Below are 144,179 nucleotides of genomic sequence, written 5' to 3'. Positions count from 1 at the left end.
TCACATCTCTAGATCCTTAACTGAATTATATCTGCAAAGACACTTTTTCCAAATAGTGTCACATTCACAAACTCTGGGCTATGGATACATTGCAGGTAGAGAGAGTACCATTCAACCTACTACATCTTCTATCCTAGTTTGTTAACTAATTTTAATATGAAAGAGTGTTGGATTTTGTCAAGTGATTTGTCTGTGGCTATTGAGAAAATCATATGGTTTGGGTCTTTTATTCTATTGATATGATATGTTACATTGATTGATTTTCAGATGTTAAACCAATCTTGCATTCCTGGGATAAATTCCAGTTGTTCATGGTATATAATCCTTTTTATATGTTACTGGATTAGATTTACTAATACCATTGTTGAAGGTGTTTACATATATATTCATAAAGATACTGATCTGTAGTTTTATTTTCTTGTGCTGTCTTTGTCTGATTTTGGTATCTGGGTAATATGGCATCTGGCTGGCTTCATAAAATGTGTTGGGAAGTGTACCCTCCCTTCAACTATTTGGAAGAATCTGTGATTGGTATTAACTTTTCTTTAAATTTGGTAGAATTCACCAGTGATGCCTTCTGGTTCTGGTATTTTTCTCTGTGGGGAATTTAATTACCAATTCAACCGCTTCTTGTTTTAGTCTATCCAGATTTTCTTTTTCTTTTTAATCAGCTCTGGTAGCTTGTGTCTTTCTAGGAAGTTTCCATTTCATCTAGTTATCTGATATGTTGGCATAGAGTTGTTCATAGCATTCCCGTATATCCAATTTAATTCTGTTCCTTTTTTCCTTCCTGACTTTAGTCACTTGACCTTTCATTCTTGGTAAGTCTAGTTAAAAGTTTGCCAAAAGTTTGTTGATCTTTTCAAAGAACCAACTTTAGTTTCACTGTCTTTATTGTTTTTCCATTCTCTATGTTAAGTTTACTAAGACTTCTTTATGGTCTAGTATATAATCTGAACTGTAGAATGTTCCATGTGTGCTTGAGAGGAACATGCATTTGCTTTTGTTGGATGAAGTGTTCTATAGATATCTGTTAGATCTAACTGGTTTAGAGAGTTGTTCAAGCCTTATATTTCCTTGTTGGTCTTCTGCCTCAGTCTATCCATTACTAGAAGTACTGTAGGATACTGAAGTAACCAAATATTATTCTTGAATTGTCTTTTTCTCCCTCCAATTCTGTAAGTTTTTTTGCTTCATGTATTTGAGGTTCTGTTGTTAGGTGTACATATTTTTATAATTATGTCTTCCTGATAGATTGACCCTTTTATCATTTTAAAATGTTCTTTCTGTTTCTAATAACAAGTTCTGTCTTAAAATCTATTTTGTCTGATAATAGTACAGCCACTCTAGCTCTTTTATGGTTACTGTTTGCATGGTATTTTTCCGTGCTTTACTTTCAACCTATTTGTATCTTTGAATTTAATTGTGTCTTTTAGACAGCCTGCCAGTTTATTTTAAAACAAATACCAGCCCTGGATAGTGTGGCTCAGTGGATTGAGGGCAAGCCTGTGAACCAAAGGGTCGCCAGTTGGATTCCCAGTCAGGGCACATGCCTGAGTTGCAGGCCAGGTCCCCATTTGGGGGCACACAAGAGCCAACTGTACATTGATGTTTCTCTCCCTCTCTTTCTCCCTCCCTTCGCCACTGTCTAAAAATAAATAAATAAAATCTTTTTAAAAAAGAAATACTAAATATCATTTCATCTATTAATTCTTTAATATATATCTCTAAAATGTTAGGACTTTTAAAACAGCATAAACATAAACACAATACCATTATCACAACTGAAAACATTCATATAACTTTCTTAATATCATAAAATACCCAATCAGAAATCAGCATTCATCTTGAAATTCTCATCTCTTAGGCTCCTAGACACAGTCCTCTCCTGGCCTCCTGCTACATCTTGGAGCAGTCTCCTCCTTTCGTGGGCTACAATTCTAACCTAAAACTTTAAAAGACATGTCACTCTTCCCAAAAATTCTGTCCTCAGCTCTCTAAGTTGTCTTCACATTCTCTGGGGCATCTTCTCCTAGGGTACCAACAATAGCTCAATAATGGAGACATTCAAGATTTGCTTTCCTGCAGGCATTCCATACTTTCAACTGTCTGGTGGAGCATCCTCAGGGGATCCCCACTTCAAACTTCACATTTTCCAAACTTAACACTTCCTCTGGCCCCCAAACTTACTTTCCTCACAACTTCTCCATCTTGGTAATCTACCATCATCCTTCCCGTCAACTATGCTCAAAATACCTATCATCCCAGTCACCTGCCTAGCACCTCCCATGTGTTCCTACAGGCACACAATCCGGCCAATTCCCCTGGACACCACGACCTGCCTCTGCCAAGTTCCCTGTAATAAATCCTTAGGGTTTCAACTCTCATAACCCATCCTTCCTGCTGGGAATCTTTGTCATCACACTGCTGCTCAGCTCATCTCATTATCAGAATATCCTCAATGAAATCATCCTCTCACAGTCCCTTAGTTTTGTACAGGGTTTTGCATCTTATTTAAGTCTCAAAATGCACATAAGGGAGTGGTGGCCCAGAGAAGTTAAGCTAGTTACCCAGAACATACAGTTGTTAACTGGTACATTTGAGACCTCAACCAGATCTACAAATCTCCAGGTTGTTCCATCCTGCTCAGTAACCGTGAAGTACTATACCAGCCTTCCAGAGGATTGTGACTAAGTCACAATTCTTGACATTGACAATTTTGATGGGAGAAAAAAACACAAATAGGAGAATAGTCTATTTTGTTGAACAGAGTCAAAGCTTAGCAAAAGCAGCAGCAAAAGAGATGAGAGGAATGCTGCAGGTGTTTGAGGGTACCATTTGCTACAACACAGTTGTCAATGGGACTTTGTCCAGGAGCTATTCTAATCAGCCATGAGAAAACAGGACCAGGGGACAAGCTTAGAATGGCACAGCTGAGATAGGGCAAGAGGGGGAAGAGTCTGAGGCAATAGGAGAAAAGGATAGGTGAGGAGGGTGGGGATTCACACTGGGGAGGGTTTAAGCTAGCAGGATGAAGACTTTGTACTTAATTGAGCAACAGTTGTGTTTCCATTTGTTTAGAAATTTCACCTGGAAGGAGTTCATAAGAAAGATTGGAAAGGACTTCCGGTCAAAAAGGAGGTGTAGGGAAACACAGCTCATCTGCTCACACAACCACTCAAAATTACAATTAAACTACAGACCAAAAATCACTGACAACCATCAGATTTCCATGTTTAAGTGGAAATCTGACAACAATGGAACTAAAGAAACCACATCAATCCAGAAAAGTAGGACACACAGAGAAGCAGAGACATGAAGACATGGAATATGTGGGTCCCACATCCATGTGTGGTGGATAAAAATTCAGGAGGGATATCTCAGGAGTGAGGGGTCCAAGCCCCACACCAGGCCCCTTAACCTAGGGTACCAGTGCCAGGAAGAGAAGCCCCCATAACTTCTGGCTGTAAAAAGCAGCAGGATTGGAGTCGGTAAAAAGAACTACTGGACTCCCTGGCAGTTCCTCTTAAAGGGCCCATGCCAAACTTCTCAGATACACACCCTCTGAGCTCCAGCACCACAGGGGTAGCAGCTTGAAAGGCACCAGGGGCATATAGGGAGGCACTGAAGTATCTGGCATCAAGGCAACAGCTGGGGATAGCTCTCTCCCAGACAGAAGATAGGCAGAGGCCATTGAGTCTTTTCTGAGTCCTCCCCTGACAGAGCCACAGATATAGCAGGTGAGAGCAATATCTAAGACTCCATCAAACTGGCTTACTCAGTTTTCCCCACCCTGGCATTTACCTGAGGCTTTGCCCCCCGCAACTTTCAGGCCTCCCCAAACTCCATACCTCTAGCTAAGTGGTTTTGGGCCTGACAATAGCAGCAGCCACATGCAGATTGCTTTAGAGCTCACACTGAGTGGCCCTGGGCACAACACAGGTGGGGGCTGACCCTGACCTGCACCACCCAGGAAACCCCACAGACAGCACCCCCAATAGACAGCTACCAACCAAGTCAGAGCACCGCCACCCTTCCCTTGCACAGCTGATCCTCCACAGAGGGTGGAGGTTGGTTGTCAGTTGTCACAGCCAGTCTTTGCAGCCGACTGGCCTGGGTAAATCCCTCCCATAGACCAGCAAACAGCAAAAAAGGCTGAACTACAGGAGGAAAGTATACTCAACCCACACAGAGGTGCACCTGGAGTACCCAGTTTGGGTGATAGAGTAGGCTGTGCCACTGGACCATACAGACCATGCTACCAAGACAGGGAGTCACAGCAGTTCTACCTAATACACAGACACAAACACAGGGAGCCTGCCAAAATGAAAAGACAAAGAAACAAGGCCCAAACGAAAGAACAGATCAAAACTCCAGAAAAAGAACTAAACAAAATGGAGATGAGCAACCTCTCACATGCAGAATTCCAAACACTGGTTATAAGGATGGTCAAGGAACTCAGTGAGTACTTCAACAGCATAAAAAGGAGCCAGGCAGAAATGAAGGATATACTAATGTAAATGAACAATTTACAGGGAATTGATGTACAGTGGATAAAGCCAAGAATCAAATCAATGATATGGAACATAAGAAAACAAAAACAGGAGAGGGAAGATGGCAGTGAGATAGGTGGGAGCAGAGTCCACTCCCCCCTGCGCGCGAGTGAAACACCTAGCTGATCTTCTGAGGAACAGAGTGAACAGCCAATGATATCCCTGCATATGTGAAGATTTGATACCAAAAATTGTAGAGGGCATTGAAATATCAGACAGTGAAACAAAAAAACCAAGAGCTGTGAAAAGACCAGAGTTAGACCCAAAGAGGGGCCATTCCAACAACTGAGACAGTAAGATAAATTTCACTTTGCTACTCCAGAGAACTTGCAAGGTGGGAGCTGTGAACACCAGTACACCTACTGGAAGAGGAAACCCACCAACAAAGGAACCACCAACAGACGACAACGGAAGAAGGTGAAGGAGGGAGTGGAAGCCACACTAACCTCAATCCAGGACCTATCTGGAAACACAACTAAATGGTGGAGAAATTACACAGAACAAACAACTGAACAAGAGTAAGAGAGAAGCCTCAAAACCTTGTACACACACAAAAGAATCAGCTTCAACACAACCTGCCCATACCTGCACAACAGAATACAAGAGGTGGTGGATGGAGTGACCCTCAGCTGGAGGGAAGGACCCACCAAAGAAAGACCAAACAACAATTAAAACCAAAGGCATACAGAGAGCCAACATAAATCACAGCCCAAGACCAGCAAGCTCAGGAGATTAAGGAGACTGCATCACTGAATCTCACAGATCTTCTACCATAGAAGTTCACACCACAAACCCAGGGAGTCAGAACACATCAATTTAAGAAGCAGAGCCTAACAAGAAAGTCTCACAAACAATGGGAAGACAAAGAAACAATCCCCAAATGAAAGGAAAGGAGGAAGCCTCAGAAAGAATGCTAAAGGAAATAGACACAAGTCAACTATCAGATACTGAGTTCAAAGCAAAGATTATCAGGAAGCTCAATGAGCTCACAGAGAGTTACCAGAAACTACAGGGAAACTACAATGAACTCACTGAAAATATATCAACATGAAAAAGGAAATAGAAACTATCAACAAGGGCCAAGAGGAAATGAAGAATACAGTTTCTGAATTGAAGAACACAGTAGAAGGAATCAAAATCAGGCTAGATGAAGCAGAGGATCGGATCAGTGAGCTGGAGGACAAAGTAGAAAAAAAACACCCAGAAAGAGCAAGAAAAGGAAGAGAGGCTCAGAAAGAATGAAGAGGGATAAAGGGAAATGCAGGACAACATGAAACATAATAATATCCATATAATAGGAATACCAGAAGGAGAAGAGGGAGAACAAGGGATAGAAAAGCTGTTTGAAAAAGTAATGATGGAAAATTTCCCTAATCTGAGGAGAGAAAAAGTCACACAAATACAGGAAGGACAGAGAGTCCCAAGCAAGAGGAACCCAAAGAGGCCCACTGCAACACATATCATAATTAAAATGGCAAAATTCCAAGACAAAGAGAGGATCTTCAAGGCAGCAAGGGAAAAACAGGAAGTAACATACAAGGGATCCCCGATAAGACTAGCAGCTGACTTCTCAATGGAAACGCTCCAAGCCAGAAGAGAATGGCAAGAAATATTCCAAGTAATGAGAACCAGAGGCCTGCAACCAAGGCTACTTTACCCAGCAAGGCTTTCAATCAAGATGGAAGGCTAAATAAGGAGCTTCCCAGAGAAAAGAAGCCTCAAAGAATATATCTCCACTAAACCAGCTCCACAAGAGATGCTAGAGAAAACAAAAACAACCATGCAGAATAACAAGAAGAAAAAAGAATCCAAAAAAATGAGGATAGTGTAAGAAGCCGCTGGGACAACTTCAAGCGATCCAACATTTACATCGTAAGTGTACCAGAAGGAGAAGAGAAAGAGCAAGAAATTGGAAATCTATTTGGAAAAATAATGAAGGAAAACTTCTCTGATTTGATTAAGGAAACAGATATGCAAGTCCAGGAAGCACAGAGAGTGCCAAACAAGATGAACAGAAACAGGTCCACACCAAGACACATCACAATTAAAATGCAAAAGGTTAAATGTAAGAGAAAATCTTAAAAGCAGCAACAGAAAAGCAGTTAGTTACTTACAGGGGAGTTCCCATAAGACTGTCACCTGATTTCTCAAAAGAAACTTTGCAAGCTAGAAGGGATCAGCAGGAAATATTCAAAGTCCTGGAAAGCAGGGAACTACAGCCAAGTTGCTCTACTCACCAGAGATATCATTTACTATTGGAGGGCAGATAAAGAGCTTCACAGACAAGAAAAAACTAAAGGAGTTCATGACCAAACCATTGTTCTATTAAATGTTAAAGTGCTTATTAAAGAAAAAGAAGATCAAAACTATGAATAATAAAATAGCAATAAACACATACATATCAACAATTGAATCTAAAAAACAAATTATGCAAAGAAGAACAACAGAGAGAGAATCATGGATACAGAGAGCATTTTGATGGTTGCCTGATGGGAGGGGATTTTGGGGGAATGGGTGAAGAGGTGAGGGCATTAAGAAGTATAAATTAGTAGTCACAGAATAGCCACATGTATGTAAAGTACAACATAGGAAATGGAGTAGCCAAAGAATTTATATGCATGAACCATTAACATGAACAAAGGTGGGGGACTGCCTGAGGGGAGTATGGGGTGCTTGGGGGGGGCGGGTGACAACGGGGGGGAAATTGGGACAACTTAAACAGCACAATCAATAAAATATTTTAGAAAAAAGAAGGTCCTACCTTTTGTGACAGCATGGATAGACCTGGACAATATTACGCTAAGTGAAATAAGCCAATGAAAGACAAATATCATATGATCTCACCTATAAGAAGACTCTAATGAACAAAATAAATCAATGAACAAAATAGAACCAAAGGCATGGAAACATGGAACAGACTGACAGAGACTAGAGGGGGTGGGGGAGGAGATAATGGTGGAAAGAAGGGTAAGGGACTAGTCAAATAACATGTATGAATGATCCATGGACAACAGTGTGGGGATGGACTGTGGGAGCAGGAGCTGGGCTGGGTGTAGGGAGGGAAAGGGGGAAAAATTGGGACAGCTGTAATAGAAGAATAACAATGAATTTTTTAATAAAAAATAAAAATAAATTAATAAAATCTACTTTTTTAAAAAAGAAAGATTGATGAAGAAGAACTTGAGGTTGGCTGAGATCTGAGTTCCTGTCTAAGTTTCTCCACCAAGAGACAACTCTTTGTCATGGGTCCTATTCTAAGGACTTCACATATACTAACTCACTTAGTTCTCATAACCCTATAAAATTATTATTTTAATATCCATTTTACAGATGAGAAAGCAGAGACACAGTGAAGTTAAATATCTTTCTTAAGGTCCCATGGGTAGTAAGTTATGCAACCAGGGTTTAAGCCCAGACAATCTGGTCTTAGAGTCTATGCTCTAAACTAAGACACTCTACCACTTCCCTGATGGGCCCTCCATCCTTGGCCAATCACTGCACTCATTCTAAATTTGCTTTCCCCATTTCAGATTGACTCCATGATCTCTAAAGTCCCTTCCAGGTCAGGAAGGCATAGTTTGAACTTGCAGTTCTTGATGTGGACCAGGTATCTCTCTCCTCCGCATGATGAGAGCACTGTAAAATGATGTTGAGAAAATTTAAAAGTCATAAACCCAATACAACAAAGATAACAGGGATGGGGTATCATGAAAAGCAATTTCATGTATTTCTAGAATACAGAAATTGGCTGAAAATTGATGATGGAAGATGGAAGAAGAGGCAGTCTGGAACACATGAAAATGAGATTACAGCCAATGATGAAGCTATCCTGCCATGTCCACCCAGAGAGGTTTGAGATGTAAAGTTACTAAGGAGGAAGGAGAGTAAGAAGGCAAGTTAGGGAATGAATAGAGGGTTTTAAAATAAAATCCTTATAATGCTCCTTAGCCCTCCCACCCCACCTCATGAGCAGTGGGCCCCACATCAAAACATGCATCACCCGATGAAGAAGAGTTACACTCTCAGGAGTTGATATGAACCATCTGGGAAGATCAAAGACAGCTCATAAGGGTATTGCAGGCATTGCCTTATGGTATTCAGGCTCTCCCAGGTAATAGCAGCTTCCTGTTCACTTGCCAAACCCTATATCCTCAGAGCTCTCGAGCCACTCTTTCTTAAACATGAATGGACAACTCAGAATCACCAGACACTTGAGGCAAGCTGCCAACATGAAAGCAAAAAGCCAAGAAATATACCAAAACAGAGCCACAAGGAAGCTATGATAATTCAGCCCGCAGAAGAGCAGAGAAATTCAATAATCTACTTATTCATGAAATAAGAAATATAAGACACAAAACAAGTACGAGATAAAGTAAAAGACAGAACAAGAAAGAGTTGCTGGAAATTTAAAATGAAACTATGATAATAAAATTTTCCACAAGAAGGACTGGAAAATAGAGTGAAAGAAATTCTCCATATAGTAAAACAAAGAATATGTACAAAAATTGTAGGAGTGAATACAGTGATTATTCTAAGCTATTCAACATTTGACTAATAGGAGTTCAAGAAAGAAACAAGAGAGGAGAGGGACTTCTCCCTGGGGAGGGAGAGGACAGGTATTCCAGGATTAGGGAAGAGCACGTGCAAGACACAGAGGCCTGAGAAAACACGAGCTGTCTAGGGAATTGGAAGCACTTCTGTGAGTCAGAAGGACAGGATTCCTGAGACTAAGAGCAGGGAGATGAGATCTCAGAGGTAGAACCAGAAAGGCCTTAAATATCACACAAAGATGTTGGGTCTTTAACCTACAGGCTTTTGAGCATGTTTTAAGCAGAGGAACAAGATGATCAGCTTTGCAATTAGCAAAGATTAGTCTGGAGTCCAAAATATCGGAGATGAACTGTTCTAGTTATCAACTGCTGTGTAGCAAATAGCCCCAAAGTTAGTGGCTTAAAGAAACAGTCTTATTTGCTGGTAAATCTGTAGTTTGGACAGGTTTCAGTGGGGACAGTGGTCTCTCTGCTCCATGTGACACCAGCTGGGGAGGCTCAAATGCTGGGAGTGACTCAATGGTTTGAATCACCAAAAGGCTGATACAGCTCCTACCTCACATCTCTTTGGGAAAAGGGAAAGAATGGCTTTCCCTAGATTCTCAGCAAATGTCTCACCAAGTCCCATGGAATCTGACTGGGCCATACAGGTACATCCCAGAACAAATCCCTATGGTCCAGATAACTCAGTACACTGATTGACCCAGTTTGATTGCATGCTCTCCCTCCCTTGAGCTGGAGAGGAGCCCCACCCTAGCACAGATTGAGAGTGGCAAAGGGGAGCACCTCCAAATGGTAAGCAGAGGAGGAAGGGAGATGGATGCTGGGAAGGCAGATCTCAGGTGGATGCTTCTCTGTCTCATTGTTCCTCCCATCCCCCTTGGCCTGCTCTTCCGTGGAAGGATGCTAGCTCCCTGTCCTCATGTCTTGCTGGGTGGAAGGAATGCTAATTCCCCTAACTGAAGAGCTCTATACTCAGAAGGGCCATTTACACACTGCTCAATACGACTGATGAAGCATAAACTAATTAATTCCTAAAGTGAGAGCATTCCTATCAGGTTTTCCCAAATAGTAATGAATCATTATCAGCAAAAACCTTAACATCTGCTTACTCAATCAATCCACCGCTAGTCACATACTATTAATGTCATCTATACTGTTGCCCCAGTACCAGGCAGCCTGCATCCCCAGCCCTCAGAGCCTCATTAGCCTGTGTGCCCAGAGGACCTCAAGCCTGTGAGATGAGGATTTTATTATGGGCACCGAGGTGCAGCTTGTTGGAGGGATGGTTGTGGGCACAGTGAAAGAATGACCTATTTCCAACTCTTACAATCAAAACAAATTTCAGAACTGGAGGGGTCTTTGAGACAAATGGTTCTCCAGCCTCTTTACACACCTCTGGTGACAGTGAGCTCATGACCTGACAAGACATACAATACATCATTTTGCATATCTGGTTATTAGAGTTTCTTAGTCTGTGCCCAATTAATTAGTTAATTATATCCAAATTTGAAGCAGCCTGAATGAATATGTCCAATGCACAGTGACAAAGGAGCAGGAAAAAATAATAATAAAGCAAGGGTAAGATTAGCATGCAGAAAGGCAGATCATCCATTCTACAGAGCCACAAAATTGACATTAAGCTTCCTTGTGGCCAAAAGAGTGAGCCATGATCAGTTACAAAGTCATAACATCAGTAAGAGATAAACAGATAGATGACAGATAACATGCAAATAGATATCTTAAAAAGTGCTTGTTAAAACAACTTGCTATGGAAGCCTGTTTTTCCTGAAAGTGTTTGCTCATATCGAACCAAAATCTAATTTCCCTCTAATTTCTACACCTTAGTTCAACTCAACAGACACTTAAGAAAGCCACCATGACTTCTTCATTCTACAAACTTCCAATGTGTTCTTATGACAGGCAAGACATTAGACTGTGTTCTGGGGAATCATGTTCCCCAACTTCTACTATTTTTTATTACCTGTGTGATCTTCAGCAAATCATTTAACTCATGAGCCTGTTTCCTCATCATAACAAAACATCTAACCTTGGAGCACCTACTTTACAGGACAGGGAGATGCAAATGATATGTGAGCCCTGCTCTGGTCCAAAAAGATCAGTCCCACTCTATCCTTCCAATCTTATTGTAACCACCTCTCCCCCTTTTCACAGACTTTCTGCTCAAGGTGAATCTAACTTCCTGGTGTATACCTAGATTTCAGCTTTCCAGTCTCTTTACTCGACCTGTGCCTTCAACCTAGAAAGCCTTCCTCCATATCCTTCCCCCAACTCCGATCTCTAAATCCTGGGCACCCTTCATAGCCCCGTTCAAATGGCAGCTTCTGTAGGAAGTCTACTGTGAGTTCTGCAGATATGCATTACATTTACCTTCCCCAAATCCTCTAGCTTATTTCCCTACCTCCATCAAGGCCAGTGTATTCATTCAGAAATCCCTTCCTGTTCCTGTTATTTCTCAGGGAATTTAAATATTTTCCAAAAGCTCAACTCTCAAGAAAAAAATCATCAAGAAAACAAGAAAAAGCATCATAATTCTCCTGAGAATTAAAGCTTTTCAATATAGAGACATTACTGGTTCAAAGGCCTCCACTGATGCCAAGTCAAAACCAAGGGCAGGTAATGCCAACATGCAGAGCTAAAGGTGAAGGTTGACATGAGTCAGTCTTACTCGTAGCTGTTGTTGTGCTACCAATGTGTATTTGATGCCCCTTTTGCTACTAACAGAGTTACTCTTGCAAATGAAATAAATATTAACAGGTTTATATGCATAGTATTCTTTACATAAATCCTATGAGTGGTGTTCCAAGAAATAAGTTTTGGAAGACTAGTGATTCCTTAGTGCTGTTAACCTTGCTAGGGGATCTGCATGTTACATTATTCAAACACTACCCAATTATGTTCTCCGGCATTTTCTGGTGTTTCAAAGCCACTATAGGCTATATTTCTACTCCACTAACTTATTATTTCTTATTTCTTAAACAAAAAAGTTAGCTATACATAATAATGAGTACAGAATGAAGAACACTGGAAGTCTTGAGAATAACTTATGATTTAGAGTATTCCCTAGAATTCTCTTTTTTTTTCTGTATTCTGAATATTAGCATCACTACATTAAGATACTGCTGCTTTCTACTTTGTATTACAGTTATTCACTCATTGTCTCAGCTCCTCTAATGACTGTTGGGTTGGATAAAAATATTCACACTCAGTCACTGATAATCCTCCCACCTTCCCCCTACACTGTTCAGCATGGACATCACACACAGAAAACCAAGACAGCTCCTCAAAATAAAAAGAGTCTGGGCATTGGGGGTTTGAATGTTAGCTCTGTCACTTTCTCATTGTCTGGACTTACACATGGCTTAAACGCCCTAAGCTTCAGCTTCCTCATCTGAAAATCAGGGATGATGATAATGTCCATTTTAAAGGCTTGTCATGGGAATCATGTGAAGTAATGTATATAAAATGCACCCAATACATGGTTAACCTTTCTTTCCAATAACAATTCAGTACTAAGAGGATGAATGGTCATATGAATGAATGGCTAAACTACTGGATAAAACAGCCAGTGTTTCCCATACACATATTCCCCACTCCTACCCCCAAGTCCTTCCTGCAGAAGCAGTGACATTACTGAGTTGCCAAGAAAGCAGCCATCAAAACCTAGTATGATTTTCGTGATGCCACAGGCCCCAAGAGATGAAAATATGTAAATCCTATGTTCTTCAGTAAAACTGAAATCTGTTGTATCTCAAATGGCAGGACCACAGTCCAGCTAACAGAGAAAATGTTGGGTTTTTTAATTCTTCCTTATAAGTTTAGACTGTTTTAGAAGGAAGGGAGGGAGGAAGGAAGGGAGGGAGGGAGGGAGAGAGAGGAAAAGAGGAAGGGAGGAGAAAAGAATAGAATTAAGCAATGACTACATAATAGGTCACCTAGTGTGGAAACCAGTAGGCCCACAGCTCTTGCTCATGGGAAGACGGAATAGAAATTGGATTCTCATGTTTTTTTCTTTCCTTTATTGGCATGGAACTCACACCTGCACATACACACTAGTCTACAAGGCTGAGCCAAGTCAGAAATTGAATTAGTAAGGACTCTTTCAGCTGCAAGTGACAGGAATCCAGCTCAAAATGCCTTTAGCAAAAATAAATAAATGTATTGTGTCCAGTGAAGTCCAGGGTAGACCTGGCTTCAGGCAAAATTGAATATAGGAGGTCAAATCCTTTCTTCATAGCACTTTCTCTCTCTCTCTCTCTCTCTCTCTTTTTCTCTCTCTCTCTTCCCACCACTTCCATCTTTCAGTTATGCTCCCCTCTGTTTTGAATTCACTCTCAGGGAGATCATCTCCCTATGGTGGGCCTTGCATAGCTTACCTCCCAAACACTAAAAAGAGAACTTTACACCAGCAACAAACAATTGAAAATGAATTTTTTTACTTTTTACAATACCACCACAAAATATAAAGGGCTTGGAAATGAACATAATGAAAGACCTCTGTGCTGAGAAAAACAAAACATTGCTGTGAAAAATTTTTTAAAAATTTTTTTAAATGGAGAGATATACCATATGCATGGATTGGAAAATTCAATATGAATAAGATGTCGACTTTCTCTGAATTGATATGTAGATTCAATGAGGTCCCAAACAAAATCAAAGCATATTTTTTGATAAATTACAATAGTGATTCTAAAATTTATATGAAAAATTAAAGAATGTAAATAGCTAAAACAATTTTGTAAAGGAAAAAAAACTAGAAAATTTATACTGCCTAACTTCAAGGCAGTGTGATATTAGATTAAGAATAGATAAGTAGGAACCAAGATGGCGGCGTAGGTAGACACACTGCGCCTCCTCGCACAACCAGAACTGACAGAGAATCGAACAGCAAGGGGGACTGACACCAAGGAAACAGAAAATAATCATTCATCCAGACTGGTAGGAGGGGCGGAGACAGGCACCGGGGTGGAGAGGACTCCCGTGGCTGTGGCGGGACTGAGACTGGTGGAGTGTGGGACAAATGGCGCAGGCAGTCTGAGCACTAGCAGACCCTGCGGCCCCACATTTGCACAGATAAACCCAGAGGGCCGGACTCAGAGTGGCAGAGAGTGGGGCAGGCAGAGTGGCGGGTAGCACCTTGCGGCACCACATTCGCCCACAGATAAATCGGAAGAACGGCGGGCAGCGAAGCAGACCGCTGCGCAACCCAGGGCTCCAGCTCGGGGAAATAAAGCCTCAAACCTCTGAATGAAAGCGCCCCTGGGGGTTGGGGCGGCAGCAGGAGAGACTCCCAGCCTCACAGGAGAGGTTGTTGGAGAGACCCACAGGGGCCTAGAGTGTGCACAGGCCCACTTACTCGGGAACCAGCACCAGAGTGGCCCAGTTTGATTGTGGGTATCGGAGTGGAAGATTGAAATCCGGAGGAGAGTGAGGCGGGCACCATTGCTCCCACTCGGCCCCTCCCCCACGTACAGCGTCACAGTGCAGCGACCAGCATTACCCCGCCCGGGTGAACACCTAAGGCTCCGCCCCTTAAAGTAACAGATGCGCCAAGACAAACAAAAAAAAATGGCCCAAATGACAGAACACTTCAAAGCTCCTGAAAAAATACAACTAAGTGACGAAGAGATAGCCAACCTATCGGATGCACAGTTCAAAGCACTGGTTATCAATATGCTCACAGACTTGGTTGAATCTGTTCGAAAAACAGATGAAAAAATGAAGCCTATGTTAAGAGAAACAAAGGAAAATGTACAGGGAACCAATAGTGATGAGAAGGAAACTGGGACTCAAATCAATGGTGTGGACCAGAAGGAAGAAACAAACATCCAACCAGAAAAGAATGAGGAAACAAGAACTTGGAAAAATGAGGAGAGGCTTAGGAACCTCCAGGACACCTTGAAACGTTCCAACATCCGAATTATAGGGGTGCCAGAAGGAGAAGAGGAAGAACAAAAAATTGAAAACTTATTTGAACAAATAATGGAGAACTTCCCCGATCTGGCAAAGGAAATAGACTTCCAGGAAGTCCAGGAAGCTCAGAGAGTCCCAAAGAAGCTGGACCCAAGGAGGAACACACCAAGGCACATCATAATTACATTCCCCAAGATTAAACGCAAGGACCTACATGCAAGATTACTGTATCCAGCAAAGCTATCATTTAGAATGGAAGGGAAGATAAAGTGCTTCTCAGATAAGGTCAAGTTAAAGAAGCTCATCATCACCAAGCCCTTATTATATGAAATGTTAAAGGGAGTTACCTAAGAAAAAGATGATCAAAAATAGGAACAGTAAAAATGACAGCAAACTCACAGTTATTAACGACCACACATAAAACAAAAACGAGAGCAAACTAGGCAAACAACTAGAACATGAGGGTTGTCAATAAGGGAGTGGGAGGGGGAGAGGGGGGTAAAGGTACAGAGAATAAGTAGCATAGATGATAGGTGGAAAATAGACAGGGGGAGGGTAAGCATAGTGTAGGAAATGTAGAAGCCAAAGAACTTATAAGTATGACCCATGGACATGAACTATGGGGGGGGGAAATGTGGGAGGGAGGGGGGTAGGCAGGATGGAGTGGAGTGGGGGGGGAATGGGACAACTGTAATAGCATAATCAATAAATATATTTTTTAAAAAAAGAATAGATAAGTAGATAAATGGAACAGAATAAAAAGTCCAAAATGAAAAAGTTCTAGAACTAGAACTAGAAGGAAAAGTAATCTATGGTGATAAAAGTCAGAATAGTGATTGCCTCTGATGTGTATCTTGGGGAAAGATGGAATTGACTGGAGAGGGACAGAGAAACTTTCTGGGATTGACAGGAAAAGAGGCTGAGAGAACATCTTAGGGTGATGGAAATGATCAATACCTTTGTTCAGGTGTTCATTACACAAATGTGGTAAACATTTGTCAAAACTCTTCAAGCCAAACACTAAAGATATGTGCATTTCACTCTATGTAAATTCATCCAATGTTAAAAAATTAAAAAGAGATCTTCTGTTATAAGTTCTAAAAAGTCCTTATGTCTCTCATTGTACAAGTATGGTCACATGTTGGTCTCTGAACCAATCACTGGCCAGGGAAGGGAATAATCTGATTATCCAGGCCTGAGTTATCTGTCTATCCCTGGAGTTTAGCACTCTGAACCATATAGCCTGGTACTTCCCCCAAGTAAAAATCAAGTGTTTATCCCTTCATATTCAAGAAGTTGTGAGAAAAAAAAAGAAGATATGAGAAAGAAAAGATGAGTGGAGGGAGGGAGGGAAGGAGGGAGGAGAAGCTGAGGTTCAGGCCATTAGATTCTAACTTTTCCTGTCTAACTGTAATATCACCCTGAAGAAATAAATTAGATAGGTTGAGGGGAAAGCCAAGGCCGTACAAGGAACTAAGGACCATTTCCCATGTCTGCTAGCAGGAGTCTGTGGTCTTCTAGGAAACACCACTTTCCAACATGGCAGAGAAGGATGGCACAACAGCAACTACAGGAAATGACCAGTGGAATGAAACTGAGGGAACACCCCTGACTCTCTGTCAAGGAGGGATCCAAAGAGGGCACACAAACATACTGAAGGGTAGAGGCCTGGGATCCAAAGGAAAAAGCCACCATGGACAGGTATTTTGTGACCTGAGGACCAGTGGCCAAAACCAGACTCCACCTGCATATCACTGGGAAGACTAGAAGAGACCAGTCATACTTCAGTGGCCACTGGTCCAGGAGCAGACCAAACTAGCTCTTGGGTATGAAGAACACCATACAGATCAAAGACTCTTCTCCCTACTGCCTTGAGAATGCAATGAACCCCTCAAATATTCAGGTGCCCTCTTGGAAAGAAGGGGAAGGAATGGATTCTGAAAGACTGAACATTTACTTAAAGAGTTATTTAGACCTGACAGGTATGGCTCAGTGGGTGGGGCATCGTCCCACAAACTGAAAAGTTGCTGGTTCAGTTCCCAGTCAGGGCACATGCCTGGATTTCAGGTTTGGTCCCAGGTCAGGGTTTGTACAAGAGGCAATCAGTCAATGTTTCTCTCTCACATCGATGTTTCTCTCCCTTTCTCCCTCCCTTCCCCACTCTCCAAAAATAAATAAATGAAAATCTTTAATAAAATAAATAAATAATAAAAGAGTTGCTCAGTAATCCCAAAGGGACTACATAAACCAGCTTAAATAGAAAGATAAAAATGAAGAGTGGAAACATTTTCACTGAAAGGGAACTGAATAGACTGGTAGAGACTGTCAATTGGCATGTTATGTTTCCCTATTCCCCTGCAGGGAAGGGGCTCATCAAGAAGGTCAGGTAAACCAAGGGGGATACATTTTGGAGCATGTTCATTAAAGTGAGGAAATTTGCAAGTTCTCATTTAATTGCAGGTCTCATTTAATTTCAGCATCATAACAGCAAAATTATGTGCCTAGGGTCACATAGATAGTAAATGACAAGGCTAGACCTGAAAGAGGTCTGTTGTACGCCAAAGACACACTCTTTCTGCTATCTTATGCACACTCCCTGCCTCAGTGTGGTCAGTTGTCTGTCCTGCTGTATCTGAAACCTTCCCCCATTGACTCCCCAACCATGCTTTTGTCCTGAGGAACATTTCTGCCTAAACTAGCCCCTTCCTGTTTTCTATCTGCTCAGGAAATAATGACTCTAAAGTAAGAAAGCCCCAGCACTAAGGCTCCCCTGAGTGGGAAACCCAGCTCTGGAAACCCCAGACTCTGGGGTTCTGAGTTCCTTATTCCACCTCCAGCAACACAGAAGACTTCACTCCAAATGGTCTCTTATGGCAGGAGGGAACCAAAACCAGACTCTCAGCCTGCCATTCCAAACAACTTTCCATCTGGCTCCAACCTGCCTCTCTTCTTGCCCCCACTGTCTCAGTGCCAATCATACCTACCTATGCTTGGTCCCCAAACTCTCATCTCTGCACCTTCACTTGCCACCCTCCTTGCTTCCATCACATCCTCTCATCTGGAGACTCTCCAGAAGACTATTCCGACCAATAGTGGCTTTCCCCTCCTCTAACTCCTCCAAAATTCATTTATTGGAAAATTGTTGCTCAATGGAGAGAGTTTTGAAAAACAGACAAAACTGGATTCAAATCTTGCCTCTTAGTTGCTTGACATTGGGCAAGTCACATGATCTCTTCCTGCCTCAGTTTAGCTCGCCTGCAAAATTGCAATAGAAATGCTTAACATACAGAGTTGCCCTGGGAATTAAATAATGCATGCCAAGTATGTGGAAGGAACTGGCACATGGTAGGTGTCCCATAAATGTCAGTTCCCTTTTACTACATCCTGGGGATATTTCTATCTCGACCCTTTTACCCACAAAGGGATAGCTCACTATATAAGTGTCTCTCCTTATCTACTCCAGGAAGGTCACTTAGAATAATGTGGCACAGTAAAGCAAGAATGGCTTTTAAAAGTATATTAGGAGACTTCTGGTCAAGATGGTGGCATAGGTAAACACAGTTCACCTCCTCACACAACCACATCAAAATTACAGCTAAAATAGGGAACAACTATCATTCAGAACCATCTGAAACTGAGTTGAATGGAAGTCTGACAACTATGGAATTAAAGAAACCACATCTATCCAGAATGGTAGGAGGCACAGAGATGCAGAACAGACTGGTCCTATATCTATATGTCCATACAAAATTTGGGAGGGATATCTTGGGAACAAGGAGTCCCAGCCCCACACCATGCCACCCAGCTCAGGGTTCCAATGCCAGGAAGATAATCCTCCACAACTTCTGGCTGCAAAGATCAGCAGGGATTGAGTCAGTGGAAGAACTTCTGGAGTCCCAAGCAGTTCTTTTTAAACAACCCACACATAGACTTAATCAGACTCACTCATTTGGAGCTCCAGCACTGGGGCAGCAGCTTGAAAGACACCAGTGGCATACAGAGATAAACTGAGGTGTCTGGCATCAAGGCAAGAGCTGGGGGACAACTCTCTTCCAGACAGGAAGGCGGGCAGAGGCCACTGTCCCATTTCTGAACCCTCCCCTCACATAGCCACAGAGGTGGAAGGATGGTGCCATATCTGAGATAACATCAACCTAGATAACACTTTTTGCCCCACCCTGGAGATCCCCAGAGACTCTGTCCCACCCAACTTATGGGCCCTCCCAAGCTGCTTTTCCATATGAATGGCTGGTCTTGGCTCATGCTTCACAACTTCCTAAATCCTCTCAAATAAGCAACAGCCAGTCTCAGTGAGCCACCATCCCCAGCCCCCATGCCTCTTGCTAAGGGGCCCCAGGCCCAGCATTAGCAGCAACCAGCCTAGATTTAAACCTTGGCTTCACCTGGGAATCCCCAAGCCCAGTGCAAGTAGCAGCCATCCCGCATTGCTTTATAGCTCAGGCAGGGTGGCCCCAGGGAAAACACAGGCAGGGGCTGCCCTTGGCTTAAACCACCCGGGAAACCCCAGAGCCTGTGAACCCAGTGTACAGCTACAGACCATGCCAAAGAACCACTACCCTGCCCCTGCACAGCTGATCCTCCACAGAGGACAGATATTGGTGGACAGAGGTCAAAGCCAGTCCTTGCTGCTGACTAGGCTGGGTAAATCCCTCCCATTGGCCTACCAACAGTAATCAAGGCTCAACCCCAAGAGGAGGGTGTACTCAGCCCACACAAAGGGTGCACCTCAAGTACCCATGTTGGGTGATAGGGGAGGCTGTGCCACTGGACCCTATAGGACACCTACTACATTAGGCCATGCTACCAAGACAGGAAGTCATAGCACCTCTATGAAATACATAGAAACAAACACAGGGAGGTTGCCAAAATGAAGAGAAAAAGAAACATTGCCCACGTGAAAGAACAGATCAAAACTCCAGAAAAAGAACTAAATAAAAGGGAGATAAGCAATCTATCAGATGCAGAGCTCCAAACACTGGTTGTAAGGATGCTCAAACACCTTAGGGAGGACCTCAACTGCATAAAAAAATCCAGTCAGAAATGAAGGATAATTACAATAAATAACAACTTACAGGAAACAGCAGTAGAGTAGATGAAGCCAAGAATCAAATCAATGGTTTGGAACATAAGGAAGCAAAAAAAAAACAATCAGAAAACAAGAAGAAAAAAGGACCCCCCAAAAACAACAATAGTGTAAGAAGCATCTGGGACAACTTCAAACAGTCCAACATCTGCATCATAGGAGTACCAGAAGAAGAGAAAGAACAAGAAATTGGAAATCTATTTGAAAAAATAATGCATGAAAAACTCCCTAAAATGATGAAGAAAACAAACATGCAAGTCCAGGAAGCACAGAGAGTCCCATACAAGATGGATTCAAAGAGGTCCACTCCAAGACACATCATAATTAAAATGCCAAAGGTTAGATGTAAAGAGAAAATCTTAAAAGCAGCAACAGAAAAGCAGTTAGTTACTTACAGGGGAGTTCCCATAAGACTGTCAGCTGATTTCTCAAAAGAAACTTTGCAGGCTAGAAGGGATCAGCAAGAAATATTCAAAGTCCTAGAAAGCAGGGACCTACAGCTAAGTTGCTCTACTCACCAGAGATATCATTTAGAATCAGAGGGCAGATAAAGAGCTTCACAGACAAGAAAAAAACTAAAGGAGTTCATCATCACCAAACCATTGTTATATGAAATGTTAAAGGGAATTATTTAAAAAGAAGAAGATCAAAACTATGGGCCTTAAACAGGTGAAGTGCTGCTGAACTCAGTCCTTAGTACATAGTCTGTATTCATAGATGTTACTATTATCCTACATAGTGCCACGTTTAGGGACAGACACACAGTAGGTGCCCCAAAGAAGTTAAGTGAATTGGCTTCAACTTAGTCCGAAATTTGAACTTCCTGAATTCCATCAAGTATGTCAATATCAGGGCCAGGGCCAGGCACAAAGTAGGACTCAATAAGCATATTCTCCATAACACAAGGCCTGGCCCTGGGCATTGACCACAGTAAGTACTCAATAAGAATGTACTTTCCCTCCAAACATAAGTTAGAAGGGAGGTTACAGCCTGGAAATGGATGCTAGACCCTTTCTTAAAGCATGAAGCCAGAGACAATTGAGGAACTTAGAATGTAGGTGACAACAGGAAATGTCAAAGCTAAAATAAGAGCTCACCTACTATGTAAACTCACCTCCTCCAACCCTTTGTTGTACAGATGGGGAAGCTGAGGCCTGGAAATGGAAAATGACTTGCACACCCAGGAAGGCAGGCCAAGTTCCTTGACACAGAACCTAGGGCTCAGATCTGAAATAAAGATTCAGAATGTACTCCATGGCTTTCAGTGCAGATGAAAAGCAATATTCTGACTTGGGGGTTCAGTGGGTACATGAGAGTGAAAATTCTCTTGACTCTGCCTCCAACTTGCTATGTGGGTTTTTTTAATTGATTTGAGAGAGAAAGAATGAGAGAGAGAGAGAGAGAGAGAGACTGATTTGTAGTTCCACTTATTTAAGCATTCTTTTGTTGATTCTTCTATGTCCTCTTACCAGGGATTGAACCTGCAACCTTTGCATATCAGGATAATGCTCTAACCAGCTGAGCTACCCATCCAGGGCCCCACGTGGTCTTGAGAAAAGCCCCTTCCCCTGGTGTCCCCATAAGGTTCTGAAGGACAAGGAACAGAAGCCAAGTAAATGAGGTGCTCCCGAGCATCTAGCAAGATTTCATAAAATCATACAGACACCCCAGACCAAGACTCATTTTTCAGGTGGAAAACTAAGGCCCAGACATGGGAAAGGACCTAGGTAAGATCACCCAGCAAATTATTGGCTGGTCTTCACTTAGGGTTCTTTCTTCTAGGACAGGAAGCATCTCCCCAGATAATAGCAATCACCTCTTTTCCATCCAACCTCTTTGCTTCTGAGCTGAACAGCAACCACCACTTATTTGGAAGGTGGAGGGGAGAAAAAGGCATATGGAGTACAGGGGGACAGTCAGCTGACTTTTCTAAGCAGGGCTCTGACACTGGTGGATAAAAGAGTGTTCAAGGGACAGGCTGAGGTAAGAGCTGGCAGCCAAAAATCGGCCTAGAGAAAAATGCAAATGAAATGCAGCCAAGGAGGAGAAATGCTGAGACCTGAGGCTGGTTCCACCACACACACACACACACACACTCAGTCCCAGCCTGGCATCCCGTGTCATTCAATTCCCCTGCGTGTTCTAAACCTAGATGATCAGATAATAAGAGGTTGAGTGGTATGCATAACATCAAGTTGATTAAATTTGTTTACTGATAATTCTTTCAGGTTCCCATGAATATCATGTAATTTCCTTCTGTATTTCAAACAGATTTGGGCTAATGCATTATTGACAGCACCCTTGCAGACCATCTCGACAATGTCATTCAGGATAATTATTTCACAACAGATTTCCAGAGCCCCTGGTTCCTGTTGGGATTCACTTGGGCATAAATTACAGAGCCGAATATTTAATCAGTGTCCCCATTAGAACCCCGTGGCTTATTTTTAGGAATTGAAGAGGGAGAGCGGGTGGGGGACAGGGTATTTGTATTATTACAGCATGAATACATTTCTTCTGTTCTGGGTGGCTTTCCGCCCCCCCCCAAAGCTCAACCAAGCTGAAAAGCAGCCTGAAGCATCCTTGCCTTTTTTAGAAATAAACACAAACATTAATCTTTTGACTGTATTAAATTAAATATTAATGTTAACGGATCACATCATGTGAAGTTAAAAAAACGATTAACATTTACACCACATTCTCTCTCTCCCTGACTTTTCTATTACACAAATTAGTCCCTCTCTTGACTAATAATGCCTAAACAATGGTGCCTTGGGAAGGCAGGATCAGGAAGCAGGACTGGGTGATTATTTTTGGCATATCTTAAGGAGAACTGGGGGGAGGTGTCACTGGGCACTGGGGAGCCCTGCCCTGCTCAGGTAGTTCAGCTGGAACTGAAGTGTGATGCAGTTGTTCCTTGAAAGGAGTAACCTCAGTTGGGGCTAATTAGCAATGCCAGAGGTGCTGTGCAGGCTCTGGCAATGTTTACATTTCCAGCTATTTGTGTTGTTCAAGCAGCAGAATCTATCAAGCAGTGAGCCTGTGTGGGCTGGGCACCCACTCCGAGCCCAGCAAAATGTCCCAGCTACCTGTCTCCTAACTGCCTGCTCCAGCTCCCTCTTCCTAGCCCTCCCAGACTGACCTCCTCCAAACCCTGTGAATTTGGCCATCACCCCTCCTTTTTAAAAGGGTGTACCCCTGGGTTTTTGACACTTCCTCTGACCCCTCCTTTCACTTAAAATTCTGCATCCCACTGCCCAGCTGTCCTGCAGACAGTCAAGGCCCGGCAGGTTCACAAGGGATTCAGGCAGACAGAAGAAAATTCGCAGAGCTGTGGGGATGTCTGAAAGGCCTTTATTCTGAGGTGGGGCTATCCACACGCGCCGCAAGCTGCAAGTCGCACCACAGAAACTCCCAACTCCTTTATATACTGAGTGCACACAAAGCCGGCTGGGTGCCAACATAGATTATCACTGGTTATATAACAGACCTCGATTCTGTGCTTGCGGGCCGTTAAGCACAGTTATAGAAACAATGCTAAGTCCCAGTTCCCCAGATATCTGGGCAAGGGAGCCTGACTGACTCCATTTTCCACATACCAGCCCATCAGAGGCCATAAAGCAATGTAAGTCCCCTACAGCCATTTCTTCCTTCCTCATACTCCTCCTGTCCCCAGACTGCTGATTCCAGCTCTGGCTAATGCCCTTCAATGCCTCCCCACCACCTAATTCAGACATACCCAACTCCCTAGGCTTGCTAAGTCCCCTGATCATTCACATCCAGGCCCTGTCTCCCTGTAGCTCCAGGCTTCCCACCTTACCACTGAAAGAGGGACCACACAGGGTAATTCAGTACCTCAGTGGCTCCCAAGGCCTCCAGGATCAAGTCTCCCTGTGGCCTGCAGGACAGAGGGCCTTCACAGCAAGCCCCAGCTCTGAGCACTGTCTAGCCTGGCCACTCCCTGCCATCCAACTTCTGTTCCAGCCACCTTCGCCTAGTCACCATAAAGGATTTCTGTCTGCAGAGAGGAGAGGCCAAATGACCTTTCAGCCTACACAAAACATGACTGAACATCTATAATTGCCATAGGGTAGGTGATCTCCAGAAATCTCTCCGAGGAGGAAATTATCGCACTCTGCCTGCTTTCCAGCTGTTCAAAAGATCTAACACACTGGGGCTGTTCAGAGAATCTTCCATGAGGACAGGCATTGAGCTGGACCTTAAAGGAATAACAAGATTTCAAAAGAGAATGTTCAGTTTACTCATTTATCTGGTCTAACTGGCACTTGACAATGAGAAGAGGGAAATGAGACCAGGATGTTGTAGAGCCTTCCGCAGGGTCTGAGAGGCATCTTCCTCCTCCCTGTGAGGAAGCAGCTGTGGCCCCAATCTAAGGAAGTTCCCGGAGGTCAGCAGCCGCCTATGAATGGCCAGCTCTACCAAATCCACTTCTCAAATCTGGGACCCTGAGCTCCTTCAGTCTGGACTACAAACAGGGCGATGCCCATTCCCTGCTAGATAATTAACAGCTAACGACCTCTTTCCAGCATTCACTGCATGGTATTTGGGGCCAGTAAACTGAGTTCCAATTCCTGCTCAGCCATTTACCAATGATGTGATCTTGGGCAGGTCCTTGAAGAAAGGAGCCTCCATTTCTTCATGTGCAGACAGGGGTTAACAACCACCACCTCTCACAGGTATGTCTGAGATTGAGATCACATAGAGAGAAGGACATTGTGAATGGGAAGCCCTATTCACAATGGAGGAGTCACTGGCTCCGGCATAGACTCACCATCTCCCAGCAGCTCCAGGGTCCTGTATTCTGTCACACAAGTGCCTGGAGGGAGTCTACCATGAGGTCAGTGCCCTGAATGCCTGACAAGCACAACTCTGCTCCCCAGTGCTTCCTTGCTCAGCTCAGTCCATAGCTTACAAGCAGGGGCCCTCTGTACCTCCACATCTCCCTTTCCTTTGCAAGGTGCAGACAGAGGCCCAGAGATCTGGGTCATTTGTAGTGTGTAATGGTGAACTCTACCAACACCTACTGCCACACTTTCCTCTGGTCCTCTCTCTCAGGGAACCACATAAGCCTCATTCAGGGCCAGGCATGACTGTGGTTCTCTGTTGAGGCTGCTTTTTATTGTGTTTTTATTGTGTGAGTAGTATAGGTACATGCTTTTAAAACTCAAACCGAAGGGAATCTAATGACAAGTAAGTCTTGTTCCCATCTACCTCCAACACCAGTTTCTAATGTGTCCTTTCCAAGAGGCATCTACTATAGCCAGAGCTGTCTTATATATATTCAAACATATTTATATCTTTCTCACACAAATTTTAGCACATCATACATAATGTTTTCTACCTTGGTTTTTTTCACTTAATGTGTCTGAAAGATTAGCCTAAATCAGTACATACACATTCTCCTCATTCTTTTTGACTGTGTAAAATATTTTATTGTATGGGTGCCCATAATTTATTTAACCAGTGCCCTACTTGTGGATACATAGCTGTTCCCAGTCTGGTGCTTTGAAAATCAGGGCTTCTGAAAGCCACCTTGCCAATATACCTGGTCCTACACACCACAGTCCTCAGGCAGCCCACAGAAGTCATCTAATCCAGTCCATGCCTCAGGTGTCACCTCCTCCATGAAGGCATCTGAATGCCTTTCCTTTGACAGATAAGGAAACGGTGCCCAGAGAGGTTTTGTGACTTCCCCAGTGACACTCAGGTGATTGATAATGGAGTAGAGTGAGGAGCCCAGGTTTTTCCACTCCATGGAATTATTTGAATTTGTAGTTTAAAAAACATTATTCAGCCATGGCTGGTGTGGCTCAGTGGGTTGAACACTGACCTGTGAACCAAAAGGTCACCAGTTCAATTCCCAGGCAGGGCACATGCCTGAGTTGCAGGCCAGGTCCCCAGTTGGGGGCACACGAGAGGCAACCAATTGATGTATCTGTCACACATCGATGTTTGCCTTCCTCTCTTTCTCTCTCCCTCCCCCTCTCCCTAAAAATAAATAAAATAAAATCATTCAAACAGTCCACTTTAACAGATGTAGGGGAAAGCACATCTCCTCAAAATCCTAAGGTAGTGGGTCTCAGTATCCCTGCAAGAGTTTGCTGAAATGAAGTGCTGGACCCCACCCCCAGAGTTTCAGTGAGTTTCGTGTGGGGTCTGAGAATTTGTATTTTATCATGTTCCCAGGCAATGTTGAAGCTGTTAATATAGAGACTACATTTTGAGGACCACTGTCCTAAGGGTTTATGATATTGTTTCAGGTGATGCAGGGGAGGTTGTGTGGTTTCTGGCCTCCACCCAGCCATCTACCCACCCATGATTCAAACAGAGCAGCACTACTTTCTTCTGTTGGATGAATAAGATTAGCTTTTGTTTGTTATTGGTGTTTGATTGCTTCAGCACTGTTTTTGGAAAACAACTGGAAGATATCATGGAGAGCCCTTATCCTTTGGTGATGAGAAGCTACACTTCATTTCCCTAGAGCATGGTAGGTGGGTGCTGAGGCAGGGTGAAGGTAAAGTCCCTGGGAGATGAGCCATGCTGTCAGAGCAGGAAAAGGCCATTTCCCAGCCTCCTCCCTGCTGGATACCCCACATCACACAGGGGCCTGGCCAGGAGAGAGTGGTGTCACAGTCCAAGCACGTCTCCAGAAAGGCAGCATGGCAGCTCCCCACCATGGCAGCACTGCCGGCTCTCCCAACACCCTGCGACATTGACTCTGACTCACTGGTTCCCTAGACAGCTGGACTCTGCCCTTGGCCTGAACTTGTTGACCAGCTGCCTTAAAGGCAGGGAGAGGTCCAGCCATTACTGATCCCCTCTCCAGAAGCCTGTTATTGCTCATCTCAAGGCCTGGGCCCCAACTTCCAGCAGCCCAGGTACCTTTCTCAACACAACAGGAGGCATAGAAGTACCAGTCAACACAGAAATATACCAAAAATATGCCAGGTAAGGTTTCAACATTATCGTGGTCCACTAGATGGGGATTTTGAAGACCTCTAGCATTTGTCACTGACATACATCATTTTATGGCTGCCCCACATCTGAGTCTTCTTACTATGTAATAGCCTACTGTGTGAGTCTTCAGGAGGCAGAGCCCTCCTCCTAATTCAGAAAACAATACAGTTCTGACAGTTGCTTACTATTTCCCTACTCCTCTTTGCAGCTGAAATCCAGTATGTCACCAAGGAAGAGCAGATTAGATACCCAGGACTTCAAAGTGTCAGGAGGCAGGGTCAGGAGAGACTGCATCCTAGAGGGAGAGGCAGCTCCTGTGTCCCCAAGGGCCTCACAGTGAGGACAGAGATAGCACCAGCTCCATGCCAAGCCTTCCCTACAGAACCGTGGTCCTGGTGCCCCGCCAGCCTTATCCTGATTCCCCAGCTTTCCCACTGATGCTCTGATATCTTCTTTCAACAAATTCCTTTCCTACTTAAACCAGCCAGAGTCCATTTCTGTAGCTGGAAACAGCGAACTTGAACTAACATTCATTCCACCACAATCCTCTGAAGCAAAAAGGAACTTTTGTTGAGAACTTCCTCCCTTATGTCATCAGAGCAAACCAGCCACCCCTGGAGAAATGTTCTGCATATGGTCCAGATGAAAAGTACAGTAGCCTTGTGAGTTAAGTACTGCTTTCATTGATTGTTTAGGCTGGATTTTTTTCTCCCTACAGAATATAAGAAAAACTTAATATTTGCCACCAATAAATAGTAATACTAAAATATTTTTAAATTTAAAATTTCTAGATGATTCTGCAGTCTTCAAATTAGCTTATTAGTAATAATAATGACTATGCTTAAGCGCCAATGACATCCTTTTCAAAGATGTCCCCTCCACTCTCCTGCCTCACTATAATGAGGTGCAGTTGAAGTAGACAGGGCAGGTCTTGCTATTACCAGGTGAGGTTGAGAGAGGTCAAGAGAGGACAGGATGCAGGACACCTAAGGGTTTTTCATTTTGTTTTTTATTGCTATTGCTATTATGAATAACAATAATAAAAGTTGCCATTTGTTAACAGTTGGCTATTTGTGCCCTGACCGGTGTGGCTCAGTTGGCTGGGCGTCGTCCCACAAAGCAAAAGGTCGCCAGTTCGATTTGGTCAGGGCACATGCCTGGGTTACAGGTTGGGTCACTGGTTAAGGTGTGTATAGGAGGCAAAAGATCAGTGTTTCTCTCTCACAATGATGTTTCTCTCCTCTCCCTTTCTCCCACCCTTCTCCTCTCTCTAAATATAAACAAATAAATATTTAAAAAGCATTGGCTACTTGCAAACACTGTCTAAACACTTCATCTACATCATGTGACCCTGCAAGTTAGATGGTTTGATACACATTCTAGTAATAAGGAAGAAAGCTCAGAGAAGTTAGGTAATTTGGCTAAGGGCATGCAGCTGCTAAGTATAGAACTTCCAGGCCCTTCTGGCTCCAAACCTAGAACTATTAGCCATTATAATAAATGGATTCCCACTGTTTTGCCACTGCCCAGCTATCTGGGCAAGCCATTTAAGACTTTCTGGACTCCAAGGTCACCAGCTGCAGTAAGTGCTCTGACTTGCAACACTGAAGTTTAGATTCTCCAGAAGGAAACTGAGTACCCTTGAGACGAAGTTCTCCTGAGCCAAGCTCTGATCAGAAAAGGAATTTAATTACAAGTCAGGCATCCCAAACCCCAGCACCAAAGCCTACTGGACAGATTCACATCCAGCCAAACATGAAGCCCTGATTTTGCAGTCTCAACATTAATAAATCCTCTCTCCTCCTCTTTAAACTGTTTGGGAGGTAAGGGGCCTGGCTGGACAAGTGGGCATTGTCATATTATTAACTTGGATTCTGATTCACTTTGCCTCCTAATTGAGAGGAATTCTAATGACAAAGTTCTGAAAGTGGCAAGTCCTGGGGGCTGGTGAGATCAGCCCATTACTGTTCTTTCCCTTGCCTTGCCCCAGGGGCCATGTGGAAGAAGGGCACAGAGCACAGGGAGTGCTGGCAGGAAAGGACATGTCTCTGCCAGTTGAGGGAAGGGGTAGCAGGCACTGCTTGGCAGTAGAGAGGAGGGCTGGGTTCCAGGTAGCAATGCTGGGGGCCCATTCTGCCCTTTCATAGTGCTCAGAGGAGGCAGAGCCACACACTACCTCCAGCCCAGTGGGACCAATTAGAGCATTTACAGTAAAGCATGGGAGGAGAGGTGCCTCCCTGTCTCCATCTCGCCCTGTTTGCTGAAGGAGTGCTATGACACAGATTAAAACTCTCCTGAGCAAATTAATCCTTGGGACTTTACTCACTACCTGTGGTTTATAAATTTTAATTGGCTCTAAATCACCACCTAAACTGATGTGAGAGTGTGGTGATGCAAGGAGAGATATCAGAAACAGCGTCAGCCTCTTGAAGGAGGAAGGAGGAAGGGGTCACTACATTCCAGGTGCCGAGGGGGTGAGGGAAAGAGGGGAACATCTACCAGGATGTCTTTGGCCTTCCCCTTCCCTCTACTTGTCTCAGTCTTATCCATTGGTCAAATGTCCCACTAATTCAACAACCCTGCAAGCTTTGATGGAGTACCTGGTACATGCCATGACCTAGGCTGGGCAGTGGGGAGTCAATGTGTTTATAGAGCCTTGGGTTGTAATAAAGGGAAACCCACTGAAACTCTTTTGGTTACAAGTGGAGGTAGCATTGTTGTGAAGACGCCCAGGTGTCACAGGAAGAGCAGAGGGTCTCGAGGGAACTGGAAGGTTATCAGACCCAGACTTTCTCTGCCTCTGTCACCTTCAGCAGCACGGACCTCTTCCTCTGTCTCCTTAGACAGGCTTCTCATCTTCCTGCACACAGCCTTTGTAGCCTCCCAAACAAGGCAGCCTTAGGCTCTGTCCCCTGTGCTAATGGCCTTCCAACACAGCACTCACAGGTAACGGACTCAGCCACTATGTCCCAGGTCATACTTCCAGGAGAAAGGATACCGCTGGTCCAAGTTGAGCCCCCTGATCACTCCTGCTCATGCTCTTCTCACCAGTGGCTTTCACTTCTTGGCTTCTAGGACTCAGCTTGAGCCATCTTTCCTTTGACTATGGCTTCTCCAGCCACTCCCTTTGTTTCAACAGCCTGTTAGCAACCTGTTTCTAACCTCTGTTAACAGCCTGTGAGCACTGCTTCCACTCCACCCACATACTGTCCCTGAACTTGGGCAAGAATGTCCTGCACTTTTCAAGGGTTCTACTCTGTTCCTCCTCTGCTGCACCCCTCTCTCCATGCAGTCAGGAGTCCATGGATTCAAGAGGCTATGTCCACTCAGGCACCATGGTTCCCTTCTAGACTAGCAGTGTCCAGGAGAGCATTCTGCAATGACGAAGTTCTGCATGCACTGTCCAAGGGCAGCTACTAGCTGTGTGTAGCAAAGGAGCCCTGGAAACATGACTACTACTACTGGGCAACTGAAGCCTTTATTTTATTTTAATTAACTTTATCTCCCACTAGTCTCTCAGCCTGACAGACTTCCTTTCTAATCCCACACCCACCCATCCACAGTCTTCTTTTTCTTTTAATGTCTAAAAATTGGCCCTGGCAGGTGTGGCTCAGTGGATTGAGCACCAGCCTGTGACCCAAAGAGTTGGCAGTTCAATTCCCAGTCAGGGCACATGCCTGGTTTGCAGGCCAGGTCCCCACTGCAGGGCGTGTTAGAGTCAACCACACACTGATATTTCTCTCCCTCACCTTCTCCCTACCTTATCCTCCCTAAAAATAAATAAACAATTATTTTTAAATTTGTTTTAATATGTTTATTGATTTTAGAGAGACAGGAAGGGAGAGAAAGAGATAGAAACATCAATGTGAGGCTCTCCTCTTCCGAGAGTGGCCGAAGCGCTCCGAGGTGCTCTCCCCTTGAGAGACTGGCCATGCCGTCCCTTTTCCTCCACAGGACTCGATAGTCCATGTGAATTTGTCTTGTCTCAGCCATAATGCCACAGACACTGCATCCCAGTGACCGCATCAGCTGGTGCCCAGAACAGGGACCCAGGGCTACGAGCCATCATTGTGGACAACATACCAACTTAGTTGCAGTGTGCACATCAGCCCAGAGTAGGTAGAAGCTGTGAACACCAGGATACCTGCTGGAAGAAGAAACCCACCAACAAAGGAACCACCAATGGATAACAATGGAAGACGGTGAATGAAGGAGTGGAAGCCACACTAACTCAACCCAGGACCTATCTGGAAACACAACAAATGCTGGAAAATTACTCAAAACAAACAACTGAACAAGAGCAAGAGAAAATCCTGAAAACCTGGTACACATGGAAGAACCAGCTCCAACAAAACCTGCCCACACTTGCACAACAGAATACAAGAGGTGGTGGATGGAGTGACCCTCAGTTAACCAGCTAGAGGGAAGGACCCACCAAAGAATGACCCAACAACAATCAAAACCCAAAGACATACACAGAGCCAACATAAACGACAGCCCAAGATCAGCAAGCTAGGGAGATCAAGGAGACTGTACCACTGAATCTCACAGGTATTCTACCATAGAAGTTTACACCATAAACCCAGGGAGTCAGAACAGACCAATTCAAGAAGTAGAGTCTCACAAACAGTGAGTAGACAAAGGAACAATCCTCAAATGAAAGAAAAGGAGGAAGCCTCAGAAAGAATGCTAAATGAAATAGACGCAAGTCTACTATCAGATACTGAGTTCAAAGCAAAGATTATCAGGAAGTTCACTGAGCTCACAAAGAATTGCCAGAAACTACAATGAACTCACTGAAAATACATTAACATGAAAAAGGAAATAGAAACTATCAACAAGGGCCAAGAGGAAATGAAGAATACAATTTCTGAACTGAAGAACACAGTAGAAGGAATCAAAATCAGGCTAGATGAAGCAGAGGATCAGATCAGTGAGCTGGAGGACAAGGTAGAAAAAAACACCCATAAAGAGTAAGAAAAGGAAAAGAGGCTCATAGAGAATGAAGAGGGGATAAGACAAATGCAGGACAACGTGAAACATAGTAATATCCATATGATAGGAATACCAGAAGTAGAAGAAGAAGAACAAGGGATAGAAAACCTGTTTGAAAAAGTAATGATGGAAAACTTCCCTGATTTGATGACAGAAAAAGTCACAGGAATCCAGGAAACACAGAAAGTCCCAATAAGAGGAACCCAAAGAGGCCCACTTCAAGACACAGCATAATTAATATGGCAAAATTCCAAGACAAAGAGAGGATCTTAAAGGCAGCAAGGGAAAAACAGGAAGTAACATACAAGGGAGCCCCGATAAGACTAGCTGCTGACTTCTCAATGGAAATGCTCCAAGCTAGAAGAGGATGACAAGAAATATTCCAAGCAATGAGAAGCAGAGGCCTGCAACCAAAGCTACTTTACCCAGCAAGGCTTTCAATCAAGATGGAAGGCCAAATAAGGAGCTTTCCGGAGAAAAGAAGCCTCAAAGAATATATCTCCTCCAAACCAGCTCTGCAGGAGATGCTAAAGGGTTTGCTTTAAGAACGGGAAAAAAAATGAAAGAGAGAGGAACACAGGTACGAAAAAATGACAATGAATAAATACCTATCAATAATAACCTTAAATGTAAATGGATTAAATGTCCCAATCAAAAGACACAGAATAGCTGAAGGAACAAGAAAATATCAACCACACATATGCTGCCTACAGGAGACTCACCTCAGAACAAAAGATCTACACAGACTGAAAGTGAAGGGCTGGAAACAAATATTACAAGCAAATGGACAGGGGAAAAAAAGCCGAGGTAGTAATACCCATATCAGATAAAATAGACTTCAAAAGAAGAGCCATAAAGAGAGACCCAGAAAGTCACTTCATAATAATCAAAGGAAGAATCCAGCAAGAAGACATAAACATAGTAAATATACATGCACCCAACATAGGTGCACCCAAATACATAAAGAAAATCTTGGAGTGCTTCAAGAAAGATATTGACAGCAACACAATTATAGTAGGGGACCTTAACACCCCACTGTCAAAAATGGACAGATCGTCCTAACAAAATATCAACAAAGATATTGTGGCATTGAACAATACCCTAGATGAAATGGACTTAACTGATATATATAGAGCTTTTCATCCCAAGGAAGCAAAATACACATTCTTTTCAAATGCACATGGGGCATTTTCAAAGAGAGACCACATGATAGGACACAAAACAAGCCTCAACAAATTCCAGAAAATTGAAATCATATCAAGCATTTTCTCTGACCACAAGAGACTGAAACTAGAAACAAACCTCAAGGAAAAAAAGCCCAAAACACTCAAAATCATGGAGATTGAATAGCATGCTATTAAACAATGAATGGGTCAAGATATTAGGGAAGAAATCAAAAACTTTCTGGAAACAAACGAAAATGAACTCACAGCAATCCAAAACTTATGGGACACAGCAAAGGCAGCCCTGAGAGGGAAGTTCATAGCAATACAAGTCTACCTGAAAAAGATAGAAACATTGCAAATAAACAACCTAACCCTACACCTACAAGAACTCGAGGAACAACAACAAAGACAACCCAGAGCAAGCAGAAGGAAGGAAATAACCAAGATCACAGCAGAATTAAATGACATAGAAACTAAAAGCACAATTCTAAGGATTAATGAATCCAGGAGTTGGTTCTTTGAAAAAATAAATAAAATCAACAAGCATTTAAGCAGGCTCATCAAGAAAAAAAGAGACAGGACCCAAATTAACACAATCAGAAATGAAAGAGGAGAGATTCAACTGATACCACTGAAATACAAAGGATTGCAAGAAATAACCACAAAGAACTATATGCCAAGAAATTTGAAAACCTAGGTGAAATGGACACATTTCTAGAAAAATATAATCTTCCAAAACTCAATGAAGAAGAAACAAAAACCTTGAGCAGACCAATAACACCTGTTGAAATTGAAACAGTCATCAAAAAACTCCCAACACACAAAAGCCCTGGACCAGATGGTTTCACAGGAGAATTCTACAGAGCATTTAAGGGAGAGCTAACCCCATCCTCCACAGACTATTTCAAAAAATTCAAGAAGATGGAAGACTCTAAAACTCTTTTTATGAAGCCAACATCATCCTAATCCCAAAACCAGATAAAGCCATAACAAAGGAAGAAAACTTCAGGCCAATATCACTGATCAACATAGATGCTAAAAATCCTCAAAAAAATATTGGCAAACCGCATCCAGCAATACATTAAAAAGATCATACACCATGACCAAGTGGAATTCATCCCAGGGATGCAAGGATGGTACGATATTTGCAAATCAATAAACAAAATACATCACATAAACAAAAGCAAAGACAAAAATCACATGATCATATCAATACATGTGGAAAAAGCATTTGATAAAGTACAGCACCCATTTCTGATAAAAACACTCAGCACAGTGGGAATAGAGGGAGCATACCTCAACATAATAAAGGCCATACATGAGAGACCTACTGCCAACATTATACTCAATGGACAAAAACTTAGAGCTTTCCCACTAAGATCAGGAACAGGACAAGGATGCCCTGTCTCACCACTCCTATTCAACAGAGTAGTGGAAGTCCTAGACACAGCAATCAGACAAGAAAAACAAATAAAAGGCATCCAAATTGAAAAGCAGGAAAAGAAAGTGTCACTGTTTGCAGATGACATGATAGTGTACATAGAAAATCCTATAGACCCCACCAAAAAACTGCTTGACCTATTAAATGAATTTGGCAAAACAGCTGGATACAAAGTCAATACTCAGAAATCAAAGGCATTCCTGTATCCCGACAATGAAACAGCAGAAACAGAAATCAGAAAAAATTCCATTTGATATAGTAACAAGAAAAATAAAGTACCTAGGAATAAACCTAACCAAGGAGGTAAAAGACCTGTACTCAGAAAACTACACAACATTGAAGAAAGAAATTAAGGAAGACACAAACAAATTGAAGCATGTACCATGCTCATGGATTGGAAGAATTAACATCATCAAAATGGCCATACTTGCGGATCTCGTCCCACAAGATCTGCTGTTGAGGTTTCAGTATTCAAACACACATACACACGGACTATAGAAATCCGGTGGGGGAAAAGGGGCTATGTGGCCACTCTCCAAGTTAGAGAGAGACCCCTTCATCCCCGCCTGGACAGGCTTTATTGTTTTTCTAGGCCTCCTACATCAAAGATGGTCCTCATTTATTATTCATAGGTTTGTTTGGGGTGGTTATCTTTGCAGACACAGGAGAGGAAGTCACTGAGTACATCAAAGGGGGGATATTTGCAATGTAAAAGGAGAAATGGTCGAAAAGGCTTTGTCCCATACCTGGGGGGGTCTAGCCCAGATTCTGGGAAGATAAAGATACTCAGTAAACATTTGCTTCCTCAATTCAGGGTGAGGGAGTTTTTTAGCAAGAGCAAGTCTCATAGCAGTCTAAGTACAATGCAGGCCTGATTTCCCACTGGAGAACTTATCCATGGACCTGGCTCCTGCCCGCCTACTTTGCTCCCCACTGGTTTTCCAAGTGGGGGCTGAGCCACATTTCCCACGCTTGGAACGGTTCCCCACAATACTACCCAAAATGATTTATAGATTCAATGCAATTCCTATTAAAGTACCCATGACATATTTCTCAGATATAGAACAAACATTTCAGAAATTCATATGGAACCATAAACAACCCCGAATAGCTGCAGCAATTTTGAGAAAGAAGAACAAAGCAGGAGGGATCACAATACCCGATATCAAACTGTATTACAAGGCCACTCTCATCAAAACAGCCTGGTACTGGCATAAAAAGAGGCACATAGAACAATGGAACAAAACAGAGAGCCCAGAAATAAACCCAAGTCTTTACCATCAATTAATATTTGACAAAGGAGGCAGGAGCATAAAATGGAGCAAAAATAGCCTCTTCAACAGATGGTGTTGGGAGATCTGGACAGCTACGTGCAAAAAATGAAACTCGTTCACCAACTTACGCCATACATGAAAATAAACTCAAGATGGATAAAAGACTTAAATATAAGTTGTAACAGCATAAAAGTCCTAGAGGAAAACATTGGCAGGAAAATCTCAGACATTCCATGCAGCAACATCCTCACAGACATGTCCCCTAAAGCAAGGGACATAAAGGAAAGAATAAACAAATGGGACCTCATCAAAATAAAAAGCTTCTGCATGGCTAAAGAAAACAGCACCAAATTACAAAGAGAACCAACAGTATGGGAAAACATATTTGCCAATGATACCTCAGACAAGGGCCTGATCTCCAAAATATATAAAGAACTCACATGACTCCACTCCAGGAAGACAAACAACCTAATTAAAAAATGGGCAAAGGACTTGAACAGACACTTCTCCAAGGAGGACATACAGAGGGCCCAGAGACATATGAAAAGATGCTCAGCATCACTAGCCATCAGAGAGATGCAAATTAAAACCACAATGAGGTACCATCTCACACCAGTCAGAGTGGCCAACATAAACAAATCCACAAACAAATGTTGGACAGGATGCAGAGAAAAGGGAACCCTAGTGCACTGTTGGTGGGAATGCAGACTGGTGAGGTCACTGTGGAAAACAGTATGGAATTTCCTCAGAAAACTAAAAATGGAACTGCCCTTTGACCCAGCAATTCCACTGCTGGGATTATACCCTAAGAACCCTGAAACACCAATCCAAAAGAACCTGTGCACCCCAATGTTCATAGCAGCACAATTTACAATAGCCAAGTACTGGAAGCAACCTAAGTGCCCATCAGCAAATGAGTGAATCAAAAAACTATAATACATTTACACAATAGAATTCTACACAACAGAGAGAAAGAAGGAGCTTATACCCTTTGCAACAGCATGGATGGAAGTGGAGAGCATTATGTTAAGTGAAATAAGCCAGGTGGTGAGGGACAAATACCATATGATCTCACCTTTAACTGGAACATAATCAACAAAAGAAAAAAGGAAACAAAATATAACCAGAGACATTGAAGTTAAGAACAACCTAACAATAGCCAGATGGGAGGGGGGAGGGGACATTGGGGAGAAGGGTTTTCAGGAACTACTATAAAGGACACATTGACAAAACCAAAGAGGAGAGTGGAAGCAAGGGAGGGAGGTGGTTTTGGATGGGGTGGGGAGGAGAAGGGGGGAGAAAATGCAGACAACTGTAATTGAAAAACAATAAAATAATTTTTAAAAATTTTAAATGGAAGAAAAAAAAAGGAAACATCAATGTGAGAGAGAAAGATCAGTTGGTTGCCTCCCCTACACATCCCACCTGGGAATCAAACCTAAGCATATGTCCTGACCATGGATTGAACCTGCAAATTTTTGGTGCACTCAGGACGACATTCCAACCAACTGACCAACTGCACCACCTGGCCAGGGCTGTGTCAGCCATCTTGAGCCACTCCCCCAAACTGTAAAATACCAAGTGATTCTCTATCACCAGTATTTCAGAATAAAGTCTAGCTTTTCCACCTAGCAGTCAAGGTTTTTGTAATCCTTCTTCATCTCCTAACCTTCTTCCCTCTCTCCCCTTGCACACAGCAATGTCTATGCCCCTTCTCTATGCTCTTTGAACAAGCCTTACCTTTTCTCACCTCTGTACCTTGCAAAGGCTGTTCCCTCTGCCTGAAATGTACTCGACCCCACCTTCACTGCAACAGTAGCAAACTCCTATTCATCCTTCAAACCCGAGGTCAATTGTCACCTCACCACTTCCCCTGTGACCTTCCCTGATCCTCTTCTTTCTTCAAGTTAACCACATCTTCTTCAGCGACCAAGTCTACATAACCTTTGGGTAGACCTGGACATGTGTATATTTAACAGTAAGATGACATTTGCATCACTGCTATTTAAATGTCAATTCCCCCAAGGTCCCATATACATGTGAGTATTCCTGGAGATCTCTGCAAAGGAGTCATTTGTCATCTTTTGCAGGTATAGCTTTGAATCTCACTCTGGAAGACTAGTGTGAGGGGGGAATGGTACAGCTGTCTCATAGCCCAGCTGACCACTCAACATCCACTTCTCAATACATATTGGTTATTCTCTATTCATTATTTATGGGATAAGTGATTTTTAATGGAAAAAAGTTTATTTGTGAAAAAAGTGCCCCTCTCATCTGCTAGCCAAGAAAAGGTCTAATAGTGGTATATATAAATTTAGATACAAATCAAGATGGTCTCAGGATGTAATCTCCCAAAATCCCATGAGTCTCCCACAGTGGTTCCCAGAAGGTGACTGCTAGACAAAAGCTTCAGCATCACCTGGGAACTTGTTAAATATGCAAATTATCATCTTTCCCTAGACCAGCTGAATCAGAAACTCCAGTGGGGCCCAGCACCTTGTGCTTCAACAATCCATCCAGGTGGGTCTGACACCCTGGTATATTTATGTATTATGAGGCGTCTTGAGAGTGGGGGCCCTGCCATCATCAGGTCTCCACGCCCAGCCCCTGGTCCAGTGCCCTTGAGTTATGGGCTGTCCATAGCTCAGTATGTGTGCACCGAATGAGCAAATGAATGGATGCATGAGTGAATGAACAGAAAGCTAAAAACAAATAGAAAAGAAGTTGTACAACAAATGCAAAAGAAACTAGAACTTCCTGTTAGGCATTCATCCAGACCTTCTAATGCAATGAGTGCAGGCGCTGTAGACCTTCCCCCACCCACCCTTCCCTTCAGACCTTATGCTCTCTCATCCTCCCATCCCCTCTCCTGGACTGAGAATTGAGTGCAAATGCTTGTTCCCTCAGCCTTTCTAACCTATGTCCCAGTTGAAAACTCCAGGCTAAACAGCTTCCTCAAAAAATAACCCCAGAAGGAAGGGAGCACTTGGTCTTAAATAGCCTGTGCAGGACCCATAAATTAATTACTTAATATCATTTACAGAAGGCCAGTTGGTCTCAAGATGAATGAAGCTAATGCTGTTCTTGGCACCCAACTTAAAGATTCAAGGCGCCAGAAATACAAAGGAAGGCTTTTTTCAACTTCCAAACTAGGCTGCTGAATAAAGCTGGAAGGATGGGATGGCACAGCGAGGGTGGGGAGAGGTCTTTTTCAAAGTAGAGAAGAAGGAATAAAGGTTTCTTTGGTGAAGAAATATTAATCTCAATATTCACATGGTGTTAAAATATATGTTTGAGATTTCCAGAATGAGATGTTCATAAATAGATAAGATCTAAGTGGATGATTTTTTAGCCTTGATTTTCCTTTACTGAAATATAATTAACACTTCCTGAAACCAGCTAGCTTGGAATAATTTAGTTCAATTGTAAGTATGCAAAACACTTAACAATTAGCTCTATGAAATGAGAACCAGCACTGAGCCGACTTCATTAATGCCCTAAGTGCATATGCCCTATTATGAGAACCCTCAGAAATATTGTATAAATCTGAAATGCCCCACAGACTGGAATGGGAAGGGAGTTTCGATTATTTCCATTCATTTGAAAGCTACATCTCATAAACGCAGCGGTCTGAAAAATGACAGCAATTGGTTTTAATATTTTTAAAGCACTTCCGAGGTAGTAAAAAGAAAATAAAGCAAGGTATTGTAATGGGATCTTTAAAGCCAGCATGATTTAACCTGCTATGTAGAAGGGCAGCTTGAGTGGTGGGAAAAGCTCACGGGTCCTCAGAGCCACAGGCCCTGGGGTTCAGCTGCGTGGTTTGCACATATCCTTCCTATCTGAGTTTTCTCATCTGTAAAATGGGGATAAACACGGGTCCTATTCCAACAAGTGACCCTCAATGCAGCACATGCCCTGAGCAATCAGAATGGACACTGGTGGTAAAGGACAACAGGCGCAGTGGTGTGTCTGCACAGCCTGTTTCTGCACTTCCCTGCCTATTCATCCTGGTTAACTGTCGGGTCAGAATAAGAACACCTCCCTCAGAGAGCTGTGGAGAGCATTACAAGAGATAATGAATGGGATGAGGCTGCTAAGGGGGAGGCCTTTATTCACATATGGGAGAGTGAATATTTTTATATTTTTTACTTCTTTTTCAGACACCGGCTGGAGGCAAACCTTCATGAGGTTAGGATTAACTCAGGCTACTGCCATTTTCTTGAAGCTCTGAGTGGTGAAAAATGAAGAATTGCCAAAGCAAGAATGCAAGAAGGAAAAAGAAGAAAAAAGTGGGAAGTTTTCAACGTGTACCTTTACTATAATGTTATTTTAACCCACTGACCCAAAGTGGACTGCAATGTTTTGTTGAGCTAGTCATGAAATAAAGCCTGTATTCCTGAGGAACAGGGGAGCACCACGGGGAATGAGGCTAGCACTGAGGCACAGGTACAAGACGGCAAGACACACATCCTTATTGCTCAGTCTCACCAGTGGGTTCTGTGACTACATGTGACCTCAAGAGGTGACAGCATCAAAAGTCCATATTTGAAGCCCTTCACAATGTGAGGCTCGAGCCAAATGTCTCTTCCAGGCCCCTGTGGCCCAGGACAGGCCCACGGGAGGGCAGTCACTACACCTGGGTCCACCTACAAACAAGGTAGCAAGGATCTGGTCCCACCTCTGGAAAGCCTGGCTGAAAGTAAATTCTTCCCCACTGCCTGGTTCTAACTCTGTCCTTGGAGCTGCTGGACAGGCTGCCACTTCCCCAGGATAGCCCCATACACAGCAGGCTACATTTGTAAGACAAGAGGTCTCTCTTGGGGAAGAGAGTGGTGGGAGAAATAAGTAGCAGCATTACATTGGGTTAGAATCCACTGAGTTCCAGGCCTGTGTCAAGTGTTTTTCATGTGTTAGACTGTACAGATTTGGAAACTGAGGCTCAAGAGATCAGGTGACTGCCCCAGATCATACCACGAATGAGCAGTAAAACTGGGATTCTTGCTCAAGTTTTCTACATCAAAGGACACACTCTCTGTACCCATTCATCCCATTGTTCACAGAAACACACAGGTGGAAGTACTAGCACAGTGCCTGGCCTGGAGGAGGCGCTTAGAAATGCCTATGGAATTTGTATAGAAAATGTTAAATAAGTATCTTGTATTGGTTTCCTATTGCTGCTGTAACAAATTGTCACAAACTGAGTGGCTCAAAATCACTCAAATTTATTACCCTACAGTTCTACACGTCAGAGGTCCTGAATGGGTTGGCAGGGCTGCATACTTTCTGGAGGCTCTAGAGGATAATTTGTTCCCTGGACTTGGGGACCTTTCTCCATCTTCAGAGCTAGCAGCAAACCATCTTCAAATCTCTTTCTCTTTCTCTGAACTTTGTTTCTGCCATAATATCTGCTTCTCTAATTGTTCCCCTACTTCCCCCTTTTAAGGGCCCTTGTGATGACAGGACCCACACAGATAATCTAGGAAAATCTCCCCATCTCAAGATCCTTAATTTAACCACTTCTGCAAAATCTCTTTTGCCATGTGAGGTAACATAGTCACAGAGTCCAGAATTAGGACATGAACATTTGGGGTCCCATTATTCGGCCTACCACAGACCCTAACAAATGAAATCATAACAGCTGTTCCTTCTTTAGTAATTAGCCAGAAGCTTTAGTATATGGTTACAACAAACTTAAGTCCAGATTTTCAGGACAAGACTCGGTATCAAATACTGGCACTTCTTAAAAATAATAATAATTATTTATTAACTTGATGTCCTAAGTGACTCCCAAGGATTGTCTCATTTTACCCTTAAAAAAATGCCATGTGATTTAGACTTTAATATCCCCAATTTACAAAATAGAAAATGAGGTGTCAACAACTGCACGACTTGCTCAAGGCCACAGTTAGTGAATGGTAGAGCTGGGATTTGAACCTGGATTGTCTGAAGTTGGAATGGCCATCCTAATTGTTGGTTCAGGAATAATGGCCACCAGATAACCTGTGCATCAAAGAAAAAGTGCTCTGGAAGCTATAAAGAGAATTTAATATTAAAAGGAAGCACAAAGAATAATAAGGAAGTATTTGGGGGCCAAACCCCAGTTCTGCCACTTTGGCTTCAATTTCCTCATCTGTAAAGTGGGTTTAATTAGCAGCCATCTCCATTTGTTGTTGTGGAGATTAAATGGAGATAATACATGCAAAGCGCTGTAACAGGCATCCACATATGTTTGCTGGGCAGGAAGAAAGACCAGGAGTGGCCCTAAGAGTCAGTCCTAACACTAAGACTAATACTAGTCAACCTCGAGCCCCTCCATTTTCCTGATGGGCCGAGTCTCCCAAACTCAGTGAAAAGGATGGAATAAGCTGCTGTCTAAAGCACAGGCCCTCTCTCTGATTTCCTGGGAGAAGACCTTACATTTTTTTATTTACAGGCTTCCTCTGACTCCAAAGACCTTCGGATCATGGCTACCCAATGCTGTGAGCATTCTCATTTCTTGGTCTCAGGGCAGCCTCAGAATGGATGGGAATTGTAAAAAGGTCTGACAGGATCTTGCTCACAACCACTTTCCACAGATGCTCTTCAAGCCTCTTTCAGCAGACTCGTTTATCAGGCACATGAAAACATGGCAGCAACTTCAAGGTCTGCAGCCTGGTCCCAAACTGTTTCACATGGGGATTAATGACTAGTGTGGTCAACCAAGAGAGGCTGGCTCTGCAGCTCCATGATGGCATCATCTGGGAAGCTTCCTTGTCCCTGGAAAGAGACACTCCACCCCTTGCCATCGCACACAGGGGGCCAGACTGCAGTGTCAAAACACAGTAGACAACACCAGACCAGCTACTGCATGGAATGAGGCCCAGGGGTCTGGCCCAGGTCATGCAGCAGGCTGACACAGCTCATGACTGTCTGCTTAGCCACTAATAGGCTATGTGACCTTGGGAAAGTCACTAACCTTCTCTGTGCCTCCATTTCATCAACTATAAAATAGAGGCAATGATGTACCTATTTCACAGTGTTGTGAACATTAAATGAATTAAAACTTGTAAGGTGCTTAAAAGAGTATCCAGTCCATAATAAGTACTATGTTATTATTAGCTTGGCTCCAAGCCCCCTGACTCCTGCATTTTTACTCTTTCCATGACATCAAAGCCAGACATCTCCCTGCCAGGTCAGTGCTCTGACATTGCTATGTCTTCTCTCCTCAGCTGAAATGGGAGTCCTGGGCCAAAGTCCTCTTGGATTTTCCCAATTCATCCAAAACAGGACTGTTCCTTCACCAATACTCTCACTGGTGGCTTCTGGGTTCATTATAACATAAGGAGCTAGTCATAACAACCTAGGAGTTAAAAACTCCCAGCCAGAAGCTCCTTCCCTATACAGTGATGAAAGCAAACAGGCAGAGGGAGAAGGCCCTCACTCTTTCCAGAAAGCTGGCCGAGCCAGTTGGTCCCTACTGGGGTTAGTCTCCTGAATTCCCAGAGCCAGAAGGAAGACTGCCCCACATGGTTCTGGCTGAGCTCTGACAGTGTGCTGCCATACGACCCCTAACCTAACATAGCTGATGTTCAAGGAAGCAGGAGAACTGTATGGATGTAGCAGGACCTGGCTGGCTGTCCTGATAGCCAATGAAGAATGGTCACATTGCCACATTGCCCATTAAAAGCCCTCATTCTAAAGTCTCCTTTGATGTCTCTCTTTCTCACACATACACACACACACACACACACACACAACTTATTTTTTTCATAAAGACAGGGGGAGGGTAAGAATAGTGTAGGAAATGTAGAAGCCAAAGAACTTATAAGTATGACCCATGGACATGAACTATAGGGGGGGAATGTGGGAGGGAGGGGGTGGGCAGGATGGAGTGGAGTGAAGGGGCAGAAATGGGACAACTGTAAGAGCATAATCAATAAATATATCCAAAAAAAAAAGACATGACCCCAACATTGGAAAGGTCCACAGCACTTGGGAATTTTTTGGCAGGAGCAGCCACAGACAAACATGGCCCTGCTCAGCCAGCTGGGCCAGCAGAATTCCCAGACACTAGAACAGTGTTCTGGTCCCTTCAAACTACTATAACAAAGACCACAGACTGTGTGGCTTATGAAAAACAGAAATTTCTTTCTCAGAGTTCTGGAGGCTAGAAATCCAAGATCATGGCACCTGCGTGGTCAAGTGAGGGTCCTCTTCCAGGTCACAAATTTTTTGCTGTGTCCTCACATGGAGGAAAGGGTGAGGGCACTCTCTGGGGCCTCTCTTCTAACAGCACAGATCCATTCACAAGGGTTCTACCCTCATGACCTGGTGACCTCCCAAAGGCTCTACCTTCAAATGCCATCACCTTGGGGGTTATGATTTCAACATATGAATTATAATCTGACACAAACATTTGGATCACCATACATGTTATGACAATGTGGCTTATGAAAAAAAACACAGGTTTCTGTGACACTGGAATGGGGAACACCACACAGGGAGGAGCAGGATGGGGCCAGGAAGCAGAAATAAAATCCTGGATGCCTTGCAGCCACCGCCGCTGCCTTGGATCTTCCTGCACCCAGTCACGGCCAACCCCACCTTGTTCTTCGATGTCACTGTCAACAGCAAGCCTTTGGGCCGTGTCTCCTTCAAGCTGTTTGCAGACAAATTTCCAAAGACAGCAGAAAACTTCCATGCTCTGAGCACTGGTAAGAAAAAATTTGGTATAAAGGTTCCTGCTTTCATAGAATTATTCTGGGATTTATGTGCCAGGGTGGTGACTTCACACACCACAATGGCACAAGAGGCAATTCCATCTATGGGGAGAAATTTGATGATGAGAATTTCATCCCGAAGCACACAGGTCCTGGCATCTTGTCTATGGCAAATACTTGACCCAACACAAATTGTTCCCAGCTTTTCCTCTGCACTGCCAAGACCAAGTGGCTGGATGGCAATCATGTGGTCCTCGATCAGGTGAAAGACAGCACATATGTTGTGACAGCCATGGAGCACTATGGGTCCAAGAATGACAAGACCAGCAAGAAGATCACCATTACTGACTGTGGACAACTCTCATAAATTTGACTTGTGTTTTACCTTAGTCACCAGACCACTCCTTCTGTAGCTCAGGAGAGCACCCTTTCACCCCCATCTGCTTGGAATGTTCTATAATCTTCATGCTTTCGCCTTAGTTCATTGGGTTCCATGTTTTCCTTACCCCTTCCAAGTCCAGCTGGATTGCAGAGTTAAGTTTATGATTATGAAATAAAAACATAAACAACAATAAAAAAAAGAAAAAAATCCTAGAAATAAAGCAGGAAGGTGGGAGGAGCACACCAAGGAACCCCACTCCTTCAGAAATCAAAGTAGCCAGCTGAGGCAAAGACCATGAGAACATTATTTCCCAGGTGCCCCTTGGCCAGCAAAATCTATCTTTACCAAGAATTTCTGAATCACATAAGAGGCCCTTAGGTCTGGGTTCAAATTCAGATTGTGTCACTTACTAGCTGTGTGACCTTCTATTAATATAAGGAATTTAACCTCCCTAGACTTCAATTCCCTTACTGCAAAAAGTGTTAAAAACAAATTCTTTTACAGGGTCCTTTTGAGGATTGAAAGGGATAAATACAGGGTCCAACAGAAGTAAGGCCTACTTGAGTACGGTTGGTAGGGTATATGGTTGTGATAATTTATAGTTTTAATTTTAATATTTCACCTAAAATGCCATATGTTGTGCTTGAGTATTATATTGTTATGTTACAGAATTATATGCTATGATTTTTAATAAAAGATTTTGTCATAAAAAAGAGCATTATTTGTGCCGGACCTTGTATATTACCAATTTCTTCACATGGTATCTGGTCTAGTTAGCTTGCAGTACTTGTAGCCATTATAACTCCAGTACCCAGTACAGCCTTGGTACCCAGTAAGCACTCAATAAATAGTTGATGAATGAATGGATATGTCTTCATTTTTGTAATAGTTATAATTGGGCCCATTTTTCCTGGCAGGGTTATGAGAATTAAATGAGATTCCTTGAGTAAAATGTTGAGCACAGTACCTGGCACATGGGAGATGCTCGGGCAATGGTATTCTTAGATTCTTGACTAATGTAGATACATGACTCCCACGGTGCCCTCCCTTCCTCATGAGCTCAAATGAGTTTAAGTCAGAAAGAAACCTAGCAGGGAACTGTAGTCTTGCAGTCCTCCCCAAGGGCATAAGCTCTCTGCTCAGAACCTTCAGAAGGCAGCTGCCTACTCAGAGAAAATAAGACCACAAGAAACTGAGCCAGGTTCTGCCTTCCTGCCCATGGTCTAGTGTGAGACAAATGGCATCAGCTTGCCCTTGGTCTATGAGAGATGTGTTTAGGTGTATTTGTCCTGCCCACAGACCTAGATGAAGGGGCAGCCCTAAGTGGCCATTTTTGTACCACATACTCTCCTCTGGTTGGGCCAGAGATGGATATTTGACCTAAGAACATTAAGTTCATTGGCTAACCAGTGACCAATCAGATATTTTTTCTCTCAAGAATTTAGACAAAGTTAGACAGTAATGGGCATTTGGGGTTGTATAGAGTCATGGTCATGGTTGGCCCTATGGCAAACAAGCTGGAGAAGGGGTTTGCAGAGCAGAGGAGCCATGAATAAGGAGAGGAATCTTGACTGCAGAGAGGAAAATGGAACAGAGTCTGAGAGGCGGAGAGCAAATGCCATACAGCCCAAGAGAAATGGGAGACTGGAGACAAAGACAGAAAGAAGGGCTCTCTCCCTGGTGGTTCCCAGATCTACTTCCCATGAGCTGCCTGGCCTCACTTTCCATCTAAAGAAGCCTGTACTGCTCCAATAACCATGCCATGCACCCCAACCCCAGTTCATGGGCTGGTGCACATGAATTGTATTCCATGCAACCCACTGATGCTCGCCTACAATAATGATGCCAAAGGGCATCCACCAATGAGCAGGGGGTTATCTTTCAGGGGCCTCTTGGCCCTGGTGTAAGAAATCTGACTCCATACCTGTCTGAATAGCCTCCTCTCCATCTCTCCATCTTTTCCAGGAGCTGTAAACCGACACGCCTGCAAGGACTTCCTGGAGTCCCTCGGCAGTATGCAGATTAGCCTGCCACAGAACTACAGGTGTCATGGTTCAGCTATCTTTACAGATAAGAGATCTGTAAAATAGTCCTTGAGTGACTGCCCTCTGCTAAGGAAGCTTCAGTGCAACCATGACATGACAGATTGTTTGTTTTGGTCTCCTGGAACTGAAAGAGTCTCTTCCACCAAATAAAAATATAAACCTTCAAAGCCCTATATCATTAGCCAAACAAGCCATTTGGCATCAAAAAACTTGGGTTCAAATGCAGGCTCTGCTACTTACCAGCTCTGTGACCTGGGGCAAATGACCTCTCTTGCTCAAATCTCTCATCTCTTATAGAGATAGTATCTGACTGGTATGGTTTGGAAATGTTCAGCAAAGTAATGCATCTAATTTAAAATAGTGTAAGAGGTTGTCTGTCCCATTATAAGTCATCTTTCATTATAAGTGACTGGCAATAAGTAGATACAAAATAAATGTATTGTGATGGGTGGGGGAGCTGCTTGGTTGGTTGGTTTTAAAAAACATTAATGACAGGGAAAACCTACTGAAATGGGAAAAAATAAGGTAGAAGTGTGAGTCATGTTTTACACTCTTGTAGAGGTTGATTTTTCTTGACACTTTCACAAATATTGTCTCACATGCTCATCATGACCACTTCAGAATGCAAGGGGAGGCAGAATTACTATCCCCAACTTAAAGATAAAGCATTTGACTCCCCACTGCCTTTCCATCCCCTACCAGGATGACAGAATGATCCAATTCTGCTTTGCAGGAAGCACCAGGAGGGAATCCTGAGTGGGCTCAGTTAGAGCAGTTGCACTGTCTCTTCCATCTTAAGGACTACAGGAGATCCTAAGACTGGAAGATGCTTCCTTTTGCCTCTTAGAACAGGTCCGGGGTTAGGGGGACCTGTCTCTGTGGATCTCAGAAAGAGGGCCAGGAGTGCTGCCCAGTGGAACAGCAGATCACTTCTACCAGCTCCAGAACTACTCCCAAGTGAAGTTCAGGGTTTTCCCATCCAACTCTGTCTGTGTCACACACTAAGGCCCAGAACCATACCTTTAGTCTGATGCACTCTAATAACTCTGTAGGTCACCCTTCCTCCACAAGTAGATTGTAAACTTCCAGGAATTGAGAATGGAATCTCTAGTGCTTGCTTTGGTGGCACATATACTAAAACTGGAACAATACAGAGAAGAATAGCATGGCCCCCATGCAGGATGACATGCAAATTTGTGAAGTGTTCCATATTTACAAAAAAAAAGAAAAAAGAGTGGGATCTCTAGAATCTGGCTGTCCACATTCAAAGCCTATCCTTGTCACTTTATACTCTGTGACCTTGGATGCTTTGCCTACCTTTCCTGAACATGTTTCCACCTCTGGAATAGTAATATTCTTACCATTGCAATTGTGAGGATGAAGTTAAATAATTCAGGAGGAGAGTTCAGCCTCAAGCAAGTACAAGGCAGACACCCAACAGACATTAGCCCTTCTCCTCCTATGGAGGTCACTGGCTATGATGCCCAGTGCCATTGAACATGTGCATCACAGAACCTGCTCCTTGCCTGCACTAGACCATGAACCCCTCAAGAACAGGAACTCTATCTTATTCACCCTGCTATCCCCCAATTTCCAGTGCAAGTTGTGACACAGACCTGAAATGAAGAAAAAAAATGAATGGCTTCCTTACAACACATTCAGCTTTGGAATTGTTTGGCTCTCGTTATCATGAAAATGCATTCTGTGAGTCTACACCTGTTGCCTTAGAAGAGTCAGAAGCCTTGGCATGGATTTGGGACTAGGACTTCTTTCCAGCCAGGATGGAACACTCCCACTGTGGTTAATAGATGATTGGGAGCCAGGGCCAGTGGGCAGGGATATCCAGCCTCCTCTGAGCCTTGGAAACAGATTCTCATCTGGGACAATGGTTTCTTGCCAATCTCCTTCAACACACATACATGCACACACATATACAACCAGGCCAGAGAAGAAAGTCTCCAAGCTGGCCTCACCTAGAAGTTCCCAATCCTCCTGGACAGTTGTATAGAGGCTAGGAGTTGTAGGAACTGGGCCAGGCAGGGGCCAACAGGGACACCTTGGAGTCCATGAGTGGGTTGTTTTCCCTGAGGGTATGTACTGCCATCTGCAAAAGGTCAATGCCAACAGAGATGGATCCTGCTCAAGGAACCAGAGAGAATCTGGGAGCCATATTCTGGAACAAACTCAGGGACCAAGGAGGCAAAGGGAAGTCACACATCAAGGTAATTTGGTATTCAGACCAAGAGCTGAGCCCAGAGAAAGGTCAGGGTCAGGGCCTTGGGTTAGCTGACTTACCTCAAAGATCCTCCCATCCTCAAATGGTTCCTTCAGGCCACTTCCCCCAGGAGAGACATCACCATTCACACCTACTGATGACATGATGTCAAAGTAGGAAGATACCATGTGATCAGCCACCCCACTCTATCATTCACCTTACGATGGGATGGGTGGCAGGGGTGAAGGCTTGCTAAAGAGGATTCAGCCACAACTCTGCACACAAAGGACTGGCGGGAGGTGCCAGAATACAGTCAGAACACTAGCACATCTCTTACCACTTCCTACCCTGCACATTAGACCCCAGAATGCTCCAAGTTCTCAGCATACCCTATGCCACCATGTCTCCATGTCTTTTTTTCTTGCTATTCCCTTTCCTTAAGATGCCCTCCCTAAATTTCTTACCCTGCTAGTTATTACAATCCAAGACTGAGCTCAAAGGTCATCCCCTCCAGAAAGGCTTTCCTGAGTGCTCAAGGGCTCAAAGGTTAGTGAAATAACCTCTAAGAGGACTCTACCCCCATGCCGGCCTCTCCTCTTACTATTTCATGCCAAGAGTCTCTCCTTAGGTCTATGACCCTCACTGAGCCAAGAACTCCCTGAGGGTGGGCACCATTTTTGGTCATTCTTGGATCTCCAGTACCTATCACAGGGCTAGGTTTGTAGTAGCTGCTCAATTAAGTACTTGTTGAATGAATTCTCACTGCAGAGAAAACACTGGTTTGGATTGTGGAGGAGAGAAGGAGTGGATGTGAGAAGTCGGATATGACATAGTGAAATTTGGTGAGATGTAGAAGTGGAAACAGAGCTGCAGGGGGAGCTCAGGGCTAGTGACAGAGGCTAGAGGAGGTCTCCCACATGGAGGTGATAATTAGAAGCATGGGAGCATGGGAGTTCTTTGGGTTGGAAGGTGGTTTGGTGGGTGGGAGAAAGGATGGGAACCATCATGATGCTCCTAAAACCCTCACTATAAATATGTACAACAGGATGTCAGTGGGATTTTTACCATAGTCCCTGGGCTAGACACTGGGGCATATGGCTAAAGGCAATGAAATGCTCATTATCCCATATAAAGAGAGCCACCAGCAGTAGATATCCCCCAAAGGGTTTCATCAAGAAAAAACTAGCCCTGGCTGGTATGGCTCAGTTGGTTGGAGCATCATCTGGCAAACAAAATGGTACAGGTTCAATTCCTGGTCAGGGCACGTGCCTAAATTGCAAGTTTGGTCCCTAGTCCAAGCATGTGTATTCCCCAGTCTGGGCACATAAAGGAGGTAGCCAATTGGTGCTTATCTCTCACATCAATGTTTCTCTCCCTCTCCCTTCCTCTCCCTCTAAATACAATGAAAAAGTGTCCTTGGGTCAGGATCAAGTAAATAAATAATCTCAATTTTAAAAAAAAGAAGAAGAAACTGAACCAGCCCCAGTCCTTGTAACACCAGAGCCCACCATAATCCCCTCCCATACACACACATCCTACCTGTTAAAGACTGGGGAGGGGAGAGACAGAAGAACGCTACTGGGGGGAGCTGGCCCATGCTCTCTTGTACAAAGCATGTTGTTTTGATGCAAGGGGCTCCAGACAATCACTCGTAGAAATGATGGGTGCCCTTGAGATGGGGAAGCTGGCATTTCCCTCCCCAGAATCTGCATCCCCACTCTGATACTGCCATGAGAGGAACAAAACCTAGCAAAGGAGTACATGAGTAAGGCTAACTCAGGTCCCCTGGAGCTAGAGGATATACCTGAACATGGAACGTGATGCCCACTTTCCCTGGAGCTCTCTAAAGGCAGAAGACTTATTAGAGCTCACAGCATCAGGAGGGCCAGAGAATAGAGTGTCAAGGAAGATTGGTAGTGGGGTATCCACAGCCCTGATCCCACAGCCCCCAGAGGGCACAGAAGGATTTCAGCTCCTCCTGTGCTGCCATGTGGAGGTGCAGGGGTGAAGATGGGCTGGAACTCAGGGAGAACCCAAGAAGCAGGCTCCACTAAAAAAGACAGCATATGTGGCACTCATTGGGCTGAAGGGAGAACTGCTGCCCTTCTCTAAGGGCATCCTCAGTGATGCGTGCTGCTGGACTCTGCCCCAAGGACACCAGCTCTGCCATCTACACAGAGACCATCAGGTCAGCCATGGCAGCAAGCGGAAGTAAAGATGCCTCTCAACACCCTGTAAGCAGCCCTGCCTCCACAGCCCACTGTCCCTGCCCCCAAATCTGAAGCAGATTCAAGGCTCTGGAGTAGGAGGAGTGGAGGGCAGACACTACCCCCTCCTCACTTCCATCATCTGAGTACAGATCTGGCTTATAGTAGGCCAAGGTGTGAGCTGGCAATTTTGAACCAGCCTGAACTTTAAACGACCGTAAATCTATGGACTTGCTCTGGTTGGTGTGGCTCAGTTGGTTAAATGTCATCCTGCAAAATGGAAGTTTGCAGGTTTGATTCCCCGTCAGGGTGCGTGAGGGAGGCAAGAGATCAAAGTTTCTCTCACACATCAAAATGTTTCTCTTCCTCTCTTTGTCCCTCCCTTCCCCTCTCTCTAAAACTAAATAAATAAAATCTAAAAAAAAAAAAAAAAACTATGGACTCCAATGGAGCTGATGTTAAAGGTAATTTGACAGAGTTGAGCAGAAAGCAGCAACTGGAGGGAAAATAAAACCATTCTACACCTCTATGCTACCAAGTTGGCACTGATCAATAAACCAGTTACATGAGGCCAAATGTGGAAGTCCCTCTCTGGGCTTATAGGCAAAGGAAAAAGGAAAGAGGTGGAGAGCTCTCAGCCCCCACCTCTGTTTCTCAGTAAGATAGAACTTAAGTCAAAACCTCCTCAGTCTTAATTACCAAACAAAAAAATAACCAGATGAGCCTCTCACTGTATGTCTTTATTTATACTGTCATCTGCTCCAGCATTTTAATATCCAACTTTCCATTGAAAGACAGATGCCTGGATGTTCACACCCTGTTCTAATGGCTTAATACCCTGGGTGCTGGAGCAGGGAGGGGCTGCAAGGAAGGAGGGGGATGAAAGCCGCCACCACATTGAGCACAACTTTGGAGCAAATGGGTTTGAATATTCATTAAACAACATTTAATTTAAACACCCAAACTCTGAAAGCAGCAACATATGGCCTGTTTTATTTTACATAAACTGAATAGGAGGCTGGGCCATTAGTTTCTGTAGACATAATGTTCATTACCAATGAAGAATGCTTTCCTCTGAGGACACCCCTGCACTGTACTGGGCCCACTGCCCACTGCCCCCACCAGCTTAGAGAGCCCAAGCTGAGGGCTCCCTGCTGACCCACTTGTGGTGGCACAGGAACATCAACCAAATCTCCATCACCCATCAGGGAAGATTAGGACTTTATTAAGGAAACAGGGAAGACTTTAGAGGTCCCCTGGCTCCTTGGTTTGTGACCTGGGAAAGTGGATTGGATAGAATCCTCACCCTCATCGACTGGGCCTTCATGATGCTTGGGAGCCTGGGCAGCAATGTCCGAGTGGCATAAGCCACTTCTGCCTCTTCTGCCCATGCACAACTGCTGATGGTCACGCCAGGCCCCAGAACTCTATTCACCTATCCTGGGACTAAGGATTGTGCATGTGTTTGTACAGAAGGCTGTGACTACAGAGCAAAATGTGTGTTCACATGCTTTTGTGTGAGCATGTGTGAGTGTGAAGAGAAGTATACTCAAGGTCACATATGCTGGATATGTGTGTGTATATGCACATATATGCAGTGTCTCTCTGGGTGTGCCTGTAGCTGTATATGAGTGTGCATGCACAGCTTGTTCAGCTGGGGAGGTAGCAGGATCCTGGGAGGAGCTGTGTAGGTGCATACATCCTCATTGTGTGTGTGTGTGTGTGTGAGAGACAGAGAGAGAGAGAGAAAGAGAGAGAGAGTTTTGGGGTGTTGGGTTTTTTTACAACTACCTGTCACTCAGTGTTCATGGATAGAATGCAAGGAGGACATTAACTTGGATGGGGGGGATTACATCTTTATTTCACTAAACTCTAACTTTTTCAATTACGAATGTAGACAACAAACCCCAGCCGTCTGATCAGTTCCAGTGACTTTGTCACCAAGAAAAGTCACATATTTTCATATAACATCACAGGAATTACAGAGAGTATCTCCAAAGGTCTTTTCCACTCTCCATCACCACCTTGAACTGTAGCAGTTATTAGACCTGCCACAAGACACTGTTATTATCACATTAATAAAGAGGCATTTATGGAAAATTTTAAAAAGCATATATGGTACTTGTCAGAAACTTTTAATATTTTGCTAAATGTACCTAAACATAGTTGGTTTTTTTTAATTTCATGGTTTTTATGCATTTTGTAAAATTCTAGGAAGGAGTCAGTTGGTCACCAGCCCACCCAGAGGCAAAGAAAATTAAAGGTCCTGCATGGGGATGGCATGAAGCGGCCTGTGGTCCAGTAAGAGAGCACAGGAGCCCACAGAGATGCATGCAGAGACCACCAGCAGAGATGGGACCAGTGCCTTCCATTCTGATCAATACCCTCCTAAGAGGGCATGTGTCCATAAGGGAGTTGGGTTAAAAACCCAGTAACTCTATAAAAAGAGATTTCTTCCCATGATCCCAGTAGTGCTAGAAACCATGAGGACAGCCCAAGCTGGCCCACTTCAAGAAGAAACAGCTCAGGGCATCTCCTTGGCACTAACCCTCCACCTGGTAGAACAGAAGGCTTCTCAGAGGAGCAGGTACTTGGACAGGGCTGAGGAGAACACTTCCATCAAAAGCCACACCAGGTTCTCACCATCCCCAGTCATGCCCCTGATCACTGCTGATCCACCCAAATATCAGTTAGGCTTTCTTCAGTGACCAGGACAGAAAAGCCAACTCAAACTACCTTGAAGAGTAGACAGCATTTATCAGCCCCCATAACTGGAGTCCAGGACAATGAGGGCTTCAGGTAGGTTTGAGTACAGCTCTGCCCTGCTCCAAATTGAAACTCTGTCCTCAAGCTGGCTTCCCTCATGGTAGCAAAATGCCTGTGGCAGTTCCAAGCCTCATTTCTGTACTTCACATGACCTGGAATAGGAGTGATCTCTTCCCAGCCATCAAAAGGAAGCCTTCCTGCCAACGCTCATTGACCCAACCTCAATCAGTCACTTTAGCCAGGGGCAATTCCTTGCACTGACAGGATTATATCTGGGTCACTTGCCCATCACCAAGCAATGCAGGAATGGGCATCATACTATTATTGGCTTATACCAGTCAAGACCCACCCCCTAAGAAAAACAAGTGGGGAGAGTGGTAGGGGAGACAGAATGGTTGCCTGGTGAGGCAACTGCTCCTCTAAGATCTCTTTCCACAAACTGCTAGGCAGACACCTTAGCTCCCAACCTAACTGCAGTACCTGGGGCAGGAGCCATCTTATAGTCTCTATGCATAAACCCCAAGGTTGGAAACCCCAAGTGAGAAGAGCACTTCATATATATCCTCAGTCATGGCAGGCCCTCAACCTGCCACTGAGTGGACTGGCAGCCACTATCAGTCACTGCCACACAAATCTAAGGTGTCTCCCCTCCTCCATAGACACCAGAGTTCTTTAACAAAGAGACAGAAGAGCCCCAGCTGGTGTAGCTCAGTGGATTAAGCCCCGGCTGGCACATGGAATGGTCACCAGTTTGGTTCCTGGTCAGGGCACACGCCTGGGTTGCAGGCCAGGTCTCCATTTGGGGTGAGGCAACCAACCAATGTAACTCACACACTGATGTTTCTCTCTCTCTGTCTCCCTCCCTTCCCCTCTCTCTAAAAGTAAATAACTTAAATCTTGAAAAAATAAAGAGAGACAGAAGAGCTGGGTTTTGTCCCTGACTTAGTGGGGAAATATTTAGGTGGGCCTCAGTCTCCACACATGGTCAAGAGAGAACTGGATAAACTAAACCCAAAAGTTCTTCTCAATTAACAGTTTGTGCATCACAGCAAGAGAAGAGTCTCTAAACCTTGGCATTTTATAGACCCAAGCACCCCCATCACCTCCCGTCTGATTCTGCCACAGCCTCCCAGCTGGTCCTCCACTCCACTCCAGTCCTGTCCCTAGCCCAGCGTGCTCCCCGCACAGCCACCATTTTGTGGGCCAGTCATTCAGCAATACAGAGTGGGCAAAAGTAGGTTTACAGTTGTTCATGTGGAAAATAATACAATAATTATTAAATAATAATACAAGAATAAACTGTGTGTTTCGCACATTCACAACTGTAAACCTACGTTTGCCCCACTGTGTGTTCATTTACCTGCTGGGAACCAGGCACTGTTCTAGGTGCTCAGGACACAGCAATGAGCAAGTTAGATGCACATACAAAAATAAAAAATTCCTGCCTTCGTGAAGCTTCCTTTCTAGTGGGGAAACAACCAATAAACAAGAAAATATCAAAAGTGAACACTGAGGAGAAAAATATTGAAGCCAGGAAGGGAATTTCAGGGTAGTTACAACCTTTGGTAAGATGGTCAGAGAAGATGTCCCTGAAAAGGTAAAACTTGGGCAAAGACCACAAGGATAGAAGAAAGTGGGCCTGGCAGGCAAAATGACAAATGCAAAGGCCCTGGAGTAGGAACAGGGCTGACAAGCTGGGAGCAGAACCACTGGCTGGAAGGGTGGTGGAAAACCAGGTCTTGGGCTATGTGGATCATGGAGAGACTTTCAGCATCTCACTGAGTGAGATGTGCAGCCCATAAAGGGTTCTGAAGAAACGAATGACCTCATCTGACTCTGTTATTCACAGTGCACTCCAGCTGCTGCATGGAGAATACATTAAAGGGGCAAAGGAGTAATCAGGAGCACAGTGAGAGGACCTTGGCAGTAACAAGGTGAAATGTGGGGACTTGAGCCAGAGAAACCAAGGAGGTGGTAAGAAGTGGTCAGATTCTTGATATACGAGGATATCAAGAGCCAAAAGCTCTGTGGATGGATTAGATGTAGGGGTGAGAGACATTTACAGGGTTTTCACTCCCAGCAAGCAGAGAGAATGAAGTTGCCATCCATGGGTGGGGAAGGCCAGAAGGGAAAAAGGGAAAGCAGAGAAGGAATACTTGGTTGCTGGCCAATGCCCTTTGTAAAAGGTGAATCTGATAGCACCATTCCTCTGCTTAAAATCTTCCAGTGGCTTCCCCACTGCACTCCAAGTCGGACCTGGAAATACCTTCTACAGTCCCTACAAGACCTGGCCCCACCCACCCTTTGAGCCACATTTCCATACACTTCCAGGTCCTGGCTCTTATACCATCCAGGAACCGACTCACTTTCTCTTGCTTCCAGGTCTTGGCACCTGCTGTTCTCGTCCTAGAAAATTTCTCCCTGTGCTTGCTATTCTGAGCCCCTATTCCCTCATCTGCAAAATAATGAAGAGTAAAGTACCAGATGATTTTCAAGAGACCTTCCAGCTACAGCAGTCTGAGGCCCTGGGATTTTGTGCACTGTCCCCTTTCCTGGTGTCAGGGAAGACTAGCAACAGAGTCCAGCCAAGAGTGTCCCCACTATAGGCTAGGGCATTCTCCAAGGGCTGGCCTGAAAAACAAATACCAAGGCTTGACGGTAAAGAGGTTGGGAGGTATAAAGAAGCTAGATGCCCATGAGAGTCTGAGTAGAGGTAGGAATGACAAACAACATGGCTAAAGTAGACAAAATCCCAACAGCCAACCTGCCTTTGCCCAAGCTGAGTCCTCCATCTGGAGTACCTTCCCTTCCATTTGGTTTCATCCATCAGAGATTCCAGCAGCCTCTTCCCTGAGCTAGACCACAGTCCTGCCTCTGCATGCCTTGGCTCTCAGACCTTCCACACAACACCACCCACCTCACAGGCTTAGAATCTTAAAGAGCCCCCTATGAGAGCCCTCTCCTGGGGTAAGTGAGCCAGGGGGAAAAGAACCTTGCCTACATTACATAACTAGGAGGCAGGAAAACCAGATCCAATCTCTGAGCTCCAGACTGCAGAGCCAAGTCCGGTCTCTTCAGGACTCCAAACTCAACTCAAATCTGCTCTCCCTGAGGAAGTCCTCCTGCTGTCTCTGGAGTTTCACATCTGCAAATCCCCCCCTCCGCAAGCCAGTTAGTGTTGGACACATTGGTTCTCCCCTTCACCTTGGAGCTCAGACTTTTTCTCACCTCCATGCCCACCCACTCCCATACCTGACGGAGTCAAACAGGAGCCTTATGCATAGTGGACATGTCTGAAACATTTTATGGAATCAGATCACCAATATACAGTATTGTGCCCAAGACGTGAGCTTCCAGCTGAGAGATACATGCCTTACCAAATGGACAACATGTACTTTGGTGGGAGAAGGAGACAGAGGGGAAGCAGCAAGCCCAATGGGATGTGATTTAGGCCACTCCCCTAGCTTGCTCCTAATGAAGAACCCAGAGAGAGATTCCTTCTCCTCTCTCTCCCTCCATCACCTTCCGCCTAGGGACGTGTTCTGGGAATTAATTAGATAACAGATGAAGTGCCTCCAAAGAAACAGGCTACATAAATCCAAAGTGTTGTTATTAAATTCCAAATTTAGCCCTCAGGATCAGTGAGGCCTGACAGATCTGAGCTAGGAGCAATCCCAGCTGCATGGACAGGATGTCCCTGTAAAACCAGAAGCAAAACATTCAGGCTTTAGGAGTCAAAGGAAACCATAAAAAATGCCCCAGACCTACACTTCACAGAAGGCCCAAGATTTTCTCCAGCAATCCCACAAAGTAAGCAGCAAGACTCTGCTTGTACACCACCAGCAACAGGAGCCTCAATACTCCCCAAAGCAGACCCTGCCTTCTTTCATTAGCTCTGAATTTTTCAAAACTTACTCCTGTCCAACTAAACCATTTTACCAAACTTTCCACACTCTAGGACAAACCTTACCCTTTTCCCACGTAACCCTTAACCAACAACCCCTCTCTATGCTCATTGCCAGCTAAATACATCCAGGCCTTTCAAACAGGCCTCACAAGCCATCACCTGAAGGCAGACCATCATCCCGATGCACTTTTCTGAATGGGCTCCAAAAATAACATAACCTTCAGAAGTGGTTCAACAGGACAGGGCAGAACAAGACCCAGCATTCCTTCATTCCAGGTGCCTACTTCCTATGAAGGCAGCTGGAGGCAACAATTTGTTGTTTTTTTTTTTAACATCCAAATCACACTGTGAAACCATATCATTTACATTTGCATTTCAGACCAGAACCCCTGCCACACATGATTCTGGCTAGTCATGACCCCAAAGAACTCCAGAAAGCATGCCCAAGGTGGTGGAACCCCCTGGGAGCAGAGAACCACAGCAAAGGGACAAGCCCAGACCTTGGAGCCACACTGACTGAAGTTCAAGGCCCAGCTGTGCCTTATGGAATAACCCTCAGCAAATGGCTAAAATCCTGACTTTAAATTTGCATATCTCTCAGCTGAGAACACAAATACTTGTTGCCAGGCCTGACAGGTGTGGCTCAGTTGGTTAGGCATCATTCCACTAAGCAAAAGGACGCCAGTTCAATTCCTAGTCAGGGCACGTGCCTCAGTTGCGGGTTTGGTCCCAGTCAGGATGCAATGAGAGGCAACCCATCAATGTTTCTCTCTCATATGGATGTTTCTTTCCCTCCCTTCCTCCCTCCCTTCCTTTCTCTCTAAAAAAATTAAGTTTAAAAAATATACCTGTTGACAATAAACCTTGCAAAACTTTTGTGAGGACAAAAGAGAATACAAAGTCTGTCCAGAAGTTATCCAGCCACATACTATGAAAAACAGACATATTTACTGAGGAAGATACAAGATAAAAGAAACACTGTACATAGGACAATTATGCCTCAGTCCCCTTCAAAGTAGGCACCTTGGGACCTCACACAATTCTCCCAAGCACCATCAGCTGACTGTCGTATTTTCCTGAATCTCATTGATAATCTAAAATCTCTTCCCTTTCAAAGATGATTTTCGTTTTAGGAAAAGTCAGAAGTCAGCGGGCACCAAACCTGGGCTGTAGTGGGGCTGAATCACCTGGGTGATTTGATGTTTTGCCAAAAAGTTCTGCGAGAAATGTGATGCATGAACAGGCACGTTGTCATGATAAAGCTGTTGATCACCAGTCGCCCATAGCTGTGGCCTTCTGAATCACCCCAATAGTTTCTGCAGAGGAATGTTCAAACTTAACACAAAATGTGATGCAGATTTATTGCTTTACTCATTCGGTCATTTTGAAAGCAATGACCACACAATATATACCCTCACTCAATGGCATCCACCACCCCTACTGACTAGTACAGTGAAGTCGTCATTTTTCACGCATGTACATTCCAGTCCACTCTCCTTGGCTTCTAGATTACATCAATGTCATGCAAACCATTCTTGTTATATTAACAATGGCTGGACTTTTTCCAGACAGATCTCATTATATAATGTGCCTAGCATAAGAATAGTAGGTGCTTAATAAAAGGAAAGTATTATTGTTATAGTCGAAGTCTCATGGGACCCCTGACAGCAATTTCCAAAGACAAAAAACCCTAGAAGTGGCAACATAGTCCACCAGTTTTCCACAAGGGTGCCAATACAATTCAGTGGGGGAGAACAGTCTGTTCAATAGTAGTACTAGGACAAGTGAGTAGTCACATGCGAAAGAATGAAGTCAGATATCTTTCTCACACCGTACATAAATAAACTCAAAATGAATCATAGACTAAAATGTAAGAGCTAAAACTATAAAACTCATAAAATAAAACATAGCTATCTTTGTGACTTTGAGTTAGGCATGGTTTCTTAGATAAAACATCAAAAGCATAAGTAACAAAAGAAAGATAATGTGGAATTTGTCAAAATTTTAAACTTTTGCTTTTTAAAGAACACCAAGAAAAGGAAAAGACAGAATGGGAGAAAACATTTGCAAACCAAATATCTTCCAAGAGACTAATCTCTAAAATACATGAAGAACACTTACAATTCAATAAAAAGACAAATGACCCAATTTTAAAAGAACAAAAGTCTTAAATAGACATTTTTCTAAAGAAGACATAAACGACCAATAAGCATATGAAAAGATGTTCAACACCATTAGTTATTATGATATACAAATCAAAGCCATAATGAGATACCACTTTAAACCCTCTTGGATGGCTAAAATCAAAGTGCAGATAATAACAAGTGTTGACAAGGATGTGGAGAAACTGGAACCCTCATACATTGCCGATGGAAACATAGAATGGTGCCACCTCTGTGGAAAATAGTTTGGCAGTACCTCAAAATGTTAAATATAAGTTATCATTATGACTCAGTAATTCCACTTCTAGGTATATACTCGAGAGAAATGAAAACATGTGTCTACACAAAAACTTGCCCATACATTTTAACAGCAGCAGAATTACTTTGTTGTTGTTGTCTCTAAGGTTTTTGGTTTTTGTTTTTATATTCAATATTATTTTGTATTAGTTTCAGGCATATGGTATAATGGCTACAAAATCATACTTTACAAAGTGTTCCCCCAATATTTCCAGTACCCGCCTGGCACCATGCATAGTTATTACAATATTATTGACTGTATTCCCTGTGCTGTACTTCAATCCCCATGACTATTCTGTAACTACCAATCTGAACTTCTCAATCCCTCCACATTTTTCACCCAGTCCCACAATTCCCCTCCCCTCTGGCAACCATCAGCCTATTCTCTGTCTCTATGAGTCTGTTTCTGTTTTGTTTGTTCATTTATATTGTTCTTTAGATTCCACCTATAAGTGAAATCACATGGTATTTGTCTTTCTCTGACTGGTTTCACTTAGCACAATACCTATCCTCTAGATCCATCCAGGCTGTCACAAATGGTAAGATTTCATTCTTCTTCATGGATAAGTAATAGTCCATTGTGTATATGTACCCCAGCTTTTTTTATCACTCGTCTATTGATGGGCACTTCGGTTGCTTCCATATCTTGACAATTGTAAATAATTCATAGCAGCAGAATTTTTTAAGAAGTTTTATAAGAGTTTATTTGAGCCAAACTGATGACATATGCTTGGGAGCAAGATTTCAAATGCTCCCCAGAATTTTTTTATTAGCCAAAAAGTTTGTCAATTAATGAATAAATAAATATGGTATATCCATATAATGGAATACTATTTGACAATCAAAAAAATGAAGGACTTGAAAGAAGCCAGGCACAAAATCATATACATGGTATTATTCCATTTATATAAAATGTCTGGAAAAAGCTAATCCTTATAGATTTTAAAGCAGATTAATGGTTGTGAAGGGCTGGGAGGAGGGAGAATGAGGAGAAACTGCTAATAGGTAAGAGGTTTCTTTTTTGGAGTGATGAAAATGTTCTTAAATTAGATACTGGTGAGTGTTGCACAATTCTGTGAATATACCAAAAACAATTGAGTTATATATAATAGGGTGAATATTACAGTATGTGAACTATATCTCAATAAAGCTGCATTTTAAAAAGTTATAAAGTACTGATACACTCTACAATATGAATGAAACTTGAAAACTGTGTTAAGTGAAAGAATCCAGTCACAAAAGACTATATATTATGTAATTCCATTTATGCAAAATGGATTTGCCTAGAATAGGCAAATGTATAGGGACAGAAAGTAGATGAGTGGCTGTCCAGTTTAGGGGGTAGAGGTTGGAGGAAATGTGGAGTGACTGCTGAATGGGTTTCTTTTGGCGTGAAAAAATGTTCAGAATTAGGTGGTAGTGATAGTTGCACAACCCTATAAATACACTAAAGCCCACTGCACTGTATACTTTAGAAGGATGAATATTTGAGAATTATATCTTAATAAAGCTATTTTAATAAAGTTTTAAAATGTTTTTAAATATATTTTATTGATTATGCTATTAGAGTTGTCCCATTTTTTTCTCCCCTTTATTCCCCTCTGCTCTGCACCACCCCTCCGACCAGCATTCCCCGACCTTAGTTCATGTCCATGGGTCCTACATATAAGTTCTTTGACTTCTCCATTTCCTATACTATTCTTAGCCTGCCCCTGTCTATTTTGTACTTACTATTTATGTTTCTTATCCCCTGTACCTTTTCCCCCATTCTCTCCCCTCTTTCTCCCTGATAGTATCCCTCCATGTGATCTCCATTTCTGTGATTCTGTACCTGTTCTAGCTATTTGTTTAGTTTGTTTTTGTTTTTGTTTTTAGGTTCAATTGTTGATAGTTGTGAGTTTGTTGTCACTTTACTGTTCATATTTTTGATCTTCTTTTTCTTAGATAAGTCCCTTTAACATTTCCTATAATAAAGGCTTGGTGATGATGAACTCCTTTACCTTATCTGGGAAGCATTTTATCTGCCCTTCCATTCTAAATGACAGCTTTGCTGGATAAAGTAATGTAGGATGTAGGTCCTTGCCTTTCATGATTTGGAATATTTCTTTCCAGCCCCTCCTTGCCTGTAAGGTTTCTTTTGAGAAATCAGCTGACAGTGTTATGGGAACTTGGCTGTGTTGTGGTGCTGTATGTGTGGGAGGGTCCAACAGGGAACAATGCTCTGCTTTCTGCTGGCTTTGAATCACTTCCCCTGCTACCCACAAGCAAATTGGGCCCTTCTGGTGCTGATTCCTGAGTGGGTGGTTTTGTGTACCTTCTAGGACCCTGTAGGTCTCTCCAACAAACTCTCCTGTGAGGCTGGGAGTTTCTCCTGCTGCTGCAACCCCCCACAGATTTTTACAGAGGTTTTGAGGCTTTATTTCCCCACGCTGGAACCCTGGGTTGTGGGGTCTTTATCGGTCCTCAGTTGTTCCTCCTGGTTTATCCACACGCAAATGTGGGACCGCCTGATCCTCCAGCTGCAGCCCCAGCCCATCTGCCAGCCACCACCTCACCTGCCGTGGTCCTCTCCTCCCTGGCACCCCATCTCCACCCCTCCTACTGGTCTGGATGAATGCTGCTTCTTTAACTACTTGGTTGTCAGACTTCCATACAAATCAACTTTCTGGCAGTTCTAGATATTTGTTTTTAAACTTGTCATTATCCTTTTTTTGGTTGTGCAAGGAGGCAAAATGTATCTATCTATGCCTCTATCTTGGCTGCAAGTCTCTAAAGTATGGTGTTTTTTATTTAAGTGGTAACATGGTATAGTCTGGGAGTCACAGGAGAGAAGCAGAAGTCAGCAACATGAGGGATAGCTGCCATGGCCATATAGCAGCCTCCTCTGTCTTCTCAGCAAGTGCTCCCTTTGCCATAGATAAGTGGAAAGTGGTATCCATGAGCTGGCAGGACCAGGAATGGACCCCTCTCCTGGACCAGGCCAGTCAGCATCTCATTCCTGGGAAGTGACAAGGAGGATGCAGGGTCTAATTAATGTTGTTGGGTGCTTGCAATGGGAAATAATGGGAAACCTGGTGTAATGGTCATGGACAGAAGAGCAAAAAGAGCCAGCCTAAAAACGGAATGTGGAGTAGCCTCAAAGAGGGAGAAGGGGGAAGGAGAAAAAGCTGATTTACCCTGGAATACTCTCCAGTCCCAATCTCAGGGAGGCTGCCAGCATTGCCTGTTCATATTTTGGTCATTTGACATCTCCGATAAATTCCCCCTTCTGCTTGAGACTTCTGTTCAAAGGGTCCCTATGAAGTATCCACTTACTTCTTCCTGCCATGGCAAAGACTGGTAGTTGTCCCTCAAAACCATTCTCCTCACCTCTGCCTGGGCTAGAGCTAGCCTATATTTCTCCACCCCTTCCACAACCCCCATGCAGGTAGGTGTGCCAGGAGACTAAGCTGCAGCCAATGCAATAGGAACAGAAGTGACAAGGGTGGACTTCTGGCCAGGCCTTTGTGAAGAATTGGAAGGAAAGCTTCCTGCTGACTATGACTACCCTGCCTTGGACTATTAGAAGAGTTAAAGATAAATTTGTATCGTGTTTATGCCCATCCCATTGTGGAACCTATTTGTCACAGTTTAACCTGCTATAACTAAAACTGGGCAGGAAGGCAGTCTGTCTCACCAACATGATGGAGGGCACAGTTAGCCCCAGGGCCAGGACTGCAGAGGGAGGAAATCTTGAGGTCATGAAAATGCTAACCTTCACTTGTACCACCCTGAGTGAACGCCTCCTTGGATTTCACATCCTAGGCATCGTATTGCCTCATCCCAGCCCTGTTAGCCACCACTGTAGTTGGCAGCCATCTCACAAAATGGAGCCAACACTGTGAGTAGCCCAGCAGAGAGAGAAAATGTCTACAATATTGTGATAACTATGTTTGGGACCAGGTGGGTACTGGAAGTATTGGAGGGATAACTTTGTATACTATATGATTGTCTAACTACTATGCTGCATACCTGAAACTAATGCAAAATAATATTAACCATAGACTGTAAATAAGAATTTAAAAGTTTTTAAAACAGGCAGAGGAACTGAATAAAGTTTTTCAAAGGACATACAGATGGCCAACAGGTATATATATGAAAGGGTGCTCAACATTACTAATCATCACGGAAACTCAAATCAAAACCACAGTGAGCTATCACCTTACACCTGTTAGAATGGCTGTCACCAAAAACACAGGAGATAACAAGCATTGGCCAGGATACGGACAAAGGGGGACACTTGTGCACTGTTGGTAGCAATGTACTGGTGCAACCACTATGGAGTGTAGTATGGAGGTTCTTCCAAAAATGACAAACTACCATGTGAACCAGCAACTCCACTCCTGGGTGCATGTGGAAGGGAAATGAATTCACTAACTCAAAAAGATATCCACACTCCATGTTCACTGCGGCATTATTAACAATAGCCAATCTAAATGCCCACGAAAGGAAACATGTATAAAGAAAATATATTTAAGTACACACACACACACAAATATTATTCAACCATAAGAGGGAAAATCCTGCCACTTATGACATGGATGAACCTTGGAAACAGTATGCTAAGTAAAATAAGTCAGAGAGAAAAACGTAAGAAGTGCATAATCTCACATGTGGAAATCTTAAAAAAAAAAAAAAAAAAACCCTCAGAGAAATAGAGGACAGATTGTGGTTGCCAAAGGCAGTGTTGGGGGGGACAGGAGGGGTGGAAGGTGGGAAAAATGGAAGCAAGGGGTCAAAAGGGACAAACTTACAGTTATAAGGAAGTTCTGGGACTGTAGTGTACAGAATGATAACGATAGTCAGCAATATTGTATTGTACATTTGAAAGTTGTTGAGAGAATAGATCTTAAAAGTTATCACAAGAAAAAAATTTATATCTGTGTGAGGCGACAAATATTAACTAGACTTACAATGGTAATCATTTTACAATATATACAAATATCAAATCACTTATGTACACACCTTACACTAATACTATGTTATATGTCAATTACATCTCAATAAAATCAAAATAAAAACAAAAACACCTAAGGGTAGAACATTTTTTTAAAAAAATTAAATGGCACTGAGTAGCAAATGGTTCACCTGCTGTTTGGAGGGAAGCCAGCTCAAGGTGAAAAGGTTTGAAACCCAGTCCTCTCCCCACCACTGATAAGCTGAGGGACTTGAGGAAAGTCACCTAACCTCTCTGTGCCTCAGTGGTCTCATCCATAAGCAGAAAAAAATGAGTGCTGCCTGCATGCAAAACAGAGGTGCCAGACAAACTGAGAGCTTTCTTTCCTTCTGCGAGGAGGCCTGAAGGAAAGAGGCATCCTGTTTCACATTTCCTCCGCCAAGGAGAGTTGCAACTCAGTGTTTGCCTACAGGTCGGGCAAATTCTCACCAAATTCCCTGAATATCATTGTCAATGGTAGGAGTCAGCAGAGGACTGGACCAGACCCTCTCTTGAATCCCCTCTGGCTCTGTGATGTGCGTATCTACAGCTTTCTGAAAACATAATTCCACAGACTAACTGCCCAGGCAGAGTGGCTCTGCTGGGTGAGCGGTCACTGTGAGGTGCAGGGAGCCTATCCCTGGATTAATGAGGTGAATGCTGAAGCCCCGACACTGTCACAGCCCTTCCCTCTGAAGCAATGTATCTTCGAAAGAAATACACACTGCAGCTGAGAAGAGAACAGGGTGTAAATCTTTCCTTCCTCCAAGCAATGCAGAATAGAAATCTATAGAGGCAAATGCTTGATGTCCAAAGATGTGGACTTTTTTAAGAATCCAATTTGATAGGTTCCACCTTAACGCCTTGCACCAAGTCCCTGCCAAGGCTTACTTAAAGGGATACAGGAGATGGATGTGGCACAGCAGGGCTTACAGCTGCCTTGCAGTCTGAGCTCCTTGAACAGGAGAAGACTGTCTCAACTCACCAGGGCAGGATTTTCTACCTTTCAATTTCTTGCTCTTAGAGTAAGATGGCTGAAAGCCACCTTCATGGCTCCACTCCCTTATCTTAGAGTAGGAAACTGAGGCCCAGAGAAGAAAGGGGACTTGCCTGAGATCATGAAGTATGGTTTGGCAAAGGTAAGGCTTGAAGGCAGGTCTTGTACCCAGCACTCCGGCCCCCTACCCAAACTGTCAAAGAACGTGACAGAGACGCCGCACTGTGGGGAGAACACTGAACCAGAATGGGGCCTCTGGGGTTCTAGCATTCTTCCTCCCAAAGAAAGCGGAGGCCCCTTGGCTGGGGAGCTACAAGAGGAATGCCGTCTGCACAGGATCTGCAGACATTGCAGCAAGGATGGGTAGATATTGCCACGCACACGTGAACAGCAGAAAGCCCTGCAGGTTCAGCTTCCCTACAAGGGCCGAATCCCATGAACAAGATTACCACCCCCATCAGACCTTCTCTGAGAAAAAAAGTGACCTCTCCAGTTGATGTGGCATCAGGCTTTTTTCATGCTTCCACAAGGGTAGCAGCCGTGACAACAAAGCAGGCGGCATCCAAGCCTGTGCCCACAGTGCCCCCTCGTGGGAATCTGCATGGCTCATCAGACCTCTTTACTCCACCAAAGGGAAGGTCAGTGATGGAGCAGTCTTTAGTACTGCCCTTCCTAATCTCCACAGCTGTCCCCTCGGGAAAGTCTTCCCTCTCCATCCCCCTAGTTCAGTGTTGTTCAAACTACAGCCCACATCAGAATCACCTGGTGGACTTAAAACACAGGCTGCTAGGCCCCACCCTGTTTCTGATCAAGTAGTTCTTGGGGTGGTGGGAAGCCTGAGAATTTGCATTTCTATCTAACAAGGTCCCAGTTGCTGATACAGTCTGTTCAGAACCACATTGGGAGAACCACTGCCTTAGCTAATATCTCTGCACCCATCAAGGCTCAATACAAGTTCTAGCTTCTTAGGGAGAAATTCCACGAGTGTCCCCAGACATGTCATAGAATGTCAAAGCTGTGTAATTTTGATCCAGCTTCTTAACCTCTTTGAACATCAATATCTTCATCTATAAAATGGAGATAACAGTACCTCCCTCATAGAGTAGTTATAAAAAGTAAATGAGGTAATTCATCTAACAGGCTTACCATGTACCTGGCAAATAGAAAACTCTTCTGCTGTCATTATTTTATTAGCAGAAGTAATAGTAGTATCACTCTTCGTATGCCAGTTTCTTGAGGACAGAGACCATGTCCTACTCAAAGACACACAATTCTGAGACAGAAAGGACTTCGGAGACTCTTTAGTTCAGTTTCCCTAACGTAGCTACCAGCAGCATCACCTGGAAGTTGTTAAAACTTCAGATGCTTGGGTGCCACTAACTACTAAGTCTGGAAACTGGGACAAGAGGCCTTGGGCATTTGTATTTTGAACACACCCCCACATGCCAGGCTTGGAAACCACTTATCTAGCCCTTATACCTCATCTGGACAGGAAAATGGAGGCCCAGAAAAGGGAAGTCTCTTGCCATTCCATGGCCCAGCTGCTTGGAGGATGGGTGATCAGAAAGGTTTCCAGATTCCAGTCTAGTCCTTTCCTAAACTAAACTGCTTGAATGCCATCTCATCAATCCCTAACACCCTGCACAAATCCTCTCTCCTACATACATGATGAGCAGTCCAACAGCTTAAGTATCTGCCGGGCAGACAAATTCAGCATGTGTCAAGGACACTCAATCCACTGCTGAACATCTAATTTCCTACTGTTTCATTCAACCAAAATATTGCAGAGAAATTCTTAGCCTGGCATACATGGTCCTCCCTGACCTGTTCCCAGAAGTCTCATTTCCCACCAGAACCTCACTCTAACTCCTAACCAGACCAGTCCGTTATTCTGTGGTGGGGGACAGGGGGCAGCTCACTTCCACAAGTCTAACGTACAATAAGTTTGAGTGTGAGAGCGTATGGAAGGACAAATGAAAAGTGTTGAGGTTGGTTCACTCAGACCCCCACTACAGAGCTCTAGAACTCAGGAAGGCCTCCCTGCTTTGTCAGCATAAATGCATCGAGTGTGATACCTCTGTACTCTTCCAACCACCCTGAAGTTTCTTTCTGAAATGGAATTTCTCCTACCAGAAATGCATTGTGCAAAACTGCTGGAAGCCACCAGTCACCGTGGGACCTTCCAGCTCACTGATAACAAAGACAATGCCTGCTTGCCCACTCTGCTTCCACCCTCCCCAATCGGATCCCCTCTTCCCCAACAGAATGACTGGTATCACACCTTACCACAGGTGCCTGCTCTCCCCATATCAAAGAGTGTTCCTCTCACTCTTTCAGGGCCCCAAGTGAGCCCCCTTCCCGTGTCCCCAGACCCAATCATGTATCTTGCCTCAGCTGTTCTCTCAAAAGTCAGCCAATACCCAACCCTCCTCCACTGATCCTCTCGCCTCTGGGTCCCTACAGCGTAATTTAACACAATTACACTTTGTTTCTTCATGGTAAGCAGAAGCCAGGTCATGGGACTCATTAAGTTGCTAAACTCACTCTGAGCTTTAAGGGGAGGGGCTGCTTCTTGATCCAGCTCCCAGAGCAGGAACTAACACACAGCTAAGTAAATGAGGGATTCTTCTGGCCATCTAATAACTTGTTCAATAATTGTCTGTTCCCTGGCAACAGACACCTTGCTGAGAACATAGTACATACACAAATCATGAGTCTTATACATTTTATGTCCTGCAGAAAACAGCTACTCAATATTTGAGTGCATGAATATATGCATAACAAAGACTCAAGCCTTACAAATTGTGTTCCAATGTCAGCCCCATCACTTAGGTTAGTTATTTAACTGTTCTAAGCCCTCTCCAACGTGGGTCCAGTTAAGACCTAACTCTTACGGTTACTGTGCAGAGTAGAGGAGTGTGATGTATTTAAGATGTTGCTTTTAAGGAGAGCCTGAAATAATCAAACTGCCAAGGAAAAGAGCAGAGCATTACTAAAAGTTGCTTCGGCGCGTGAAGCTACAAAACTCAGGAGCATAGTTCTAAGTCAAGCTGTAAAGCACCCCAGTATTTACTGGGCTGTTTAAAGCTGCCCTTTTCAGAACCACCTCTAGCTTCTCTTCTCCCCTCTCCCCAAAGATCCTTGCTACCTCTCAGAGACTCAACCTCCCACTAGTACCAAGTTGTGGTAGTGGATGTGCTCTCCCTGTTAACTGATTAGTAAAGTCAAACTTCCATTTTTATGGAGGCTCTTTCAAAGCCTGTTAACAGAAGCAGTGTGGTATGATTCCTGTCAGGGCCAACAAAGTGTGAATCTCTGAGAACCCAGTTCAATAGCACAACTGTCCACAATTTAGATAACTCCTGCAAGTCCCTGCTCCCTGTCAGTTGCGTAGCACTTCAGTTCCTAAACTGTTCTCAAAGATGCATCATGAACATCAAAATAGCCTTCAGTTGGATCAGCAGAGCAAAATACCCTTGGAAGCCCCAATTTAAAGAGAAGTTAACCTGAGCAGGGGACCAAATGCCTTACCCACACTCAGCTGGAAGGAAAGGAGTACGCAGAAGGGACTGACCACCAAGCAGGTAGATAAGGGTGCAGGCTAGCTGTAAACACCTATCCTGGTGCTCGTGGCCAGACCTCTAAACCTGACTGTCATCATGCAGGAAGGTGGGCCAGCTGTTGCTTCCTCTGGTATTTAAAGAGGCTAAAAATCTAGACCTTCATGTAAAACTTGTTTCAAAATGCTCTGCCTGACCAACAAAGCTTAGAGACGAAGACTGCCAGTTTGTGACTTCCACAACATCCCAGCCCAAGAAGCTCCCCAGAAAAACAGGCCCTGCCAGTTAATCACGATTCCCTTCTCGAGACTAAGGCTACAAACTGCCCTCCCAGAGCACATCTCCTGCGCCTGCCTCTGCGCCTCCCCCACCAGCCCAAAAACACCAACCACACAAACTCTACATCTTGAGACTTTTTCTGTGAAAACTACCCCCCCCCTTCAGTTTTTGTTGTATCACTTCCATTAGGCCTGCTCCTTTGTTACCACCTACTCCGGGGACCACACCCCCCCCTACTTCCAGCTTCACCTCCTGCCCTTTACCCAGCCAGCCCAAATATAACCTCCCAACATGTTCCCAGTCTTGCCCTGCATGCTGCTCACCAGTCCTCAGCTCCCAAACCCTAGCTCAGTCACAGGAAACTCCATCCCTTACTCCAACATTTGCCATTAGGCATGAATGACCCATCCTCCCTGCACTGCTCCTTTAAAAATGCCTCTCCCACCCTGGCTGGTGTAGCTCAGTGGATTGAGTGCAGGCTGCGAACCAAAGGGCTGCCGGTTCGATTCCCAGTTAGGGCACATGCCTGGGTTGCAGGCCAGGTCCTCAGTATGGGGGGCATGAGAGGCAACCACACATTGGTATTTCTCTCCCCCTTTCTCCTTCTCTTCCTCTCTCTCTAAAAATGAATAAATAAAATATTGTTTAAAAAATGCCTCTCCCCTCAAATCCTACTCATCCATTTGGGGAACCCAACAGGCCCCAGGCCCCACAAACCTAGGTATACACTCGCAACACAAGCACAGAGCAACTATACTCCACCCCCCCCCCCCCCGCCCTCCCCCAGGCCCCTCACCTAATTCATACCCTACCCTCCAGTCTAGCTCCATCTCATCAAGGCATCTCCCCATTCCCTCCTGCACACCTGATATGCCTTCTGTCATGATTCCTCCTTTTTTCCTGGGTCCCCTTTGTACCCAACCAAGCAGGTCTTTCAAATCCTGTACTGCTTCCTAAGGTTTTGTCTGGAGCTTTTCGACTGCCATGGTTCCCAATAGCATTTGTAAACTTGACTCCCAAATAGACCCACCAAAAGTACAAACCTATCATACATCAATTTCAGGTAAATAAAATGGCATCCCAAACCAATAAGCCACTGACCCCTTTATCCCCTCACACCTACTTTTTCTATCCTCTCAAAAGGCACCTCAACCCACACAGTAACCCTAAAACAACCCCTCCTCTAATCTCCCAACCCCACACAACTAATGGAAACTCAAAGTTCAGGACCACAACCCTGGTGCCTGAGAATCAGCATCCTGGGGGGAAAAGAAAAGCAGCACTAGGTAACCCCCCACGTTTCATAAAAAGCATACGTGCGTCATCAGATTTAAGAAGCAATTACACACTACACCCAAATTTTCATTACACGAGAGCCTCTTTCAAATCCCAAACATAAACCTACAACACACAAATACCAATTCTGATAGATCCTATGCAGGACAAATGAAAATGTGACCTACTGATTGGGGGGGGGGGGGGGTTTGAGGCCAGTAAATAATGTTTCAGTAACAACATGAGCACTCCAGACTGGCTCTACATGCTCTCATGTTGCCCATACTCTATATCTGACATCTTCGTGTCACAGAATGGAAGGATAAACACCACCCCAACACACCAAGTTCTCAGTGAATGCTAAATGGAACATGTTAACTTGGACAGCAACCTAAGCCTGCTAAAATAGCAGACTAATTACAATCCCAGTACACTTCAAATATATTTCAAAGAACCAGACACATAAAAATTCTTAGTTTATTTATCTTCTCATGAAAAATCTGCATAATCACCACAGATAAAGTCACTGAAGAATCTTTACTCCTTCTGTGAATCAAAGAAAAAAAATTAGTTAGCAACTGAGGAACTGAACTTTAAAAATTAAACTTCAAATTCTTTAACAAACTCCAAAATTAATGACACCCATGCAGAACAAGTATTAGTGACCTAGAATTATGTTAGGTGTGTATCATTGTAACACAATGTAATCATCAACAAATAAAGCATTCAAGTTAGGAATAAAACAAAAAAGTGAGTTAAATATTACTAAATTTTAAAAACAAAACCATGTCACTATTATAGCACTTAATAGGCTACAACTCTTGAGAGCATTTGTAAATCTACTTTCTTAATTAATCTATTTCACATGCTTTACTTTTAAGTTACTGTGTCAGTAAACCAAGTCTAGTGATCTAAATGAAAAGCTTGAATTATACCTGTTGACCAATCTCCAGCTCACTGAATCAGTGGCAGGGAAAGGAAAAGGGAATAAAAACATTCATTAACAGTACTTTTTTAAACTTCAAAGTAACTTGCATTTAAGTGCATGCAATCAGGTACCTTAAAGACAATCATTTTGTTCTTTGCAACTGTATAAAGAACACTCTTTGGACACACTCATTGATTTTATTACTCCCAATCTTGAGAATACCTTGCCTGGTTACTATGGTTCCTACGCAAACAAGGTGGCTGGCATGATGAGTTCCCTATGAAGAGAGGTCAGCATAATGGTAATGGAGACCCAGGGCTGCCCCTGCCCACTTCTGGATGAACTAGGCATACCTAGCCTTGGGCTCCCTGCTCTGCCCAGCAACACTGTGCTGGGCACACTCACACCACTGACAGACTTGGTAATCATCCCAGGCCAAAGTCTAATTTAACCACAATATGAGAGCTCTAAATGATCAATCAAGTCTTTTAAAACTCATCTCAGTTCAATACTTTAAAAGCCACCATTCACAACCAACAAAGGTAGTACAAATTAGTATTAAAAGAGAATTTAGCTAAATTAAAAATTCTTTTAACTGTTCTTCAAACATGAGACTATTTATTACTTAATTTTAAATAACTGTTATTACACCCAAAAGGTAGAAGCAAATTCCAATTCCAACATCTGAACAAAACTGAAATAAAAGGAACACTAATATGCCTGCCTTTGTTTAGCCAAAAGATACATGAGCTCATCTATGCATTCATTTTGCAGTTGGCTTTTCAGAGGAGTGCTAGTGAAATGCACCAGCGCAACTTTAAGTAGGAACAGTGACAGCTCAGGTCTCCTCTCTGTACCCGTCACCACTGAACAGTAACACAAGAGACTCAGGCTGAATGAAGAAAACAATGTGTTAAATATCCTTCAGCTATAGATCAGATGGCATATATTGGCTGAACCTTTTCTGCAAACTCCAGAACTTCTGTAAATAGGTATAAGCCTCACAAACAGGGAGTGGCTCTAAGCAGCAAGCAGTTCCTTGGGCAGTTTGTTACTATTAATTTCATGGCACTGAGAACTCAATGTGATGAGTTCTGGGCAGGCAGAACAGGATTACTGCCCAGCCTGGTAGGGAATCATAAAGCAAGCACACAGGGTCAGTGACCACCAGTTTCAAAACCCTACTATCCCCAACCCAGGCTCAGCCCACATTATATACTTGTGAAAAAGACACATTTATCAACAGGTTTAATGTGAATATATAATCATACTAGAAATTTTTCAATTAAAGACAGACATCAGATGAAAAGCTGGAGATCAGTAAAAACCAATGGAATGGTAGAGGAGAGGGTAAAAAGACAGCTTTGAGTGGATGATCCCAGGACAGTGGCTTTCCCGTATTTCCCAGACCAGTTTATCATCAGAGCTGCCCGAGTGTGGAGAAATCTCCAGCCCAGCCCCCAAGGAAAAGACTGCTCCTAACTGGGTGAGAGGACCCTTCCCAAGCCCTGAGTTAACTAAAGCCATTTCCTGATTAGGTAACCTTCTGGGACACAGCTTCTAAAGCAGAAGTTAAAAGGCCTACTTATCAGGATATCCACCTTCCTCCACTGGGTCACTTTACAATCTAACATGCATTTTTGAGTTTCCAAAATAAGTGTGATTAAAAGTTTTTCTCCTTTGTTCACAATATGCTATTTTAAAACATAGCAGTGGTGTTATAATAAATCATACTATAAAACTGTCGTTCAAAAGCCAACATGCAAAGCATCAAAGCAAACTCAGTGAAGGTGATGCATCCCCACACCGTGCTCAGAATCTCAGTACCTGCCAGACACTTCATTTCTGATGAACAAGAAATCCAAGAAAGTAGAGGGAAAAGGCAAAAAAAAAAAAAAAAATCCACAGAACACTTGATTATTTGTTAATTTAACAACCCAACACTTAATTCAACTGTTTACAATTAGCTAGGCAAAGCTGGTAAAAAGCTGCTTATCATTAAAATCACTTAAGTCTTGGCTAACTGGAGAGGTAAACAATTGAGATTTCAATTGTCTCTCCAGCATGCCAGGAAGACACGGGCCACATTGATTCAACTCTTTCTTAAACAAGTTGCCCATTTTAAAATTAGTTTCAGAAAACTAGATCTGCTCCCACAGCTAAGTCTATGCCAATTCGCAATAAAATGAAAACCCCGATTGGGCTTGCAAGGCACCTACCAAGATGATCAGTGAACCGATGTGGCCCCCATATTGTGCTAATCTGTGAGCTGTAGCAAAGCTACTGTGGAAGAAGCTACTCTACTGAGGTGGTGTTAAGATACTACATTATGTAGCTTCTCAAAATACATTACCTTCTGTGATCCAGAAGAAGTAGAAGGGAAGAAACATTAAGAAAGGTTACTAAAAAAATAAAACCCCTCTTTTCTAGAAAATAAAGACCTGCAATTGACATTTCTGTAATTTTCCTGATGAACCATACCTTTTTGCCTGCACCAACACTGGCCTTTGCAGTCCCCCTGACTTTCTTCATTCTGTTCTTGCGTTCCTTTCTCTGTTTTCTTGAGGTCTTCTTCTTCTCATACAGGCCATGCTGAAGGACAAAGGAAAATATACAGGTGACTTGCAAAACATTACCTACTAATCTGGTAGGGAAACAGACCAGCCTGGAGCTCAATAAATGCAGCTCCCCATATTGAAACTTTTCAAGTACATTTACTACTTGAACAGAAAGGGTCATTAAATTAAGGAACTGTGTATAACAGCACAAGAAACAAATGTTCACTCAACACTCCCTAAATGGTAAGTTCAGGGGACTGAGCTATTATTGGCCATCCTTGAACCTACAGCTCCCAAGGTTACCACATTTTGACTTCTCTCCAATGGTCTCTTCTTAACCAAGGGTCTCACTGCATCTCTAGATTTACTACTCTCAGCTGACACAGGAGCCTTTACCAAGTGCGCTACCCACCCTTCAAAGGCAGATGACTGCTATCATCTACTCATCTTCACTCTGCCCACTTTTGCACTCGCTGTTCCTGCTGCCTATAAGACTGCTTCCTCATCTCTACAAGGATCTCAGCTTCAATGCCACCTCAACGCCTCCCAGACCACCCAATTAAAGATTGCAGTGTCTACCTACCACACCACAGTGATTTCCCTCACAGCTCTCTATAGGAAAATCTAACAGGGAGGAAAAGGGCTAAAGTGACAGATATAAGTAACAATCCATTGGCTAGTTTAGTTTACTGCCTAGAATGTAAGCTCAGAAGCTTGCCCAACCCACTACTGCAGTTTACTGTATTTACTCTAGTGCTTGGCATTCAAGAAATTATCAAAAAATCTTTGTCATTCCTGGCTACCTATGGGAGTTCAGTCCAAAAAACATTTGGTAACAATATCTCACTTTATTTGGTGCCAACCTACCTTTCCAAATTCATCCCTACTTCCAGTTCGTATCTCCTGCAATACTACGTTTTATCTGCCCTTCTAGACCCAGCTCAAAAGCTGCAGACCCCACCTCTTCCATTCCTGTATCAAAGAACCTTTTCTCTTAATCCCTTAAGAGTTCTTTAGGTCCCTCCCCAAGAGGCCATTAAAAAGCCTCTTCAGTAGCTCTTGAACAAAATAAGGATACCTACTCTTGCGAGTCTGTGTTTGGGTTCATTTTTCTTTGCATAATCCAAGGAATCATAAATCATGCCAAAGCCAGTTGTCTTGCCACCACCAAAATGGGTTCTGAATCCAAACACAAAGATGACATCTGGTGTAGTCTTATACATTTTGGCTAGTTTTTCCCGAATTTCTGTCTTGGGTACTGTTGCCTTGCCAGGGTGAAGGACATCAATGACCTAAAAGGAAATATCAAGTTTGGTATTTATTAATATGAACCACATCTTTAAAAGTGAAGAGCAATTGCCTGGGCCAGTGTGCCTCGGTTGGAGCCTTGTCCAGTAGACCCAAAAATCGTGGGTTTGATTCTAGATCAGGGCACATACCCAGGGTGTGCGCTGAACCCCACTGGGGCCTGTGTGAGAAAGCAGCCAATCCCATCAATTTTTCCCTTTCTCCCTCCCTCTAAAAAAAAAAAAAAAAAGGCAATGAAAACACACACACAGAGTGAAGAACAAGTAAGCAAACTTGATGTGCCCCTTCTTTACCATTTGTTTCCGCTGAAGTAGTCTGTTCGTCATGAACTTCCTGGTCCGGATAGTCACTGTGTCGTTCTGAAAACGTAACATACTAGTTAATGAAACTACTCAACCTTTTCTTGGTTTTGCTGTGATTTCCCAAGTCCTAGAACTGCAGTGTCCAAATCACTAGCCACTAACCACATGTGGATAACTAATAAAAATTAAGTAGTATTTAAAATGGAATTCCTCAGGCGCAGGAACCACATTTCAAATGTTGAAGAGCCATATAGACTAGTAGCAGGAAAGCTTCAATACAAAGAAAAAAGGCACGAATTCCCATCTCCTCCTAACTCACTTACAGTGCCTAACTCACAGGGCACACCTCACACACACAAACTAAGTACCAAGAAAATGCAGTCAACAGCTTTGTGTGGATCTATTTACATTGCTTCACTTTGTAATGGGAATCACACTGGAGCATGGTATGGCAACCTCAGCACTATCGGTATTTTGGTCCAGAGACTTGTCGGAAGCCTTTTAAGATGCTTAATTGCAACCTTGGCCTCTAATCACTAGATGCCAGTAGCAACCCCACTTTCCAGTTGCAACCAAGTGTTTCCAGACTTTCATTGTCCCCCTTGGAGCAAAAAATCACCCCCAGTTAAGAACAGCCTCTCTGGAGTAATACAAGCCTGTATAGAGTCACAATACCGTGTTTATAGCATCCTGCACTAATCTGACAGAAACACTGCACTTACCTGCATGTAAACTACCCTTCCTGAATGACCAACTCTACAGCCCATAAAACTAGACTCCCTTCTGAATGGCCCAACGGCTCTTTCCCACAATAACTATCAAGAGACGTCGTTATTTACCAAGTTCACACTAAAAGAAAACTTCGCCAAAAAGATGAAGTCTTCACAAGCCAAGGACTGATTGCTAGATTTCAATTTGTTTGAAAAAGCACACCAAATAGTTTGTCCACTTCAACAGTACGTAATTACAAATGTAAAGAGTCAGAAAAAATGGCCCGCAATTGAAGAGGACTGAAAAACGTGCTGAAACGTTCGAATGACCGGCCTCGGTAGTCACAACTTAAGAATGACCGATTTTTCTTTTCTAGGGCATCAGTTTCTCCAAGGTATAAAAAAAGGATCCAATCAGCTGACAATATTCTGGCTCACACATGGCAACGGCTGCATTGGCCGGAACTCGCCCGGGGTCTGCCGGCACCCTCTTCACTTCCAGGGTTGCCATCATCAGCAAACTGTCTTTCCCAAATTGCCTATCCCACCCCACCCCATCCTCTAAGTTCTACGAAGCCAACAAACTGAGCAGCCGTTTCCTCTCTCCGGGGGCTCTCAATTCTGATGCCCGGCAAGTCGCATCCACAGCGCAGCTTGGAGAGCCCACCCGGGGGCGCCGCGGGCCCTGGGCAACCGGCCTCCGTCAGACGCGACCAGGGAACAGCAACCAGGTTTCAGGCGGCAGCAGAGCAGACGGGGAAAACAGGGGACCAAAGATGGCTCAGATATGCAGCGGATGACTGCACAGGGCAGGGAGACTCACCATGATGGCTGCAGATCTTCAGGCAGCAAAGGAGGAAAAGAGAGTCAGCTACCTCTGGCCAATCATATCAACGCATTCGGAAGGCCCCCAAGTAGTGCCGGCGTGGGGCGTAGCCAGACCGGAGGCAGACCACGCCAATGCCGGATTGAAAATACCTAAAGTCCCGCCTCACCCATTTTTTGGCCACGCCCCAGAATTCTGGACTGGCCAATCCGGAGGCGGAACAGTTAGGCGCTGACTAAGTTACGTAAGCACTTGTTCAATTTTACTTAAATTCAATGCGTTATCTAAGTTGTCCGTACTTAAAGTTTTTGTATCCTGAATTATAACCTAACTCCAGCCATAGACAAACACTGAATGATTTCACTTGTATGTGGAATCTAAAGAACAAAATAAACAAGTAAATCAATTTGAAAGACACTCAGACACAAGGACTGATGGTTGCCAGAAGAGAGGGTGTTGGGATGATGGGTAAAAGGGTGAAGGGATTAAGAAATACAAATTGGTTACAAAATAGTCACAGGAATGTAAAATTCAGCATAGGGAATATAGTTAATAATATTGTAGTAACTATATATGGTGCCAGGTAGGTATTTGAATTATCAGGGGGACCACTGTATAAATTATATAATTGTTAACCACTATGCTGCACACCTGAAACAAATGTAAAACACTGAATGCCAACTGTAATTGGAAAATGAAGTTTAAAAATATTAAATAAAAAGAGAAAAATTACATCCAGCTACTTAGAAATTGGCAAAGATGGAACACATGGTAGGAGTCCCTATTGATAGCCTCATTTGACAACTAAAGAAACTGCAGAAACTCTGACTCAAAACCTTTGCTATTTCAAGTGCACAAAGTGTTTTGATTTGTTGCTAATTAGTATTTTTCTGAGATTCTCTGATGATTTTTCTGACTAAAAGTGAATAATTCTTTATCTTTTTGTGCAAATCTTAGTTCTTACAAAAATTGAGCTTTCAATGAGTACTTGCTTGATCCAGAAATTTAGTTGTTCAAAGTGAAAGAAACGTAACGATAAAGAATAAAAGTATTCATGTTCAAAGAGAATGTTAGGAAAGAACTTCCCAAAGGTTAGTGTGGACCAGGAAACCAAGATGCAAGTTTGAAGGTAGCTTTCCTATATGCTTCAGAATGGTAAGAATAGTTAATATTCATTGAGTGGTTGCTGTGTGCCTGTTACATTCTAATTATTTTTACCCTCATTATGCCATTTAACCTTCCCAACTCTAAGAAATAAGGGTTAGCCTCTTACTTAACCCTTTTATAGATAGGTAAGTAGCTAAGGCACAGTAAGGTTAAATAACTTTACCAAACTCATAGAACTTGGAGTCATGGTAGTTCAAGAACCTTTGCTCTTAACCTCTAGTCATTCATCAAATCTTGTTCTTAGAGAATTGTCAACATTACTCCAAAGATACAAGTGACTAACTGCTGAAATAGGTTAGGAAAATCTGATTTGCTTTGCTTTTTGTGTGTGACATTATTGTTTTTACTAGTGGGAATTCATGAGTCCGAAAATGAGATGGCACCCCTTTATAAAATTCAAAAGTTGTTAATCCACTTTCTAGGGTTCTGTTTGGAGTTCCTCACAAATAGTCAAGAAATCTCAGGTTCTGTAGGGCTGAGTCCTATGGCGGTGTGGTTTCCTTGCTAGTCTCATTAGGGTCATCTTCCACAGGTTGTCACAGAGTGTAAGCAAGCAATTCATTTCAATACAAAAATGACCTTCCCTTCCTGTTCTCCCCTCATCTTGTTTCCCTAGCTCATCATGGTTCACTTCTCACTCTGACTGACATTTTCAGCTTCTGTTTTTGTAATCAAGAATATGGGTTTAATTATTTTCTTTTTAAAAATAACTTTGTGAACTGGAGGAGCATGTATGGCCGTGTTTTCTGCCCTGATTATTTCTTTTGTTGGTCATCCAGATGGTGCCCTCTGTTCCTTGGAAGGATTCATTTTAGCCTCCAACTGTCTTTAAACAATTAGAGGCTTTAATTAAGATAGGATTAATGTTGATAATGACCATTTTTCATTTTAGCAATCTTTGGCTTTCTGATTGTCTAAAAAGTCTTGGAGGCAATGGGTTATAGTTTCTCTGCAGATGTCAGATGACCTGGAGAAATGGGGCTGAAACGGGATTTTGAAAATACAAAATCTGCTGCAGTTTCAAAGAACTGCCGCAAGATGGCAACGTAGATAGAACTAAAAAATCGGCGAGTTCGAAGCCTCTCTTGACTGACGCGCCGGCGTGTAGCGGAAGTGGGAGTGGCCACGTGGGGCGTTTTACGGTGGCCGAGAGGATGCCCTGGTTGTGTCAGTAAGGAGTCAAGAAGCACTCCCCGGTGGGACAGGGATTGTCTTTCTACTAACGCAGCTCCCGGAGTCTCGAGGAGGTACCCCGGCAGTCGTCACCATGGTGAAGGAGCAGTTCCGGGAGACGGATGTGGCCAAGAAAATGTAAGATGGAGCAACACTGGCCAAGGGGCAGAGAAATGAGGGACAGAGAGGTCCGAGGTCAGGGGTCCCAGTGTCTAAGGCTTTGAGGGGAGGGTCAATTGGAAGGGGCGGGCGGGGATCAGAACTACCAAAGTAGTCAAAGAATATTGATCAGGCAGAGAGCATTTCAGCATCTAGGGGACTGCAGGCTGGGGTGGTCACTGGGCTTGGGCAGGATGTGGCGTGAGCCTTGGCGATGGGTACACCTGGGCCGAAGCTCGAGTTCTCCCGAGGTCAGACGATAAGCCCTTTCTTTACAAAAATCTTTCGCCACTGCAGCGTGTGCAGCATTCTAGGGCAGGGACCGTCTAATCCTGGTTTTGCTTAGAGCACATGACTGGGAGGCAGTATTGCTGATCAAAAGGATAGACTTGTCAGGAAGAGGACTGTACCACCGGCAATGGATAGCAGTCTCAGAAGTGAGGCTACCATTGTGGGCCTTCTCCTTCAGAGCTTATTCATTAAGCCACCGTTTTCCTTAGAGCCCTGTAGAAAAATGAAAATCACTAGTTCTGGCAACACATATTTAGTGAGGAACGTTCTGTGTGCTAGGCCTAGTGATAGGCCTTAGACATACGACTCGAATTAGGACCTTACTGCCTAGTCTAGTTGGAGAAGGTAGACAAGTCAACGTTGATTATGACAAGTGCAAGGACAGGGGCAGGTATAGGGGCTTCTGAGAGCACCGAATGGGAAAGAGGTTCAGGCAGAAGAAAACAGACTAAAGAGCCTTCTTCACGAAGCATGCTGAAGGGAGAAAGGGTGGGTGATGAGAAGGAAGCAGGTGGTTTTAAGCTGTGTTCTGGAGTCATCTTGCAAAGCGGTACGGTACCTTTGAAGGGTTTTAATAAAGCAGGGCAGTGGCTTGATAAGAGTTCTTCTAAAAGGTCTCTTGATTCAAGAGAGAGAGAGAATAAGAGGGAGACCTTGGAAGCCACTGTAGGGACCCAGTTGGGGGATGATGATGGTCTGCACCGTAGTAGTAGAGTCATTGGAGAGAAGTGGATTCAAAAAGGGATGTAGGTGTAAAATTGGGAAGGAGAAATGAGATTGATACACAGAATTTCTTGCTTGGGCAGCTGTATGGATGGTTGCCATTAACGAGAATGGGGAATGTGTGCCTTACCAGGCTGTCTCCAAATCTACCCTGGCCTCTCACACCCTCTCCAGCCCCTTCCTGTATTCAGAGGTAATCGGTTCTCACAAAGCAACCCAAGAGACTGTTAAGATGCAAATTACATCCCTGACACTTCAGTTTAAAATCTAGCAGCTTTCCATTGCACTAACATTTAAATTCCCTGCCATACAAAGGACTTGAACAGACACTTCTCCAAGGAAGACATACAGAGGGCCCAGAGACATATGAAAAGATGCTCAGCATCACTAGCCATCAGAGAGATGCAAATTAAAACCACAATGAGGTACCATCTCACACCAGTCAGAGTGGCCAACATAAACAAATCCACAAACAAATGTTGGAGAGGATGCGGAGAAAAGGGAATCCTAGTGCACTGTTGGTGGTAATGCAGACTGGTGAGGCCACTGTGGAAAACAGTACGGAATTTTCTCAGAAAACTAAAAATGGAACTGCCCTTTGACCCAGCAATTCCGCTGCTGGGATTATACCCTAAGAACCCTGAAACACCAATCCAAAAGAACCTATGCACCCCAATGTTCATAGCAGCACAATTTACAATAGCGAAGTACTGGAAGCAACAAAGCGCCCATCAGCAAATGAGTGGATCAAAAAACTGTGGTACATTTACACAATGGAATTCTACACAGCAGAGAGAAAGAAGGAGCTTATACCCTTTGCAACAGCATGGATGGAACTGGAGAGCATTATGCTAAGGGAAATAAGCCAGGCAGGGAGGGACAAATACCATATGATCTCACCTTTAACTGGAACATAAAAAATAGAAGAAAAAAGGAAACAAAATATAACCAGAGACATTGAAATTAAGAACATTGTAACAATAGCCACAGGGGAGTGGGGAGGGGATAGTGGGGAGAGGGGATTACAGGAACTACTATAAAGGACACAAGGACAAAATCAAGGGGGGGGTAGAGGTGGGGAGGGAGGTGGGACTGGCTGGGGTGGGGTGCAGGGCTTGGGAGAAAATGCAGACAATTGTAACTGAATAAAAATCAATTAATTAATTTAAAAAATAAAATAAGTTCCCTGCCATAGTTCCGGAAGCCCTGTGTAACAGGGCCCCAGCACACCTCACTAACTTCATCTTGTACAATGAGCTTTCTGTGCTGTAGTATACTGCTTTCATTTGGTTTCTTGAAAATGCCAAGCTTGTTCCAGTCCTACGACCCTTGCTCTATTTATACTCTATTTCAAATGTTCAACCAGTGGATCATCTTACAGCTGTTCTTTCTTATTCAAAATTCAGTTTAAAAGTCAATTTTACAGAGAGGGCTTCTGACCACATAACATAAGTAGGCTCCTCAGACTCTCTAATCCTTCACATCATTTTAATTATCTGTATTTGTTCACTTTTATGTATCAGTTTATTATCTATCTTGCCCACCCTGAACTGTGAGCTCCATGTTGGCAGGGACCTTGTCTGTCTTATCTAATCTGTATTCTCAACCCCTCTGGATGGTGCCTGGCACACTGTAAATCCCCAGTATGGGGGAAAAATGAATACAGCAACAGATTTGGGAGACAGAGTACTAGGTTCTGTTTTAGATGTGTCAAGTTTGAGGTGCCTGTGGAACATCCAAGTGGAGGTACCCAGAAGAGGTGTCTATATGGTCTCCAGCTGAATAGAAGTAGTAGCTGGTCTACAGATAGAGATAAACTGACATCAGCATGTACTCAAGTGACACCGTTACTCAGGAGAAATGTGCAGAATGAAAAGAGGATGAGGCCTATAATCCTAGGTAGGGAGAGATGCCAATAATTAAGGGATGGCAGTAGAAGAGACGACAAAAGTAACAGCCAGAGAAGGGAAGAAAACTCAAGAGTATATGGTGTCACCAAAGCCGTGAGAACACAGTATTTCAAGATGAGGAGAGAGGGAGGCATTGCCTGCTAATGCTACAGCTAGATAAAATGAAAATGTTCTTATTAGATTTAGCAACAAGCAGATGGACTTGGTGGCCTTGGTGAGCACCATTTCATTCAATAGAGTGGGAACAGTTCTAGCAGGGTGAAGGGGTGCTCCCCAAGGAAGAGTGGGAGAGGTTTGATTATACAACAATGGGGGAGCAGAGCCTGTAAAGAGTTGGAAGGATATGGTTGGTTATGGTGGGTCACATATGTAATGGCCATTTTGGGTAAGTGGTTTTGATGCAATTGTTCCCTTGTTTCCTTTCATTCCAGAAGCCACATCTGTTTTGGAATGAAGTCACCTGAGGAGATGCGCCAGCAGGCACACATCCAGGTTGTGAGTAAGAACCTGTACAGCCAGGACAACAACCATGCCCCCTTGCTGTATGGGGTGCTTGACCACAGGATGGTAAGACCCCTGCCACTTCCCGATTCCATGTGTTGTTTTGACTTGCTGATTAAACTGGTGACCTACCAGATTGGTAGAAGCAAGAACTTCTTTCCATCCACCCTATTCCCCTGCACATCGCAGGGACTCCACCTCCAGCATCGGTCAGTTACATGGGAATATACTTTAGCTTCCCAGGTGATTCTGATTCTGAGTGCCCTGGACACCTGTGCGAACTGGTTCCCACTTTGCTGTCCAGTAGTCTTCGTTGATTTTTGGGTGTGCTTTTATCAAAGGGTACCAGTGAGAAGGACCGTCCGTGTGAAACCTGTGGCAAAAACTTGGCTGACTGTCTGGGCCACTACGGATACATTGACCTGGAACTGCCATGTTTTCACGTGGGGTACTTCAGAGCAGTTATAGGCATCTTACAGGTAAGCGTTTACGTGTTCATATCCCAGGCATGAACTTGGGAGTTACCGATTAGGGACATTGCAGTGAGCGTAGGAATTGTGAGTGGTAGGAGACACACCTAGGGAAAATTTTTATACTAAACACATAATGTGTTATCTTCAGTAAGTTAAATGTCTTAAGGATTCTTTATTCCTTGGATTTCCTTTAGTAGACGGTAGATATGTATTATAAAGTAATAATTCAAGTAATGCAGAATGGCACAGTTAAAAAACAAACAAAAATCCTACCAGCCAGCTACGACTACAGCTGGCATCCTCATGAACGTGGGCTGCCTCTGTACATATCTTCATGTAGGTCCATTCGTGTGGTCAGGTCACTCAGTTCTGTGTCCCGGGCAAGGAATGGGGGTGCCATTTTAAAAAGATAAGACTTCTTATCCTCTTTCCTTTTATCTGTTTTGTTTAATTTTCAAAAGATGATCTGCAAAACCTGCTGCCATATCATGCTGTCCCAGGAGGAGAAGAAGCAGTTTCTAGATTATCTAAAGAGGCCTGGCCTGACTTACCTCCAGAAGCGAGGACTGAAGAAGAAAATCTCTGATAAATGCCGAAAGAAAAACATCTGCCATCACTGTGGCGCTTTTAATGGTGAGCAAAATGCAGGAAAGGCTTAGCAATGACCCTTTCCATGAATTCTTTTTTGTCAGCTTATTCGTTTTATGCGGTTTGTCCGAGTCGACTCTTTTCTTAAAAAGTAAGCTTTAGAGGCTACTGACTGACGCGCTGTTAGGAAATGCATCTCTCATCTTGCATTGCTGTAGCAATTTCAGTAACTTCATTAACCAGGCAGCAACCTCAGGGCAGCCTTATCAAGAACCTAATGTATTGAACCTTGGTAAATAAATTCTTAATAGGTACTGTAAAGAAATGTGGATTACTGAAGATAATTCATGAGAAATACAAGACCAACAAAAAAGTGGTAGATCCTGTCGTATCAAATTTCCTTCAGTCTTTTGAAACCGCCATAGAGCATAACAAAGAAGTGGAGCCCCTGCTGGGGCGGGCACAGGTGAGCCTGATATGCATGCCTACCCTCTTCCTGCCTCCCCTACTCCCCCTAGGTCTTAACACACACATTCTGTCCCTCTACCCTCTGATACATACACCTTATTCCAAAAGAAGAAGTTCAGTTAAGTTAGATCTCCAGGAATAGTTCATGTGGCAGTTGTTTAACACTGAGTTTAATGTGGCCTGGCCTTACAACTAACACATTTTCAATTGTCCAGGTAAGGTGTTACATTTTTATTTTAAAGCTGTAGCTGAATAGAGCATAAACTGAAAGTTACTGTTTCTCACTTGGATAGTAAGACGTAGGTAGTTGTAGGTAATTCTCATTACTTTACTTTAATTGGTACAAACTTAACAAATAGAATTCTATGAAGTGTCATGTTTTTGCGTTGCTCTGAGTTTGATTAGTTCTTAATTCACGTAATACTGTCTAGAATACTATATGAAACTAACAAATTAGTTCGGTGGCTACTGAGTACCAGACTCTCTCAGGCGTGACCGGGATCATCAGGCTCTGGTCTGCTCTCAAAGATCCCACAGGTTAGGTGTGTCTGTAGCCATTAGTCTGTGAAAAGATAACTAATAAGATAGGCCACAGTGCTGACTGTCACAAGAATGACAAGGACAGTAAGTTCAGTGGGAAATCAGGAGGAAAATTTCATTTTGAACTTGGTTAGGGAGGACTGTAAAGAAAGATGTTGTTTGAGCTGCTTCTTAAATGTCAGTAGGGTTTAAAGAGTCTAGGGCAGTGAGCTCAGAATGTCCAGGTGACGGTGTCTAGGCTTATTCAGGAGCTGAGCGATATAAATAAAAGCGCCTGCATTTAGTGACTGCTGCTATCCTCAGGCATTGTTCAGAGTTCTTTAGCTGGGTTACCTCATACAGGGCGGGGCAAAGGAGGTTTGCAGTTGTGGGTGCCCAGAACAAAGTTTACTCCTGTAGTATTATTTGTTAATTGTCATATTATTTTCCATACAAACAACGGTGAACCTCCTTTTGCCCACCCTGTATTTAATCCTCTCAACAACCTTGTAAGACAGCATTGACCCAGATGAGTGAGTGATAGAGCAAGAATTCTTGCCAAGGCAGTTGGCGTGCAGACCCCAACAATGAGACCACTTTGTAGAGGGCACCCTGCTCTGGGGGGTGTGGAGCCACCAAAAGTTTTGAAAGGGGAATGGACATGATGAATAAATGGCGGAATTTTAGAAGAACCTGCCCGCTCTTCAAAAGACTAGCGTGAAACATTGACTGGGAGGAAACAGTCACAATTCATAAATCTGATAGGACTCTCATAGCCAGAACCCAGGAAGTGGTTTTTACAAATCACTAAGGAAAACACAACCTGATTTTAAAAGGTGAGAGCAGGGCTTGAATTGACACTTCCTAAAAGGATATATTCAAAGGGCCAATAAATAAATGAAAAGTTGCTCAATGTTATTGGTCATCAAGGAAAGCTAATTAAAACTACACACATACTTCCCCAGAAAACTTAAAATGTTAAAAAAAAAAAAGTATAGGGAAGGATCTGTAGCAACTGGCACTTGTGAATTGATGGTGGAAGTGTAAAATGTTACCACCATTCTGAACAACCGTTTGGCAATTTCTTATAAAGTTAAACCCACACAGACCATATGATCTAGCAGTTTTACCTTCAGGTATGTACTAAAAAGAAAGGAGTACGTATGTCCACAAAAATATTTGTACAAAAGTGTTTATTGCAGCTCTATTAGAAAAAGCCAAAATTGGAAACATCCCAGATGCCTGTCAACGAGAGGATGAACCACTGTCAAAGGTCCATGCAATGGGATATCCGGCAGCGAAAGACGTGAACTCCTGACACACATCCTGGCGGAGTCTCAGAATCCTGCTGAGAGAAAGAAGCCATACACAAGAGTAGATACTGTAGGGTTCCGTTTGGATCAGGTCCGAGAACAGGCTGGATGGATCTATGGGAACAGATACCAGGAGAGCCATTGCCCCTGGGATGAGGGCTTGGTACTGACTCAAAAAGGAATGTCCAGGTACTTTTTGGAGAGGTGGAAACATTATATCTTGATCTGAGTGGTGATATATATATATATATATATATGTATATATATATATATATATATACACACACACCCAGGTGTATACCTGTAAAGGTTCAAAAAGTAAGAATAGTGTAATTTACTATGTATAAATTATGCTTTTAATTGAAAAAGAAAAATAGAACGCCAACCCTAAACCCAGGCAGTGATAGTGGAGTCAGAGGTCAGCGTCATTATGCACAGTGAGAAAGGACAGGAGTTGGTGACCAACCACTGTGGGCATGGGTGAGAGGGAGTGATCAGAGGTGAGTGAGCACCTGAGTGTGGGCATCAGGGAAATAATTCTGGAAATGGAAAGGGGGAGCAGCAACGATTCATTCAGGTGGAGATGTCTTCAAGGTAGTTCAAATGAAGCTACTGCAGAGGAAGTTGAGGTAAAGGCTGAGGAAGTTGATCATGTCTTTCTACAGCATGAAAGGGCAGTGCTGTCCAGGCTGGTGGCCCTGTAGACAGCTGTCAGAGGCCTGGCAGACATCCTTGGTCAGTTTGCATGAGGGTGTCTGGGCTTTCTTGAGTGCAGCCTTACTTGCTGTTGCCCCTGTAGTTACTCTGCAGCTCTCAGATCAGCCTCCCTGACATCCTACCAGCACTTTCCCCTGCTGGCTCTCGGCCCAGCACCTGCAGCCACTGTCGTTGATTGCCGAGGACCACCTCTCTGGCAGTCTCCCCAGTCAGTGATTCTCTTCAAGGTCCAGGAACCATCTTGTCTGGGAAAGTTTCCCAAATGACTTGGCCTTGGAGGTAACCCCCTCCATTTAAGAATCCTTGTGTAGAGCATTAAGCTGGGCTCTTGGGACATTTCCCTACTGCTATCACCTCCCTGTTCCGTGCACCACCACCCCCAGCCAACTTCAACTTTACCCAGGTTAACACCCAACAGGTGATTTAAGGTAGTAGTTAAGAGCTTTGGCTTTGGGGTCAGACAGACCTCAGATTAGATCCCAGCTTGGCCACCTACCTATTGTATGACCTTACACACATGACCCAACCTGGACCTCAGTTTCCTCAACTATAAAGCAGAGATTTCAAGAGTATCTGCTTTAGGGCTTTTGTGAGGATTAGTAGATGAATTCCAGATCAAGTACTTAGCACAGTGCCTGGCACATAGCAAGCGCTTAGATCATGTTACCCAATTTCAGTAGTGATTATCCCTGCTACTAACATTCCTCCCACCTCTGCTGTGTGCTCAGACTCATAGTGTCCCTTCAGCTTAAGGAAGCCGTCCTTCCCTCCTCCTCTCCATCAGCAGAATCCCTATCCCTTAGCTGCTTCCATGCAAACTCCTCTGCTCTCTGGACCCCCTTTGAGATCTCAGCCTTCCCTCAACCATGTGTATATTTTCTGTGCCTTGTATAACACTTGTACCCTGTCTTGTATTTTTGATGGTTTCATCTGCATAAGCTTGGTCGATAACAAGATCCATTTTTCTGATGTCCTGTTTGATGCCTGAAGTATGGCAGAGCCTTGAAGATCATTGGCTCATCCTAGTTCATTTAATGTTCAGGAGTGTGGAACCCCATGCCTTTATGGGCAGCACAGCATGATTGAGTTGGAACAGACCCTAGTGCAGTGGTTGTTGACTTTCTGGGTTACACACTCACTTAGGAATTCAACAGAACCTCTGGACTCTATCCCTGGAAGACTAATGTATATTCACTTCCAATTTTAATACAAATCCAGGGGTCGGTGGACCTGCAGACAAAAGATCCTCCGTAGATGCCATCAGTCCTGTCTCCCCACCAGGTAAAAGTGTCACAATGTCCCTAGCACATGAGTGGTAGGCTGCCCTGTCTGACAACCTTTCAGCCATGTTCCCTCACCACCAGCCAAAGCAGCACACACTCCATCGCTTCAGAGCTCTAGGTGTTGCGATGTTCTACCCTGTACAAAACTTAGTCCTTCTCTACTGTCTCTGCATGGGTCCCTGATTTCTACCCACTGGTGCATAACAGAATAAGTCACCAGCCTCTTCCAGCTGCTTCTTGGGAGGCAGTCATTATATCACTCTTAGAGTAGCTGTTCTTGCAAAGAAATGGTTTCTAGACCCTTGCCAGTCTTCTGCCCTCCTGGGTGGCCTTCAGTCCCATGGTGTTCTCGTCTAGTACTGACTGGTGCTGCAGGTGATGTCTGGCCTTCATCTCTTTCCTAGAATTCTGTGAACAGTGTTAGATTCCCTCCCTAACTGCTTCAGGGGTATAGTGAGGTACCTATTGCTGGGAGACAGGGAAACTGAGGAAGGGAATTCTTCTCTGGACAAGAATATGGATTGGAAAAGCCTCCCTCTCCCTGACTTCACTGCTGTTTTCTCCAGGATGGGACCACAGTTACTTTCTTTTGCAGCACTGTTCTAAGGGCAGTAGCTGTTCAATCATTTCTTTAGTTTTGACTTTGTTCCCCTTCTCATTAAGTTACACACAGCAAGTTCTGCTTGTCCACATACTCTCAGTTACACAATCTTTGATCCCAAGAAAAATTAATAAGCAGCAGTAAGACGCAAGCTGATCATTCTTACCTTTGATCTTTGAATATCTTTGATAGTTTGCCTAGTTCTTTTATTATGAGTAAGTTCTTACAGGATGGCAGTTCTATACAGTGAAGTTAGTACAGACCAATATAAGTTTACTACAGAACATTTGAATGTAAAAATAGAAGCAAAATGATTATAATTCCACTCACCGAAAGACAGCACTGTTAAAACCTTGGTAAACTCTTCCATTTCCTCATTTCTGTATAGATGTACATCCTAAATGAGACTATTGGATATGTGCTTTTTTCATTTACCAGTATTTTGTGAACACATTTCATGGCAGTAGCTACATTTTTGTCATGTCTTTTTTTTCTTTTTAATGGCTTCATAGTTTTCAGTGTATGGGTATTTCATGGTTGTATCTAGTAACCTGTCAGGCTATTTCCAACTTCACAATTAAGAACAGCTTTAGTGAACATCCTTGTTGCAGAAACTTTGCATTAATTTTTAAAATTGTACCCTTTGGAATCATCATGAGAAGTGGAATTATTGGTTTAAATCATTGGGATGAAAGGCATGCATATTTTAGAGCTCTCACAACATACCAGATTAACAGAAATCTCTGTCATCACATACTTCTTCTAAGTGGTGAGTACGCTAGAGAGCATGGAGAAGTAAGCCTTGCTCAAGCTATGGGAAATTAATGTATCTCTTTCCTTCCCACAGGAAAACTTGAATCCCTTGGTAGTTCTGAATTTATTTAAGCAAATCCCAGCCGAAGATGTCCCTCTTCTTCTGATGAACCCAGAGGCTGGAAAGCCTTCCGATTTGATTCTTACACGACTTTTAGTTCCCCCCTTGTGTATCAGACCCTCTGTTGTGAGCGATTTGAAGTCTGGCACCAATGAAGATGATCTGACAATGAAATTAACAGAAATCATTTTCCTAAACGATGTCATTAAAAAGGTCAGTGCTTCCCATTAGTATTTGCAAGCCCTAAGGTTTAGAGTACACCTGTGTAAACACTTTTGATAAAGAAAGTCAAATTGACAAGGCCTGTTTCTATTCATACTCTGCTCATTTTTAGCATCGGATATCAGGAGCTAAGACCCAGATGATCATGGAAGACTGGGACTTCTTGCAGCTGCAGTGTGCCCTCTACATCAACAGTGAGCTCTCAGGCATTCCCCTTAACATGGCACCCAAGAAATGGACCAGGGGCTTTGTCCAGCGCCTAAAGGGAAAGCAGGGTATGTCGCCAACAAAATGTATAGGAAACAGTTTACTGCTTTTGCTTGCTTGCTTGTTTGTTTGTTTTTGAATGCATGGCCAGCTTATCTAATTGGAGATCATAGACTTTCCTCTTCCTGCTCCTATTACTCCCAAATGGCACACCTTATGCTATGGAGACCTGTGACACATTTTTATTTATTTAGGTCGATTTAGAGGCAATCTCTCAGGAAAGAGGGTGGATTTTTCTGGTAGAACAGTCATCTCACCTGACCCGAACCTCCGAATTGATGAGGTAGCTGTGCCAGTTCATGTGGCCAAAATTCTAACCTTTCCTGAGAAAGTAAGTACCATTCAGCTACTTGATTCTTTGTTTTGCATCCAGTCTTTTACATTATATTTTAAGATTCCAAACAACAGACAGCAAAAAATCCCCAGTAACCCACCCAGCCCACAGTTTGGTGTATGTTAGCAAGCGTATCTTTCCTGTTTGACTCATGTTTTATACAAATACCACCGTGTGTAATATCTACAGCATATACAACCACAACTGTGTGTGTACTCATAGATCTATTAAATATACTGTCCTGCAACTTTTTTCCCAAGTAATGTCATCTTTGACATCCTTCTGTGTTGCTTTATACCCCATTGTAAAAAATATTTTGTTGATAATGCTGTTATAGTTGTCCCAATTTTTCTCCCTTTGCCACCCTGTCCCTGCACCCCCCATTCCCCTCAGGCCATCCCCCCACCATTGTTCATATCCATGGGCCATGTGTGTAAGTTCCTTGGCTACTTCATTCCCTATGTTGTACTTGACATCCCCATGGCTATTCAGTGACTGCCAATTTGTACTTAATCCCCCCACCTCTTCACGCATTCCCTCAAACACCCTTCCCATCTGGTGATCATCAAAATGCCCTCCATATCCATGATTCTGGCTCTGTTCTATGCTTAGTTTGTTTTTTAGATGCAATTGTTGATACATATATGTTTATTGCCATTTTATTGTTCATAGTTTTGATCGTCTTTTTCTTAAATAAGTCCCTTTAACATTTCATAGAATAATGGTTTGGTGATGAACTCCTTTAGTTTTTTCTTGTTTGGGAAGCTCTTTATCTGCCCTTCAATTCTAAATGATAGAACAATCTTGGCTGTAGGTCCCTGCTTTTCATGACTTTGAATATGTCTTGCCAATCCCTCCTAGCCTACAAAGTTTCTTTTGAGAATTTAGCTGACAGTCTTACATGAATCCCATGAGGTAACTAGCTGCTTTTAAGATTCTCTCTTTATCTTCAACCTTGGCATTTTAATTATGATGTGTCTTGCAGTGGGCCTCTTTGCATCCATCTTACTTGGGATTCTCTGTGCGTTCTGGACTTGCATGTCTTATTTCTTTCACCAAATAAGGGAAGTTGTCTTTCATTATTTTTTCAAACAGATATCCAATTTCTTGCTCTTTCTCTTCTCCTTCTCGCACCCCTATGATGCGAATGTTGGAACGCTTGAAGTTGTCCCAGAGGCTGCTTGTACTGTCCTTGTTTCGTTTTTGTTTTCCTTTGATTCTCTTTCTTCTTCTTGTTCTGCGTGGTTCTTTTTTGTTTCCTTATGTTCCATATCATTGTGTTGACTCTCAGCTTCATCCACTCTACTGTTGATTCCCTATAAATTATTCATTTCCATTAGTGTATCCTTTACTTCTGCCTGGCTCTTTTTTTATGCTATTGAAATACTCACTGAGTTCCTTGACCATCCTTATAACCAGTGTTTTGAGGTCTGCATCTGATAGGTTGCTCATCTCCATTTTGTTTATTAGTTCTTTTTCTGGAGTTTTGATCTGTTCTTTCCGTTGGGTCCTGTTTCTTTGTCTCTTCATTTGGTAGCCTCCCTGTGTTTGTGTCTGTGAATTAGGTAAAGCTGCTGTGACTCCCTATCTTGGTAGTGTGGCCTGCAGGGTCGAGTGGCACAGCCGCTCTTGTTACCCATCTGGGTACTCCAGGTGCACCACTTTGTGGGCTGAGTATACCCTCCTCTTGTCGATGAGGCTTGATTGCTGTTGGCAGGTCAATAGGAAGGATTTACTCAAGCCAGTCAGCTTCAAGGACTGGCTGTGACCACTAACCACCAGCCTCCACCTTCAGAATCAGCTGTGCCAGGGCTGGGTGTCCTGGCGTGGTCTATAGCTCTCCACTGAGTGTGCTGGTCCTCGGGTTTCCCTGGTGGTGTAGGTCAGGACCGGCCACCACCTCTTTTCTGCCCCAGGGCCACCTAGTGTGAGCCACGAAGCAATCTGCAGCTGGCTGCTACTTATGCTGGGCTTGGAGGTTCCAGCTAGAGCCAAACTATGATCCAAAGTTGGCTGCTGCTGTTGCCGGGCTTGGAGCCGTTTAGCCAGAGGTATGGAGCTGGGGGCAGGCCTTAACTTGGGGGGGGCAGAGCCTCAGGTAAATACCAGGTTAGGGCAAACAGTGTAAGCCAGGTTGATAGGGTCTCAGACATGCCTCCCACCTGCTGGATCTGTGGCTCCGGGATGGGGAGGGCTCGGAAAAGGCAGAAAATGACCTCTGCCCACCTTTCTGTCTGGGAGAGAGCTGTCCCCCAGCTCTTGCCTTGATGCCAGACACTTCAGTTCCTCTCCGTATGCCACTGGTGCCTTTCAGGCTGCTGCTACCCTGGTGGTGCTGGAGATCAGAAGGAATGCATCTGCATAAGTTCAGCTCAGGCCCTTTAGAAGGAATGCAGGGAGTCCAGTAGTTTTTTTCACCAACTCCAATCCCACTGATTTTTATAGCCAGGAGTTATGGGGACTTCTCTTCCTGCCACTGGTACCCTGTGCTGGGGCTTCTGATGTGGGGCTGGGACTCTTCGCTCCTGAGACATCCCTCCCAAATTTTTATCCACCAAATGTGGGTGTGGGACCCGCCTATTCTGTGCCTCCGCGTCTCCTGCCCTTGATTGATGTGATTTCTTTGGTTCCATAGTTGTCAGATTTCTTTTTTTTTTTTAAATATATTTATTGATTATGCTATTACAGTTGTCCCATTTCCACCCCTTCACTCAACTCCATCCTGCCCACCCCCTCCCTCCCACATTCCCCGTCAGATTTCCATTCAACTCGATTTCTGAGAGTTCTGGGTGATCTTTGGTTTATAGTTTACTTGCGATTTTGCTGTGGTTGTGTGAGGAGCTGAGCCGTATTTACCTATTCCTCCATCTTGACAAGATCTCATACCTCATGTTTTAAAATAACTAAATGATAAACACCATATACAGTTAATATTCTTGGGATGGGTTTTTATTTTTAAAACCTTAGAATCAAGTACCATGGGGAGCTGACTTACAGGGCACAGGGCACAGTGATGGTGGGAACAAGAGCTCTCGACCCCCCAGAAAGGTGGTCAGTCTGTCAGCGGCACCAGGGTCTCGTCTTAGTGGCCATGATGGTGCGCATGAATGTCCTGGCTGATGCTCTCAAGAGTGTCAACAATGCTGAAAAGAGAGGTAAATGCCAGGTTCTTACCAGGCAATGCTCCCAAGTCATCGTCTGGTTTCTAACTGTGATGATGGAGCACAGTTAGAATAGGTCACATTGGCAAATTTGAAATTATTGATGACCACAGAGCTGGGAAAGTTGTTGTGAATCTCGTGGGTAGGTTGAACAAGTGTGGAGTAATCGGCCCCAGATTTGATGTGCAACTCAAAGATACAGAAAACTGGCAGAACAACCTGCTTCTGTCCCGTCAGTTTGGTTTCATTGTACCGACAACCTCAGTGGGCGTCATAGACCATGAAGAAGAAGACAAAACACACAGGAGGGAATATATTCCCTTGGATTCTTTTTTCTAGGGATGTAATACATGTGTGCAAATAAAATGCTTCAATTGACCAAAGAAAAACAAAAAAACCTTTTGTTTTTTCTTTTTTTCTTTTTTTAAATATATTTATTGATTATGCTATTACAGTTGTCCCATTTCCTTCACTCCACACCATTCTGCCCACCCCCTCCCTCCCACATTCCCCCCTACAGTTCATGTCCATGGGTCATATATATAAGTTCTTTGGCTTCTACATTTCCTACACTATTCTTACCCTCCCCCTGTCTATTTTCTACCTACCATTTATGCTACTTATTCTCTGTACCTTTCCCCCCTCTCTCCCCCTCCCACTCCCCTGTTGATAACCCTCCATGTTATCTCTATTTCTGTGGTTCTGTTCCTGTTCTAGTTGTTTGCTTAGTTTCTTTTTGGTTTTGTTTTAGGTGTGGTTGTTAATATCTGTGAGTTTGCTGTCATTTTTACTGTTCTTATTTTTGATCTTCTTTTTCTTAGATAAATCCCTTTAACATTTCATAGAATAAGGGCTTGGTGATGATGGACTTCTTTAACTTGACCTTATCTGAGAAGCACTTTATCTGCCCTTCCATTCTAAATGGTAGCTTTGCTGGATAGAGTCATCTTGGATGTAGGTCCTTGCCTTTCATGACTTCAAATACTTCTTGCCAGTCCCTTCTTGCCTGTAAGGTCTCTTTTGAGAAATCAGCTGACAGTCTTATGGGAACTCCTTTGTAGGTAACTGTGTCCTTTTTTCTTGCTGCTTCTAAGATTCTCTCCTTCTGTTTCATCTTGGGGAATGTAATTATGATGTGCCTTGGTGTGTTTCTCCTTGGGTCCAGCTTCTTTGGGACTCTCTGAGCTTCCTGGACTTCCTGGAAGTCTATTTCCTTTGCCAGATGAGGGAAGTTCTCCTTCCTTATTTGTTCAAATAAGTTTTCCATTTTTTGTTCTTCCTCTTCTCCTTCTGGCACCCCTATAATTCGGATGTTGGCGGAACGTTTCAAGATGTCCTGGAAGTTCCTAAGCCTCTCCTCATATTTTTGAATTCTTATTCCTTCATTCTTTTCTGGTTGGATGTTTCTTTCTTCCTTCTGCTCCACACCGTTGATTTGAGTCCCAGTTTCCTTCCCATCACTATTGGTTCCCTGTACATTTTCCTTTGTTTCTCTTAGCATAGCCTTCATTTTTTCATCTAATTTGCGACCAAATTTAACCAATTCTGTGAGCTTCCAGTGTTTTGAACTGTGTATCTGATAGGCTGGCTATCTCTTCATTGCTTCCTTGTATTTTTTCTGGAGCTTTGATCTGTCCTTTCATCTGGGCCTTTTTTTTTTTTTGTCTTGGCGCGCCTGTTACTTAAAGGGGCAAAGCCTTCGGTGTTCCTGGGGCAGGGCAGGGCGGGGCGGGGTAACGCTGGTCCCTGCGCTGTGACGCTGTACGTGGGGGAGGGGCCGAGAGGGAGCAATGGCTCCTGCTCCACTCTGCCGGGTTTCAGTCACTTCCCCAGCTACCCACGATCAAACTGGGCCCCTCTGGTGCTGATTCCCGAGTGGGTGGGCTTGTGCACACTCTAGGCCCCTGTGGGTCTCTCCAACAAACTGTCCGGGAGTCTGGGAGTTTCTCCTGCTGCCGCCTCAACCCCCACCGGTGTTTTCAGAGGTTTGAGGCTTTATTTTCCAGTGCTGGGAGCCCTGGGTTGTGCAGTCTGTTTCGTTCCCCCACCGTTCCTCCGGGTTTATCTACGTGCGAATGTGGGGCCATGGGGTCTGCTAGCTGCAGCCTGGCCTGCCCCATTCCACAATCTGCCACCTCGCTAGGTCCACCAGCCCCGCCTTGCTGCAAGTCCTCTCTGCCCCAGCTGCCGGTCTCCACCCCTCCTGCCGGTCTGGATGAATGTTTCTTCTTGATCTCCTTGGTTGTCGGACTTCCATACAGTTTGATCTTCTGTCAGTTCTGGTTGTTTTTTTGTTTTTAAATTGTTGTTGTCCTTCTTTTGGTTATGTGAGGAAGCACAGTGTGTCTACCTACGCCTCCATCTTGGCCAGAAGCCCCTGTTTTTTCTTTTAATATTTTAAGGCTATTGATGCATAACCAGAAAGGCTGCACCACTTTACATTCAACTCACACTCCTCATGAGTGTGAAACATACAGTACTTTTTTTTTTTAAAGTGAGGTATGGAAGGTGTAATAATAGGAGGATATTAATAGGCTTTGCCCTTGAGATTCATAATTAGCCGAGATCACAGATGGTTCTGGTAAAACTTGTGTAAAGTATCCTCAGCTAAGTTACTAGTGGTCCAGAGTTTCTTTCTCTGAGATGGTGTCCCAGGAGACCGGTGTCCAAGAGGTTGTCGGACGCAGCAATGCAGAGCAGGGGCTCTGGTGCCTGTGCCACAGCTTTTAAACCTTGGAAACCCATGGTGAATTATTGCAGATGAAGTTGCCACCTGTTTTTAGGATCACATGTGTGCTGGAATGTTCCTACAGATCAGTCCAGCCCATTTACTTTACTGATGGGATACCAAAGGCCAGTGAAGGACTTGACCATATCATCCATCGAGTGAGTGACCAAGTGCAGATTGGAAGCTAGGCTCCTTGTGCCAACCCACTGTCATTATACTCAACCCTCAGCAGCAGGATGCCCAGGGTGCTGCCGTCCTTTCTTCTAAAACCACACAAAGAAAGTAAAGATTCAGTTCAGTACAGTGTACATTGGCAGAAGTATGAGAGGTATAATCTGATAGTATCCCATTGTGGTCTTGTAGGTAAACAAAGCAAACATCAACTTTTTGAGGAAACTGGTTCAAAATGGACCTGAAGTTCACCCAGGAGCCAATTTCATTCAGCAGAGACACACGCAGATGAAAAGGTAATGGTTTCCCAATCTAGTTGGATGTAACTACCTCCTCATGACCACGTTCACTCTTGCCGTACTCAGCCACAGAATGCAGTCCAGAGTACAGTTTGGGGGACATTTTAGCATGTGGAAAATACATGTAAGTTGCAGTGGGCTCACGTATGTCATTTGCCTTGTTGGACGAATGAATGTACATGCAGTGTAAATTTGTTCCCTAGCATTTGCTGTTGTTGGATCTAATGAACAAACACATTGGGGTAGATTAAGCTTTCTATAGCTTAGTAGATTGATTGATCGTACAATCAATTTGTCATAGTTTAACTGATGGCTTCTGGAAACACCTTAGATTCAGTGAAATATGATCATTAGAGATTGAATCTTGATAAAAAGAGAGAGAAACTTGGTGAGGGAACTTTGTTCTCACAAGTCATGTTTATTATTGTATGTTAAGGTTTTTGAAATACGGAAATAGGGAAAAGATGGCTCAGGAGCTCAAGTATGGGGACATCGTAGAGAGACACCTCATAGATGGGGATGTGGTGCTTTTCAATCGGCAGCCCTCGCTGCACAAACTGAGCATTATGGCGCATTTGGTGAGTATGAGATTTCTGGTTTTCTTTTCTGTGGGCTGGAAAGAATGCCGTGTGTAAGGTGCTAAATTCCAGACTTCTGAAATTGAAGTTGCCAGTAATCTCAGATTTTCATAACTTTTGATTTTCCTTTAACTTTTTAATTGAGTGAAATTTGTAAATGTCAAGCTCCTATACAATGTTTTTAATATTTATAATGTGATATTCATACACAGTAAAACAGTGATTAATTGAAAATTAGTGTGAAAGTGACTAGCAAGATTTCACTTGTAAACTAAAATGTATACATATATGTGTACACAAACTTATGTAAAATAGATATGGCAGAAAATTGACTTTCCATTTAACTTAACATATTAACTAAGGAACTAAAATGCTTAAAAGATTTTCCTTTGCACTATTCCTCCAATTAAGACTCTAAACCATATTTTTTTTGGTGATAAAATTTTACAACAACAGTAGCTCCTCTTTCTCTTTGGAAATTTAAAATGGAAATGAAATACAACTTTAATTTGTTAAATATTCTTCAATTCTCCTGTCTTCAAAGTCATTAAATCCATGAGCATTTGTAAACAGTGTTTAACCAGGCTTTTAAAGTAGTATTTTTGTAGACTCAGTTTTTCAATAGTTTGTGAACACGTTACATCAGTCCTTTTACCTAGTGGTGGAAATACCAAAGCAGCAGTTTATGAGTATGAGGTTATGATTGTGGTATCTAGGTAGAATAGAAGCATTCCTTTTCTAGAAACTTCTGCTTGGCTGTGGAGCAATTTTTTAAACAGAATTTCTTTTGTTTAAGTATTTTCGAATTTACACAAAAATAGAAAGAATACTATGATGAACTCACATATTCCCATCCTCTTTATTCAATAATTTTCTTGATTTTGCCTCACTTGCTGTATGTCTTCCTTTTCTCATTGATAAACTGAGATGCCGTGTCCTTTTTCCATGTGTATTCAGTGTACTTCTGTAAGACACACAGCAACCACAGTGCCATTACCACACCTCGCAAATGAACAGTCCAGTACTCAGTCCACAGTCAGATTTCCCCAAGCGTCTCAAAAATCTTTTTGCAGCTAGTTTGAATCAGGATGCAAAGTCAACGCATAACATTTAGCTGATACATGTCTTAGGTCTCTATTGATCTAGAACAGTCCTCCTTTTTTAAAGTTTAATTTCATTGTTGAAGAAACCAGGTTATCTGTCCTCAAGAACATCCTGTGTTCTCAGTTTGTACGGAGTTAAATGTTTCTTCATTCTTCCTTTTATTCCTATAAACTGGAAATTAGCTCTCAAGACGTGATCAGATTCAGGTTCAATTTTTGACAAGTGTAACTATGGGTGGTGTCTGCCACTTCCAGGAGTTCTTATTTGAAGAGGCTCGTGTTACCTGAGTGCACCACTCTCACACTAAAAACATTAGAGAATTCATCTGATGTCTTTTTGAAAGGTTCCTTCCTCATCAGCCTTTTTTCTAATAATTTCATTCATTTATGATTGTTGCCTACATTAGTTCATTAGGGCTACCAAATGGTGAATCTCTAACTTGTCATTTCTTCCACATTCAATACATAGGATTCTTGTACTGGAAAACTAGGTCTATTTGCTTACCTAGAAATACAATTCATAAAGGAAAGGCAGCCTAAATACCTAATTCTTTTCCTTTTTTGTCGATTTGGGAAGTAAAAAGTTGGTGTTCAGTTACTCCCAACTCGGTTGTTTTAGGTTCTTTATTTGTTTACTTGTTTTGGCTTTCCCTTTCTTTAATGTCATAGTAAACTCATAGATTTTTATGTATTGGGTGAGCCAAAAAGTCCATCTAGTTTTTTCTGTAAAGTAAAAGATACATTTTTCATTTTCACCAATACTTTATTGATTTGGATATTTTGAGTATGTCAAGTCTCCCTATCATAGTGTAACATTGATTCGTCTCAGTTAATGTCTCAATTTGATCGCTATCCACTTCAATTGGTCTACCTGACCATGAAGCATCGTCCAGCAGGAAATCTCCAGCCCGAAACTTTGCAAACAACTTTTGACATGTTCAGGCTGTCACAGCACCTTCTCCATACACTTCACAAATTTTTTTTGCAATTCATTGTGTTTTTTACCTTTCTTGAAGTAATAAAGCATAATATGCAGAAAACGTGCGTATTTTCTTCCATTTTCAATATTAAAATGGCTACACAAAAATTTACCAATTCTGATAAATCTTTTTATGAATGCACATAATACAATTTGAGAAAATTGTTTCAAATGAAGTTAAAGACAGCTTAAAACTAATAGAGCCATTATATGGAAAAAAACTAACTTTTTGGCCAACACAATAGTCATGTATTTTAATTAGCTTCTGCCATAAATCTTTTTAATAGCAAACTGATGTCATTGGCCAGAGGGAGCCCCTTCACATGGCTCCAATGTTAGTGTTTGCCTCACAGTATTAAAACAAGTTCAGTGCATTGGCGTTGCTGAATGAGTCTACAAGTGACATACCTCATTTGACAGAACATACTAGAAATTTGTTTCCTTAATCTAAATTTCCATTTGCCAGGAAGCGATATTTTTAATGTTTTGAAATTAAGAAGCTTTTGAATAAATGACTAAGTCCTTCTCTTGTATTCTACAGGCCAGGGTCAAGCCCCACCGAACCTTCAGATTTAATGAGTGTGTGTGTACACCCTACAATGCAGATTTTGATGGTGATGAAATGAATCTTCATCTTCCTCAAACAGAAGAAGCTAAAGCAGAGGCCCTTGTTCTAATGGGTGTAAGTAGGGTGGTGCGGCCCAGTTTATAGCTCCACAAAAGGAGGGAAAGGGGACCATGCCCTGTTGGAAAACACCCCATAGTATATATAAGTGAGTCAGTGTCTGTAATAGGTGCTTACTGGGGGGCGTTGATATTTTCCAACCGTAGCGTGGATCCCTGAGAGAAGATGTATGCATTAGTACCAGTTATGAAAAGATGAGAGGAGAGTGTAGCAATATAGTAACCATTGGAAAAGGTATTTTGCATAATTAGATTTTCCAGTAGCTAAAGATTCTTAAAACACCAATACATTTTATTGAACATTCTGACTGGAAACCTTCCTAAAGTTTATTATAGGTTTCTTTGTCTTCTAAAGGGCACACTAAAAACATAGTCATTTTTGTAATGACTTTTATCACCATTTTATTTTATTCACAGTAAGGAGTGCCATTGGATGCTAGAATTGTTGAGTGACAAGTGTTGCCTGTTCTTGAAGAGCTTGCAGCTGGGCTCTGTCTGTTCCAATGCTTCACTCCTGAACCCAGCCATTGCACAGTGGCGTGTGGTGCCTGCTGGGTAGGGCTCTTCTCCTGAACTCAATGGCCCCAACCTATTGAGTTTTTAGGACTTAGGTCTTGCTTTTCCAGTATTCTGGTATTCTATGTTATGAACTGATGTGTCTTCTGGTTGTAAGAGTTCCTTCCTCCAAAAACACTACCATTTCTGATAGGATACTTCTAATCTATTTTGGGTTAGGGTGTTAGTATCAATTCTAAAGTAAAGAGATTAAAGCCCATGGGGATTTGATGGGAATGGGAGGAAGGGAGCTGTATTTGTGGCCCTTCCCAGGGTTCTTCATGGCAGGAGTTGACATATCTTTTCTGATAAATGAAGTATTTAATGTAGCCTGTATTGTATATACATGTTTAAATTATCCTTTGAAGAATTTAATAATTGTAAGAAATTTATGTGCTGAAATACACTGAGATCTTCAACTTTTAAAAATTCATTCCTATTCAAATGTTCTAGCATAATAATGGAAGTTAATTAAATAAGGTAAAGTTTCTATACATTACAGCTTTCTTTATTTCTACCTCTTTAATTAGTTTGTTCCTAATCCATGAATTTAGATGGCTGCTGTCATGGTTTAAATGGCCTTTTTTTCCTTTTTTTCTGCTTAACATATTATAAATACTCAATTTGCTGTAGAGTCTTCATGATTGATTATAATAGTTCTACAGTGTTTCACCAAGTTAACACACCATGATTCATCTACCCTCTGTTGCTGAAAATTGAAAAGTTTAAGGTGTTTTTCTTATTTTCCTTTGAAAATTAATCCCTCAGGGGCCATCTTTGTGCATTTACAGTCTTCTTTTGAATTATTCCTTTAGCTCCATGGCCTTTTAAAATGAGTTAGTTGATGCTTATTGAGCACTACTGTGTGCCAAGTAATTTCGAAGAACATAGCAGTGAATAAGAAAGTCAAATTCTTGCTTTCATTCCTATTTGAGTAGGGAGAGATAGAAAATAAACAAATGTAAAATATATGTTAGGTGGTTATGAGTGCTAGGAAGAAAAGAATCAGGCAAAATAAGGAAGGAAGAGAATGAAAGGGGTTGTTTTACATTGAGATAGTCTGGGAGGACCACTAGAAAGGTACCATATGAGCCAAGTTCTGAAAGGAGTGAGAGAATAAGCAGTGGGAGTGTCAACGAAAGAGTAATTCAGGCAGAGGAGCAGTGGATGCAAAGGCCCTGTGGTACAGCCACACTTGGGGAAACAAGAACTAGCTTGTTTTCTCTGGGGCATCCATATCTATGGCAGTGGTGACGAGTGTTGTGTTGGGAACTGGTAGATGATAGAGAGGGTAAGATGGTTAACGGATGGGTGGGTGGTTGATGGTGGATGGATAGCCATGGCTGACTTCTCCTGCATTCCTATACTCGAAGGGTGAATAGATCCCTACAGTCATTCTTCCTCACTTCCACTCTCATTTCTAGTAAGCCCTCCAGAGGAAGTAATCAGAGTTGCAAAATTACTTGAAATAATAGAACACAGGCAGCTTCCACCTATAAGAAATTGATTAAATTAATTATGTTGCAGCCATACAATGAAGCCCTTTGTGGTTCTTAAAAATGATGACATAGTTGTATATGTAATTGATTGGTAAATAGATGCTTATATGTTTGTAAAAATGTTCACAGCAAAAAGTTGAAAGGGTTATATACCAAAACCTTAAAATAGTAGTTCTTTTTACTTGGCAGTTTGACACATTGAGGATTTTGGTATTCTTATGGTCTATGTTTTTAGGGGTTTTTTTCTGTAATGGATATATATTATTTCTGTAATTAAAAAGTAATGTTTAGAATGTTACTGGTGATAACAGCTATGAGCCTACATCCAGTTAGACTTTGCCGTTGAATTTGCTATCATAGATCCATTTTGTTAGACATTTTGGTATTACAACATACTTCAGTGATTTCAAAAGTGAAAACAATAAAACACAGACTTCAAGGATGTTGGATTGGAAGAATCCATAATTACCATCTAGACAAATCCCCTCAATTTCATGTGAGAAGATTATCTACTGCACCAATGCAGCAGTCCTGTCTCCGTGGACCAGGGTGGACTCTAGCTTGAATGTAACCCAAATCGCCCAGGAAACTTTTCCAAAATGTGCACATCTCAGTCGCACACACTTTGTTCCCACCCCAGACCACTCGATATCCCACCCCAGAGAAATTCTCTAAGCCAGAAGTGAACTGCCCACTGAAGGGTCACTGCTCTGAGTAGTGGTTCAGAAGAAGGCAGGAACAGGTCTCTACTTGGAGGGCCTTTTGCTCTGGGTGAGGAGGCCCAGGGTACCCACAAGTGCACATGAGCACCTCTGCATCAAGAGCTGAGCAGATGCACTCTTGACACACAGAACCTCCTTTAAATTTACCTATGCATTGAACAGCTAGCATCCTTTCCTGCCCAATGTGGCACTCACTAAATTTTAGTTAAATGCTGTTGTTGAATTATTTGTTATTAGAACGTAATGTCTGTCTTAAGGGAAATTTAACAGTTCTGCCATCATTGTGGAGAATTGTGGAATTGATTCACTTGAAAGATAACAGTACTGTTCACTCATAGAAGTGAAATTTTTTTGGAGAAGTACATTTATTAATAACAGTTAAGTCTTGGATGGATGGTAGAGCTCTTTACAAGAATCCAAAACAACTTCACTCAGTGTTTTATTTTAGTGCTAGTAGGAACCTCTGAGGTCTGTCTTGCTGGTATTTCTTCTCTACCCTCAACAGATAAAGGAAATGGAAATTAGTCTCAAAGCTGGAATTAAGGCCTTTGGCTTCCAGTTCTCAGCCTTAGAGTGCAGATCTTTGGATCGCATCATGCCTCCCAGAATGGCTAACTTACTATATTCGTTTTTCTTTTAGACCAAAGCAAATCTTGTAACCCCAAGGAATGGAGAACCACTAATTGCTGCTATTCAGGATTTTCTAACAGGTGGGTTTGTGAAATTCACTTGAAAAGAGACTGTGGAACACTGGTTCTCATTCACAATGCTTTTATGTGAAAACTTGAAAGGCTATTTTATTGCCTGTGTTTAATTCTGTTGCTTGTTTACTAAGTGTAGCTGTGAACCTACTTGAGATGTTTTGTATTGGTTGATTATTCATTGAATCAACAAGCGTTTATTGAGCTTCTACCTAGACCAGACCTTTTTTTAAGCAATGGAGATATGGCAGTGAGTAAATCAAAGTCCTTTTACTTGTGGAGCTTAGTTCTAGTTGGAGGAGAGAGCCAATAAGCAGCTGTATGTTTTGTCACCTTTTTAGTAATCTTACATATTTATTTTAAAATTGAAATGTGCCTTGGCTGGTGTGGCTCAAGTGGGTTGAGTGCCAGCCTGCGAACCAAAGGGTTGAATTCCCAGTCAGGGCACATGCCTGGGTTGCTGGCCAGGTCCCCAGTAGGGGGCGAGCAAGAGGCAACCACACATTGATGTTTCCCTCTCTTTCTCCTTCCCTTCCCCTCTGTCTAAAAATAAATAAATAAAATGAAATAAAATTGAAATGTGATTTCTCATAGTTTTGTTCCTTTTGTGTGGGTGTTTCTTAACATTTTTAGGTGCCTATCTCCTCACTCTTAAGGACACTTTCTTTGACCGAGCCAAGGCTTGCCAAATCATTGCTTCAATATTGGTTGGCAAGGATGAGAAAATTAAAGTTCGCCTCCCACCTCCTACAATATTAAAGGTTTGTGCAGGAAACTGTGTGTGTATGTCCATTTGTCCACCCCCATATGCCCGTATGGACCTACTCATGCAGTGCTGGGTTTGCACGTGATCACCGTAGTCTTGCCTTAGTTGTGTGAAAGGGGCTTGAGACCAGGCTTGGCCAGTTGATGCTCGGCTTCCTTTCCTCTTTCAGCCTGTCACCCTGTGGACGGGAAAACAGATCTTCAGTGTCATTCTCAGACCTAGTGATGACAGTCCAGTGAGGGCCAACCTTCGAACCAAGGGCAAGCAGTACTGTGGCAAAGGAGAAGATCTCTGTGTCAATGATTCCTGTGAGTTAAAGCAACGGGAGAGGGGAATGAGGTCAGAAAAGCAAGTAACCAATAACTTAAGTTCACATAGCAAGCAAATTTGATGTTTCTCTAAGGCCTTAGACTTAGGCAGGAGGTTTGTTCTTCAGGGAAATGTAGCTAGTATTTCTCCTCTCAGATGTGATTTTCCATTTCTCTAAAAGGTAGAGATCCTATAGACACATGATCTAGTGATTAGAATGTTCTTCTTCACATGTGTTGTGTCTTAAGTGACTAGGTTCTTTTTTTTTATCCTGTGTTTTTTTAATTAAATTTATTTAGGTGACATTGTTTAGTTTCTGTCATTTAATGCAATTTACCTTGTCAGTGAATTTTCTGATGACATGAAGGTCAGGTGTAACAGTGAGAGTATTTAAGTGCTCGGCTTTAAGGGCTTGGCTAGCAAGGCCTTGTGACTAGATCCGTAAGGCTCTATATGAAGGACTTATAACTATAGAGTCTTCCCTGAAGGCCAAGGTTTCTACTGTCTTGTAATGAAGATGAAATGTTTGAAGAGCATTGATTTTTCTCAAGTTTGTAACCTTTCCTTTGAAAATGTACTTTCCAGATATTTAAATATTTTGATTTATTGTTTTAAATTGTGTTTTGTTTCTTTCTAGAAAAGAATTTCATTTTTCTGTTGAATTGACCCTTCATGATGGTGCCACTGTTAGTTTTCAATATCTTAGGTGAATAACATAGTGCTTTCCACTTTGGTTACAAAGCACTTTGCTGTACATGATTGCATTGATGCCCAAAATATCCCCATGACATAAAGATGGCAAGTGCTTGATACTGTCATTCACAGTTTGCAGATAAAGAGAAAGAGTCAAATAGTATATTTCAGAGTTAGGACTGTAAGGTAACTAACTGGGCCTTTCATGCTTTCTAAAAATCACTAGATTTCCCCCCTCCCCCTAACCAAAGAAAAATTTAAGGAGAATTTCTGTTTGCTTTAACTTTCAGTTTGGGAATAAACTTTCTCAACTACCTCAAATTCTTTTTGGAATGAGGGAAAGCATATTAATTATTTGTTTAAATGCATAATCATTATTATCCTCCCAGACGTTACTATCCAGAACAGTGAGTTGATGACTGGTAGCATGGACAAAGGAACACTGGGATCAGGGTCTAAGAACAATATTTTCTACATTCTTCTGCGAGACTGGGGGCAGAATGAAGCTGCCGATGCCATGTCACGGCTTGCCAGGCTGGCGCCTGTCTACCTCTGTGAGTATCTCAGCATCCTCGTCTTATTGCTGCCTTTATTGTGCTTTTAGGGATTTCTGCTGTTGTTTCATCCTCTTCCCATCCCACTCACATACACAGAAAAAAGGGTACTTATTCCAAGCTAAACATTTATGCTTTTCTTAATGAAATTAATGTGATACACTGGCTGATTTGGCTGCAGATTTGAATTTGCTTTTCAATCTCTTCTCAAAATCTATAGTGGCTCCCTGTTGCCTACCAGATAGGGTTGTATTACATGAAGGACCTTTCATGGGCTGCTTCCAGGATTCCACTCACAGTAGCCCTCTGGGCCTTCCATGATTCAGCCCTTCAGCCTTCCCAGATACTCAAATGTTTTCCTGTATTCTGCACTATTCAGTTTCCTTTGTTTTCTCACGTTTTGAGCATACCACGGGTCAAGCAATTTTTGCTACTCAAAAACACCTTTAGTTTACTCTTACACTTGATTATTTGGCTGGAATAGAATTTTCAATTGGAAATTATTTTCCCTCAGATTTCTGAAGTTATTGCTCTACTCTATTCTAGCTTTCAGGGTTGTTATTAAAGTGTATTTCCATTTTTATTCCCAAGTTTTTGTATTGGAAATTTCTTTTTATTCTGGAAGCTTTAAGAATCCTCTTTTTTTGGCATTCTGAAAGTTCACAGTGGTACAGCTTTGGCATGGGTGATTTATCATTCATTGTGTTGAGCACTCTGTAAACTCTTAATCTGTAACTCTGTGTCCTTCACTTTTGGAAATTTTCTTGTATTATTTTTGTGATAATTTTCTCCTTTATTTCTTTTGTTCTTTCTTTTTGGAATTTCTGTTCATTGCCAACTGAAGCTCCTGTATTGACTCTCTGATTTTATCTTCTTTTCCTTGTCCAGTTTTGTTTGTTTGTTTGTTTGTTTTTTACTATTATGTATTTAATTTCCACCTACTGTACTTATCCACAGGTAGTTAATTTCTTCCTTTTCCTTTTTTTTTTTTTTTTTAAGACTTCCTGTTCTTGCTTCCCAGATATATCTTCTCTATCACTCTGAGAGAATACTACACAGTTTTATTTGCTTCCTGAATAGTCTTTCAGTTTCTTTTTTCTTTGTGTTTGTTGTCTTCTGTCTTCCATGGTAAAAACTTTCCTCAAATAATCTGATTCCCTGGCTGTCATTCATATTTATGAGTGAGGCACTAAAACATTGATTGGAAATGGAGCTTATTGTCTGATGGGCCTCTGAGTCTCTTAATGGAGCTGGAAACCAGCTTTCTGATTGACGACCTACCTAATATCCCTATTAGTAATGTTTTCTTCAGAGTCATCTTTCAATCTCAACCTCTTTCCCAAAGATAGAGACCTGGCTGCCAGGATTCTGGGAACTGGACAGGGAAAGGGGCTAAGGAGTCTTATAGCCATGGAATATGAAGACTTTCCCTCAGTACCTGGTTTTCAGTCATCCCCACCTGTCTGCACCTACTACCCCCGATCCAGAATCTCCCTCCTTCCGTCTTTGGTGTACTAAGCTTTCATCTCCCACAGGGGTAGGGCCCAGGAGCTTGTATTTTATGCAGACTTTACACTGGGTTTCTCTGTTTCCAGCACATACACTATCTCTAGCATCTGCAGAACCTGGTCATCTAGTTTCTGAGCCTTTCCATTGGTCCTCAATTCTGAAGCCACTTTTAGGCATGTTATTCCTCACCTCTCATCTGCTCACTTTTACATATATTAGGGTTCAGATTATTGATGGTGTATACTTCTGTCAAGGTGGAGTTTACATTTGTTTCTTATTCTGTATGTTTTGGAATGATTTCTGGAAAAAGAAACCAGGATTTGGGAGTGTGGGGCAGAATCTCAGCCCTTATGCTCCTGTCTTAGAACCAGAAGTCGGATGATTCACTTTCCATAGCTGGCTTTCTCGGGTTACTCTCTAGTATTTAATGGCAGTCTGCTTTATATTATAATTAGGACATCACCGTGCTCCCCACTAAGTTGTAAGGTCTCTGAGAGGAGTTAGTGCATCTCAGTCATGATTGTGTAACTCCCTAGGGACTGGTATATATATATATATATTTTTTTTTTTTTTTTTTTAATTGAGAAAGAGAGAAACATCAATTTGTTATTCCACCCATCCATGTAATCATTTGTTAATTCTTATATGTGCCCAGACAGGGGATTGAACCCATAACCTTGGAGCATTGAGATGACACTAACTAAGCTACTGGGCCAGGCTAAGTTTTAACTTAATTAAATTATGACAGATTCTCTGAAGTTACAAACTTACCTCTATATAGCAGGTTGACTGACATCCATGACTCTCTCTTCCTGCTTTACTTGCCAACTATTCCACAGCAAACCGTGGATTCTCAATTGGGATTGGCGACGTCACACCTGGTCAAGGGTTGCTAAAGGCCAAATATGAGTTGCTGAATGCTGGCTACAAAAAATGTGATGAGTACATTGAAGCCCTAAACACAGGCAAGCTGCAGCAGCAGCCTGGCTGCACTGCTGAGGAGACTTTGGAGGTGAGTCTAGCTCTTTGGGTTGGTTAGTTCAACCACTTCATACTCACAGGATGAAGAGAAGGGAGCAGAGGGAAGTGGGAAGTAAAGGTGCTTCAGCCTCATCTCAGCCTGGTACTGCTTATGTGTGTTTTCATTTGTTTAATGAGAAAGCCTTCGATCAAGCCCCTTACATCCCTTTCACCACATTCTAGGTGGTGAAAACACAGCCCTATCTGTTCATTTGGCCACACAGGGCTGTTACTGTTCCATCATCATGCTTAGGCCCCTTCCAGAGCTGGTACTTAGTGCTTCTGCCCTTTCGATTTCCAACGTCCTTTGACTGGAGGCCAGCACTGCAGCTGTTTAAATGGGTGGTCTTTGAAAGATACTTGGATACAGAAGATGGAACGTTCATGTCAAGAGTCATATACCAGACTACTGTCCCACTCCCTCATGTGTGAAACTAGGTTAGCTGCCAACAGGACCAGCACATGCCAGAGTCAGGATGGCCACCATCCCTGGAGAGCCCTGCCTTTTCTCTGAAGCAGCCGGGGTCAGCAGTCTGACTGCACTGGGTTTGCCTCCCCTATAGCCTGGGCTAAGGGCTTTAACTTGCCTAAGTTTGAAAGAAAGGCTGGTTAAGCAGTAAGAAATTTTCTGATGAATAGAATTTTTTAAAAAGTTGTGTAAGGTACTCACCCTTATTAGCTCAGTCTTAATCTCATTGAAGTGTTAGAGAGAGGGAAAGAAATGGATGTTTCCTACCTAGAAAATTACTTAAGGCTCAGCAGCACTCATTTTTAATGGAACCATGACTCCTAAGTGATTCAGACCCTAAGTTGTGAGTTGAGGAATAACAATCTGGATGAGCTCATCGACTAGAATATTTCTGTAGAGTCACCTCATCACACGGTAAACTTGTAGGAATTCAGTTGTGTTCTTGGCAAGAAAAAAATAGACAAATTTTATAAATAGTACAAGTATTATCTTACATTTTAAACATTTACTTAGGCTTGTGTATATACACAGTGATACAGATGCAGACGTTTATTGTATAGGTCAGATTCCTGTACACAAAGCCATGTACATTCTACTTTATTGCTACCTAAAGCATTGTTCAAGGTTTTGTTACTAATCATTTTTACCTTACACACTGATTTTGGAACCTTGTCTGTATATATAGGGCATCCTGATCTTCTGAGGCTCTGAAACCTTTATCTTTTGGAAATCTGACATCTTTCTTAAATTTTTTCAAATTTCCATAAATGTCAGATTATACATTGGTGGTCAGCAGAGCCAGTGAGGTGGCTCCACCACACATCTCCCTTTCTCCCACCAGGCTCTGATCCTGAAGGAGCTGTCCGTGATCCGTGATCACGCCGGCAGCGCCTGCCTCCGGGAGCTGGACAAGAGCAACAGCCCCCTGACCATGGCTCTGTGTGGCTCCAAAGGTGAGTGTGCTTTCTGACCACTGCCATCATTATGTTACTTTCCGCGTGGGCTGACTGGTGGTGTTCTGGAAAATGGAAGAATCATAACTTCAAATAGACCTTTTGTTTATAAAACCATGTCTTTTTAGACCATTTTCAGATAACCTTGACCAACATAGGTTTGAACGGCATGGGTTCACTTACACAGTGATTTCTTTTTTAAAAACTGTATTTTTTGACCCGCAGTTGGGAATCCATATATGTGGAGAGCAGACGTAAGTTGTTTGTGGATTTCTGTGCGGGCAGCCAGTGCCCTTCACCCTTATGTTGTTCAAGGGTCACCTGTATGTACAAAAAGAATTATTTGCATTTCGGGGAGTTTAACTCTTCTAGAAGAGCTTGTTGGTAGTAATGTGTGTGGGTTTCTGAGTTTCAGGATATTTTGAGCAACTTCAAATCAACTTTTCTTAATTTATCATAACACGTTTATTGTTTCTACCACACCACTGCAGATATAAAACAACTTTTTTGAAAAGCTAGGGAGTTTTAAAATAATATACAGTATTTAATGATGGGGCCAAATGCTTTAATTTCATATTTACCTTAAAGCGTTAGGTTTCATGATACTGTGCTCAAATCCAAAACCTCCATGCTTCTCTTATTTCTGCACATGCTTTATAGATAAAGTCCAGCCCCTGACCTTTGCTGCCTCTCACCCTAATATTCTACTTTTGCTCCTGGTACTTACCCCACACATTCCCATTCCTGTGTCTTTGCTTCCCACGCTTCCACATACTTTGGAAACCACCCCTGCCCCTCTGCCAGCCCTTTTTGTGTCTCATTTATAATGTCCTCCAAAAGCTGAACCTGGTTGCTTCTTGAAGATGCACCTGGAAGTCTTTCCTCCAGCCCTAAGTGCTGGCTTGCTCTGCTTTTCCTGCATTACCGATAGCTCTACTCTATATTATGAACTTACTGAGGAGAAGGGGCTGTGCTGTGTTGTGGTCCTGTTTTATCCCACAGATCTGCTTGCACTTCAATTAATGTTATTTCAATAAATGAATGTTGCATTCCTGACCTCCTTCCCCAGGTTCCTTCATTAACATATCACAGATGATTGCCTGTGTGGGACAGCAAGCCATCAGTGGCTCCCGAGTGCCAGATGGCTTTGAAAATAGGTCCTTGCCTCACTTTGAAAAACACTCAAAGGTAAGTGGTAGTGGATCAGGCAGAACTTTGAAGGACAGGCATGAGCAGTGCAGAAGAAAGTAACCAAAGCTCTGGCTGCCAACGAAGCAACTCCAGGAGGTGTTGTATAGGGGTAGGCGCTGCTCAGGGTTGTTATTCCAAACTCAGTCCAAACTGAGTTGTGGACAAGGAGCCTTGTTAAACTCAGAGCTATAAAACTTGGACAATGCCCCCTTATATATTTTCTCTCTCCAAGGAGGAAGATTTCAGTTTCCCATCCAACTTAAGTAATCAAACCAGTACTTACCTTATGTATATGTTCCATCAGTACACTTCTTTTGGGGGCACTTATATAAAAGTATAATGATTTTAAAATAGTGATAGTGTAAACCACACTAAACCAACCAGGAAATTTCAGGTTCTCTCTGGAATTTTCAAACTCAGCTTGAAAATGACTTCTGAATTCTATTAACCTTTGTGGTTTGGGCACTAGTGTAAGCAGAAGGAGACCAACCTGTGCCAAGGTTGTTCTGGGATTCAGGGGCAGACAAGTATTAAATCTGTAGTTTAGGAACTTAAAGTAGATTTGGTTACTCAGTAAATTCTGGCTTTGGAGTCAGCTGTTGTTCCTATTAAGGCACAAATGTCCATCCCCTCCCAGATACATAGATAGTCTGTGTATTAGGCGGCCCAGGAGCAGTTCAGATCCTCTGCCCGAGGTCAGAATTCACTAGAGGTCAGACAGATAAGTGATCACTGGAATGGTACCTGCCTGTGCTTGTCAGGCTCACAGTTGTAAGGCAACCTGACTCAGAGGAGAGGCCAGGGGCATGTAGACTGCTTAGTCCCTGGACCAGTGCTAGATTAGACTTTGGGAAATCTGTGCTTGCCTAGAAATGTCTGTGAGTACAGCAGCTGCCCCTTAAACAAAAAAAGGAAGCAGGAATTTTTTCTGTTCATCCAAATTGTCCTATAAGGGACAAAGACCTATCCAAGCAAAGGCCGTTTGGCCATTTCACATAGTATTTTATATATATGTATTTTTTATGGTGTTATATTAAAATACATTTCTTATGTCACAGTCACCCATTCAAAGGGTACCCATTCAGTGACTTGTATATTCATGTAGTTGTGTGATCGCCACCATAATCTAGTTTTAGGGCATTTTCAGTGCCCCACAATGAAACTCCATAAACATAGCAGGCCTGGCCCACAGGAAGGCTGTCTGTAGGGGAGTCTTTATTTCCCAGGGAACCAGCCCGCTGCTGCAGTGAGGCAGCGCCCTCTGGAGGCCTTGACTGCCTGCCTGCTCTGCTGATTGCAACCCAGGCTTTGGTTTCCCTCTCCTGAGCCACTCGCCTACCACTGGCACCAGCATCAACCCTGGCTGGGCCTCACCTTCCTTGTCTTTGGTAAGGCTGGGTTGTGCCAAATTACTTCTCCTTTAGGAGAGGGTATCTAAAACCTGTCACTTCATGAAAGTGCATTGGCCAGGTGTTTATAGCTTGAAGGTGTGGCATTTTTTATTTGAATGGGTTTTGGAATAATGGACCTTGAACTTTTTGTTGTTGTTTGATTTTTCTGTTTTTCTACCTTTCTTTAGCTTCCAGCTGCCAAAGGCTTTGTGGCTAATAGCTTTTATTCTGGTTTGACACCAACCGAGTTTTTCTTCCACACAATGGCTGGCCGGGAAGGTCTAGTTGACACAGCCGTAAAGACAGCTGAAACCGGATACATGCAGGTAATTTAAAGGAGTGTAGACCATTAGCAACAGAGTAGGTAGGACAGGTCTGTCTGTGGATTTTGACTGCTGAATGTTTACATATTTTGTGCATGAGCTAAAATTTATCCTGTCTTGGTATTTAAAAGGAAAAATTAAGAAACATAGGTGCCCTAGAAATAAACAACAAAAAAGGGTAGTGTTAATGTTCAGATCTTATGTTCCTCAGATGGTCGAGAGCAGGCCAGAACCACACATACCTGGGCTCTGTGAGAGGAGCACGGGGACTGGAGGTGTATCCTGGGACATACCACTGAACCTTCTGAGCCTGTTTCCTAATGCATGATAATGGGCATGACAACACATACCTACTGTTCATTGAGAGGACTCTGCTTCTCACTTTGCAACTATTTGTGTAACTCGTTATTGGTATCATTCTGATGGACTCCAAGAACCTATTCTGGTGAGGGAAGGCTCTCCACTGTATGTACAGTGCTAGGAAAATAGGCTCAGGCAGATAAGGCTAAACTAGAGGGTTTCCTGTGACTGTGCTTCTCAGGCTGCCACAAAGGTACCATAATGACAGAGGAGTGGAAACACATTCCTACTTTGTTCTTCCATAAGACCACAAGCAGAAGACTTCTTTTCAGTCTAATTTTTAGCTCTACTCTGTGTACTCCATAATGGGGGAGGGGGGTGTTAATGTTTTTACCTACTTACTACGCTGAGTAAAGTTAACACTTGAAGTTGCTAGGCCACGAACTTCCTATAGCTTTGTGTCTCCTCTCCCCTCTGTGGATCCCAGTTTAAGAAACATGGCCCTTTGCCGACTGGGAAACCAGGATTGATAATCAAGAGATGTAATTGAGTGGGCCAGAACAAGCAAGGTTCACCAGGGCAAACATGGACTCAGGGCAACAGACACCTCTTCCGGTAACCACTTTTGTACCTCGTGTGTCCTCACTGATACTTCCATTTTAATCATCTCCTGATGGGAAATTCCCGTTCAGTTTTGGAGTGTGCTGCTTTTGTCAGAAACCCAACATACTGAAATGCCTTTACCACTGTTGCCAGAATGTCTTTTGACTTCATTCTTTTGTCTTTATCTTTTAGAGTAGAGTATGACTTTCCCAGAGCAGTGTTAACCTAGAACAAATTAGTTTTGGTGTGAGGGATTTTTGTTTTGAAGTTGCCTGGAAGAAGCTTTCTTTCTGTTTACATCACTGGGCCACTGTCACATTGCTGGCTGGAGTGTGTTCTGCCTGTGGGAGGTTTTCCCTAAGCAGATTTGAGAAATGGCTGTTGCCTGCTGGTTCGAGCACAATGCCTTCCCTGTTCTCTCTTTCCTGTCTGTCCCAGAAGAGGGTCTGCACCTGATCCTCTGTAATTCATATGGAAGTCCACAGGGGTCCTAGATTAAGTTGTGTTTAGAAATACAAAGCCATTGCATTAATTTATACCTTAGGGAAAAAGAGGGGGAAGGCAAAGCAGGCTAGGAAAACAGTGTTTGTATATGCCATTTGGGGTTGATGGGGCTTAAATTGCATGTATTCTAAAACACACTAAAGTGCTGGAGCTTGGGGCATATTCTAAATCCCACTGGACCAGCTAGTGAGGCACTCTTGGCCTTATTCTCGGGGTCAGGGGAATCTCTTTTAAGGAATTCCTTATAAAATGTGTTTATCTGATTAATGGGCTAGTAACCTTGAAACTTAGAATTGCAGATCTCATGCTCTGCACATGTGACTAGTCTTCCCAAAGCAGGTGAGCTTTTTTCTCTTTGCTTCTTTCCCTTTAGAGAAGGCTTGTGAAGTCCCTTGAAGATCTTTGTTCACAGTATGATTTGACAGTCCGAAGCTCTACAGGTGATATTATACAGTTCATTTACGGGGGAGATGGCTTAGATCCTGCAGCTATGGAAGGAAAAGATGAACCCTTGGAGTTTAAAAGGGTTCTGGACAACATCAAAGTAAGATTTAGTATTATATCGGGTTAGTGTGTTTTTGAGGACATTTTTTTAGAACGGAGGTACCTTTTGGGAAATCACACACAGTTAATGTTTGATCATATCCAACTACTGGCTTAGTATTTTTCTTTTTGTGTTAGTCTGCATAATTTTCCCAAACATAAAGGAAAGATATTTTCTCAGTTTCAAAATTTAGTGCCCAGATGGCAATAGGAGGAGAGATCTTTGGTTTCTGTGCAATAGTGGCCAGTGTTATAAAGTCACAGGTGTTGAAAAGCAGGCACATTTCACATATTTTAACTGGGGGTATAATTGAGAACAACTGTTTTGGAAGCTAGTTTGACGATACTAATCTGAATTTAAATGTGGGTGCATTTTGACCCCATAGTTCCACTTATGGGGATCTGTCCTACAGATACTATCTAAATGTGCCAAGAGTGTTTTCCCAGCATTGTTTATAGCAGGGGCAAACCATCCATGCAGGAGAGCTCAGGTACCTAATGGTCTGCCTGTGCATTAGGATGGTATGTAGCCATTAAAACTTTGGGGAAGTTCCATGAGCTTGAGGGTGGAGGAATATTTTCAGTCTTAAAATATTTGGGTTTTTTTTTTAAAACAACAACTTGTATTTTTTAATTTAATCTTTATTGTACTTTTTACCATTACCATTTAGTCCCCAATACCCTCTTCCCCCTAACAATTTGTATTTTTTTAAGGTTTTATTTATGTATTTACTTTTAGAGAGAGGGGAAGGGAGGGAGAAAGAGAAGGAGAGAAGCATCCATGTGCGAGAGATAAATCAATGGGTTTCCTCTGGCACACCCTAGCCTGTGGACCCAGCCCACAACCCAGGCATGTGCTCTGACTGGGAATCAAACCGGCAACCCTTTGGGTCACAGGCCAGCACTCAGTCCCCTGAGGCACACCAGCCAGGGCAACAGTTTGTATTTTTAATGCAAATCTGGGTTGGGGCGAAGTTTATAGGAAGTAATGGAACAATATCCACTGACTAGCCCAGAAGTGTTTGTGTAAGGTGGAGTATGAGCTTACCCTGTTTTCACCTTCATAGTAAAGGTAGAGTCTGAAATTTGTTTTGAATGGGGAAAAACATCACAGGTTGCTAAAAGATCCCTCTGAGTAAGGTTGTTGTCTCTCATAAATTCTTGCATTTGATATCGGTCCCTTCTCTGTTGCCCTCACATGCCACACTGTTTCCTTTTAATACTTGAGGCAGTCTTCCCGTGTCAGAGTGAGCCTGCTCTCAGTAAAAACGAACTGATCCTGACCACTGAGTTGATCATGAAGAAGAATGAGTTCCTCTGCTGCCAGGACAGCTTCCTCCAGGTAAGCTTCCCAGTGCTGATCACACCCGGCTTGGCTGTCATGAAATTGTTTGCTAGTGCCAGCAGGTGAAGTTTTAAGTTGAGGGGTTTATGTAAGAATGTTCTTAGTTAAAAAATTCAAGAGTGTACTCAGCAAAGTCTAACCAGCCAACATGAAGAATTTATCTTATGTCTTTCTTAGTTTACGGCCATTACACAAGTGTTTTTGTATTAGAAGAAAAATGCTTTAGTTAGAGAACTAATTTTTTTTTTTAACCCTACCCCCTATCAACACCCTACAGTCACTTTCTTATCCTGCGGACCAGCTCTTCTTCCCTCCGTCATTCTGAATCCCAATAATTTGTATTAGTAGTGTTGTTTTAGTACCTTTCATTTTAAATTGTTCTTTCTCCTGCTGCGGTGTGGACCAGAAATCTATGGAGCCCACCTTCCTTTTCCTTCTGGGGAGTTGTTACCTTGATGTCCCCTTAAGGTTTTCTTTGTTTTTGTTTTTTAATGCCACTGACCTGCTCAAGCAGCTCCTTCCTATTTATAATTGTGGTTATAACCAAAAGCAAAGGGATATAGAAATCATTGTGGCTTCCTTTGTGTACTGATTGGTGATTCAGATGCAGCAAAAAAATCAGCTGGAATGAATCCTTTCAGTATATCAAAAATAAAAACCGCAGATTGAAACTTTAAGAATGCTTTTGGTTAAGGAAGCTCTTCACTTCCTTTTATATGTTGAGGTGTGAAAAGTGAAAAAGAGAATCTCACAGATTTTAATATGTTGACAATCAAGAGTATGGTTAGGCTGTGCTCCTTTGATTTTTTTCAATAGTTTTTTTTTAACTAAGAAATTAGAATTGTGGTTTGTTTTTTGGCATAATTATATTTACTTATTTATTTCTCTGTTTATCCTTGAAGACCTTAACTGAGACGGGCTATGAGAAATATAACGAGGTAATGCATGCTGACTGCTGAGCATAAAGGAGTGGACTCTAGCAGTGCCCCAGCTGTTTGCCAGCACCAGAGACAACAGATTTCCGTCCCAGTGCTGGCAAACACAGCTTCCCTGTGCATCACTTCAAACTGGTGCCTTTCTTGCCTTTGACAAGCTTTAACGGGTGACCTTCTGACCTGCAGTGTTTATTTAGTCAGCAAGCACTTGTTCATCCGTCACTGTGTCACACACTGTGCAGATCCTGGGGACACAAAGATGACTAAACATGTCCTTGCCCTTCAATAAGCTCACAATCTGATGAATTCAGTTTTGCCAAGAGGGTTCAAAATCCACTGGCCAGACTGATGTGTCTGAGCCCCAGAAATCTTCTCTGGCTCCACTCGGTGCCAGAGCAGAGGCAGCTCCCAAGTGGCATCGAGCCCTGGCCCTGCCCGAGGTTATGCCTGTGCTCGCAGATTGCTGTGGTGTGTGTGTGAGGATTTAACTTCTGGTTAATCATGTGATTAATTGCCGGCCATTTACCCTGTTGTTAGTTCTCTGTAGTATGCATGGGTTGGTGCAGCTGAATTCTTAGTAGTTTATTTCAGTTTCCATTTCTGCAAAATGAGCTTTTTTGTTTTGTAACCTCCAGAATATCTAACTTTTGTGTAAGGAAAGTCATTTCTTTTAGCAAAGCCACTGGAAGCAGGTGCCTGTTGGTGGCAGCTGAAAGATCTCATGTCTAGCGCCTAAGCTGGGGTATGGTTTTAGGTGTGTCCTCTCTACTCCTATGTGTGCAAAGCTCCTCACAGATGAAAATCCCCAGGTCTTCTTGGCCACAGGCTCTGGTTCCGGTTTCCCTGCGCCAACAGGTGGGGCAGCCTTTAACACCTGGCGATCGAATGGCAGCGTCTGAGACAAGAGGGCTTTCAGGAGCTTGCCCAGAAGGATACTACGATGCCTAGACAAGTGGGCTGGGGGAGGAAGTGAGCAATATGAAAGAGTCTCTTTACACTGAGTAACATACAGGAAAAAGAGGCAGCAGAGGGTGTTCCTGCCTTTGAATATTCCCACTGGTGGGCAGAGTCACTTCAGAAGAGATTGTTCCACTACCCTCTCCAGCTCCAATTTCCTTCTCTGGTTTTCAGTAATGGACTGTATCTGCAAATGCAGTCTCAAACTTGTAGTTAGAAAGTAAGCCTAGAGAGTTTCTCTTTAAAAAGAGTCCCTTGAGAATTTTCAAGTTCTTGCAAACTAATAAAAGTCCTTTGTGTGTACAACAATGGCTGAATGTATCTCCACACTTTCTGAATGAGAAGAAGGCAGTGTGGCATGAAAAGGCTGGGTTTGTGAACAAGGGGTAACCAAGGTGTGATGGACTCCACAAGTAGCCCCTTGGTCACCTGGGCTCGCAGCTCGCAGGATACAGACTGAAATTCTCAGTGGGCAGAAAAGACATCGCCAAAACCCCTGTCCCAAGAGCAGACTTTGGAGAAAGCATATGACCTCATGGAGGGGCCTGTTGCCTTGGCCAAGCATATGACTGCCTTCAGCCCCTCAGTGGTCTCTGCTCTGGAGTGCTGGGGCTAATGCCATGCCCCTCAGAGGAAGGGCTCACTGAGCTGTGCAGTTGCTGCCTGAGAAGGGCCCATGAGCCACGGACTAGTTTACTTTCAGAAAAGGTAGTAACACAAAGTGCAAGGTAGTCGGTGGGAGGCTAAAGAGATTTATTTTTGCAGTGTTAGGATAGAACTGGGTTACTAAGTGCTAAGCTCTCTATAGGTACCCTATGGGGTTTATTTTTGTGAAAGTGGACTTCTGGTTCAGTCTCTTCTGCTAAGCTCTTTTTTTTTTTTTTAAGATTTTTTATTTATTTTTATAGAGAGAGGAGAGGGGAAGGGAGGGAGAAAGAGAGAGAGAGAAATATCACTGGGTGGTTGCCTCTCCCACATTCCCCACCAGGGTCCGTCCGGGTCTGCAGCCCAGGCATGTGCCCTGACCGGGAATCGATCTGTCAGCCTTCTGGTTCTCAGGCCAGCACTCAATCCACTGAGCTACACCACCGAGGGCTCTGCTAAGCGCCTTTTAATCAAGGGAGCAAGACAGTAGCAAAGTTCAATTTCTCTACTACCTGTCCCTTCCCGGCCACCTTACCATCATTGAGAAAAGCCTGGCTCAAACAAAGCCTCACATACTGTTTTCTGTTATATACCCATTTCTCCTTACCTGCTTTCAAGGGAAAATAAGCATCAATACCAATACCCAGAGTAAAATCAAACTGCCTGGATAGAAATTTCAGCTCCCAGTAAAGCATGATTTTCTCCTTCTATTTTTGGAAAAACATCTTTTATTAAGAATATCTGAAGTTGTTCCACTAGCTACAGTAAGAGTAAAATTCCTAATGCCTTGCCTTGGGATGAGCACAGCCCCTTACACATCAAGACATCCTCCTACAGTATTTCTGTTGTTGTCAAAAGGTACTTAATATAAGTGAAAAAAAAGGAAACAATGTAGTGCAAGGTTTTCCTATTGGACACCCAGCAGCTTCATTTTAAAGAGGTTCAGAACAGAGTAGTCACTTAATGCCCTTTGGGATCATGTAGCCAGGTTGTTCATGGGTGCTGTAAAGTAGGTTTTAGGAAATCTGTTCCCCTCTTCACACTGGTACCTTTGGGTCACAGCTAGAGGGGCAGCTACTCCCTTATTCGGAAGGGCTATTGCATTTCCACACTGGCCACCAGCCAACGTGGCTCTTCAGAAAGTGTCCTGGGCTCTCAGGATGCCCCCTCAACCCCACCCCCAACTGCCATTCCCCAAAGATTAAACAAATGCACAGACTTCGACCTCAAGGACCACCTCAGCACCATGGATAGTAGCCAGCCGGGGAGGCCAAGGAAGGAGTGATGGCAGCTGCCACCAGGCTTCAGCAGGGTCTCCATTCACCCAAGGCTTCTACATCATCATGCTTACTTGGATACCCTCAGTGCCCCCCCCCCCCCCCCCCCGGAGGCAAAGCCAAGGCCCCATCTCACCCTAGGCTCAAATGTGTGGGTGAGGCAAACCAGCACTGTGCAGGACTCTGAAGACACCTGGCCATGCTTCTTTCTCCTCAGTCTGCTTTTTAAAACACCTGTTTCAGACAAAACTAGGTGTTTTCAGCTATGTGATATTAACTGACGAGACTTGGGGCAGGGCATGCTGGTCTTCTTGGGGGCCCCTCAACCAACCTCAGAATCTAGAAACAAGACCTCAAGGCTTTGTAGCCACAGTGTGCAGTCCATCCTTGGGCTAGTCACTCAATGGTCTGTCCGTGCAGCTGGACGCCTACAGTTGTCCAGAGTGCCATTCATGCTCACTCTCACCATGATTTATCCAAAGTCGTTGAGGGAAATTGTATTTCCCAGAGAGCTGCTGAGGGGAAATGCAGTCTGTCCACTCTCCCCATGTTCTCAAAAAGGACTGCTGCTCCTGCATGGCATATGCCATCAGCTCATCCGAGAAGTACTCTGAGACTCATTCATTCCCTGGCCAGGTAATGAATCAGTTGTTTGGAGCGTCATGTGATGCACCAAGATTGCAGGTTCGATCCCCAGTCAGGGCACATACAAGAAGAAACCAATAAATTCATGAATGAGTGTAACAACAAATTGATGTTTCTCTTCTCTCTCAAATCAATAATTAAAAATTAAAATTAAAAAAAGTCAGTCCTATTGTGCCTCATGTGTGAGCCCACCTCCCCCGGGGAGCAGGACCTTGATGGGGTAGCTCATTAAAGCACACCATACCCCCTTCTGTAAGCACTCCCCAAGAAGAGGTGCTGACTGATTCTGGTTCCAGGAGTGACCATGAAGCTGGCTTTGTTTCATAGACACATATCATTTGTAAACAGATGGCTTTTTTTCTCTTTGAGCAGTTGCCAGAAAACCTTGAGTCAGGTCCACAGTCTCCAGCCCTGCCCTGTGTACCCCACCTTGGGTATACTTCTTGCCTTCCTTGCTCCACTTAGTCACCATCCTGGGACTTAGAGTATTGTTCTTTCTGCCTTTTTTGTTGTTGTTCTTTTTTTTTTCTTTTTTCTTTTGTTTCGTATCATTTTTTTTTCTTTTAGAGTACTGTTCTTAAATATAGCAAGAATAGCAAATAAATTGATGTTTTACTTCTAGCTTTGAGAGTGGTTTCTAGGAGTCCTTCCAAAGTTCTAATGGTGTGTGGGAAGGGAGCGAGACTGAGGGAGTGATGCAGAGGTGAGAGTTAGAGAGACGGAGAAGCTGGATTTGGGAGTGTTTCCTTTGTAATGAAGGCAAGCTTAAAGCATGTATTGGAAATGTATATAATGTCTGCAAAGCTATGCTTTAGCTTGTAAGTATTTAAATTGATCATAACGACGTCAGAAGGAATTCAAAAATTAACCTAGAGATTAAAAGTGTAAGTGGTACACTTCTGTCTGTCTGAACTGTGTGAATGTAAGCAGTGTGGTGTGCCAGGGAGCAGAAGAGAAAGCGGCAGGTACAAAGGATGATCCTGGTGCTGGACAGGGGGGACATAGCAGAGCCAGGAGAGTAGCTGGAGCGTGCCATTGCTGAAGGCTTGTTGGAATAAAAAGGCCTTAGAGACACCTAAACCAATGAGTGATATGTCTGGGCTATGGTTGATTTTGTGTATTCTTTAGAAAAACATTTTGTAATAGGAACTTGATCTGTAGTGTACCACTTGTAGTATATATTTAGCTGTCACTAAAATATGATGGGCTCATCATATTACTGAAGTTTATAAAACACATCATGCCATCTGAATTACTAAGGAATATACAGCTAATGTTTGCTGTGTGATCTTTCAGGAAATAAAAAAATTCATTAAGGGGGTGTCTGAGAAGATCAAGAAAACCAGAGATAAATATGGCATCAATGATAACGGCACAACAGAGGTAACTGACCTTCCCCTATGGGTGGGACGGACACTAAGGTGTTTTCGGGTGCTGCCAGTCGTAACTCTGCACTTGGTTTTGTTCTTCCAGCCCCGTGTGCTGTACCAGTTGGACCGGATCACCCCGACCCAAATAGAAAAGTTTCTAGAGACCTGTAGGGACAAGTACATGAGGTATGGATGCTAATTGTCTTAGACTGCCAGGCAGTCACATGGCTGTCTCATATCCTTCCTGTTTCCCCAGGGAAATAAAATTCTGCACCAGCACCAATTATCGACTGCCAGTATTTGAGCAGGTTCTCTCACCCCTTACGTAGGGATTCCAGTGGGTAGATAGATAGACTGGATGCTCCAAGATGTGGAAATAACACAAAGAAATTTCCAAGTGTTTTCTCCCCACAGAGAAACTACCAATATATTTGTCAGGTGCTACCTGCTGTCCACCTTCAGTACCATTTGTTAGCTGGCTCTTACATGTTCTTCAGACAATGGACATTTGGGCCCAGGTATTGCACACTGACTGCAAGTAGCCACACAGTATTCGCTTTCATTATCGGACCCCTCTGAGCATCGAGTCTCCCTGTCTGCACCTGTTAGTGATCTGTGCCCGGTTCGCCCCTGTCGCAAGCTCAGCCTGGCTCGTTGCCAACTCCTTCCTAACCCTAAAGGCACCTTCATTTCTTCTGTTGAAAAGACTTAGCCAGAAGCCTGTTGCCAGAAGTTTTGCTGCACTTTTCATTCATATCTTTTTCTTCCAGGGCACAGATGGAACCAGGTTCTGCGGTAGGCGCACTGTGTGCCCAGAGCATTGGTGAACCAGGCACCCAGATGACCCTGAAGACTTTCCACTTTGCAGGTGTGGCCTCCATGAATATCACCTTGGGGGTGCCCCGGATCAAAGAGATCATCAACGCTTCGAAGGCCATCAGGTGCCCTGCCTCCATTTCCTTTATGTTCCTGGAATGCCTGTCATGTTTTTTGAGAAACCGTGATCCTTATGTCAGATGTGCTATTTAAATGGACAGTATCTCAAACTTCAGTGTCATGCTTGTGTTAACCATATTTCAGTTTTTTAAAAAAACACACTCAAGAAAAAAATAGGTTGAAACCAGTTACAGTCAAAATTGAAAAAGTGGTTCTTAATGGCCATGGTCACATGAGAGAAACATTTTTTAAAAAAAACCAAGCAAGTACTACTGGAAAAATGATAGCAGTGTGTCATGTAGATTTCAAACTTTTGTTGTCATATTCCCAGCTCTACCAGAACTGACTGCTGTGTCTACCACTTGGGCTGTGGCCATATTCTGTGACTCCTGCATGATTTCGTGATAGGATTTGTAGGTGATCTGCGACCAGAAGAGATAGAGATGTATTTCGGTGCATCTGATGACAAAAGGATGATTCACCTGTGATTGGAATCTAAAAAATGACAAACAGCCTTAAATGAAAGAACTACACTTGACTCTAGAACAGCAACTATAGATGTCCAGGGTGGCAGGAACATCTGGGTTGGCCAGATCTCTTCTAGGAGTGTGTGTTCAGGGTACACCACGCAGGACAGTGAGGATGGAAGCTGATTAAGTAGTGGTTGGAGGAGCTGGAGGTGTCCTGGAGAGCAGGTCGTGGGGTGGGAGAAAGGGGTGGTGGAAGCTGTAATACACAAAGGGCCAGTTTATTCAGGGAATGGAACTAAATTAACTACCTACTAGGACCAAAAAGGAAGAGGTAGGTTCACCTGGCCAGAAAGAATTTTCTGAAAGTCACTTCATTCACTGGTAGAATGGTTTGCCTCGTGAGCTCCAAAAATAGTAAATCTAAATGAGAATGTATGAAGAAGCGTGCTTGACACACAGTGAAATGCTCAATAAATTTCAGTTGCTTTTAATAACGTGCTTCTCAGTAGTAGTCAGACTTAACAAAGCGCAGCCTTCAAGCAAGCTCACTCCTTGTGCTGTGATTGTTTCTCCTCCACTTCTCACAGCACTCCAATCATCACAGCACAGCTGGACAAGGATGACGACGCGGATTACGCTCGCCTCGTGAAAGGGAGAATTGAGAAAACCCTCCTGGGAGAGGTAAGGAAAAGTCCCTCTTCATAACAAGAAAACTAGGTCCGTGTTGCGAGGAAGTATAAAACCAGTCGCAGTGGATATACTAGGTAGTGTGTTCACACTATTCTATATCTTTAAAAAAAGAGCAAGCAGTGAACGCTCTTGGGGACGGGGAAGGTGACTGATTAACATTCTGATCTTCTGACACTACAGATTTCAGAGTATATTGAAGAAGTGTTTCTTCCCGATGATTGCTTTATTCTCGTCAAGCTCTCCCTGGAACGGATTAGACTTCTGAGACTGGAAGTGAGTCACGTAATTAAGTGTGTAGAGGAAGCCATCCTTTCTTAGTCTGGAGCTAGGCACTGATAAACTAGGGCAGGGGCGAAGCAAGACACAAGCATTACAGAGGCTTTCCTTTGGTTGTTCTGTGTGAGTCTGTTGTATCTTCACGTTCTGTCTTTCTAAACCTGACTCTGACAGACATTGCCTTCTAAAGACATAGGGGGAATTAGTTGAAATTTTGTGCTGGCCACAATACCCATTCACTGTGACAAAGTGTTGGAATAATTGGTCTCCTTGTCTATCTTCCCAGTGTTTGTAAGGACCACAGGGCTGTCTGTGTCTTACACATCTGTGGCTCCTAGCACCAGCACAGCGCCTGGCTAGCTTGGTACATGTTTTTGGATGGGTGGGTTAACCTTGCTTAACAGTTGCAAGATTATCAGCCCTTCTCAGGGTACAAACTGAGTAACTCCCTGGTACTTGACTCTTTCTTTCACGTAGTTAAAATCTGGACTAGTTTTCACACATTCTGTATCCCATTCTCTCAAGTACCAAGTTCATGTGTTGTCCATGTGAAAGATGCCCCCAGTTGAGTGGCCAGTTGTCCAGGTTGGGGATTTCTATAGCTTAACTCTGGCCACCCGCGGCCCTTTGGGTGGGCAGCCTCAAGGAACGTAGTGGCCGTGTTGAAGACGGTAAAGGGGAGGCTTCACCGATGCTTTTAGATTGTCCTGGCCACCAGCCTCCAGCCTCCTCTCAGCTCCCTTGGAGCTCCTGCACACTGCCATGGCCTGAACGTGCCTTTTCAGTGGTGTGGGGGTTGGAGGGCTACGAAAAAGCTTTATGCTCTTTTTATGAAAAAGCACAGATATCCATACAGCACAGAAATACACAATATATCTCTGGTATAAAAATTACATGGTAGGAAGAGAGAGTTTAGGAAAATAATGCCTCAGAAGGCTTTTCAGAAATACAATGATGAAAAAGACTGAGACACCCTGGAAACAGAGATTCCAAACTGCTGTCAGTAACGTCCTGGGCATCTGGCCCGTGCCTGGCCACCTTGCAGGTGAACGCTGAGACGGTGCGGTACTCCATCTGCATGTCCAAGCTCCGTGTGAAACCAGGCGACGTGGCTGTTCACGGTGAGGCTGTAGTGTGCGTCACCCCCCGAGAGAACAGCAAGAGCTCCATGTACTATGTGCTGCAGTTCCTGAAAGAGGACCTCCCCAAGGTGAGATGGCGGTCACCCTCCAGGGCCCTACCCAGCCGAGTGCCGGGAGATTTGTAAAGGGGAGACCACAGTGACTGCTAACAGGAATATTAAGGTGCCAGCGAAGGACTCTGCCACCACTGAGACTGAGGATGGCACCCCATTTCTTCCTCTCTTCTTCGCCACACTCCTAAGGAATCAGCCCATTTTCTTTCCTTCTTAGCACTGTCATGCCGACTGTGTCTGTTAGATTTCTTTCTGTTTTCTCATAAAACTGATCATCCAAAAGGACATGGTTCCCTGAATTTCTGCTTTTCTCCCTAATCCCTGAAACAGTGGACAGGCACTGTTAGGTTTGGTATGCCACCACTACCACTGAGAAACGGGGCTGATCTGAGTGACAAACCCAGGGCTTGGCGTTCCCCATTCTCACCGCTGCTGCAGTTTCTGAGGCTGCTGGCTTGGTGGGGGCCATGGGCACTATAGGGTCCCAAACCTTCCGTGTCTCTGAGTCCAGGTGGTGGTGCAGGGCATCCCAGAGGTGTCCAGAGCTGTCATCCACATCGACGAGCAGAGTGGAAAGGAGAAGTACAAGCTCCTGGTGGAGGGTGATAACCTGCGGGCAGTCATGGCCACCCATGGTGTGAAGGGCACCCGAACCACCTCCAATAACACATATGAGGTACTGCTCATACCCAGGGTCCCCTTACAGTCGTCCTGTCTCCCTTGGTGACCCCTCCAGGCCTTCAGCTGGCTCCTGGCACGTTCCTCAGACCTTGCTGTTTACTTTGGGTCTATAGCGAAACATCTGTTTCTCGGAAAGGGCCTGGGGCTTGCCATGAACCTGCGGGGCAGAGGAGGACTTAGGAGAAGTTGGAGAGCACCCCAGAAGTGGCTGCTTCCACTCATCCTGGCTCTCTGTAGGTGGAGAAGACTCTGGGCATTGAAGCTGCCCGGACCACTATCATCAATGAGATCCAGTACACAATGGTCAACCACGGCATGAGCATTGACAGGAGGCACGTGATGCTGCTCTCCGACCTGATGACCTACAAGGTTTGTGGGAGCGACTGGTCTCAGGAGAAGGAAGCTGTCGTGCTAAGACATGGAGAGTACATGGCTGTGATGTCCACTGAGCAAAAATAAGGTGGCACCATCCCCCCAAAACCAAAGCATGGTGCTCAGCTGGCTGCTCCGGTAAAATTCCAGTACAAACACTGGAATGGAGTGGCTCCACTCGTGGTATGCGGGGTGGAGCATGGTTTCTTGTTCTTATTAGGAATTTTGTCCTAAAGCAAAGCTAGCTGTTGACAAAAGGGCAGGGATTTCCTGGCAAACTAAGGTGTTTATTCCCTATTAAACCCATTCATCACACTTCTCCTGTAGCCATTTCCAGGAAAAGAGTAAGTTTAACATGATCTTGGGGGCAGCCGAGGTTGGTTGGTTATATTTTCTTTCTTCCCCCAAAAGTGCCTTCCATCTAGCAGTGCTGTACAGCAAGAGGTTTCCATAGCCCTTCCCATTCAGACCTGCACTGTGCTGCCGAGTGTTCAGAAACTAGGCGGGAGAAGTGGCCCATCCCTACCACCTAAGTGAGGCTGTTATTGTCAGGTCCTCCCTTTCAGTCTTGCTCTGCGTGCATACGTTGTGTTATTCTGGTTTCAGTAAAGAGAGGGCACCGGTTTTTATCCTGGCATTTTTATTTAACATTGTATTTTCCGTGTTGTTGCATAGTTTTTTGGTTTTTGTTTTTTTATTTTATATATTCATTTTTAGAGAGAGGGGAAGGGAAGGAGAAAGAGAGAGAAGTATCAATGTGTGGTTTTCTCTCGCAAACCCCACACTGGAGACCTAGTCCGCAACCCAGGCATGTGCCGTGACTGGGAGTCGCACCTGCGACCCTTTGGTTCAGAGTCCACCCTCAATCTATTGAGCTACATCAGCCAGGGCTTCATAATTTTTAAATACGCTTTTTTAATGATGTCTCACTAGTCCTTGGATTGAAAATACCTAAATGTACTTAACTCTTTCCCAGCTTTGAGGTGTTTAAGTTGCGTTTTGAGCTCTTTAAGCCATAGTAAACATCTTCAGAAGTACTCTCTTTTTTCTAAAGTTAGGTTCTGAACTCTAGTTGTCAGCTCATAATTGTTTGTTCCAACGGCCCTGCCTGGGAGTGTGAGGATCCATGTTGTCCGTGACAAATAGCCCCAGTGAGACACCGGTAGGGCAGAGAGCTGTTGGGGTCCTGTTCTAGCCTGAGGTTGTAACTCAAGCGATTAGTATATTGGACTGATTTTAGCTTATATGTTGAGGGGGTGCCATGGATGTGGTTTGGTTTTGAGCTTTCACAGGGGGCATGGGTACCACTCTGACACGTTCGTCTCTTGACACAGGGGGAAGTCCTGGGCATTACTAGGTTTGGCCTGGCCAAGATGAAGGAGAGTGTGCTGATGCTGGCCTCCTTTGAGAAGACGGCTGACCACCTCTTTGACGCTGCCTACTTTGGGCAGAAGGACTCCGTTTGTGGTAGGTTTGGTGTTTCTAAAAGCATAGCCAGGGGCCTTGGTTGTCTGTGACGTATACCCTGGCAGGGGCTTTTGGGGAAGTGAACAAACTGAATAGGCAGAGCTTCTGTTTTTTAAGAATAAAGTTACAGATCATGGAATTGGAACCAATCAGTCTTTTATTTCCAGAGCTTGACCAGGGCATCCTGCATCCCCCCATCTTTTAAAGGGCCTCTCTGTCAGTATAGCCAATTTTGGGTTCAAGAAGAAAAAGATCGACCTTGGGCGTGTAGGAACTTTTCCAGCCTGTGCGATGCCAAGGCTGGCAGGAGAGGGGCAGTGCCATGTGTCTCTGTTGTCCTTTCTGCCTGGGAAGGGCAGCCAGCTTGTTGAGCCCTGGTGCCAGGCACCTTAAATGCCCATATCTCAGCACCTCTGGGAGGTGTAGGTATTAAACCCTTTTACAAGTGAAAAGAATGAAGAAACTAACTTGCCATCAAGCCTGACTGCAGAATCTCACCCTTATCCTCTGACCTCGCAGTGCTTCTCTGATGGGGGCCTGGGAGAGAGAGAGTGTAAGTGGGAGCTGTCACAGCTGTCACAGAGGTGCCTGCTGCCCACCCGGCTCTTCCCTGCATCCTTTACAGGAGCCCACTTTACTTCAGCCTTTCTCGGGCCAATCCCCTGCAGGCCTGAGTGGGAGCTTATGAGAGGCTGGGGTGTAGGAGGGTCAGTAGCTTCCCAAAGTCCCAAACTCGTCAGCCCATGCAGGGAGTCCAAGCCTGGCTGCTGTCCCTGCCTCCAGGTCTCTGCTTCCTAGTGGCCATTTCAAGCCTTACCTCCTACTCTTGTCTGGATTTGCCAAACAGGTAATGGTCTAGTGGGGCCCAGTCAGCGTATGCCTAGGACAAATGCCTTTCAAAAGGGGTATAACTTGCAGATGAAAGGAAAAAGAAATTACATAATTCTTTAAGGTAATAAAGGGTGAAAGGCAAGAAAAGGGAGCAGAAATTGGGGCAGGAGAAGGCCAAAGCCAAGGTAAAAGTAAGAGCAAGTATGCCTGGCAAGGATGCTAAGACCCAGCACCCCAGGACATGGGGCCCTGAGCCTATTCTGCAGCCCTGCTGCCCTCCCGCGGCCCTGCCCACTGCTCCCTCTCCACTACTGACCCCTTTAGGCACTTGGCACAACCACCTGACCCGCACTTTAAAATCATCCCCCTCCTCCTGGTCCTTCACACATTGAAACATAGTGTCAGTCCTCACTGTGTGTTGGGTTTTAGTTTGGTGGTTTGCCTGTCTGGTTTCCCAATGGCACAGAGCTCAGAATGTAGCAGGCACACACTTGATTGTTTTAGAGCCAGAAGCCTGATGCAGAGCCCAGCATTTAGCTCTTAGAAAGTTGAAAGGGAGCTTGGGAAATAATCTGCCCACATCCTTATTTGTCACTCTAAAAGGAGCCCTGCCTGCCTTCAGAGAGTTTCCAGTTAAGGCTCCGATCTCCCAAGGCTCGGGTGCCTTTCATCTTGGCCCAGCCCTGAACCCGGAGCACAGCGAACACCTTGCTGTTGGTGTTTCTGAGGGGATTGTCACCTGATCATATCATCCTGTTTGCTTTTCTTCTAGGCGCTAAGATAGGAAACACTGGCTGGCAAACTCAGGATTCCCTGAGCATCTTTCACTAGCCTTGCTTACTATGTTTAGTGCTGCCGAGTCTTTGGCTTAAGATGGAGCGAACTGCTGAGCCGTCAGTCTCCAGCCGGCAGCTGGTCTGTGGAAGGGCACTGCCCTTCCCCTAGTGTACGAACTCTCTCCCCCATCTAGACACAGGGTGTTCGGCCTATGCTTCTCAGCCATCTCACCGTCGTAGATCAGGAGTAAAGCGACCAGCCCAAGTTCAACCCGTTGATGTGCAGTGGAGCTGGGACTCAAATCCCAGTTGCTGCCTCCTCAGTCAGCAGTCTTTCTGTCTCGACAACCCACCGTGGTGTTGAAAAGCTCTCTAATCTTCTTTCTGGTTGGTTTCAGGGGTGTCCGAATGCATCATCATGGGGATCCCCATGAACATTGGAACTGGGCTGTTCAAGCTGCTCCACAAGGCTGACAAAGACCCGAGCCCTCCCAGGAGGCCCCTGATCTTCGACACAAACGAATTCCACATCCCCCTTGTCACATAGTCCAGGGAAGAGGAACCATGCCTGACCTTGTCCTATCTAGAAAGGGGCTCCAGACCAACAGCTGCCTTGGCTGTGTGCTCCCTGGGGCAGAGGCCCTGGTTCCCACACCTTGTCAGCAATCAGAGAAGGCCCCCTGTGCTCCCAGGAGCAGCTCACCCACTAACTGACCACACCACTCGGCGGAGACAACTGTTTGCTCTGTCGTTTGTTTAAACCTAATCTATGAACGGTTCCAGGCCTCCCGCCCACCCACCTCCCTGACTTACAGGGAGGCACTGCCAGTCATCTTCACTGCTCCCCACCTCGCTTAACTCCCCTGCAGTGCCCAGGGCAAAGGGCGCTGAGCCCCAGAGCCAGGGCACAGCCCCGGTTTCCTGTTCCTCAGTCATGCTGGAACCTCAGTCTGATGAACCCTTGTAAATATTGTTACTATTTATTGAGTTTGAAAAATTTGGAGTTTCTGTTATTTGGTTTTACTTTTGAAACCAAGAAAGCCAGCGTTGAAGTGTCACTGGAAAAACTGGTTAAGCAAATGAGACAGTCTAGGATTTGTAATTGATCTGAGACTGTCTGAGGCCCTAGCTTCTCTGAAATGCCTTTCACAGGTGCCCTGGCCACCCTGTTTTCATCTACCTCCAGTCCCACAGGTTGTGGCACTTCCTTGTCACATACCTTGTGACAGAGTCAAGCCCATTCTTCATGGCCTTTGGGCCCTGCTGAGGTGGGGACTGTCCGTGTACGTGGAGATGATGAGTGAGGCCAGTCCAGGCTACCTGCACTTGCCTGGGTGCCTTCCGCACCCCTGAAGCAATAGGCAGGTGCACATTTGGTGGCTTAAAAACTGCCCCAGGGGCTGTGGCAGCAGATGCCAGCTGTAAGGGTTGAAAGGGTCACTTAGAGGAATGGAGACCCACATGGGTGGGTGCAAACTGGAGCTGGGGACTTGCCCACTTGGCATGGCAGGCTCCTCGCACAGGAAATCTACGGTGACAACAGAAAGCATATGTCAGGCTGTGAGGAGAGAACCAGAAGAGAATCCCAGAAAGACCCTTGTTTATCCCTGACCAGAGTGGCTCAGTGGGTTGGGTGTCATCCCATAAACTAAAAGGTTACCGGTTTGATTCTTGGTTGGGACACATGCCCGTGTTGCAGATCAGGTACTCCCTTGGGGGTGAACAAGAGGTGACTGATCAATGTTTCTCTTCCCCTCTCTAAAAATAAATAAAATCTTTAAAAAAAGAAAAAGAGATCTGCATTTAGTCTACTCAGGCTTCTGCCAGTGAATGCACCTTTGCTAGTGGGTTCTTCAAGGTTTCTTGAGGAGTTATCTGCAACATAGGAAAGAAAAGTACATGGCTTGTCTTCTAGAGAGCAGGGAGGGTCTGCTCCTGGAGATTGCCTTTGTGCCAGGTTGTCCTGGGGCCACAGAGAAGAAATGGTGATGGCTGCAGGCCCTCTGCCCCTGAGAATGTACTGTGGAGCCTCATCCCACTGTCCTGACTCCTTCCTGCCCAGTGGGGCCTTGCAAGACCAAGGCTGCTCAGTTGAGAGTGAGGTGATAGTGCAAAAAAAGTAAGACTTTGACACCAACTCTGGCTCCACACACTTGAGAAAGTTTACTTGTACAACGATCCAGCCTATTTATCTCATGCAAAGCCACTGGAAGAAATAGCCCAAACCAAAGAGATGGGAGTTTGTTGTTGAGAAGGAAGATGGTTTGGACGATTAGAGTGATGGATGTAGTAAAAGAAAAAATAGCAGAGTCTCGAAGAATTTAAGTGGTATTTTATAGACTTATATTCTTTGGACATTTCCTAGTTGATTTCCCATGTTCTGAGTTAATGCTGCTAAGGTACTTTGGTCTGTTAGAATGGGTGCTTGCTCTGCCATGCTGATGTGGTTCTGAATTAGGAATTCTTAACCTGAATTATTTTTGGCCAAGATTCATGTTTAAAATTCTGTTACAATTTGTAGCTTGGTGCTATGGTCTCCCTGCACCCAGGAGATTGACCTATGAACTTTCCATAGGGTGTCAGTGATGTGGAAAAACAGGTCATTTTTCTTCTTGTTCAGCCCTCTGTGTCTTTGAATTGAGCTGGCCTGGTTCAAAACAAAGGAGTATGTCTGTTAACACACTTATTCAGGGTTGCCACTGGGGGGCCTCACCACCTGCAGGGCTGCTCACAACCTGCAAAGAACCCCAGGGCTGCAAAGCTGCCTTCCTGGAAACTTGCCTGGGAAGGAAGCCTCAGGCCTGATTGGATCCAGGACTGCTGCCAATACACACTAGGGCCAGGGAGGGTGGGCTTGGATAGCAGGAGGGAACACCAGCGCCCGCCTTCCTCTGGGTGACACAAACTTGAAGTGGGGAGGAAGATCCTGGCAGTCGTATGCTTCTGTGAGTAGTAAAGGCACATCTCCAGGAGCCCCCTCCTGCGTGAGGGAGTACCTTCTGGGTGCTGATGAGTCCCTGTGACATGTGATTGCGATGGGCGCAGATGGGGTCTTGGGGTACATCACCGTGTGTCTCAGAACAGAAGGATTACATGAGGGAGCTCACCACCCAGTAAGAAGTGATGTGTTCTGCATACACTGGTTCTCCTGGAGTAGTAGTAACAGGTAGCTCCGCTGGGACCACTGGCATCAGCAGTGTTGATGCTGCACTGTGTGCCATGGGTGGGTAGTAAAATTTTCCCTAATGTGATCGTTTGCTCTGACCTTGGCATTCGGTGCTGTAGTGAGCACAGAGCTTGAAGACCAGACGGCAATCTAATCTCAAGAGTGAGCTCGATAGGTTAGCATTTTACTCAGGGCCTGTGTGGAAGAAATAAGAAAAAAATTTAAATTCCATCTCATCCATTACCAGATACATATTTCTAACTAGTAATCTGTCTAGTTCTTTCCCCTTTTTGTATCTTTGGTACAAGGGATTAGAATGGCCGTTGCCTCGGGTAGCTACAACCCCCTGCTTTCTTTGTTCAGCACTTACATAAACTCTGAGACAGAAACACGCCGCAGTTTAACTGACCAGCACTGAGACTCCGGAAGTAGGAGAAACAAGCCAGAGTCTTGGTGTCCGTCAGTTAAACTATGGCGTGTTTGTGTCTCAGAGTTTATCTATGTGTATTCACATCGAGTCGTGTCTGATGGAACCTGATACTGTATAATGATTTTTCTTAAATTTTTGCTCTCTTGGAAGAATACAGTTTTTCTATCAAAATTCAAAAGAGGAAAAACTTGCTGTACATAAGACTCTAGCAGTTCATCCCTGTAGGTCAGCAATTTTCAATGAGTGTGCTGCAAGAATTTTTCAAACATGCAATACCTATTTAGTCAGGGCACTGACTTTTCCCTTGGACTGTCCAACACAATAGCCATCGGTGTGAATGAATCAAAACTACACCTATATTTTGTCAGATTGGCAAAAAATGTATTTTTCGGTGTGACACAGAATTTTTGTCATTAGTTTGTGTGTGCCATGAGATGAAAAAGGTCAGAAATCTCTGCTGTAGGTTGTGAAACAGGATGATTGAGATTCATGTGGGTTCTAACTCCTAAAATAATGTTCCCTGCAGCGAGTCCACTCTTAGGTACTGGAGGCCAACAGTCAGTGCCCAGCCCCACCCTGTGATGTAGCTAATTCAAACCAAGCAGGAGACAAGGCACTGTCCCCTAATTCTGTCTACTGGAGATGCCCCCTGGCCAGGATCAGGTGTCTAGCTTAACTGTTCATCCAACAAATAAAGGCCTACTGCCCTGACTGGTGTGGCTCAGTGGGTTGGGTGTTGTCCCAAAACCCAAAACGTTCCAGTTTCAATTCCAGTCAGGGCACATGCCTGGGTTGCAGGCCAGGTCCCCGGGTGGAGGCACGTGAGAGGCAACCAATCAATGTTTCTCTTGAACATTGATGTTTCTCTTCCTCTTTCTCCCACCTTCCCCTCTCTCTATAAATAAGTAAATAAAATCTTTTAAAAAATAGCCAAAATGGTAAATTTATGTCCAAGGCACTGTTCTAGGTATTAGAGAAGTACAGCAAAAAAATAGGTAAATTAGATACTAATGCATTTTAAAATAGTTCAGCAAGAGGGGTTAAAAAGAAAGCTTCTTCATCAAACTTGGTAAGAAATGTATCCAGCACAATCTAGGGCCTGTTCTTGTGGGCAGGCTCACAGCACATTGGGCCTCACCAGGGCAAAGAAAAAGGTCTCTCTGAGCCAGACCTGCCCCCTGCCCATCAGGTTCCAACCTTCCCTTCAGGTCCCTTAAAGGCCCCAGTTTGGCCTCCTTCCCGTGGATCTAGGTGCTAGATGGTGTGTCCTGAGCAGGGGACAGCCTGCAGTCACTGCAGTGGCATTCTACCATCATCTCCCTAACCCCAACATACTTGCAACGTTAATAAGTGGATATTTAATCCCATGAATATTTGTTAATCTGCTGACTTGTTAATATTTGTTAAGGTCCCAGTGTACCCATCAGTGTGCTTTGTACACTGGGACCTTAGGGAATGTTCCTGCATATATGGGATTTACTCATCTGGCACAAGTCATCTTGTGGCTAAAAACCTGGGTTCTGCCCTAGTCAGGTAGCTCAGTTGGTTAGAGTGTCATCCCAATACACCAAGGTTGTGGGTTCCATCCCCGGCCAGGGCACATGCAAGAATCAACCAATGAATGCATCAATTGAACAACAAATCAGTCTCTCTCTGTCTCTCCTCTCTCTCTCTCTCTCTCCCCCCCACCACCAGCCTGCCCCCTCAAGTCAATGAATAAAATAATTTTTAAAAAATCCTGGGTTTTATGAAGTTCTATGATCAGACTATTGGAACTCAAACCTCAATTTTCACTTTCTATCTGGAGACCTTGACCTTAACCTCTCTTTGTCTCACTCATTTATAAGAATGCTTTTTAGCGGTACCTAACTCAGGGTCACTGTGAAGTTTCAGTGTGATTGTGCATATAAGGTCTTAGTATGGTGCCTGGCACAGAGAATCCACTCATTAAGTATGTTTGCAATTATGTGACTATGTTTTTTACTGAAAAACCTGGTCTGGTAATTCACAACTAAAACCCCATCCTCTAACCCTTTTTAATTCGTCCAGATGGAGCTGTCCCTTGTGGTCTCCCTAGACCTAACTCCTCCCACTTCTGCTCAGTCAGCAGATTCAGTGTTTCATGCGGGACAGGAAAAAAGCTAGGGAAGGGGACTGACATTTGGCAGTCATCTAACTAAGGGCTTGAACATTTAAATCTGAGCCATAAAGTAAATGTGATCTCAAATTAAGAATTATGGATAATAAGGCCAAAATGCCTCAGATTTTTTTACTGAGAGTTATAAAAATTGGTGCATTTATTTATACAGGTTTATTACATAGCAGGCTGTCCCATTAGGTGGAACTTAACTTTTTTTCTCTCTCTCCAAAAGAAAGCTTGCCACTCTGGTGGCTTGATTGCTTGGGCATTTCCTACAAACGGAAAGGTTACTGGTTCCATTCCTGGTGGGGGCACATGCCTGGGTTGAAAGTTTGGAAGGCAACTAGTTGACGTTTCTCAATCACATTGATGTTTCTCTCCCTCTCTATGTCCCTCCCTTCCCCTCTCCCCAAAATCAAAAATAAAAGTATTGGTTTTTTTTTTAAAAAAGGAAAAGTTGCTATTTAAATTCATTAGCAGCCCTGGCTGGTGTGGCTCAGTGGATTGAGTGCCAGCCTGCAAGCTGAAAGGTTGCCAGTTCAATTCTCAGGGTATAAGCTTGGGTTGTGGGCCAGGTCCCCAGTAGGGGGTGTGTGATCACTCACACGTTGATTTTTCTCTCCCTCTCTTTCTCCCTCCCTTCCCCGCTCTCTAAAAGTAAATACATGGGGAGAGGGGTTTACAGGAACTACTATAAAGGACACATGGACAAAATCAAGGGAGAGGGTGGAGGTGGGGGAGGGAGGTGGGTTCGGATGAGGTGGGGTGGAGGGATGGGGAGAAAATGCAGACAAGTGTAACAATAACAATAAAAAAATTTTTTAAAAAGTAAATACATAAAATCTTTTTTTAAAAAAAGAAATTGGTAATGGTTGCCTCTGGGGATAGAAATCAGATAACTAAAGGATACAGGTGGAAGTGACTTATTTTTTACTCTGTTTTATTGTACCTTTAACTTTGTACTTTGTGAGGGTAATGCCATTTTTTAAATTTGTTTAAATGTTTATTGATTTTAGAGAGAGAGAAACATCAACGTGAAAGAGAAACATCAATTGGTTGCTTCCCATACATGCCCCAACCAGGGATTGAACCTGCAACCTAGGCATGTGCCCTGACCTGGAATTGAACCCTCAACCTTTTGGTTACAGGATGACACTCCACCAATTGAGCCACACCAGCCAGAGCACCAATTTTTTAAAAATCAATATCTGATGATAAAGAAATCAAGTCATCACCATGGCTGATGTGGCTCCATGGGTTGAGTGCTGACCTGCAAACCAAAAGGTCGCGGGTTTGCTTCCGAGTCAGGGCACATGCCTGGGTTGCAGGCCCCCCTGTTGGGGGCATGTGAGAGGCAACCACACAGTGAGGTTTCTCTTGCACATCAATGTTTCTCTGCCTCTCTTTCTCTCTCTCTCTTCCCTTCTCTCTAAAAACAAATAATTAAAATTAAAAAAAAGAAAAAGATCAAGTCATCAAGTCACCTTGGAACTGACTTCATTCTGGCAAGTACTTACGTATTCTTTTCTGAAAGTGGGTGAGTGATCCCTTCCAGTTATATAAATATGAAGCAAGTAGACACCAGATATTCAGGGGGAAGGATATTGTTATCAGAGTAAGGTGACAAAAAAATCTAACAACACAGTCTTAAATACCTAAGATTTTCTTTCTGACATAAAGCCAATAGGGGGCATTCCAGGGCTGATGTAGCAGTTTTACTAAGCTGTCAGGTCTCTCTCAGCTTCACCTTCCACCATCCTGAAGGAAAGGCCCAGTCGTCATTCCTCTTGGTCCAAGGTGGCTGATGGAGCCCCAGGCATTCCAGCCAAAAGAAGGAGGGAGAGAAAGCCATAACTTTTGAGAACTTTCGCAAAAGTTACTCGATGATACTGTTTATATCCCCTCAGCCAGAACTAACCAAACCCAGCTCCAACAGAGGCTGAAAAATGTCACTTGGGTTCTGGGCAGCCATGGGCTTATCTAAAAATGGGGGCTTCTGTTATCAAAGAAAAGCAGAGGAACAGGAAGTGGGAAACAATTGTGTCTCAGCCTCTGGTATATCAGGATTTTTTTTTTTTTTTTTTTTGACAAAGCTCAGAATATCTCCCTTAAACCCCTTGGAACTAGAATGTTGCTGGGATGGGTAGGACCAAGGAACCTTCCTCTTCAGAAGAAAGAGACTGAGACCTTGACCTCTCACTCTCCCTTTGTTTCTGTTTCTTCCAAATTTTATGCCTGAGTTGGGTTTTTAGTAAAGTGACTTTTAAATTAGATTACATTCCCTTAGCAAACTGTTCAGAATATATTTGGGCTGATGGAAAATGTAACATATTCAATACATTACACTATTTATTGCTCACCTACTGTGTCCTGGCCCCAGTACCAGATGCTAGGTATAGAGTGATAAACAGATTGTATGACCCCTTCCTTGCAGAATCGACCTAGTTACAGCACTGTTCAACATAAATACAATACAAGCCACATATGTAGTCTTAAATTTTCATTTAAATTTTCTAACGAGTGCCCTCATTAGAAATGAACTTGTGAGCCCTGGCTGGTGTGACTCAGTCGGTTGGAGCATCATCCTGTGGGTTCGATTCCCTGTCGGGGTGTGTGCAGGAAGGCAGCCAATCAATGTTTCTCTCTCACATCGATGTCTCTGTCTCTCTCTCCCTTCTTCTGTCTCTAAAGGTAATGAAAAAATGTCCTTGGTTGAGGATTTAAAAAAAAAAACTGGTGAACTTAATTTGAACATGTTTTATTTAACACAACATATCCAAGATATTTCAACATGTGAGTAATATAAAAATTATGAATGAGCTATTTTACACTGTACATACTAAGTTTTCAAAATCCAGGGTATGTTGTACATTTAACAGCACATCTCAAGTTTCAAGCGCTCAATAGCCAGACATGACTAGTGGTATTGTATTCAGATTGGAAACCACAGGTTAGTGCAAGAGAGAGCAAACAAATCCATAGTTACAAACTGCTAAGAGCTAAGGAAGAGACAGCTACAGTGAAAGAGAAGAAATGCAGAGACCTACTTTGATTGGGTAGTCTGAGAAGGCCTCTGGGAGGAAGTGATGTTGAAGCTGATACCTGAAGAATGGGAAGGGCAAGGGGAAGGGCATGTTCGAGGCAGAGGGACAAGTACGCAGGAAGCTCATGTGCAAGGGGAGATCCTGGACCCTCCAAAGGCCAAGGGCCACCAGCAGGAGACCAGTCACATCCCCTCCTGAAACTAAACTGATACCTGAGCTGAGCCCAGGCCCCAGAGTGTCCATGGCCTCCTGTACATACTGAAGCTAGACGCTGAGCTCGTCTACTCGCTGGCCAAGGGACTTTCCAGTGTACAGCTCTTGGGGCTTAAACTGTCCAGAAATCATTTGCTGTTGCCTGTGAACCTGACCCCAAACCCAAGGCCTATTTGAAGGTAGGGGATTCACACTCATAATAGGCAGAGCGAGCCTAGTGTAGAAGGACTTGAGTCTCACTGCCTTCTTAATAAGCTTTTGGGCAGAGTCCATACTGTATACATCGTGTGCCTTGGACCTGTCCTTCCAACCTTCTCCATTTCCTGGAGGAGGTATTTTCTCCCAGGGAAGCCAGGGGTTAAGAGAATCATGCCCTTCAGTCTGTCCCACCACCAAAGAATGAGCATGACCAATTCATCACATACAAGTCAGGGGAGCGTATCATAACTATTTGAAGTTGACATTAGGAATAAAATAAACAAGACTGCTCCCAGCCCAACCCAGACGCACTATACCAGTCTTCCAGTTGTACAACACAGTGATTTATTCAGCCTCCTATAACACAGTGCTTGGGGTAGGTATGAATTTGCAGACTTGGTGATAAGTCCACTGGTCTGGCAGAAATGGTCCTGGCCTAAGATCTACAAGATGCAAGTTCTGCCACCAGCCACATTGCCACCAGCATGTGGCCTCCCTTCCTCTGCTCTCAGTTTCTCAGTCTGTAGAAGAGAGATTAAACTCAGCCATGCTTGTCTACTTCAATGTATCTTGTGAGACGCCCAGGAAGCTGGAAGCCTAAAAATTGCTTAGCTGTTGCGAGAACTCGTGAGGGAGCAGGGTACTGCTGACGGAGTCCTCCCCTCTCCGACCTCACCCGCCTCCCTTTCAGGGAGCCCCTGTGGCACTGTGCGCTACAGCTTATCCCAGCAGCCCCTAGCTCCTTCCCCAACACTTAAACCACCATCTGGCCTATACATTTTATTATTTATTGTGTTAATTGCATCTCCCCCAGTAGAATGTAAGCTCCATGAGGACAGTATTTTTGTTTCATTCACTGCTGTATACTCATTGCTTAGCTCACTACCTGACATGTAGTAGAGCTTTAGAAATATTGGTTGAGCCCCGGCTGGTGTGGCTCAGTTGTTTGGAGCATCATCCCATAACCTTACTGTTACAGGTTCGATTCCCGATCAGGGAACACACCTGGGTTGCAGCTTCAGTCCCCGGTCCAGACACATACAGGAAGCAACTGATTGCTACTTCTCTCTTGCACTGATGTTCCTCTCCCTCCTATCCTTTCTCCCTTCCTCTCCCTCTAAAGCAATGAAAAAATGTCCTTGGACATATATATATTAAATGAAGGGTGAATTAAATCTTAAATTCCCTCTCATCATTTGGTGTCAGGTGGTAAGGACCTTGGAGCCCAGCAATCCTGGTTTGTATACCTGCTCAGTCACTTTGCCCCTTCTTCACAGCTTCCCTTTGTCCTGAGCCCAAGTCTTATTAAGGGTGTCCTCCTTGCTGCAGGATCTATTCAAAGACTGCACAAGCCTGGCTGCTTGTCCTGGCACCACTTCCCAAAAGGCTCAATTCCTCCTTTGCCCAGAGAGGGCCCCTCTCAGCGCTAGAACCGAGGGCAACAGGCCCTGACAACTGCCTCCCCTCCTCCTATTTCTGCCTGGGGCCTGGGCCCCAACCCTGGCCCTGAATGTAAGAGTCGGAGCCAAATGCTTCTAGCATATACCACCATGGGTGATTTATTTAAGGGTCTCCAAATAATCACTTAAGTGTCACCATGGCAACCCAAAGAGTTACCATGGAGATCGGAGCAGGAAACATCCCCATGGAGACCCCTGGGAGACTCTCTAGGAAATCATTACCAGGTGGAGGGGGCTTAGGAAGGGGGAGCTGGACAAATAAGGGAGCCCCACGTTCTATGTACTGGTGGGAGAAGGTAGGTAAAGGGGCAGAGTGGGGAAGACCAGCTTAGAAAGGCAGGCAACTTAATGTACTCTACCAGCTATAGGGTCCAGTGTAATAAATAACTTCTATTGTGTGCATGGAATATATCTGAAGGGAAACTAGACAGGAAACTAGTAATAGTGGCGGCCCCCAAGAAGGGGGAGGAGAAGAGAAACTCATTTTTCATTGTATGCTTCTTTGTATACTGTTTGAATTTCTTTTATTATAGGTATATAAATAGTAATTGTTCTGAAATTAAAATTAAATAAGTTATTTACAGAGTACTACTTACTATGTTATTTATATCCTCACAACCACCCCATAAGGTAGACAGATATTATCCCCACCACACAGACGGGGGAACTGTGGTACGAAAGCAGCCCACAGTCACAAGTCACAGGCCGGGTGACTTCAGGCAGCTAGCTCCCCTCAGGACCTCAACTTCCTCAGCTGTAAAGTAGTTTGGAAGTTTGGACTGGATGAAGGCAGAAGTCCCACTAGCTCTGACAGCCTGTGACTGAGGCTCTTTAGAAGGGTTTCTGAGGGCTGGTATTGAACTCCTCTTTCTTTCGTCTCCCCCACACACTCCCTAATCCCCATCCTCAGCAGTGAGTCTTTAGGGTCCTAATGAAACACTTAAGGGCACCCTTGAAGAACCTCTAGATCCTGTCTCAGCAGAGGAGGAGGAAGATGTGGCCCAAGAGAGGGAAGGTGAGTCACCAGGGAAATGCAACCCAAAACCATGAGATCCCTTCACACACCCATTAGGATGGCTAAAATCAAAAAGTCGAGCAATAACAAGTGTTTGAGAAGATGCTGAGAAATTGGAACCTTCATACTCTGCTGACGGGGATGCAAATGGTGTAGTCATGTCATAGCTTGGACAAAATTCCATGGATTGGTTGGCTTAAATAGCGGACATTTCCCCCCTCCCCCCACAGTTCTGGACACTATGAAGTCCAAGATCAAGGTGCTGGCAGATTTAGTTCTTTGTGGAGAGCCCTCATCCTGGCCTGCAGATGGCTGGCTGCTGCCTTGCTATACCTTTACAGGATGGAGAAAGGAAGTTCTGGTGTCTCTTTCTTTTTCTATAAGGGGACTAAGCCCATCATGGGGGCTCCACCCTCATGTTCTCCTATAAATCTGATTACTTACCAAAGGCCCCACCTCCCAACACCATCACATTGGGGGGTGAGGCACCAACATATGGACTGGGCTGGGGGGACACAAACATGGAATTCATAACAAGCCACTTTGGAAAACAGTCTGGCTGTTGGTCAAAAGGTAGATCGACCACACAACCAAATACTCCCACGCCTAAGCATATCCCCCAAAGAATTCAAAACATCTGTTAACACAAAAAGTTGTACATGAGTGTCCATAGTACCATTATCCATAATAGGAAGTCATAAACCACCAAAATGCCTGTCAGTGGGTGGATGGATAAACAAAATATGGTTACGTCTACACGATGGAATATCATTAAGCCATGAAAAGGAGTGAAGTACTAGACACATGCTACAATGTGGATGATACTCATAAACATGCTCTGCCCTGGCCACTGTGGCTCATGTGGTTGGGCATTGTCCCACAAAGCAAAAGGTTGCTGGTTCAATTCCCAGTCAGGGCACATGCCTGGGTTGAGGGTCAGGTCCCCAGTAGAGGGTGTGCAAGAGGCAAACACACACTGATGTTTCTCTCCCTCGCTTTCTCCCTCCCCGCGCCTGTCTAAAAATAAATAAAAATAAAAAATAAATAAAAAGAGAAAGAAAGTAGAAGGATGGTTGCCATGGGTTGAGGGGAGGGGGAAACAGTGAGTTATTGTTTCATGGTTATGGAGCCATGCAATGATTTTACATTGGAGCCATCCAATGATTGGACCAGCCAGGGGATGGTCGCACAACAGTGTGAATGTACTGAATACCACTGAAACGTCCACGTAAAAATGGTGGAGGTGGTACTTTTTATATTCTGTATATTTTACCACACGTTTTATTAAAAAGACGTAGCCAATTTGCTTTTTTTTCTTTTAATTTCCATGCCCCCACACCCTCCTCTTTGGCAACCAT

The 144,179-nt window shown here is 43.6% G+C and overlaps 2 protein-coding genes, 1 non-coding gene and 1 pseudogene across 6 annotated transcripts; 3 read left to right on the top strand and 1 right to left on the bottom strand.

Moving 5' to 3' along the window:
• Positions 1-44,489: 44,489 nt before the first annotated feature.
• LOC112305363 (peptidyl-prolyl cis-trans isomerase A pseudogene) lies at positions 44,490-45,064 on the top strand (annotated as a pseudogene).
• A 3,170-nt stretch (positions 45,065-48,234) lies between these two features.
• Positions 48,235-48,340, top strand: LOC112305685 (U6 spliceosomal RNA). The gene has a single exon (XR_002974843.2). It is a non-coding gene; the product is annotated as a U6 spliceosomal RNA (small nuclear RNA).
• Positions 48,341-72,223: 23,883 nt separating this feature from the next.
• On the bottom strand, positions 72,224-78,523 carry RPS24 (ribosomal protein S24). Of its 4 annotated transcripts, XM_024561366.3 has the most exons (7): positions 78,394-78,523; positions 76,852-76,917; positions 76,333-76,542; positions 75,174-75,284; positions 74,520-74,537; positions 72,700-72,721; positions 72,224-72,310 (listed from the first exon to the last, which is right to left on the bottom strand). In XM_024561366.3, the coding sequence occupies exons 1-5, from the start codon at positions 78,394-78,396 to the stop codon at positions 74,532-74,534; spliced, it is 396 nt and encodes a 131-aa protein (XP_024417134.1). In that variant the 5' UTR covers positions 78,397-78,523; the 3' UTR covers positions 72,224-72,310; positions 72,700-72,721; positions 74,520-74,531. The 4 variants fall into 4 exon arrangements, with proteins under 4 accessions (XP_024417134.1, XP_024417135.1, XP_024417131.1 ...); XM_024561367.3 differs by lacking the exon at positions 74,520-74,537; XM_024561363.3 differs by lacking the exons at positions 72,700-72,721; positions 74,520-74,537.
• Positions 78,524-80,696: 2,173 nt separating this feature from the next.
• On the top strand, positions 80,697-132,530 carry POLR3A (RNA polymerase III subunit A). Its single transcript, XM_024561181.4, has 31 exons — positions 80,697-80,874; positions 84,251-84,386; positions 84,662-84,799; positions 85,255-85,426; positions 85,693-85,847; positions 91,130-91,369; positions 91,491-91,653; positions 91,840-91,976; positions 98,232-98,335; positions 98,775-98,916; positions 101,540-101,680; positions 105,099-105,168; positions 105,793-105,920; positions 106,095-106,233; positions 107,317-107,481; positions 109,830-110,002; positions 111,321-111,432; positions 112,502-112,620; positions 114,203-114,340; positions 116,118-116,288; positions 117,516-117,629; positions 123,388-123,474; positions 123,565-123,647; positions 124,232-124,402; positions 125,455-125,548; positions 125,738-125,830; positions 126,879-127,043; positions 127,540-127,704; positions 127,947-128,078; positions 129,416-129,548; positions 131,554-132,530. Exons 1-31 carry the CDS (start codon positions 80,831-80,833, stop codon positions 131,700-131,702), a joined length of 4,173 nt encoding a protein of 1,390 aa, XP_024416949.2. The 5' UTR covers positions 80,697-80,830; the 3' UTR covers positions 131,703-132,530.
• The last annotated feature ends 11,649 nt before the right edge of the window (positions 132,531-144,179 follow it).

The sequence above is a fragment of the Desmodus rotundus genome, chromosome 4 (assembly GCF_022682495.2).
Source record: "Desmodus rotundus isolate HL8 chromosome 4, HLdesRot8A.1, whole genome shotgun sequence".
NCBI lineage: Eukaryota > Metazoa > Chordata > Mammalia > Chiroptera > Phyllostomidae > Desmodus > Desmodus rotundus.
This window is presented reverse-complemented; position numbering and strand designations above follow the sequence as displayed.

Coding starts and splice junctions, on each gene's coding strand:
- RPS24 (XM_071221239.1), bottom strand. Junction 76,543..76,851: donor TACTTCAGCGGAAACAAATG/GTAAAGAAGGGG, acceptor ATTTCCTTTTAG/GTCATTGATGTCCTTCACCC. Junction 75,049..75,173: donor GTGTTGGTGCAGGCAAAAAG/GTATGGTTCATC, acceptor TCTGGATCACAG/AAGGTAATGTATTTTGAGAA.
- POLR3A (XM_024561181.4), top strand. CDS start 80,831: ATGGTGAAGGAGCAGTTCCGGGAGACGGATGTGGCCAAGAAAAT. Junction 85,427..85,692: donor TCACTGTGGCGCTTTTAATG/GTGAGCAAAATG, acceptor AATTCTTAATAG/GTACTGTAAAGAAATGTGGA. Junction 124,403..125,454: donor AACGCTTCGAAGGCCATCAG/GTGCCCTGCCTC, acceptor CACTTCTCACAG/CACTCCAATCATCACAGCAC.